At 48.3% G+C, this 125,627-nt stretch overlaps 1 protein-coding gene across 8 annotated transcripts; it reads left to right on the top strand.

Moving 5' to 3' along the window:
* Window positions 1-4,276: 4,276 nt before the first annotated feature.
* On the top strand, window positions 4,277-104,041 carry PTPRS (protein tyrosine phosphatase receptor type S). 8 transcript variants are annotated; one of them, XM_059831676.1, is made up of 37 exons: window positions 4,277-4,406; window positions 23,494-23,639; window positions 24,598-24,739; window positions 32,926-33,114; window positions 36,535-36,543; window positions 40,292-40,309; window positions 42,821-42,931; window positions 45,300-45,311; window positions 55,791-56,060; window positions 58,238-58,819; window positions 59,754-59,887; window positions 60,057-60,201; window positions 66,198-66,503; window positions 67,953-68,146; window positions 68,589-68,615; window positions 70,426-70,543; window positions 74,085-74,675; window positions 75,346-75,443; window positions 75,962-76,215; window positions 76,625-76,718; window positions 76,941-77,156; window positions 78,964-79,121; window positions 80,171-80,182; window positions 81,972-82,084; window positions 84,437-84,484; window positions 88,628-88,725; window positions 91,496-91,619; window positions 94,387-94,562; window positions 95,142-95,261; window positions 95,391-95,545; window positions 97,556-97,841; window positions 98,319-98,497; window positions 99,446-99,572; window positions 99,657-99,782; window positions 100,869-101,023; window positions 101,740-101,875; window positions 102,430-104,041. In XM_059831676.1, the coding sequence occupies exons 1-37, from the start codon at window positions 4,319-4,321 to the stop codon at window positions 102,496-102,498; spliced, it is 5,826 nt and encodes a 1,941-aa protein (XP_059687659.1). In that variant the 5' UTR covers window positions 4,277-4,318; the 3' UTR covers window positions 102,499-104,041. The 8 variants fall into 8 exon arrangements, with proteins under 8 accessions (XP_059687659.1, XP_059687657.1, XP_059687660.1 ...); XM_059831674.1 differs by lacking the exons at window positions 36,535-36,543; window positions 40,292-40,309; window positions 45,300-45,311; window positions 80,171-80,182; XM_059831677.1 differs by lacking the exons at window positions 36,535-36,543; window positions 40,292-40,309; window positions 45,300-45,311; window positions 80,171-80,182; window positions 84,437-84,484.
* The last annotated feature ends 21,586 nt before the right edge of the window (window positions 104,042-125,627 follow it).

Here is a 125,627-nt window from a genome sequence, read left to right on the forward strand (position 1 = left end):
AATGGGAGTAATTCTCCCGCAGCAGCTACTGCAAATGAAGATGTTTAATCATCTGCTAGATCTGTGTGGAACTTTTTGCAGAGAATTTCTTTAAAATCGCCCTTCTCCTTTTCGCATGTGGGTGAAACAGAAGAGAAGCCCAAATGCTTTTTTGTGACATTTTGCCAAGTTGTTATATTCTAATGAATCTGAAATGAAGGCATGATCCCTCCCCCCTGGATTTTTTCTAAAGGCAGAGCAAACGTTTCAATCACCGGCTCCATGGTGGCTAAGAAAAAGTAACAAGTGGCAAAATACCTGCATAGCTGTGACCCATCCCAATGTCTATAACTGTGCAGACGCTGGTTTTTAGCAGCATTTCCCACAGGCTTCCTCTTTAAGCAGCAGGGACCAAGCTAGCCAAACTGGTCTGTAGATAAAGCCCCCTCCTCCTATATCCCCTTGGATACCCCAAGTAGCTTAAGGGAGTTAGAAGTCCAGCACCCTCTGAAATGGGAGTTACTGGGAGGAAAATCTTCAAAAGCATCTTAGCGACTTAGGTTAAGTCCCTTTGACTCTCAATGGAACTTAAGCTCTTAAGAAATGTAGGTGCTTTTGAGCATTTTACCCTTTGTGCTTAGCACCCTTGGAGGGTCCCTGGAGATCCCTAGGTCAGTACTGGCTGGAGGAGCCGCAACGGGAGGCTGCTTCTTGCCAACGCTTCTCAGTTGTATTCATTTTAATAATACTTTTCAAGACCCTGTGCTCAGCGCTTACGAGATGCACACATGTACATACTTAGAGCTAGAAATCAGGCAGCGCACAAGAATGAATGCCGTGCAGGAGCTCTTTTACTGTAAGAATTAATCTTATTCCTGAAATGTGACCATATCTAGCACAAATCTGACCCCATTGGGGGCCATGGCTTCACTTAATTGCATTCTTTAGCAAGGATTGAGGTCTATTAGGTGGTTTGCTTGTGTTGCAGGAGATCCTGTGCCAGAGGATTTAGTGAGGGTTTGCAGGTCTGTGGAGCAGTGCAGGAAAACTGCTGTTACGTTTACTTACATGGTGCCAGGAGCTTGGCTGGGTGCTCAGCAAACAGGCAGGAGGAGTGGTGCAAACCTGCTTCAAAGAGCATAGACAAGGTAAGCTGCACAGATGCAGAGGAGGGGAGAGGATGGGTGATGAAACCCTTGTGATTTGAGCATTCATCAAAGCAATTCCCACTTGAATTCAGGGCAGGAGAGCCTTGTTGCATGGTAGCTGGGTTTCCGAATGTTGCGTGTTCTGCATTGGAGGCAGGAATTGTGCAGTGGATGAGAGTCTGTTTCCACTCTCCCTATTGCCAGGGTGCTACCAAGAAAGCAGAGCAAACGCCTGTCCCAGTCTCTCCTTGATATCCGCAGGGGAACCAGGTGGGTGCACATCTTGCTGTCCTGAAAATCCCGTGTCCAGGGAGAGACAGCCAGTGACGTACCTGCTCTGAAGGATGAGTTGCTGGATTGAAGTTGACATGTCCTAATATCTCTGCCAGCACTTTCTGTCTCCGTCAAGGGCTTGGGAAGCACATTAGCACTGGAGCGGAAGTGTCACCCTCTGGCATCTCCTTCTCTAATCTTGGAGCAGTTGCTATATCCCCTTTACCAGACCTTCTCTATCGGAGCCCATTATATGGCATGAAAAGCCATGCTAGATGTGGGAGAGCGGCGCTGCCAGGCTCCACTCTTTGGGGGAGGTGGAACGTTTCCCTGACATGCCTGCATTTGGCCCCATCGCTGGGGGCACTTTGGGGGCATGCTGCATGGGCGAGCACAGCCTCTTGGCTGCTCTGAGCTGTGGAAAGTTGCTGGTGCCACATTTGGAGAGCAGACAGGGCTCAAGGAGGTGTTTGGTGGCATTTACTGGGACTGTGGGGGAGGATATTGCTCTGATAAAGTAAAACAAGAGTTTCTGAAATGCTGGCTGAGCTAGCCTTTTTTTTAATATAGAGAACTAAAATGGTTGGGAGGATGCTTGCTCTCTCCAGCTCCTGCCCTCTCCCCCTCCAGCCTCGCTAGTGGGAACTAGGAGCTGCACTACTGAAGCAGGGAGAAGGGAGAGCCAGCAAACAGCAACTCGGTTCCATTTGTTGTGCTGGCATTGATACCACATCCCCAGTTTAATTAATAGTTACCATCGCAGCTATTCATAATGTTCCTGGTCTCTGCTCGCCTCTGACAACAACAAAAGAAACCCCAATGCGTTCTTCTGCACCCTGGAACCCTGTGAAACCCCCGTTAAGTCTGGCTGGAGCCTCTATGTGTTTCTCTAAGTGTGTCTAGAACAAACATTTGAAGAGATTCCCAGTGGTATAATCCAGATTTTTTCTCTCTTTTGTGAGAGCATCGGTATTTATGCTCCGTTTTCACAAGCCAGCACTGAAGCACGATGGATCTAGACTAGCACAGAGCACACAGCAGAGGCTTTGTAATCCTCAAAGTGCAAGTCCAAAGCTTCTTTCTGAAAAGTTGCTCTTTAGGGCTGAGTACATATGGGGACTTCTTGTTTATCCTGGCTTTTCTTTTAATTCTTTACAGTTCAGCCTTGGAGAGTTAATGGGACAGAAAAAGATTAAAATGCCCTTTCACACTGCCTGTCCTGATGGTCTCATACCCTGATGTGTATCAGAAAGCTTAAGCAACCTCACTATCCCCTTAGTCCTTTTAAAGCCTTTGATTGCTGTACAGTATCTCCCACTTGGCTTTTCTCCAAAAGGTGATAAACCCCGTTTTTGATTTTTAATTGGGGTAACTGATAGCAGGAAGGAATCTGTAGAGCTCTGAGTGCATCCTTCACACAACTCTGGCCCATTATTCTGGTGATCAGAGCCTGTCTGATGGAGGAACCTCTTAGCCGCTGACCTTACGAGGAGGTTGTGGCTGCAGTTTTCACTGTCTCTTTCCTCTATTTTCAGCCCTTCTGGGGCAAAGCTCTCCTCTCTGACTGAAGGAAGCGTTTACTAGCATTGACACACAGGACTGGGGTAGTTGCTAAGAATACAGCTCCCTTAATGCCATTCCAGCTTTGCAAAGGGATCAGGATAAAGCTGTAAGCAGGCAGCTCCGTTTGGAGCCAGGAGTTGTCTCCATGGAAATGCGCCGGCAGGGTAAGGGGAGCAGGCTGGTGCTGAGCTTGCTTTCCCCTGTCGCAGCCGTGCTAATATGCCAGTGCTGTCCTGCAGCCACGTTCTGCCACATCCAGGGCAGAAGCAGTCAGGAGAAAATCTCTCCCGCGTCCTTTGGAGGTTGTGTTTGCTTGCTGTGCCTTTTGGTCCGTCAGGATCACCTGTGGTACCTCCTGCTTCAGGCTTTTTCTCTTCCAGTTTTGTGTTAGCTCAGTAACGCAGTTCCTCCATGTGTTGCAGGTGGGGAAACTGAGGCACCGAGTGGGGCAGGGACTCTTAGTCATGCAGAATAGCTGCTGTAATCCCAGCCCTGGTAAGAAGCCTGGGAGGCTCGCTAGCATGCATTTGCCGTCCAAAAGGGGCTCTGGGACATCCACGGTGTTGCCGGGGCAGAGGTTCAGGCTTGCTGTGTTGGGGTGAGTGCTGTGCTGCACAGAGCCTGCCTGGGCAGGAGAGAAATCTCTCCCCAAACTGCCCATATCCTCAGCAAACAAAAGGGGACACATCTCCTGCTTCATCTTCCCTCTTGTGGGGGATTTTTTTTCTTCCTTCCTGGGTTTTTCATGTGTGAGGTTCCAGTTTTTCTTCCCCTGCCCTGCGCTTTTGTGGAAAAATCGCCCTTTAAGAGGGTCCCTAGGCCCTGTCGGGTCAGATCCCTTCACACCTCATTGCTCGTGTGCTGCTCGGCCAGCGCTGCCTTTCTCCCGTGTTGGGGAGGGGAGAGAAGCCGACGGGTGTTAAACTTTAAACACGGGCTCTGCGCTGTTGGTGCCTCCTGATCACGCTTCTCTTTCTTGCGCCGTTCCCTCCCTTTGTGTGAGTGCATGCATGGAAATTCACCATTACCTGCCGAGACTGGAGCAGGCTAGTGTCGTGCCCCCACCAGTCTGCTTGGCGATGGAGCTGGCCGAGTCCTTGGTGGCATCAAGGCGAAGGGCTGCCTGGCCTTCCTGCAGGGACTGCGTGCAGCAATCGCTTTCTCGGGACCCCGCTGCCTCTTGGGGCTCTGTTCAGCTGCTCCCTCCCTCTGCGATGTCGGCTGCCCTCCTTCCTCTCTCTAAGCGCTCTCCCCTTTGCATTTGTGCATCCGCAGGTGCTGACAACACTGGGGAGACGCTGTGAGTCCTGCTGACCCGGAGCCTTCCCGGCTGGGGCCGAAGGCCGTTGCAGAGGATGAGGATCCTTCCCAGCCCTGGGATGTCTTCGCTGGTCTCCCTCGTGAACCTCCTCTCTGTGCTGCTGATAGGCTGCGTAGCTGAAAGTAAGTGACTCTGCTGTCCCCCTGCCCCTTTTTTCCCCCCGTGCTTCACCTCCCCTGGAGAAGGACAGCAGGAGCAGGCTTTAGTGCTTAGAGCCAGCAAACGTATCCCCACCTTTTTAGCATGAATGAAGTGCTCAGTACCTGATCACGTGTCTTAATTTTCCAGCATCTTTAGCTTTCCACCAGTGCCTTCCTGTTGGTCCCAGTCCCACCTTAGAGGGACATTATAGGGCAGCTAGGTCCTTGCAGCCTGCTTTGAATCCCAGGTTGCCCCTTAGACTGCCAAAGAGCTGGAGAGAAGGGGAGGGAACTGCCTGACAGCTCTTGCCGGAGCCTTCCTCCCCTTTCTTCTGGCCCCGTCTCCACCCAGCTCGCCCATATTGTCCTCTCCTGCTCTTGCCTTTCAGGCATCTGTCAGACACTAGTGACCGTTGTCATGTTACTCACTGGGGCTGGATTCAAAACAGCATCCGAAGAAAGAGTATTATGTTTCTTCTTCCCCTGAGTGAACCAGTTCCAGTTTAACACAATTTTTATCTTTGCTTCCTTTCAATTCTTGCTTTAAAAAATGAAAAGGGGAAGGGAAAAAAAAAAAAGTTAAAATCTTCAGCGACTTGAGTGTAATGTTCCTTCGACATGAAGGCTGATCGCTCGGGATCAGTGGGGAATAGACTCTTCCAAGCTGATTGAATTATGACTTTTTTTTCCTCCCCAGCAAAGCTGCTTGAAGCTGGTGAGAGGGCTGCTCTGGTCAGCGTAGCCCTTGACAGCTTTTAATGTAATCGCTTCGTTATCAGGGTTTATTAAGATGACGCAGTCACTGGGGATTGAATGGATCCTCGACCTTTTGTTGCTGGGAGATTTTTCTTGAACAGTCCTTTCTCTCTTCTCTGCAGTAGGCAAGTGGGGATATGTTTGCCCTTGCTTCACTCCTGAGTTTTGTTACATTCGTGCTTAGGCCCTCTTTGCAGGGAGAAACATTCATGTGCAGAAAGATAATGTTTCCTTTTGTTCTTTTTCATTTAATAAGCCTGGGAAGTGAGCTGGGCTCTGGGAGGTTCACTATAGGGCCACTTTTTGGTGTGTGGCTGTGGGTCAGTCTGTACCTCAGGTGGTGCCGCTGGTGTTCATAAAGACATACCCAAGCTTCAGCTTGAGCTGCCTGTCTTGAGTAGCAGGAACAGTGCGGTGTTCGGCAGCAAGGAACCTGGCATGAGCCTTTTGCCCAAGTATTTATCCAGGGTCCTGCTTGGATGTTGCAGCCGATGCTCTTGTAGGTTCTTTATGAGCACCCAGGGTAGATGGTTAAAGCTAGCTGCTGTGTTCCACCTGGGCTCAGGGCGGCCTTGTTGGCTTGTGAAAGTGGGCACTGGTGGTAGGTAGGCTGCTACCTGCATTGGCTCCTGCAAAAGCAGGAGACTGCAAGCAGAAATCTCCATTCCTGGCTCTTTGTGCTGTAGAGTCAGGAGAGGAGGGGATGCTTATAGTGGAAAATCCAGTGTGAGGGCTCCAAAGTCCCATTCCTGCCACTGGTTTGCTGTAACACTCCTGGCCAAATCGCTTTGTCCTCTTGTTTTCAAAGCAGGCAATGCAGCTTTGCGGGTGCAGATGGAGAGTTCATGTGTGTGCAAGTGCCTCTCCGTATGAGCAAAGCCCTGATTCATCTATTGTGATGTCCGAGTGCCTGTGAAAACTGGGGTCCTTTTTTTAAGTGTACACCAAGCCCTGTGCGCTCACTGCTGGGAGTGGGCACTCTGCAGAATCGGGGCTTCTCAAAATCATGGCTATGTGACTCCAGTTTTTCTGTGGTTTTGGTTTTCCTGGGAAGAAACGAGCATCCTGTCTGTCCCTGTCTTCTGTGGGGTGAGATTTGCTCAGAGATTTCAGCAGAGCTGGGAGATCCCACATGCTGACTGCTATGAAGCACTTTTGGTGGAGATGTGCCCCCAGGAAGGGCTGATGCTGATCAGACACAGAAGGCACCAGTTGCATGGCCCAAGCCCTGCTGAAATCTGTCACTGCTCAGCAGACACCTTGCTGCTAGCAGCCAAGTTTCTCTCTCCTGTAGCTCTGCAGTGTCCTTGGATCCTGAACTGTGAGGTTTTGTGCTTTTTTTCCTCTTGCTGCTCACAGATGTATGTAAGGGAACTTTGCAGGTTGCAGGACGCGGTGTCCAAGGTGGGGCTGCGCTCACCCGCTTTATGTGCAGATGAAGTTGGGCTAGGTGTTGTCTCTTCTCCTAAGCTGGAGAGCATGCCAGCATCTCCCTGACCTGTTTGTCCTTGGGGATGCTCCCCATTACGTGCCGCTTGTTTAAATTGCTCTGCGGCTGTTGCTGTCTGCCTGGTGATGATGAGTTGATAGCTCCTGATTTTGGAGGGGCTGCTGAATTCTGCCTGGAGAGGCCTGGCCTGTGCCAGGCCAGTCAGTAGCATCCGAGCCAGTCTGCGATGCTCCCCACTGAGGCATGCAAACAGCAAACAGCTTTGTCTGTCACAACTGCAGAGACTGTGTCAGGAGCTGTCACTCTGTTCTGACAATGTCCTCTCCCATCAGATGGCCCTGGGCTCTGTCACACTGCCTCTCGCGTAATCCTTTGGCTGGCATCCATTTGGCTGGCGCTTGCCATGATGCTGACCCGATTTCCTGCCCTAATTCACCCGAGGGGCTGCCAAGGCCTTGCAGCCCCCAGGGCGAGCGATGCCAGGCAGCGCTGGGGTGGTGCCCCTGCTGCGGTGGGAAGCCCACATCGCAGGTGGGAAACCCCCGGGACTCAGGTAGGAAAGCCCCGGGACGCCGGCTCTTGGAGGGCACCATCTTCCCAACTTCGCAGGGGAATGGCTCCCCTTGCAGCAACGCGTGGGGCTGAAAGCTTGAACTTGCCTCCTCTTCCAGCGCAGCGCTGGAGGAGCTGTGGCCTCTGCAATCAAAGGACCATTAAAATACTTCCCTTGTTTCCTAGGCTAATTGATCTCAGTCAGTGATTTAAATCTATGGCAGGAACATTCTATTTAAAGGAGACTGCTATTTAAATTAAAAAACCAAAGCACCACACTGCTTTCTGCCTGCTGTTCTTCCTTGTGAAGCTGAAGAGGATAATAATTGAAAGGTATAAAGCAGACCTGTTTCTTCCCTTTTTCTTTGGTTGCTTACGGACACTTTTCTTTGTTTCTTCTGTATCGTCAAGGGCAGCCATAGAACTGCAAATTGCTAACTCCATGATTATTTTTTGATGGCCTCTCTTTAAATTTTGTTAAGAATTTAGCTGCTTGTATGAGTAACATTAATTGGCATTACTGCAGTGAGTTAGGGGAGGCCTTCCCCAAGAGCTGCGCCCTGATGTGCCGCACAGCCAAAGAGGTGTGTCTCGTGCCCCTTAGAGCTGATAGAAATCCAGACAGCACAGACAGGCAGATGAGGTCTGGATATGGGTCCGGGGAGGGGAATAGTTTCCCAAATAGCTGACGTACCTGGGCACAGAACCAAGCCTTGCTGTTTCCCGGTCATGCCCCCAGCCCGAGTCATAAAATCTCTGCAGCGAGCACCTTAAAACATCTAATTTTGTGCATACGTAAAATCAGCCTCGTCTCGCTGGCTGTAGCTGGGCAGGATGTTTTCCTGCCTGCGCTGTGCAGAGTGCAGCTGCATTTGAGCGGGGCTTAGGGCAGTGGTCAGGTACTCCTGCCCTCCTGTGCTACCCGAAGGAACAACGTGCCCGCTTTAAGTGCTCCTCAGTTGCAGATAAAAAGCCACTTACTGTATAGAAACGTGGTAATTTTTATAACTGAAATCAGCACGCTCGCTGTTTTCAAGTGGATTTTTCCCATTGATTAAACCTTTGCGTTTTACAATAGTGCTTTGCTAATTGGTACTTTGCATACACAGAAGGCTGGTGTGTGGCTCTCTCCACCCCAGCAAAGATTTAATAGCAGATGCAGTAGCGAACATTACTTATTACTTAGGTTTCCTTTCTTTTGTAAATCACGTTATAGAGCGCTTACTAGCACACTTTGAAGTATTACCATAAATAATTAAATCTAAATTGCAATTGACAAAATAAAAGAATAAAGCCCCTTTTATGATGCATTACCCTGGCTTTCTTCCCTTTTAATTGCCCTTGCTCCATCGTTCATTTGCAGAACACAGTAATTCATGCCGGGCGCATGTGTGTGGGGGGCTCTTGCGCTCCACGAGCTGCCATGCATCCGTGGAGGCTGGCAGCAGATGGCAGCAAGGGTCGCACCACGCATGCGGGGCTTGCCGAGAGGATGGGAAACATGTGCGGTGGGTTGGAAGAGGAGCTGGTGTAGGTCCATGTCCAGGCTGACAAAGTGGCAGTGCATTTCGGGAGCTGGTGCGATGAAAAAAGGTGCGTGGAACGTGCGTGCTCCGTGCCGCGGGAGGTAGGAGCTGGTGGCTGGCAGCACGGCTCGTCTCACTGAGATCCAGATCACAGCGACTTACAGGTGTGCCTGACTCCTCTCCTCTGACTGGTCCCTCCCATCCTCTTATCCATAGAGGATTAGCCTCTGCAGCAGAGCTCACAGCTCTTAGCTCTGGAGGTCCTAGCTTTGATCTGTTGTAGGCCAAGACAGCAGTTGTCAGATAAGATGGTAGTAAAAATCAAGGAAGCTCCATCTTAGGACTTGATAGACATGTTAAAACAACATCAGTGGGAAGTGAATCTCCACTGTGAGAGAAAGCTGCTCCATTTATAAGTGTTTAAGACTGATTCGTGACAACGCAACAGCGCTGTCCCGAGCGAAGGAAGATGTCGAAATGCGGTGAGGCTGAATTGCCCCGCAAGCAATTCGGGTACATGACAGTGTACCTGCTGGGGGACGAGGAGCTGGGGGAATGCTGCAGAAAGCCTTTTTCCCCTTGGTGGGTGCGGGCTGGAGGGGTAGCAGAAGTTAAGGTGGGGACATACAGGAGGTTGTGTGATCGGTTGGTAGGCGGTGGAGTTTCTGCTTGGTGTTGCACATTGTTCCTTCAGTGAGTAGAGTCTAGCGGTGTGCAAGAGGAGGCAGCATCTGAAGTGTGTCCTCCCAGAAGGCAGAGAGCCCTGCTTCCCTCCCCCGGATCCACTTGCTGCTTGTGTTCCCCGTGCACCAGTTGCCTTTGTAGGCAAGGAGATACCTTGTTGTCCTTGTTCCTGAATCGCCCTTTCCTTTGTCGCCTTCTCTGTCTGCCAGCTGCGAATCCAGCCTGTGGTTGCTGAGGGTTCTGGACTAGTTGTTGTCCCACTCAAGGACACCGAATTAAGCTTCTGTGTCACCTTGTTTAAGTGCCTGATTAAATTAAACCTTGCCTGCCTGGATCGAGTAACGTATCTCTTTTTTTTTTCTTTTTTTTTTTGTCTTTTCTTTTTCTTCAGATAACTCAAATTGGAAAGTTTGTGTCTTCTGTAGGACCAGGAGAGGAAATAAATCATCTTTTGAAAGAGCTTCCTTGGGGGCAGGGGAGGCTGTCATCTCCCAGGTCTCAGCTGTGCCCCACACTGCAAATGCTTATTAGATTAATCTCTGCTGAGGAGCACCTGGGGACAGCAGCAGCCACGGGTGTTTGGGATCCAGTCATGGGTGTCTGCTGGTAAAGGGTCTTTTCCCAACCAGAGGTTCTTGCTGCTCAGCTTCGTTAGATGGCTAAGTTAGGGGAAAAGAGCATCTGTTCGCTGTGTAAATAAGCAGCTTGTGTGAAAATGTCATCTACATAGTATTAGTGATAGAGAAAATGTATGTCTTCACCATACCTGGATGCCAAAACCAGAGCTTTTATTCTGAGTCAGGCTTCACCAGGAAGCCAATACTCACTTCTTTGTGACTTTCCCCTTTGGGTGTCCTTTTCACCCAGACAGTTCTTGCACGTGCTGCCGGGAAGGACAGGATCTTTTTGGTATCTCACCGAGACCCTGGGTCACATCAGCTTTTCATCTGTCTGCCGAGGTCTGTGTGGTTGTGACTTTCCAAGACCAACTAGATATGAATCTCCTGGGTCACTAAAGGGAATCTGCAAGGGTATTCCCACCCTTTTTGTGGCCTGGCAAGCCCAATATTATTCTTAGAAGGCAAAGCAGAGTGTTTTTCAAGGACGCCCAACCAGAGGAATGTCGTTCTTTAGTGTGCGTGGGATGGAATCTGGGCTCAAGCTGGCCTGTGAGACACAATCTCCAAAGAACAGTTTTATTTACTCTGTGCCACTCTTCCCCTCCAGTCAAGGATGTTCTCTTGCAACATAATTGGTCCCAGTTCCCACCTTAGAAAGCTGTGATGTTCTCTGCACTGCAGCTGCCTTTAAATTTTTGGGATTGTTAAAGTTCATGAAAACAGTCACGTTTTATGCCATCTGCTGCATGTGGTGGAGTTAAGCATCATACCGGCTGCGGGCCGGATACTGGATCAGGGGTCAGGAGCGTCCTCACTCTGTGCCTGCACCTTCTGAACCCTCCTTCCCTCCTTTTGCTTGTCTAGATTTGCTTTTTTGAGCAAGGACTTCTCTTGCCGTGTTGTTGTCCGGTGTAATTAGTCTCAGTCTTGATTTGGGGTTCTCATCCTGCAAACGCCAAATAGTCATGTTACGGTTTGGCAGAGGAGCTGCCTATTCCGTCCAAGGGCACAGCAGATAACAGCGTGACTATGGAAGAGATCATAGCTAACCTAGACCTGAAGGTTGCCAGGAGAGAGCATTATAAATATATTTTGGACGTTTACTGCTAAGACTTTGAAAGGGGATATTGCAATGAATGATTTGAACAGTTGACATGAAGGAGTATGGATTGACCTGTTCTCACAGTATCGTTGCGTAGAGAATTTTTAGCATGTCCCATCTTGCTTGTTGCAGATGTGAAACATTGCTGTTTCATACGAGGTTGGTTAAAACCAGTGCCGCTAGTTTCATCTGTAATGCACAGAATAATTTCTGTTTCCTTTTGAGGCCAAGAGGAAAAGCAAAGCTTTAAAAAAGAGAAAAATAAATAGAAGGAGCTGCAAGTGGTTTAGCATTCCACAAAGTTTCTCCGAGTCCTCCAAACCTTTAATTGACTCAGGAGCATAAAATTGAGAAGGGAAGAGAGGGAGAGAGCGTGTGGAGTGGCGCAAGCGATTTGAATAATTTATTGTCCTTTGAAGTTGCAAGAGAAATTTCAGCTGCCTTGGGGAGTAATTTCTCCCCATTCTGAAAGGGTTTCTCCTTATTTTAAACTCATTCAGAGGATGATAGTTTTGCGTTTTCTGCATAATTAATGAGCATAACTCCCCCCCACTCTCACACAACCTCTGAAGAGTGGTGGGGTGATGAAACTTGGTGGTTTTTTAATTAATAAAGTCAAATTAATTTGGCTATGTCCTCTTCCTCCGTCACCTCCGTTAGAATTCGTGGATTTATTCATAAATTAGTATGAGTTAAGAGTGCCAACACTTACAAATCTTTAGCCTGGACTTTGATTTGTTTGAATGAATTTCTAAAAAGACAGGGTAGGGTTTTTTCAGTTCGGCTATTAATGATCACCTTGAGACTGGCTCTCTTGTGATCACCCAGTGAGCCAGGAAGATCCTTCAGCTCTCGTTTTTCTTTGTCTATCTGCGTGGGTAGGATCTGTTTGGTTTTGAGGGCTTTCTGTGGGATTTTTTTCTTTGTGACTGCTATGATACTCTCCTTTCCTTATAAAATCTGCTAATTGTGGTTAATTCCAGTAGCTGCCACTTGAGGGACTGCCTTCACCTGAAAGGGGAAGGCATCTTCTGCCCTGGTGCCTGGAGGGGCTGCATCACAGCCTTCTGATAAGAAGCCATCCCTTGCATCTCTTGGCAGGTGTCAAACACAAACAGAAACCTGTCCTACTAAAAGAAAAGCTCACCCTCCCCAATTACTGCCTTTGATAGAAGAATTTAAGGGGTCCTTGCTGCGGCTTTTCCATGTTTCCATTTCTCTCACGCTCATGTTGCACTGTTTTTCTGGCTCACTGAATCTCTAGTTATCCCAAAGCTGAATTTATTAGGTTCCCACTGCTGTCAGTTTTCAGCACTGTTGTTGGATTCTCCCTTTTTTTCTTCTTTTGTGTTGATGTGCCCACTACAAATCTGAATGATGAGTATTGTGGTTCAGAGACAGAAATTGTAATGACTCGTGTGGTAGGAGTCGAAGTTCATGATTGCTAAAGGTTGTGTTCATCCATTAGTCATGGCTTTATTAGAATTTGGTTTCTTGTTCTCAAGATCTCCCATCCTGAGCTCCCTTGACATCCCAGTCCCAATAATGATGAGCAGTACAAGCTCACAATATACTGCTGAGATCCAGGGTAGGGTGTTTCAAGCTTGTATACCCAGAATCTCCTTTTCTTCAATGGAAAATGTGGGCTGAAGTCTCTTACCAGAGGTCATACAGAAATGATGCAACAAGCTTTTAAAAATACCTGAAATTCTGTGCTCTAGGAATTGTACCTTGCCCTTTTCCTGTAGACCGGGAGACTTCCTCTGTTGGCTGAAAGAAAGAAGCAGACAACAGCTAGTAAGTGGAACTAATGTAGCTATTATTTACACGAGTAAAAGAACAGAGTTTTATCAGATGATACTTTATTTAGCTGATGTGCCTTTCAGCCCCAAATGATCCCTACGTGCCTGTATTAGCTAGCAAATCTTGATTGGGATCATTCAACTACTGTAGTGCTGCAGCCCCTTCTGAGCTGGCGATGCAAGGCAGGGGACCTAGCTACGTGTTTACGTTTTGCAAAGGTCTTTGTCATATCACTGAACCAAGGATCAGAACTGATCTCCCTGATCGCATCCTTGGGGCTTCTAGCACTGCGCTTTCTCTGAAAGACCATGAGATGCAGAAGCTCGTAGCAGTTTGTTTTCCCCATTGCTTCTGAGTCTGCTGTCACTTTTCAGTGGCTGAGGACCTCTGCTGAGCTGTGTTAAGATGGCATGGCCCCCTGGGAGTTGGGATCCTTGCTCGATAAGCTTTTTCTTCTTTCGGGCTTGTCCCATAGGAGGTGGGTTTTCATGTTCTGGTATCCCCCATAGACTCTGAATCTTCAGTGACTCAAACAGAGCAGTGGCAGTTGAGTAAAGAGCCGAGTCCTTTCTAGCTGTGTCTTTTCTGGGTAGGGGGTGAATCGAGCTTCTCCGAGATGCCAATATCGATGACACGGCTGGAGTAGAAGCTATCCTAGCAACATGGCAAGGGGAGGGAGAGCTCCCTGCCTTAAGCTTCTGATTGCAAACAATCTGGGATTGCTGTCATGACATTGATGGACGAGGGGCCCTCATTAAATTGCCAGGATAGCTCCTTGGGTTTTTTGCTCTTGCTCTGCTCTGGGTTATTATGCCTTGTTATAGGACTTGTGGACAAATATGGAATGAGATGTTGTTACAGTTGATTGAAAGCACTTGTGTACCCCCAGGGTCCTGAGGCTGCATGTGCTCCTACGCTTGCTGGCCCTGCAGCAGCTGATCCCAGGGCTGCCATCTTACATGACAGCATTGCTTGTCTGCTTCAGCTCTTGCTGGTCACCAGGAGCGACTTTCTTCCTGGCATTGTGTTGTAGTGCCTGAAGGTAAACGAGAATCCTGGCCAGAGGTCCATCTGCATTACCACCTACTTGTGCCCTTGCCCTTCAGTTTGATTTGTACCAGGGAGGGAGGGTGGAACCGCCCTGTGCTGGGTGCAGGCAGTAAGCAGAGAGAAGCGGTTAGTAGACCTGAAGCACACTCCATCTGAATTGGTAAGAGAAGGGAGGTGGGGAAACTGAGGTACGGGAAGAGGATATTTGTGGAGTGGGGCCACAGAATGCACTGAAAAGCAGACTCAGTCTTGTATCTTCTAGATCACATTCCCTCATGCACATATTCCACATGCTGCTAAATGCTGCCTCTTTTCATCCTTTCTTGCCTTATGTGCAGAGTCCCATTCTGATGCTGGGCACCAGCTGCCTGCCGCGTTTGCTGTCCTTTACTGCCAAACTACAGATGCCTTCACCCCCAGTGTTAATCCCCTATTTCTCATTCATTAAACTGAATCCCACATGGTGCTGCAGGCTTCCGCCACGCCACAGCTCTCGCAGGAAGGGTAGTCTCTAGTCTGTGCAGGCTATGTGGTATGAGGTATCAGATACCAGTTTTCCTGTGCTAGGGAGGGAGGGAAGAAGAAGGTCCAGAACACCATCCCACTCCCTGTAGAACAGAGACAGCTCTCTGTCCTGTCCTGTAGAGCAGTATGCATCCTGTATATCCGTATTGTTACAATGTGCCCTATACTTTTGCATAAATCACAGCTGGAAGAATGTTTTCCTTGGCTGTATGAGGGTGCCAGTCACTAGGGCTGGGACTGATCTGTGGCAGTGGCAGATACCCTTTGCGCTATGGGGAAGGATAGATTCTTTCCATACATACGGATGTACGATGGTTGCCTGGAGAAGCCCTGCTGAAACTGGATGACTTCATACTAGCTGCTGTTCCCATGCGATAAGGCACGGTCCCATCCCTGAAAACTAGCAGTTTAAATAGACCAGAAGGAGGGATTATGCTTCCCCTCCAGCAGGCAGGATAACGTGGTTTTTCTCACCTTGGAGTGTCAGAACTAGGAATAGATCTTTGGTAGCCTCAGTCTCATCCTGCCTCCACTGCTGCAGGCTCGTACCTCCTCTTCCAAAGGGTCTGTATCTGAGTGCATTGCAAATAGGAGCCTGAAGGCTGTATGGATGTGCTAGATCCCCAACATTACAAGCCTCATGGCAAGAATGGCTTGGCATGGTGCTGGCTATGAAGGGTCTGCTGCCTCATCCTGGCGGAGGAGAAAGGTGGGAGCTGGCAGCACAGGCAGGCGTCAGAAAGGAGCAAGTGTTGGGGCTGTTGGACAGCCAGTGTAATAAAGGTGTATGAAACGAGTTCTTGATCTTGCTCACCCATTTTCTGCTTGTGTTAAATCCTGTGCTGGGTCGCATCCTTCACTGCCGTCCTTCCTTCTCTGGGACCTCGCAAGAAAGGAGAGGGGGTAATCTTTCAAGTGACATTGCCCCGTGTCCAACAGGGGAAAAGCCTGCATTCACCTATGTATAGCCCAGCTTTTCTGAGTCAGGTAAGGGCTTTGGTGGATCAGCAGCAGGGGAATAGCAAGGTGGAAGTATTTCACTTCTAAATAAATGTCCTCGATCTTTTTTTACCCTCCTTTCCCCAACCTTGCCAGTCCCATCTCCCTGAAGGGAGCCAAGAGCTGCTGACAGTAAGAGGAAGTCTCAGTCTGAAGCCTATAATTATCCTGTCTGCCTTCCCAGAAAAGGCCAGTTGGGGAGTGAGCGTGCTTCTGTTTCATGGACGAGCCCTGCGTTCTGCTGCCTCCCCAATTACTGCTTAATGGACTTTTTATGATGATAAGACGACTGGGTTGGGGAGAAGTTATTGACAGGGAAATGGAATATAATTCACTCCCTGTTTGTTTGTTCTGTCAGAAAACCCTCATTTTAATTTTATTTGTGAGGCACTGAGAAACAGCCCTTGGAAAAAAAGTGCAAAATCTGTCAGTAAAACCCTGGGTTTCAAGGGGACCCGAGTCTCTGCAGGACCTCTCTAAGGGGTGTTTTCAATCTTGTTGAGTGTCTCCATAGAGACCCTCCCCACAGCCAGCATCAGTCCTGCTCCCAGTTTGCAGCTCTCACTCCTCTCATGAAGAAAAATGTAAATTATGGAGCCGTCTTTCTTGCCTCTACCCCTCTTGCAAGCTCCCCCGCTCCCTAATGCCGCTGCTTTGAAATACGTACCCATTCCAAACATCGCATTCTTGCTCCCCACTCTCCATCTGTCTCAAATTTGGCTGCTCTCTCCTGTTTTCATCTGCTCCGTGGTTTGTCTCCTCTATCTAATCTTCACTTCCTTGCTCTGGCTCTGAACACCTCCCTCCTCTCCATCTTGCTCCAGTTCTCTTGCATTTTTCCTGTTGATCTCTTCTCTCCTTATCCCCACTGATTTTCCCATCCTTTCTACCCTCTGCTCCCCTCTTTAGCTCCCCCATTCATTGGTGTGACAAAGCTGTTCCTCTGCTCCTCTGGCCGTGCCTCCCAGGCTGTCCCCAGCTGCTCAGCGCTCCCATCCCGATCCCTCAGACGCAGGGCATGCAGCTGCTGCATGCGAGCAGACCGCAGCAGCACACGTGTGTAAAACACTGTTTCCTAAACCGGCAAACAGACACTCAGTGCATGGCCGGACCCGGATCTCGCATTCCTGGAGAGGTTTTTAGGAGGGGAGATGAAAGCACTACCACCTAGGGCTGTAGTTGGGGGAGTACCTTATGCTCCTTCTCCAATTGTGAGCCTGTCAGCAGTTGTGGAAAAGGGAGATGGAGTTTCACTAGATCAGCAGAAAGTTTCAGCCCAAAAACCAAAGGGAAGGGGGAGGAGGAAGAGGAGGAGAAGGTGGGGGGTTTAACCCTTTGCATGCCAGAGAGAACGCCATCAGATTCCTTCCTGGTTGCTCTTGAAGTTAGTGAGGGGTGAGAAATAATGAAGAGGAGATGTCCCCGTTCAAGCTAACATGACCTGGCTGTTGGGAGATTGCAAAGCTTTTTCTGGCTTTTGGTTTTTATCTTCTTCTCCCACCAAGAAGTACACGTGGAAGAAGGTCTCTGAGTTCTGTCTCTAGTGATATTTTTGTCGTTATTTTCTTTTGCTTGTATTACAGTATTTAGAGGCTGTAGTTGTGCGCAATACCACCTAGGGTGTTGAGTGCTGAACAGATCTGTTCTGAGACCATCCTTTGCTCCAAATTGCTTGTAATGTCTAGACCAAGGCAGGCAGGCAGGCAGGTGTGAGAAATGAGGATTGTCACCTCCGCGCTACATGTGGCAGACTGAGGTGCGGGGAAGGGTGAGTGCCCAAGGTCAGCCAAATGTGCGTCAGAGCCAGAGATCTGAATCCCGAGTATGGGAATCATCTGGAGCCTGGAAGAGCAGATTGGGGTGTGGTAACGCTAACAGCGAAATAACGTTGACCATGAAGGGTTTGATGGTCTCATCTTTTACCTTTGTTCTTGAAAGGTAGAGGTGCATATATGTGTGTGTATGAGGTGCATATATGTGTGTGTATACATACGCACAAAAAGGTATGAATTTTGATCTGTTCAGTATTTTTGAGCTAGGATAAAGGTTGTCATTGGCTAACGTGTCCTGAATCTCTCCTGTAGTGTGGGCACGCTCTGACAGTGGGCAGCTCCGCAGGATAATGTTGGGCTCAGCACCATGGGGCCATTTGTTGAAGGTCAACTGGGAACGGTGGGCAAAAGGACGGCTGCCGTACGCGTTTGGGAACGCTATGATAAGCCGGCCAAATGGCAAGAAAATGGCCTGCCTTCTGTGCTCTTGCTTTTGCTTTAGTTTCTGCGGCAGGTCTGGGGTACAGCTGAGAGCCCCCTCCGTTCCCCAGAGGGGATGATGAGTGTTTATTCACCGATGAAGGAGGAGCTGAAACCCGGCACTTCGCGTGCCGGCGCCGTGGGTCAGCGGGAACGGCGCGTGGGCCTCCACCAGAGCGCTGACAGCGGGGACCAGCGACGCCAAAAATGGAAGCAAAACCTTTTAAAATATGCATTTTGTAGCTGGCTTTCTTTTGTTTCCATGGATTGCTGCTGCTGTGGGCGAGGAGCCCTTTCAGCCGGGCTCACGCTGCTCTCTGTGCTGGGGCCAGATGAAAGAATAAGTGGTTTGTCTTTATTTGTGGTCCATTGTTGAGGGGCTGTCCTGGGGGTGTCGGGAGGGGGCTGCAGAAGTGGGGGTGTTAAGCGCAGAGGTGTATTTTGCCATCTAAAAGCAGCACCGGGTCCCTGCTGTGGGGCTGGAGATGAGGGGAGGGAGCTGGGGCGGGTCGGGGGAAGCAGAGGTGTGGCGGCGCCTCTCTGCAGCCCCCTCAGGGAGAGCCTGCGGCGCGGAGGGACAGCTTGCGCACGCACTGCCCGTTCCTTCCCAAGGCTGAGGCAAACAATACAGTAATGTGGTCAGAGTCTATCCTCTGGCCTTTTCCTTGGTGCCTGTGGGGCAAGACAGGCATGTTACCGTGGCGGTGGCGCCTCCAGGCCTCCCTTGTGGGGAGTGGGTGGAAGGGGACGTGGCGGACATGTTGTCCCTCTCCCTGTGGGAGCAGCTGTCTGCCTGAGACCTGCCCCAAAGCTGGCAGGGAAGGAGGAGCGGTTTAGGTCACAGTTGGGTCTCCCAGCCGTTTTGGCAGCAAAGTGTGTTGGGTCCTCTCTTCCCCCATGGCGGAGAGGTGGAGGGCTGCGTGCTGCCGGCTGGTCCTGTGCCTCTCAGGACTGAGGGTTTTACCTCAAGAGCTTCACGTTGTCGGGCAGGTTCTGGCTGTACGCACGTGCTCACGCAGCCCAGGCTGCAGGGGCAAGGGGCTGTCTTCAGTCTGCTCTTGTTGGCCCATTCCATACGTTTCCCAAATTGTCCCCTATTCCTGAGCCAGCACCAGAGCGTTTTGGCTGAGGGTGGCTGGGAGGATGTTGGGGTATCGATCTGGCAGGCTGGCATGAATTGCTTTGAGAATCAGTTTTGTCTCAGAAAGGCCCAGGGGAGTCAGTGTTTCCCCGCCATGACCTGCCTCTCTCCGTCCCCCCGTTCGGGCTAACCCTGGTCAGCCTTCCCCGAAACCACCCGCAGAGCTGGGAAGTGGGCTGGCGGCTGCCGTACTGGTTTTACACAGCCCTCTGCACCGCCAGGACTTCATTCGACTGCCTTAGCTGAGCCGGTGCCAGTTTTCCCCTCAGCTTTTCAGGCTGTCTCTCCCATTTTGTGGCTGGAGCATACTGGGGTAGTGTGAAGAAAGCTGCTCCTGCCCTGTGGTGGGGTCTGTGAGGCTAAATGCATCCCTGACCTCCTTGTCCCTCCATAAACCCACCTGCAGTGCTGGCGGGAGGGGCAGCCGGCTCAGTCTGGAGACCAGGCTTACGGGAGGCGAGGGAGAAGTATCCGTGGTGCAAGTTCATGACTGCTTTTCCTTTCCCCGCCCCCCCCACACCGCTCCCCTTCAGCTGTCAGCTCAGATACGTTAAACCCATTTGTGCTCCTGCCTCTCTCCCGCCCCTCAAACCACCTCTGGGTTCTCCATCCCTTTCTCTGTCTTTGGCTTTTGATGTTTCAGACAGGCATATGGTGGCCGGCCTGTCTCCCTCGCTCCTCATCCATCACCCGCTATTCACCATGGCAGCAGTTCCTGAGGGACATTTGGGTTTAAAGGGTGAGATGTCCCGTCCTTTTCCCCACTCCTACATCTTTCAAGCTTTCTTGCTGTAGAGCTTCTCAGACTGTTTTGTCATCGGCGTATCATTAGCAGGGAGATGTTGGGGGTTTTTTTTTTTACATTACTGCATTTGAAGAACTTTTTCTGCTTTGGTGTCACATGAAAGGAGGAAGGAAGGAGAGGTGTGGTGAGGCAGCAGCGTTTTCCTCTTCTGTGAGGAAAGCTGCCTTGGTGTGCAGCCCTCGTACGTGGGCATGTCATACCATGCTCCTCTCGTGTCTGTGTCTCGAGGATGAGTAGGAGACCCCACCCTTATCACCTCGCAGCTTCTTCTTGACGTCTGCGTTAGAATTCGCAAAATCCCAGCAGCGAACGTGCGTCATGTCCCTTCTGAACGGATGCCGGCACCACCCATGTTGCTCTAGGCCTGTGCTTCGGAAAGCGAAGCCAACTGGAGGTTGTCTGCATAGGGGTGGCCGGGAGGGTGAGCGCGTGGTCCCATCAGCTGCCCTTGACAGCAGTCGGGGACGCAGGGCAGGAGCAGAGCTGTCTGGAAGGGGTGGCAGAGGTGAGGTGAGAAGGCAGACAGCGTGCGTGCTGATCGTCTTTGCGGATGCAATTACGGAGCACAGGATGGATGGCGAATACGTGTCTCTTCCTTACAGTCTGTGGCAACTATCCAGCGTGTCGCTTGGCCTGGCTGTTGCTTTTGGGAAGTGCGTAGGTGGTGGGCAGGAGTGAAAGGTTCAGTTTGACTTGATGGCTTTCCATTAAGCTGTGGAGAAGAATCACGGGTACGCAGCAGCCATCCGGTCTTCTCAACCTTCTCTCCAGAGACCCAGACCCCGCAGGAAGCCTCTCCTAGTAGGAAAATTCTTTTAAGCTCCAGGTTTTTCCATTCCTGTTTTGATACTGCCAAAAAACCAGGTTCTGCTACTTCGCAAGCAGAGAAAGGGGAAAAAGAAAGACCTCTTGTGACCACTGGACCTTGGTGGAACTCAAAACTCGGTCTTTCCAAGACTGACTTGTTCTTAGCTCTCCATGAGGGAAGATTGGTGAAGTGATATAAAATCTTCTGGATTACAAGTATGTCATCTGGAAAATGCCTTTCTCTGATTTTTGTTTATTTTAAACTGAGGTCCTGCAGTCTTGGCAAATGAGGGGAAACACATAAGCCCCTCTGAGTGGGCTGGTAGTGTTTCACTTTCACATGGCACCTTGTTCCTGCTTTTGGAAGCTTTCAAAGTGCTTTGCAGAGCTGAAGACTGAATTCTATCTGCATGTTTCACTGCAAGCTGGACCTGGCACGGCAGAGCTGTGGCAGTCCTACGCAGCACGTAGGAATTTGTTTCAGCTTTGTATCATCACCACCTTGCCTGTGATAGCGCTGGCTTTCTCTTTCCCGGAGGGGAGAGGCTTGCTGTGCGATTGGCGTGGGCTGGAGTGACAAGTGCTGCAGTGACTAGGGGTGCATAGGTGGAGAGCGCAATGGGTGATTTGGCAGAGGTGGGGAGAAGAATCAAAGTCTGGAGCTCAGAGGCTTGGGCAATTTTAAAATCAACAATGTAGCTTTGATTTGCACCGATTTTCCAAGTGAGTAGCAAAATCTAATAGATTGTTTGATAGGGATTTTTCTTTGGTTTCTTTTCTTTTGTCTCTTGCTGTCTAAGAGTGAGTTTATCGTAGGCAGTTCAGCATTGCAGTGAGCTCAGGAAAGCAGTGTTCGCAGAGCAACTCAGCTTCCCCCTTACCGCACGCTGAGTCAACAGAGATCCCCAAAAAGGTGTGCTGAGCAATGATTCCAAGTTCACTATTGTTTGGAGCACCATACCTTTCTTCAGGACAGAAATAGAACCTTATTTTTCTCCTCAGCTGTGCTCTCATCATACTGCTTGCAACCATTTAAATATATATGTGACATTAAGGATCATTAGGGGCTTTTATTTTAGGAAATGAACTTGCATCAATAAAGTGTTCTTAAAAGCCCTGGATGTTTTTGGCTGTACCTTCAGAATTGACTTCTGCAAGCTCTTCAGATATTGAACTGAGGAGAAGAGAGGAAGGAAGTCAGGTTGCGGGCAGAGCGAACATTTATATTTTAGCCTGAAGCAAAGTTTTGATTTTGCCTTTCTCAGATGGAAGACAGATTCCCCAGTGCCAGTACCTCCAGTGGGACTTGCTTGATAACCTTTAGCTGTAACATTGCGAAGAAGACTCTGACCTCTAAATATAGATTTGGATATTTATAAATCCGATGCTTTGTATACACAGCATTCGGTGGGACGTAAACAGCTCCAGCAAATTGTATTTACCTCCAGCATGGAAACAAATGCTTGATTGCATCACATGAGCTTGCTCAGTGGCTTTTATTTATATACTGCTGGCCACATCGGGCAGGGAAAGGGAGAATGCTTCCTTTTGTCTTTCGACCCCTAAAAGACCCTGGAGACTTCTCTCTAGCTACCATTTGCCCTCTTCTTAAGCTCTGTTGTAGGCTGTTTACATCTTATTTTATAGACTCTGAGTATCTACATATAAATACACACATTTCGGAGTCATGTGGTCTGCTTTCCTCAAGAATAACAGACGGCAACTTTATGATCTGAGTGATTTTATTTGAACACAGCTGTGGCCTTGTGATTTAAATATTTCAATAAATTTTAAACTAACTAGATGAGAGGAAACTGTGCAGGGAAAATAGGTTAGAGCACGGAAGGAGGATTCCCTGAGGGTAGAGGCAATATGGGCTCTGCACGAACACAGCCCTCGTCTTCCTCTCATGAGAAGGCCCTTGACACCTTCCTTGGCCAGAAAGCCCACCCCAGCATCCTCTCCCCTCCTTGCAGAGGTGCTCTTGGAGACAGTCAGACATGGATGGAAATCAGTGGCAGGGGGTGAGGGAGAGGTGCTGCGAGCTCAAGTGTTGTTCCTTTGGGTCCAGGCTGGCTAAAATGCAGCCCCAGGCTCTGAGTGTGTTTGTTCAGGCATCACTGCACCTTTGAGCATCTGGTTACGAGAGGAGTTTGAGGAGCTTTTGGCTTCTTCCTTCAGCAGCGTGAATTCCTTGTTTTTCTCAGATGTCTTGTGATGAGAAGAGGGGAAGGGGGAGCTGCAAGAGCAGACTGCAGACTTGGCTGTTGTGCTCTTGGTCTTGACAACTGGACTGTTTTGAAAATGATCACAACTTCCATTTGTTGGGATGTATCCTATCAACTTGCCTGTTCCAAAGGATGGCATACCCGTTGCTGGGTAAAGGTACCAGTGGGGGCCAGAGGAAAGATTTGCAGATGAAAACAGAGGTACTACAAGCCAAGGAGGTTGCACATCCTAAAGCTGCTGGCATCACCCTGTTTACACCATCCTCAAGTTCTCTATGTGCCAAGTTCCTGCTCCGTTTATTTCATGGTTCTTCTTCCACCTTTTACCCCTGCACTGGGTATGTTCCTGTAAATCTCCCCTATTCCTTGGTGGGTTTTGGTCATCTGCTAGGATCTGGGGAGTGCAATTCAGTGTTTCTAGGTGTTGTTTTCAGCTCTACCAGCTTTTGGTGATGATCATTAGATGGGCTTCGCAAGGGCAATTTCCCCTGTGCAAAACAGTTTAAAAGTCCACTTTTCAGAAGTAAAAGAGGCTTTGCAACATCAGTGCATTGAAATATATTTGTAGGATCAGGCCCTTAATCATTTTGTGCTGTAGCTTCTTCGTGTGTAAAACAGAGGTAAAGCCTGTTCCTAAAAGGCCAAGAGGTTTAATTTCATCTGGGATGATTAGAGAATAGCAGTGATAATGTTACTATTAATTACAAACAGTGTTTATTAGAGTTTGTCTTTCCTTGTGCCAGTGATGATATTTCTTTTTTTCTTAAAGGTCCCCCTGTGTTCATTAAAAAACCTGTGGACCAAATTGGTGTGTCGGGAGGGGTGGCCTCCTTCGTATGCCAAGCAACTGGAGACCCAAAGCCACGGGTCACCTGGAATAAGAAAGGGAAGAAAGTCAACTCTCAGAGGTTTGAGGTAAGAGATGCCCTTGAAATCTGTGTCTGTATATGTATAAAAAGAGAGAGACTGACACAAAGCATTTAGTGCTCTTCTTTGGCCATTCTCAGACCCGATAATAAAGGGAGGTTTGGAAGGGGAGGAGTTTTAACAGCAGAAGGAGTGAAATGCAAGCTCTTGGCCATGTCAACAGCTGGGTTTGTTCCAAAGCCAGAGAGAACTTGGCTCACTTATATTATTGGAGTTTTTTCTTTTGTTTTGTTGGGGTTTTTTCCCCTCCTGGGATATAATATAAAGCTGCCTTCTTCCTTCCCTAAGAAAACCCAACCCCAACTACTTCTCAGCTCTGTAAATGCACCTTTCATAGCCATCCATGGCTCATTATTTTAACCCTGGGACAGCCTGGAGTAAACACTACAGTTGCTGGCAACCAGACCCAAGCAATTGGCATTGTTTAGATAGAAATGAGAGTGGAGGAACAAGGACTAGGAGGTCATCCTGTGGAATTTGCTGTGGGACTCAGCCCTGCCAGGCAGCTGTGCGCTGAGAGGAGCTTTGTGGTATCAGCTGCCCATGCAGATGGAGCAACAAGGCGGGGGTTCATTTTTATTTTGTTTTCACTTGGTCTGTTTCCTCCTGCTTCATCACAGTTGTACTCTGAACACCCACCCCACACACACCGTCACCACGGCTCATTCTTCCAGAGCATTTGAGATGTACATAGCAGTTCCGGTGGGTCAGTGGTCAGGGACGGGGTTTGGCATGGGACAGTTCTCTGTCACCTTGAGGTCAGTGGAGAGACAAGTTGACCATGTCGGTTATGTGTAGGGGATTGTGGGGCAGCTGCTGAAGTGCGTTTGTGAGTGTGTGTGCTTGTAGATATGCTGGTGTCTCCTTTAGAAGCAGGAATGAACCTTCTACTTGCAATCCAAGGATGCTTACTATGTGTGTGTCTGTCTTTCCCTTTATCCCCCAGACAATTGAATTTGATGAAAGCGCAGGTGCTGTTTTGAGGATCCAGCCCCTCCGGACTCCCCGGGATGAGAACATTTATGAGTGTGTTGCTCAAAACCCTCATGGGGAGGTCACCGTCCATGCCAAGCTCACCGTCCTCCGAGGTAAAGAGCATGTCTGCCTGCCATGTGTCAGTGTCACGGGGGAGAAGGGACCCTTCAGCTTCTGCCTCCTTCAGATGAGTGGGAAGGCTATCACAAAACGTGTGGCTAAGGCACGAAGTCCTCTTTTTTTGGTTTGTTCTGGCCTGTCACATCTGTTTGCTGTTATTATCCCAGAGAGTCATAAAATTGGTATGTAAGAAACACAGCTAAAACTGGACCACTTTAGGAGGTTTGACTGGATGCTATGCTGAGGTTCCTTCCAACCTGAATTATCCTATGACTCTGTGATCTTCCCTCCTCTCCAATAAAAATTCCTTCCCCAGGTTTATGAGCAGGACCAGAAACTCCCCATCATTCTCCTCAGAAATGCGGCACCATTCATCCAGATGCCCAGGAAAACCGCCTTCATTGAGGAGTCACTTAATGAGCTGAGGCTAAGATGCTTATGCATCTGCATGGGTTTTCACGCTGTAGGTAGCAATGCCAGCCTCTTCCCTTGTGCAAGACACCTATTTTGCCCTTCTTCTGGCTATCTTCCCTCTTTCCAGAGGTCCTTTGCTCCATGCACTCTCCAAGAAAACAGTTCTCTCCACTTTGTTCTGTTTTTTTTTTCACTTGTCCCCGCTATAGAGGATGTTTACATGGATGCCTCCTTCATGTCATCTGTTTGAAATATGCTCCCTGAACTTGATGTGGGGGAGGGAGCAATATGCTTTTGCTGTGGATGCCTCTGGATGTTTACTGTTATTACCCTGGAGATCTGTAAAATCACTGCGCAAAACACTAAGCTAGGCTTCTTGCTAAAACTGACCCATTTTAGGGGAAAAGGTGCATGGTGTTCCCTGTTCAAACCACAGGGCAATGCAAGTGATCCTGAGTGTGGTGGATAACTACCTGAGAGCTCCTGAAGGGAGTTTAGCTTGGGAGCATTGGCTAATGGTGAAGCCATCAGCAGGAGGTGCTACGGGAAAGCCATGGGCTTTTGAATAGGGGTACTTGCAGGAGGAGCCATTATTTCTGCAGTGAGCATGGCTGACAACAGTTTCAGGTACTCCAGGCAGCGTGTGGTCCTCGTAAGGCCAAGTGGTAGCTCTGCCTGTATGCCAGTTGTTTTTTCTTCAGCAATTTCAGTGTTCTCTCGAAGAGCATCTTAAATCCTTTTGTTTGAACAGACAGTGAGCACATCCTTAATAGTGCAGAATGAAATTTGTGTGCAAATCCTCAGCGTACAGCAGTAAATAAAGACCAGACATAAAGGGCACATGGCAAAGCCCTTGACCTCCCCTTGTAGTGGGGAATATCCCTTCTGCTGCCCACCTGGCAGGCTCTGTGTTGTCAAGATGCTGGCTGTGTTTGAGCGTGCGGGCCCGTGGTCCAGTCATGCCTGACAGATTTGTGTAGGTGCACTTAAATCTTTGTGTAGCTCCTTTCCCTGGCATGGCATTTAACCTTCTGTTAGCAGTACATGGTGGGATGTATCTGTCAGAAGATTGGAACAGCGCTTTATGACGAGAGTGTGTCTAGCTGTGGTTATCCCAGCGGGCTGGGAGCCTTATTCTTCACACTTATTCCCATATATTCCTTGGGAGCTGTGACAGTTTGGGAGAAGTGCCCCTGCAATCTTATTCAAAGTTTCTACCCCTTGAATTTAGCTATGAGCAGTGGCAAGAGAGAAGGTTGTCCTCCAGCTGCTGCCCTGGCAAATCCCCTGGATTCTCACAGTATTTTTAAGGCACTCCACCAAAAGAAAGCCGCAGTGTACGGGAAATGACGAGCTGAGCTCTGTGACTGTCCTTAGGGACCGAGGTTCTTTGTACATGTCTTTTTGCAGCTCTTCCCTTCCGGTATCAGCATCGTACGCATGTCAGCTAGAGAGACAGATGATAGAGCAGGAGCTACGTCTCCCCACTGCCTGACTAATTACGCACTTTGCTGATCCCACCAGAACATTATTGCTGTCTGCTTTGCTCCTGTGTTGTGCTGCTTTCACAAGCACTACTATTCTGTTTGCCTAACAGGACCTTGTTCGATAGCTTTAACTGACTGTGCAAGAGCAGCTAGGGTACCCAGTTCATGAAATTTGGGGGAGCAGTACTTAGCTGCAGGCCGGGGCCAAGATGTTGTTGAAGAGCATCAAGGAAGCAATTTTTATCGCATACCATGCCCTTCCCTGCTCAGTTGGAGTTATTCCATCTTTAATCTTTCCTTAGCTTTCGCATAGCAAAGATTGTCTCCTCTTTATCCGCATTTTTAAGTGCTGGGGAAGTTAAAAAGACCAAGCACAAATCCACTAATCTCCACAATGACAAAGTTAGCATACTCTGTTCCTCTCTTTTTCCTCCCCGCTCTGCATTCACCCACTCTCCTGTTTGTCTTTTCTCTGTCTTTCCTTGCAAGGCCTCCTCCTCCTTTCCCTCTCTCTTCTCTCACTTTCAGAACTAATGCTTAGCATAAAGATGGGGGCTGCTCCAGAGCTTGGAGATGGATGTGAGCTGTCATTTGCAGAAGCTGTTACCTTGGCATACTGTGGCGTATGGAAACCTGGCCCCCAGCTGTTACAAACTCTGCAGGATGGGCTTTGTAGTAATTCTGCAGGCTATTAGCTGTGCTGTCGTAATCAGTTAGACATACATGTGTGTACCTTCATGCTGTACACATGCATGAACAGTTCTGGGATTTCCTCAAGATTGTGCAAACAGTCTCATGAACAGAAGAGGAAAAAAAAATACGTTCTTCCGTACTAGATGCAGCTGCTGAAGGGATTGAGAGTAAACCCCTTTTTGCCTATGCACATGACTACTCCTGGATCGGACCCTGATAGAAATCCACATGCATTCACTTAAGAACAGGAAGCTGCAGGAGAGGAAACCTTTGGGAGCTTCTGAGAAGTGGAGCTTGTGATGGACACCGTTCAACTTACACAAAGTCTCTTTAACACCAGCTCTGCTGGCTTGTTTGTCCTTCCTGCTCTGTTTCTCGAGGGATCTGAGTTTCGATAGGGCTGTGGAGACTTGCTGTTCTTTCCACAGCTGGCTAGACGTAGTGCCTGCAAAGCTGATTCCTGCAGAGCCCAAAGAAAAGGAGAGAAAGTGGTTTTGGGAAGCATTTTCCAGTTATTGTTGACTCCAGCTGCTGTAATTTTTCATTCTAACTGAGGCAGAAAGGAAGCTAGTTGGCACAGGCACCCCAGCTCCCAGGTGGTATAGTTTCTCTAAGCTCCACGCTCCCAGGAAAGATACACATATTTTTTATTATTATTGCTTCCTGCATACAGGCTACACTTCCCCTCCACTTCTTTAGTAGCCTGAGGCAGAGATTCTCATGCTGCAAAGGATTGTCCTGTGCTGTGGGCAGCTGAGTGGGCTGAGAGTACAGGGAGGCCTGGCTGCAGATTTCTGCCTGCGTTGCCTGTGCTGCTGGGAGGCACAGGCTGGGTTTCAAGCGGAGGCCACACAGGCTTAGTTCTTTGCTCTGTTGAAGCTGAGAGAGAGAGTTCTGTGGACATTACCTTTTGTGAGTTGTTAGTAAATGCAGCATGATCCCATAAAAAACAGTACTTGGTCCAGTTACATGTAATGGAACAAAATTTACTGTGCCCTGGTATATCGCTTGCTGCATGCTGGCTGATGCTGTCTTTTCCTGAGGATTACTGCATTCTGGAAAATTGAGGAAAACCGGCTATTAGACATGTAAGGTCTGTGGTGCTTACTTGCCGAGTATGATTCAGGCTGCTATGGACAGACTTTCAGAACTTCTTTCTAGTGATTCCCTGTTGATTCTTTTTTTTTTATGAAGTGTTCATATTTCTCTAACAATTCTGGCCTGAAATTTTCCTCACATATTTCTTTCTCCAAGAGGACATCTGGTGTGGGCATGGATAAAGTTCGAGCAAGATCCCTGCTGTTTTGTTGTTTTTTGTAATTGTTGGCTTTAGATCAGGAAAAGGTAAACAAACATCAGTTCTAGATGCTCAGCAGAAAGCATCGAGTCCCACAGGAGCACATCTTGAAGAGAAGCTGGCCCCTCGGAAATGTTACCTTGCCACTTGAAAAATTCTTGGCAGACTTTCTTCGAACTTGACTTGTTTTGCTTTTCCTGTAGTGACCTGAAAATCAGGCCATGTTGAAAGCGGATTAGTTCTGTAGCTTCTGAATAATGTCAGAACGATTTTAACTCAGATGCCTTTATAAGGAGGGTACATAGGGATACATCAGTGTAGGGAAGGCAGTGTATTACCTGCACTATTACAGGGTCCAACACACATATCTAAGTGTCTATTTATTGTCTATAAGCCTGCAAATTTTTAATAACATTGTTAGGCTGTTACTATTTTCATAGTAAAACTTTCAAAAGATCAAAAGATCAAAATAAATGGAATCAACAGACAGAGCATGTTACTGAGACTCCTGGCACATATTAAAATTGTCTTTGACTGTGAAATAGCAGTTAACTAAGACAGAGGTACATACATATTGATTGAAAGAGCTTTTTGATGTAATTTCACAAGGTGCATAATGCCGGGATACCTGTTGGGGAGGGGGCAGCTGTAAGTGTTTGTAAAAGAACAGGAATAAGTTTCAGGAGTGCTGGATTTTGATCCTGATTCTGCTTAAAACGAGTGTCATTCGAGCTGATTCATCTCTGTGTTCTTGGTTCTTCCACCTTGAAGTGAGGATAGTTGACTGCTTAGAGACCAGCCACTATCTGTATGCTGGGCCACATATCTCCAGAGAAGAGCAAAAAATTCCTCCTCCTCGTTTCAACAGCATCCTTATTGTGGCTTTCTGCATTCAATACGTAGTGCATCTCTACATGCTCACACCCTCCTTCTCCTCTAAATTATTAAACAATTGCACACCCTGCGGGAAAAAGAGCAGCAGCAACACCCGCTTTATCTTTCTTTATCATCCTCATTTCCAGCACAGCTAATTATCTAAACACAGAGCTGCCACCTCCTAGAGTGACAAGGAGGCAGTGAGCACCGGTGTCTCCCTTCGCTGCAGCCGGTGACCCTTGCTTTTTCTGTAGACCGTGTGTGTGTCAGCGCATGTGCCCAGGTTGGTTTGAGGCATGTCCCCCAGCACAGAGCATGTCCTCTGGTAGGATTTATTATAAATGAATGCTAAAGTGCTCTTTTCTTTTCCCCCTGCCTCTCTCCATCCCTCCTCCCCTATTCTTTCTCACCCTACTTTGCTCAGTGGCTTTGAGGTAATGCACCAGCTTTTCATTGGGGGGGCCTTTAGACAACTCTGTCTAAGAGCAGGTATGAATGAGGTGTTTGGGATGTTCTATTAATATGGCAAGTGCAACACGTGAAAACATTTGCCTGCGTAAGCTAGTATGATTTTCAACAGCAGGCAGCTGCCCAGATGTGCCCTTGAAGCATCTTCAGCTTGTATCTTGGTTCTTTTGTTCTTGCAGTTGCCTGGGCTGCTTTTTGAAAGAAAATTCACGATCCAAACCATTCCTTATTTATTTATTTGGTAACAGGTTTGGGCTGGTGTTTGGGGATTGATGGGGAGGGTGGCAGGGCATGTGCATGCATGTCTTGTGGGGATTGAGTCGAGGTTGTAATTGCGTTATTCCAGGGAATCCAATTGTTAGGGGACGAAGGCAGTTTGACTTTCCTGGGAGGAAGGAAATCTGGGCACTTGAATCAGTGCAATATGTGATGTTCAGAGATGCTTCCTCCGCTGATCTGATCCTGAAATCTGATCACGCCTCTAGTCGCAGTTGTTTTAATTAAACTCAGAGGAATTCTGCACATTGTGCTGCAAGATTAACATTTTTGTTTAATTAGAAACACTCAGTAATAATAGTTGTACCAGGCCTCCCCCAACACACGCGCACGTGCACGCACACACAGTCGCACACACCCTGCCAGTCAAGAGGGCTATTCTCTCTGTGGATTAATTGGTTCATGAAATGAACGGACACAGGTTTGAGCCAGGTAGAGTAGCATCACCAGGGAGCAGGATAAAAGCAGTAGTCAATAATGATGTCATCTGCAGCCAATGCGGCAGCAGCTCCGCGGCTCCTTAACAACACACCACCGCCTGGTTAAATAGCAGAAGGGAAGAGAAGACATTAAAAGCCTGGCTGAAAGCTGTGCAAAGGCAAAGCAATTCCCAGGGCCCCTCTGTCCTGAGCTCAGTCTTGGGGGGGTTAGGGTTTTGCAGCACACGTGATGTACAAGAGCACACGCTGTTTGGGAGACTCCTACAATGCCCAAGCACAGGCTGGTGAACTGAGAACTCAAAGGTTTGGTTCAGTCCCTAGGTAAAGATGTTTATCTTTCTATTTCGAATGCAATACCCTGGTTTAGAGGTGCTTCAGACGCACCAAAATGACTGCGCCTTTATACAACTGTAAGTTTGTCCATACTATTCTGGATTACTTTAGCAGTTATAAAATAGTACGTGTTTTTGTTTGTGCTCAGGTTCCTTTGATATATGCGGAGAGGTGTGGTTAATACATTTCACTCTCCAGTGAGTCACAATAGATCCTTTATAACTCTCCAACAATGGTCAGAGGAAGGAAACAATGCACATTTTTAAACACACAATTGAGGCATTTAAAACCTTTTCTTCTCTGTGGTAGCTCTGCGCTGCTAATAATGGTACTAGACAAGAGTTTCTTGGCCTCAGGTATCAGAGCACCACACAAACCTTTAGCTCTGCCTTCATGATCTTCATAGATTTTTAGAAGTTGAGCGTGCAGCACAGCAGTGTGGAATAGCTCTTACCCAAATCATGTGTGTTTGGAGCTCGCGTAGAGCAGTACTGGGATCTGGTGATTCTGCTTTGCTCTTACAGGAAAAGACACCCACTGTAGCAAGGCCACCGGGTTTCTCTCTTGGTCCACCACCTCTGGGTTCAGCCATACGTAGTTTGGTTCCATTGCTTCTGATATGTAATGTGCCAGCAGTAGGAAATGAGCTTTTGCTGTATTTGCCGTTGGCAGGGATGTTTTCCCACCAAGGCAAGGGTTTCCAGCCCATCTCTGCTGATGTTGTGAGAGCTCCCATTGGTTTTGGTGGGGGGCTGATTGTGCTGTATGTTACTTTTTTAAAAATCCCACCTTTTTAAAATCTTGTATGTTATTTCCCTTCTGTTCCCTCGCCTGCATTTGGGATGGATTCAATGCCATAGATTGCCGAGGCTGTGATTCCTCAGTACGCCTCATTTGAAATGACGGAGAATCCCTATAAAGCCTCACCTTGGTGCCCGTGTCCTCTTTCCAGGCTGCCCTCCCCCAAAGACTGATTTTCTGGGGGGGAAAAAAATGGCACGTTCCTGAGCTGTATCAGCCAGCATAAGACAGCTCTCTACCATGTGAGTTAGGAGGTCATGACAAAGATTACGGGGGAAGCACTGGCGTTTTGTATTAGTTATCACAAATTAGTCAGCATCGGTTAGGATTGCCCTCCTCACCCTCATTAGTGAAGGCAAAGGCAAGATTGAGAGGAAGCAGGAAGCTCATTTGAGCCTGTCTTCTAGGTGCTGGTGCCACGTCCCTCTTCTTCTAGGGCAGCAGAACTCTGAATTAATAAATCTAAAAATCACACCCTGTCTGACAGCACTTGGCTTACTGTTGTTATGTGTGTCCCCTCTGGTAACTACAGCTGGATGATATTTTCCTCTCCTTCCTCTTAGTTTCCACTGTGTCTTTGACAGGCCTTTTCACGTAGTCACTGTCATTATTTCTCTTGTGCAGTTTGTTTCGTACTCTGGGGTTTGGAGGGGAAAGATGAACTGCTCCTTTTAAATGTGCCTGTAGAGACTGTACTCTGCAGTGCAGGGATCTTTGCCATATGTGTGCACAGCTTCTGCTGTACAAACAAATAAGCGCGAGTCACTTACCTGACAGAGGGATTCAGTGCAAGACCTGGAGAGTCTTTGAAATGGCTATTCCCGTGCCCCAAAGGGTTTTAATAGATTGCATTTAAATGTAGAATCTTCTTGTGGGACCTTAGAATATTCACACAAAATGGACAAACTGGTAAATTTTACTGTATAACGTGTTTTCACAAACCATCTCTGGCCTTGTTTTAAATTGCGTTGCACAGAGTACTGGGCAGCAAGCCTGCCTGATGCTTTCTTCGGTGTGTTCCACTGACCAGCTCCTTCAGCTGCCCTGGTCCCTGGTACGTGTTTAACCACTCTTCCTTTGTTCTCTGCCACCAGAGGACCAGTTACCTCCCGGCTTCCCAAACATCGATATGGGACCCCAGCTGAAAGTGGTGGAGCGGACACGAACAGCCACAATGCTCTGTGCGGCCAGTGGGAACCCTGACCCAGAGATCACTTGGTTTAAAGATTTCCTGCCTGTCGACCCCAGCGCGAGCAATGGGAGAATAAAACAACTGAGATCAGGTAAGGTCTCTGTGTGAGAGTGGAGGAATTGAGACCTAGATAGAGCCCTGAAGAGACTGCTCAGAGGTTTCTGAAGCAGAAGAGAGGGCTGATAGACACAGGCCCCACTGGTGTGGATCGGGGCATTAGCTTTTCTTTGGCTTTGGGACTCACGTTCTTACCCAGGGAGTGGTTGGAGTATTTTCCCCTCCAGCCCATCCTCCTGGCCTTCCGTGCTGCCTGGTTGACACAAGGGGAATCACAGCAGGGGAGCTGTTTCCCATCCAGGAGATGCTGTAACTAGTTCACTGGATAACGGTGCTCTTGCAGCTCAAGGGAAACTGGAGACTGGATGGGGGCTGAGAGTGTCCTCCTCAGACCAAGAACTGGGTAAGGATGAGAGAGAACCTCTACAGCAGACATGGCTTTTTAGGCCACACACACCTGGTATAGGGTCTGCAGCTCAGGCAGCCTCTTACTGTCAAAACATGATCCTGTCGGTCTGAATTGAGCCTCTCAAAGCTGGCGTTGAGGAACAGCTCTTGCAGGATCACTCCGGCATGAAGTCCCCGCAGTCATCGCTGGAGAGTGGTTGTGAGCATTCTGGAGTGACCCCTTGGTGCTCAGTGGCAGTGCCCATGGAGTGGATCTCCATGAACAGATGTACCCCAGCTCCGTGGCTCTTATCTGTTTTCTGTCTTTCCCCATCTGCTTGTCCATCTGTCTCTTTTGTTTGTTTTATGTTTGTTGTTTTGTGTGTGTGTGTCAACGTGAGATGTCTTAATATTCATGTTTCAAGAGCTGTTTTTATACTTGTTAAGTCTGCCAGTTCACTGTGTGAGTGTGTGTGTATGTGTGCAAGGAGGGCATAGGTATATATATTTTTGAATACTACTGATAAAGCACTTCCATTTCTCAACATAAAAAACCAACTAATTTCTCTCTGATAGCTGCAAATATGAAACAACCTTTGGAAGTTCTACCTTTTGACAAAAACTAACCTGAGAAACAATCCTTTTCAAATACTGCTTGGACTGACAGCTTTGACCTGGCCTAGAGAAAATGTGTCTGTGTGGTTGGACCTAGCAAGCACTAGTGTCACTTCAGCTACTCAGAACATTCTTTTGGCCAAGCGAGATGGAGCATTTTCAAGAGTGTTTTTGGCAAAAGAATGGCATTGTTGTAGGCAAAGGGAAAGCAGAGGCTTCAGTGAAGCAACTGGGGTTGCTCTGCTCATTTTACAAGTGATGCTGACTGCTTCTGCCCAGACCTCTGCTGGCTCTGAAGAAATCAGTTCTGATTACTGTAACGCTGGGTCTGAACATCAGAGCATGTAACCACCTGGTTTTTCTCTTGCCCTGTTTGGCAAAGATTCTATATAAAGATTTTTAGTTCTGTGGACCACCAGTGGACAAGATTCAGTATAGTTCCAGATCAGTGTAGCTTTTATACACCTGCATAAATGCATCCTTTTTCAGTGAAGCAAACTTACAAGCAGATACTTAAACTGCTTTGTTGAATTAGAATGGATTGCTGAATCCCAGAAACACAGATGAGATTGACCTCCCTGTTTTATCATAACAGCTGAGGCAAATGCAAATAAAAAAAATCACTCAGCATAAATAATGAGAGGTAAACTAGAATTATATCATGCTCTGTGACCGTGATCTGAAGTGTGAGTAATGCACAGGCAGATTATTTTTAATACATTTATCATCTTGCTAGAATGCCTTTATACTCCTCAACTGGGTTTGATCTGGTGTTTTCCTTAAAGCCACCTGAGTGCTGCATTTTTATTCCAGTGAATTGGTTAGCCCCAGAGTGAACCCTTGGCCTTTATGATAAATCAGAAGATACCTGCTGAGAATTAATCTCATTTACAGCTGCTTTGAATTAGTAAACTGGTGAACCCCTGAAGCATCCCTGTTGTCCTTAGGGGCGGAAACCTGTTGCTTGTATGAAAGGGAGTGCAGATTCCTGGACAGTCAGGACTTCTGAATTCTCCTATTTCATCTACTTTTATGGCCTTCCAAAACTTGCATGTTCTGTGATGCAAAGGCCTGGGAAAATGCAAAACATATTAACATTAGGGTCATCTGTACTGTGTTAGTATTTTAGTCAGCGGAGAGGAGATTGTTTTAAGACCAAGGCAGAGCAGATTCAGGTGTGTATTTGTAAACCGAGTGTGATGTGCAAGGCGATGCCCGTTTGAGCGCTGATGATGCGAGTGCTGCTCAAGTCAGAACTTAATTTAATACATTCATCTTTCCAGAAAACAAACTTTGCTGCCAGAAGTGTGGCACTAGCACACGTTAGGGCATTGGATGCTTCAGGACACTGCTAATGAGCTTCAGTGTCTTTCACCCACAGGTCATCAGTATGACTCCAGCCCAGCTTCTTGGGGATTAACAATTACACCCAGCTAACGGGTGTTTGACAAGCCCTCTGTGAATAGGAGTGCAGGGAGGAGGAGTGACCCTGGTACTAAATCACAACTTCATTGCTGCACTTTGTGCTAACAGAGTAGAAGCCAGCGACTGTGTTATCTCTGAAGGCTTGGCTGTGCATTGCTCCCTGACGGAGACTGGGACAGGGGCAGGCTGAGAGAGCAGCGGGACAGGACAGTCACCCAGATTCTGCCTGGGAGATAAAGTCATCAGGATAGCAGCCAAGCTGCGTTATTACGGAGGGTGTCAAGAACTGAATTTATATCAATATATGAGTTAGTGGCAAACATGCAAATTAGCTCATTAAAAGGTACAAGTGAAATGTCATACACACGGCTCTGCAAAACTGGGTAGCTGTGCCCAGATTTGGTTCTCATTTATATTAGAAACCCGGAATGTTTCGCTGGCAGTATAAATGGGCCTCTGAGACCATGGTCATTATACTCACATCATCCTCTGGACCCATTATTTTATGGGTCTTCAATATAATTGAGAAACAGGTGATACGGCATTAACCATAGAGGGTTTTCTCTATACAGTATTTCATCTTCTTTCCATCTCCAGATAAACTTTCCAAGCAACTGGAAATACTTTAATGCTTGGGGGTTTTGCTGAATGAAAACCTGAATTGTCAGTCAAAGGAGAATGGGAAGAACCTCTGTCTAGGCTCCAGCTTCCCGTTGACATACATGAACATCTCAGCCTTAGAGACCCAGGTTGTCTAAAAGTTTAAATGGTCTTGGTGGTGGAAAAGAAACGGATATTTCTGCTTAACCCCAATGCGAGCAGTCTCAGGACTTTTTAAAAGTAGAAGCCAGTGTCCTTTGCTCAGCCGTGCCACCTAGGGGGGATAACGGGAGGCAGCCTCCAGCCACCTTCTTGCATCATAGAAACACTAAAACCTTTTGTGTCTTGTGTGTTGTCTTCTGTTTTCTAAATAACTGGCTGTAACAAACTTTTTTTTTCTTTTTTTTTCCACTTTTTTAACATTCAGAGACCTTTGGTAAGTTTGTTCAATTAAAAAAAAAATCAAACCAAAAAACCCCAAACCTGCTAGTGTCCAGATTTGTAACCCTTGCCCTTTAAACTAATTCCTTTGTAACAGCTTCTTGAGAGGCATGCTATGCATTTCTTCTACTAACTCTTTCAGTAGGGATATTCTGCCCTCTTAATTAATTTCTGCAGGGGTATTGCAGGCTACAAAAAGACTAATAATCATCCTAATTAATATATCTGTATAAAGCGATAACAGCTAAATATGAACCTCCTAACATTGGATAGATTTTTTTTTTTGTAACTTAGCAACAGTTGTCCTGGAATTCCCCAATTACACAATAGCTTGTACCCTGGAACCGTGATAATTGTGTTCATACCTGCAGGAGGTCTTGGAGTTTCACATCTAACAGGGTTATTGACATTTTCAGAAGGGAGAGGTGGGGGTGCGGCATTTTCAAATTGAAGCTGTAAATCACAGGCCATCAGCTATGGGAAAGGGTTGAGCAAAGGAAGAGCCCCCCCCTCTTCCAGATCGTCTCTGTCCCTTGAGAAGCCAGGAGCCTGTCTGCAGAGCTCACATCACATTTCCTCCGTGTGCCAAGTCCCCTTTTGTTATTAGAGATGTAGCAATTGCAGCTGTCAGCCAGGATCCGGCGTTTTAAAATTGCAGAAGACCCTTGATGATTGCTTGCTTGTTTAGAATAGAAAGCTCTCTCCAGCCCTCGGGAGAGGAGCAGAGCACACACATGTCCTCACACGTGGCCTGACAGAAGGTGGGGATGTGTTTTCTGCCATTACCATGGCAATGGTGACTGTCCTCCGCTCCCTGTTTTCAAGGCTTGGAGAATCCGTAGGCAGCTTGGTGTGTGGGAAGTCAGAGGAAGGGGTGGTGGAAGAGCAGATTCCATGCTCTGTGACAGAGGGGGACACCTGCACGTGGTATTCTGCCTGGCACCATCTTGGTCCTTTATAATCCAGAGGCAAGTCCTTTAAGCTGTCTTTTGCCTCTGCTGCTAAACACTAGGCTGGCCATCTGGGCTCATGCAGCCTCAAAATTTGTCCTAAATAGGCAGATTTCCAGATTCTGGGAGGCTGTGGAAGGCAGTCTGAATAGTTTGCACGTGGCATCTCAAAACCAGCTTTTCACTCAAAAAGTCAGCATTCAGTGTGAGTTCTTCCTCCTTTAGTTTTCCTGCAAAGCTGGTGCCCTTATTCTGCCCTGGACAGTGGTTAAGCCTCGTGCATTTGCTCATACAGTGTTAGGACACCAGCAAGCCAGCTATTGAACACAGGTGCCTCCCCTCCACCACCGCGACCCCGTATCAAATCTTACAGGACCTGTCAGAGTTCTTCAGAATAACTAATTTACTTCAGATCCTCTTCTAGCACCATCCTGCTGCCCTCTGTATTGAATATGAAGCTGGTTAGATGTGAAACTCCAATAGTGAAAATCTACCATCTGTGTCTCTGCCACCATTCAAGCTGCTGTTCTTTCCTTGCGAGTTACGTGATCTCATTCTGATTCAAATTCTGTCCCCTCCATCCCTGGTGTGGGGCATCTTGCAAAACATGTTTTGCTCCTCACCTCTATGTCCTGTGTGCCAGAGTTAGGACTGGAAAGACCAAGGTGGCATTGCTTGGCTTATCTTGCTCTCCAAGAGCACTGTCTCCAAGACAGTCTGTCTCTGAGAGCTGCTGACAACCTATTTCCAGGGGCAACGCTGATACTTAGAGGGAACAGGGAATAACTAACCTACAATGACACAAGATGGTAACGGCTGCTGTTGTATCTATGCTTACATAGCTCTAACTTCCAGCGTGTTTCTCCTGTCAGTTAGAGTAAACCTCTGCAGGAAATTGCCAGGCTTAGCCAAGGCCAAAGAAGCTTTATAGCAGTGAGTGATGTTGGGGTCTCTTCCCCTCCTCTACCCTCTTCCCATTAGCCTTGTTCCAGATTTGTGCCACAGATGGCAGATTTTCACTCCAGTTTTGAGACAGAAGGATGTATCAGAGGCTGTTTTTATTTCCACTGAGTTGAACTATAACCCTTTGCTGCTTAGTCTCTCTCTCTCTCGCTCGCTTTTTAAAACCTTCCTGCCATCTCCTGTGTGGAGATCTGCCCAAGTACACGCTCCCCCCCCTTCTCTTTCAAGCGCTGTCTCTCCAGCCTTTTTCCTGATAGCTAACCAGCCTGCTTTATTAACCTTAGCTAGTTCCTAACCCTAACTAGATGCTAACTTTTCTCTAGCAAATAACCTAACCTCTTAACTAGAAGCTGAGTATAACTAGAATCTAATATCCTAACACTATAATACCTCTCTTCCCCTCATCTCCTTTGAAAAATAAAGGTTAACTGTAATCAGTACCTATATATTTTTACCTTCTATCCTGAAAATGGAGGACTGAACCGCAGGATGAGCAGGGCTGAAGGATAAGGAGGGAAGGGGTTTTCTGGTGGTTAAGGCAGAAGATTGACACACAGGAGGCTTTGACTCCTGTTCTTTCCTCTGCTATAGACTTCCCTCTGTGACCTTGGGCAAGTTGCTTCACCTCTACCTCAGTTTCCCCACCTGTAAAGTGGGGGCAATAATGCTGCTGTACCTCACTGGGAGCGAGGAGAGAGTGTAAGGCTGATATTTATCACGAAATGTGCTGTACAAGCCCTGGCTGGGAGGTGCTGCAGAATGACAGCATTGTTACCATTGCAGAGAAGCTCTTGCATTTCTCCCTAGTAAGAGGCAATACTTGTAATTGCGGAATCTGCCCTGTTCTCAGGATTGGGGTAAAAACCAACCAACTAAAACCCCTTCTTTGATAAGCTGTGTGACAAGTTTGAATGCCGCTGTGAGCAAAAGGACCTGCCGTGTTTTCAAAGGAAGATGGTTGCAACCTCAGGATGTCAAACGGGGGGACAGTGATTTTACCATTGACTGTGGCATGGTTCACCAGCCGCAACGTCGCGTCCTCTCATCTGTGAGACCTGCCTAGGCAGAAGACTTACGTTAGGCACTGAGAGACAACTGGAGGGGGTTTGAATAAAAATAACCTGAGGGAGATGCAGTCAACAGGCAAGTGTAGCAGGACTCTTCTCTCTCCATACAACCCCCTCCCGCGCTGGCATTAGGGAGGCTTCCAGAGCAGTCGCATGAGGTAGCCCTTTCACTTGACAGTAGCATGGCCTTCTTTAGTCTCTGTGCAGAGCTGCTAAAGGATAACTGAAGGTCCATGCATTGAATTGCGTGCACATCAGTGCCATTAACTTAACATTTGCAACTGGGAATTTGCTAGCAAAGGTGGGATCAAACCTGCAACTCTTAATGTGATGCAAGGTACCTGGATGTCGCTTTCCCTGTCTGGGCTAGCACGGCCATAATGCCGACCCTTTTCCCCAGGAGTGATGAAGATAAATGCAGGTTCATCATATGTTCTGCAAGTAGCAAACAGTAGCGTTATCTGAGAGCTTGAAGACTCTCTTTGCATTCTTAGCAACAAAATGGAGCGAGTCTTAAGACTTTTCAAGCCAAGTGCCATGGAGGCTCTGTAAACAGCCAGCTGAATTGGACTGCTTTAAAAAGGGCATCCCCACCTTGAGTACCCCGAACCCTCTTCAGTCTGTCCCCGTAATTTAAGATGAGGTAGAGCAGGAAGTTTCCTACTGGGAACTGTCTTCCTTGACTCAGGTCCTTTTCCCACGGGCAGTCCAGGTGTTTGGGGTTTTACAGTCTTTTCACTTACTTTCTTTGTTTTCTTTGCAGAAGGTACACCGATCCGAGGTAAGACACCCCCAACTCACTCACTCAGCCACTCTCCAAACACTTCTCTCCACTCAGTTCCTGTTTCATTGACTTGTGCTCAATACAGATTCTTGTTGTTGTTTGTTATGTTTTCTTGTCCTGCTTCACCTCTAGATATTTCTTTTTTATACCTGTCTTTATTTTATATATGGTTATAATGTCCTTTTTTGTTCGCTGGGTGCACTTGGTAATACTGATACTGTTATTCTAATAACGTCTCGGCCTGTGCTGCCTCAGATTTACGGCAGAGTTTTAAGAGCTAATCTCTCCAGGACTGTGAAGGACTGAAGTTTATCTTGAGCATTAAATGCTATCAAAGCTTGGTAAATACTTAGGGCCTTCTCTTGATTGGTGCAAAGTGCTCCTGAGCCACTGATGGTGGTGAAAGTTTTCCAATCCTTTGCTCAGTCAGATCTTCAGCACTTACCATCTCACTGTACTCATTTGTTTGGCTTCAGAGCCTTCTTTCCCCTTCCTCCCCACTCTCTTACCCTTAGGTTTTTCTGGGAAAGATACTCATGGTAAGTAGCTTCTGCACTGTCTCTTTAATGGAGCCAAAAAGATATTAGACCTCAAGCTGTCATTGAAAGTCAGCAGGAATTGGGTGTGCACCCCTTGGAAGACCCTGCTTTGGTCTCACCTACACTGGCAAATTTAAAAGTCCATAATTCTCTGCTGGTAAAAGCAACAGGAGGTGCTGTAGGTGAGATTTACTTTTTCACGCATCACCTCTATTGGCTCCTGACAAGTGCTGAAAACTCATTGACCTCTCTACAGTATAATTTCCACCATTGCATTCACCAGCAAAGCTGCAGTGGTCAAGACGAAAGGGGTGAGCCCTTATTCCCCTGGCGAAGCTGCCTGCCTGCGGTTCACGGTTCTGTTCCTGCTGTGCAGTGTGACTTCGTCTCCCCTGGTGTACGCTCAGACAAGCAATGCTCATGAGCCACACAAAAAATTTGTCTGGAACTGGTGGAAGCAACCTACAGATTTGGCCAAATTAACAGAAATTTCTAGGAAAACTCACTGACTAGCTCTCCACCAAAGTGGAGCTTTCAGATGACAGAGCACGCTCGAGCTGTAATTCAGTGTGAAATATGCTCAGCTGGTGTCTCAGAGTGAAGCTTCAGTCTGTTTGGTTTCTAACTCCTGTTGTACTGAAATACCCACAGATTCTTTTGAAATTAATTTAGTTTGGGTTAGTGGCTTGGGTGGGGTTTTTTTGGTTTTGATTCTATCTATTCTGCCTTTGGGAGCTACCAGACACAGTGGATGCTGGCGGGAGTCGCACTATCACGCCCCATCCCTGTCATAAATTCACAGCCTCACGTCTTCCCACGCAGCATCCTTTTTCACCCATGCACACACAGAGGAACATGAGCTCCGTGTCCTCCTCATGTGAACACATTGGTTTTCCTTCCTGAAGAGGCTGTATCTGCAACCAACACTGATTATCGTTTGCACTTTTCTCACTTAAGATTTAATCAGTGATATTACACTGAGCTGGAATTGTTTGGTTTTCATATTTAGGTTTTTTCCAGAGATGAGAGTTAGGAGTCTTACCACATGTGAGCTCTGTCCATATCTGTAGCATAATCATGTACTCCTAATACATAAAACATTTGATAGGCTGTTGAATTATATGTGTAGTATGCATTTTAACTGGAGTTTTGCAGGGATGAAGCCTTTGAGATAAAGGAGGAGATTTTCTTCCATGTAGTTACATGCTGCATATCTCCGCATGTTCGCTTACAGGAGTGTTTAGTATGGGCTCTGGGTATATTCTTATAGGCTGCAGTAATGTACAGGTTTAAGAAAAACCTTAATCCTTTTGGCCCAGTCGGTGTAAACCACACAGGCAATTTTGAAGTTCCACTGCAGTATTTACAGGGTTTTCCCATGGGAATATTCACTATCAGTAAGGTGCTTTTCACACTGACTCTCATCTCCTGTAGGCTTCCTGTGAATCAGGTATTTAGGCACAAAACAAAGGCAGCAGTGATAAAAATGCTCCAGGGATCGTAGGCAGTGGGTGACAAAAGCCTTTTGCTTTTATGGTCACTGCTTCAAATCGAGCAAGGGAAAGTCAGCTGCCTTCTGATAGATTTCTGGGGATCGCAGTAATATGGATTATTGAAGTTGATTTCATGAGTTCTGGTGCAGAATGTCTGCATTGCAGAAGCCACAAAAGTTGGTACTTTTGCTGATCGTTGCAGTACAGAGAGTAACACTTAGTATAGAGGGGGGTATTAAATTTTCTCTCCCCGTTGGATATGTGTCCAGCCGTAACGCTGAGCACAGACATTAGCTGATGGCGGCGGAGGGCTCAGTACTTCCAGAGTTCATAGCCCAAGACCCCTAGGGAGTGTCCCGGTGTGTATTAGCCTAAGGGGAGGAGAAACCAAAACATTGACGCTATTGCTCTCTCTTCAAAACAAAACAAAATGGTGATGATCGTGTCTTTGCTGCGGTCTTCTTCTCTCCTCCCAGGTGGCCTGCAGATTGAAAGCAGCGAGGAGACAGACCAGGGGAAATATGAATGTGTCGCCAGCAACAGCGCCGGAGTGCGCTACTCCTCCCCTGCTAACCTTTACGTGAGAGGTAGGGAGCGCATCGGCTCACAACACTGGCAAATATCTCCCTCCCCATGGCCTTCCTTTGTCCCCAGCTGTTTGATTCAATCCTGTCCCCGAGCGCAGGGGAAGCGCTGGTGCTAATCGGTTGGATCCTTACAGCGCGCTGCTGAGCTTGCAGGGGGATCCTGGTGCACACTGACTTCCTCACCGCTGCTGGTGGCTCCAGCTACCGCACCAGAGTTGCAGAGCAGCAATACATGGCTGTGTCACCCACAGTGAAGTCAAGTGTGACCCAAAATAGTGTGCCCAAGAGTCTGCCAGCCTGCAGAGCCCAGAGGGGAAAGAACAGCGTTGGCTGCAAAGAGGCCATAATCCCCTTTTCTCCCAAAGGATCCCTGCTCTCTGGAAGTGGAAAGGTTTCAGTTCTGCTGGTGTGGGTGTGAGAGGAGGGGAGGACCCTCTCAGCCCCCTCCACTGAGCTCTCTGTCCCCTGGATCTCACCAGATTGCAACAGGAGGGTGCATTCTCACTTCTTGCCTAAGTCCCAGCTGGTTTTCCCTTTGCCAGCAGTAATTTGTGACTGGTTCCCTGGGCATGAACGCTGGCTGTGGGCACAGACTCACCGAAAGCTGGAGACGGCCCCCAGATATCTCTGCCGCAGCAACAGATTCCTTCACCCATGTAGCATGGGGAACAGATGACAGGGGGACTGGCTTCTGCTGGATGCTCCCTCGATGTTCTCACACCCAGTGGGGCCATAGCCTTTCTGCTTTCTTTGTTATTTTATTTTAACCTCTCTGACCTGTAATATTTTGTGTGTAGCTTTGGTTTAATATCTTTCCACAGCAAAACCCTTTTGGTAATGAGAGAGCAGGGCTGGTCCTTCTCGCTTATTTAAAAAAAGAAAAATACCATTGGGAGGAAAAAAGAAAAGTTACATCCCAGCAAACTGTTCCCATTTCCATCCCATCGACAGAGGAAGCGCCTCCCACCTACACTCACGTTAACTCTGCAGTCAAATGCAGAGCCATGCTCCTGTGTGCACTCCTTTCTCTCTCTCTTTCTCTCTCTCTCGTGTCTCACGCTCACTAAATCACATGCACATGGAGAGAAGGCTTTTAATAATTTAATGTTTCCAAGCTAAATTTTTAAATAGCCTTTTGTGGCCAGCTGGAAAATTGCGTTTGAAATTTGCCCTGTCACCTGGGCCCCGAAATTCTTCTTTTGGGAATGTAAATCTGGATCTGATACTAATTCAGGGCTAAATCTTTCACAGACAGCTTAGCTGGAATGGTTTGGGTTCTTTTTTTTTTTTAAAAAAAAAAAAAGAAACAGGAAAAAATGTGGGGATTTTTCATTATTCTTTTATTTACAAATTTCCTCTACCTTTCTGGCCACTCGGAAACTACCCAGGAGACAAAGGTTGTAACCATGGAGTTGCTTGTCTCCGCACCTGGATAAGAGTCGGCTCCAGGTGGATAGCCCTCTTTCTGTCCAAGTTAGCCTGTGTGTACCTGAGGCCTGCCTGAAAAACAAAGCCAGCATTAGCCGGCCGAGAGAGTGCAGAAAACACCGTGTAAGCAAGCTCGGCCTGTGGTTTGGGTGTTTTTCATGCTGTTTAATTCCTTGTTTCTTGTGTGTTAATATCGTGGAAAGGTAACAAATTTCTGAAACGGATTTGCTTGGGTGGGAGGGAAAGTTCATGCACATTTTTCTTCCCGTTTTTTGTTTTAAGAGAGTCTTGAACACTCTTGTGTTTCCAATTGACTTGTTTCTCCCATAACATGCTTGTCTCTATAGAACACCTGGGATAGGAGTTGTAAGTTTTAACATTGCAAGGAAATGTTTTGGTTTTGTTTTGCTTTTCTTTTCTTCTTCTAATTATTTCTTTTTCCTTACTCAGTCCCATTGTGGAGTTAGTGCAAGCAGGGCCGGGAGTGGGGGCTGGCGGGAGCACGGGCTGGGGGAGCGGATTTCCAGCTTGGGATCTCCTTGTATCGGGTCTTCTCCCCCTGGTACAGGTTCCGCTCCCCCTTCTCTAAAGAGCAGATGGACTTAAAGAAGTGAGAACTCCTTTCTGGGGTTGGCACCTCTGTCGGGTGCTGATTCTGAATTAGGATTGCTCACGGTCTGACCTCTGTACAGCGCTTGGTTGGTCTTAAACAAAAGGTGCCTAGCTGGATGGGAGGGGGAGAGTTAGGAAGGCAGGAAAGAGGGTCGTTACTATCTTCAATTTTTTTTCCTTTCTTTTTATTTTGGTTAAGAGAAAAAAACAATCAATTTGCAGCTGACAGCCTTGAGAAGGCCTTTTTTTACTCTCTCTGTGTTTCCCCTATTTTTCTCTTCTCCTCATGTCATTGTGTTCCGCATCAAACCCCCTTAACATCCCTCAGAGCTACGAGAAGGTTGGTGTGGTTTTTTTCTTTTTTACTTTCTTTACCCACATTTTTACATTCTTAAGAGAAAAAAAAAATAAAATAAAAAAAAAGAGAAAAAGCAAGAAATCTTTAAGATGAGCGAGACCCGCCCGTTCCCGGGTCTCGCAGAGATGAGTTGAGTTGCATTGTGGGCCTCTCTATGCATCCTTTGGTAATGTTGCTGAGTTCTTGCACTTTTTTGTCGTCATGGTTACCTTGCCGTTTGGACATTGGGCCTGATGCATGATAGGAGAATGTAACAATCTTCTTTGCATGCCACCTTTTAAATTAATTATGAATTATTTTTTCTATATATAAATATGTATAGTTCGTTGGTTTTTTTTACAGTTCTGGTTTATTTGAAGTGGATTTACTCTTACTTTCTAAATTTTCTGTTCTGTTGGGTTTTTTGCTTTTTCTTGATTTCCTCTTTCAGTTTTGATTGGTTATGCTGTGCTGTAGTTTATTCCAAACGCATTGTGAGAAGCCAGTGTTCCTGCCCACCCGGTGGTAACTGAACTCCTCAATCCCTCCAGGAGGAAAGGAGTCACACAGCTCTAACGCCTGTCCATGGAAGCCCTGCTATTTGGGACAAGCCTTTGTTTCGGGGGGAGGGAGGGATCTGGGAAGTGGAAAAGATGGTAAGAAGCCAGGGTGTCGTTCAAGAGTTAGAGCAGACCCTGGGTCACGTTATTACTTACATCTTTCTTGGAGGTGTGGCTCTTGTTCCACATCCTGCGCGCAAAGAAAAACCCTGATCCCTGCTCTGAAGGGCCTCCCCAGCGATGCAGAACTCGCTCTCTGGTAACTGGCCATTTCCCTCCAGTAATACCTAAGACGCTGCGTACAGGAGCTTGTCTGCTTTCAGCCCAGGATGGGTAGAGACAGAAAGCTTCCTGCTGCGTTACTGAGTCACACGCAGTTGCCTGTCCTTTAGCACCCATGTGTGCGTGGAGAGCCCTGTCATCAGGCAGTGCCTTGTCTCATCAGCAGAACTTGGCAGATTCCCTTGTCGGAGGGTGATGCCTCGTCCTTGCAGTGTCGGAAGTGAAGGGCAGCCAGCCAGCCACCCGTCTTCTGCCGAAGGGTAGCTGGGTCCCACGGCTCTGCCTCTCCCCATTTACCCTCTTTCTTCCCCATCATTGAACCACTATTGCCTGGCTACAGACACCCTGAAAATCAGCCAGGTCCAGAGAAGGTGGAGCCCTTCTTTCTAAAGGAGCGTGAAAAGAGAAATGCAGGAGTGCTAGACACAAAAGAGGCTGCTGGGACACATCTGGCAGCTGCATCTCTATTGCAAACAGCAACAAGAAATCTGACAAGTTACATTCTAGCTGAAAATGCCTCTTTTCCCTCTTCTCATCTCCCTGTTTATCCCCATTAAGCTTCTGTTGCCTCCCATGTGTGCATCCTGAGTGGGTGAGCCACATGGGATAGTAAACAGGTGGGGTTTTTGCAGTGTGTTAGTTGTACCATTGGTGCTTGGTGCTTTTGCCCGTTGCAGAATTGAATGCCCTTCCTTTCCCTGTTTATGCGTTTCCCTCTGCCCGTCAGTCCTCACTACTCAATAATCTACCAAAGGAGTGGCTTTCCTAGTGTACAGGTATTAAAGCTGTGTGATTTTTGAGAAATCCAGTGCAGTATTGACACAGTATCTGTCTCTCTCTTTCTCTATCTCTCTCTTTCTCTCTGTCTGTCTTTCTCTTTTTCTTAAAATGCTGAGATTTCAGTGCTCGGACCCTCAGTGCTGGTATTCCCCCCTCCCCCTTTCAAGTCTCTCCCCCTCTCCCCTTAGATACAAGGGTACCACTCCGAAATGCTGCACTGTTGATAATGTCTTTCTGAAGCGGCTAGCTGTGGCTCTTCTAACTCTGACGCCAACAATAGCCAAAAGACATCCCCCAGCCCCAACGCTCTATTTAAAGAAAAAGAAAAAAAAAAGAAAGAAAAAGAAGAAAAAAAGCCTTGTTCTATTTAAAAAGAGCAAGAGAGAAGGAATAGTATTTGAAATGAGGTGTTCCCATCCCACCTCCCTCCTGCCTAGGACTAAAAGGTGATAATCACTACTAATTACAGGATTTTCCTTCATGAATAGGAGTTTGAGTTTCAGGATTTAGGTGCAATTAAAAAGGGATTTATACACCATCTTTTTTATTTGTTTATTTTATCTTCTATAAAGTATTTCTAACATGTCCAAACTGCGCTGCTGCTGCTGCTGCTAGAATCTCTTGTGATCTGAGAAGGTTTTAAGATTGAATTCTTCCTTAAGAGCCAATAAAAATAATAATAATATCAACGACAATAAACTAAAGCTAAATTGGATGTAGTCATGGTAGGCTGGAATGACACTGGGCAAGGAAATAGAGACTTGATACCTGGCTAGAAGAGCTTGTATGGTTTGCTAGAAGTTATGGGCATGGCCTTGAAATTATTCATTAAGGGTTTGCCTTGTGTGTTATTACAGATCAGATCATGCTGTGGTCCAAAATAACAAAGGGTCTGCTAACAGGGAATTTCCAAGGTCAAATGCAAAAGTATCTTTATGGAGACCCACAAAAGAGCAGAAGTAGGTGAGATGAATTCTGCCACCAGCCTAGGGATTATGAAAGTTTCTAGTCTGAGCTAGTTGTCCAGATTTCACCTGCAGTCAGTGGAAAGACGGACACAGTTCTAGCGGGCGAGTCAGCACACCGTAAGATGGGGATGCTGATTTTTATGGGGGCTATACAACTCACCTGGCTTTCAAAAGTCTCATTGGATGCTTCTCTGTATCCCTAGGGACACAAATACTATCAAACTTCTGGCCCATAGTGATTGCAGGAAAGGACAGATTGGAAGTCCTGTCTGTCAAGAGATGCCTGTCTCTCTGGTGGTGTTTGAGAGCTTCATGCCTCTCCTTGCGCAGGGAAGGCTGGTTTGAGAGCCTGGCAGTTCTCATAGCTGATCAGAACACGGATGGCTGTGTATGGCACCCATGCAGAGAGCTGCATGGCCTTCTTCCAGCTAGGACCGAAGGGAAACCTTTTTGCCCTTCTTAAGATGCTTTGAATCTGGCCCAAAAGGGCTGAGACACTTACTCCACTTCGGTGGATAAAACCAGGTTGAGTAAGTCATACCTGACGGTATTTTTCTCCAAGCGTCAGTCAACACATTCAGGGTCCAGGTTTTGCCCCAGAGAGCACATATGTCTGCTTGTCCAGGATCTACGGCCACAGCTGTTTTGTCCCCTTGAAACGGAGCAGTTTGTAGCTCTCCTGTTAATTTTGAAAGGTTCAGACTTCCACCTCAATTGCTCTGTTTTCATCCAAATAGCCAGCTGCTTGGCTCAAGATAGAGCACTGTATGGAAGGACTGAGTGTCTCTGCATGCCCTTCCATATTACAAAGGGGAAGGAAGCATGAACAATGCACCGTAGAGCTGTGTGGGCTGTGCTTTAGCAACCTCTGAGTATGCAGAGCTGCCGCTGTTGGTACAGGACAAATTGTCGTGATTGAATTTACCAGAATTAAAATGTTTCCCCTATTTCACACAGTGGTGCCCTGTCAGGAGTTACAAAAGGCAGCAGTTGTGGTGCTGCAGGGATAATCCTTTTTCCCCTCCGCTTGAGCTTCTCGTTGCTCTGCTCTTTTCAAGCCCAGGGAGTTTTAAATGGTTCAGCAGGCGTTGAAAACAGCACAGTGCGCTCGCTGTGCCTGCTTAGGTCTTGCGTCTTCTGCTGCGGGAGTCAAGTACAGTGCTTAGTCACCCAGAATCAGGTTCTGCAGCCCAGTTCCTGCTGAGAACATTGCAAATATTTTCCACGGCTCTCTAGAAAACCTCAACTCATTGAGACACCAAAGATGAAAACAGGCCAGGGCTAAACATGTAATAGCAAAACTAGTTGAAATCAATTCAAATAAACCCCATAGAAAACGCAGAAATAGTGTGTCTAGGACCTCAGGAAATAACGCTTCAAAATGTATTAAAATGTGACTAATTTAACAAATAATTTAGCCTGTAGCCCGCTCCTGGGTTAAGTTTGGCTCGTGCAATTTGACCGTTGAGCCAGAGCTGCTGGTTGCTCAGCCCATCCCTCGATAGACAAGTGGAATGGTTGCTAAGCTTTTGGCTTTCAATGCCATGTAGAGGTTAGAAGGAAATAATTTCACTTGCACTATACAAATAGCCACAAGGTCAAAGCAATCACTGATACTTTAAAATGTAGGAATTTTAATACCTTTTTAGACTAGCATTGATAAATCCTTTAATGGAAAAGGAGGGAGGGAGAACGACCGCTAGTTTGTACAGCTGACCCCGTAGTGCCATTTTCCAGGCGCTGGAGTTTAGGGAGGAAGAGTTCTGTGACAATTTTTAAGGGTTACGTTAGCATTTCCGTGGGTGGGGGAGCGCCCTGTCCGTGTTTGGGGTGTCCTCAGCTCTGAAATTCTAGTTTGAAACCAAACAAAGCAAACAAACGACTTTGCTGTGTTTCTGCAGAAGGATTTCTCAAGGGTATCAGGAAATGGAAATGGATACAAAAAGCCACCCCCCCAAAAAAAGAACCAACCAAAAAAAAAATCAAAACTGTATATATATGTATATATATGTATATCTCTCTATAGAGGGCACTTTGCAGGAACACTGTGCTGTACTGATCTCGAAATCTCTGCCTGCCTGTGTCTCTTACACCTTTTGCATCGCTGTTCTCTTTGTTTTAGGGGAAAAAATTAGATTACACCTTGTCAAATTAAAATAGCAAAAATAAAATAGTAAAGTCTGTGTTTAATGTTACAGAGCTGCTTGAAAAACGATTGGGTTCAGATTATTTTATCAATCCTGTAAAAAGCAACAGAAAAAAAAAAAAAAAGAATTACAAAAGACCAGAGATGTTCAGCCAGCCTGTCACTCAACTAATGTGTTTTTTAAAATGGAAAAGTAGCAATGATTGGGAAGGTAATGGATTTCCTCCAGACCAAATCCAAGCCTTGGTCTCATTCTCTATTTATCTGCCTATTTACTTACTTATTTTTATTTACCGTGAAGGAAATTAGGAAGGAGATGGGCATGAGGAGGGAAGTATCTCGTCCTCTGGAGGGACGGAGGTCGGAAATCCAAACCCGAACAGCGTCTCGCCCCAGCGGAATGAACTTGCAATTGGAATGGGAGAGGGAGAAGGCAGAGGCGGCTGCACGGACAGCGCAGGGGCAGGGACGGACCACCTTTTGGGAGGGGAGGACAGGTGTAATCTAAGCTTCACTAATAATGTAGAGGCTGCACATTATTTTGGCACCCTTTCCCCTACCCCCTCCTCATTTTGGAGCAAGACGGAATGACTCCTGTCTCACCAAAATGGCCAATAATGTCCGCCTTCTCACCTCATTTGGAGCAGCAGCTTGCTGAGTGTCAAAATGTTTAATACCATTTGGTTTTGTTTGGTGCTTTCAACCAGTCACTTCACTTTCTTTTGTTTCCTTTTTCAATTAATTTCTTCTTTAAGATATAAAATACGTTTATCTTTCAGTTGGTTTAATGTGAATCGGGGTTTGAAGTGACGGGTTCTTGTCTAGTGTGTTCTCCTTTCCCCACCTCACTCCTCCTCCAATATTTTTCTCCCTGAGCTAATCTGGAAGGGGCTTAAAAAGTGGAACCGGTGGGTTTCCTCAGCACAAACTGGTTGGTCGGTCCTCAGATTTCTCTCACTAACAGCGTCCTGGGAACTCATTTTAAGGATGGATTCTGGTGTTGCAAAAGTCAACCCTGGATCTCCCAGTGTCTCTTCCGATCAGGTCTGTAAAATCTGTCCCTTTCAAAGACATCTCTCACCTTGTGGACCCCAGCTCTCTTTTTAACTGAGTGGTGGTGGTGGGGAACCTTAGCGATGTTGATTGGTACCTTCTCGCTGGAAAGAAGAATGCACCGAAAATGCCACTCACAGAACACAAACTGGGTTAACCTCTCTGCATCCGTGAGCAGCAACAAAACCAATTGGCTTTACAAGGGTGTGAAAAGTTATGGATCTGTTCAGTTTCTAATGGAAGTTATGTTAAACAGAATTCGGGGTGCAGATTTGCCTTTGTAAAATACTAACCCAACAGACAGTATTAAACAGACTCATAACTAACTGCACTTACGAAATCTTTCTGTGCCTCAGAAATGGCTTCTCTGCATTGAAGTAATTTGACTTGCATCACAAATGTCCAGCTCCAGTTCTAAAATCTGGCTCTATCAGTAACAAGCTGTATTCTTGTTTGAAAAAAGCTCCTGAGAGTTTTTTGGCCATGAAAAATGTGTGTTTATGTGTGCCTGCTTGTGTGTGTATATGGGGAGATGTTGCACATGCACATGGAGCATGCACGTATGTGTATGCATGCAAGGTCGGCTTCGTAAAACAGGTCTGACAAAGCTGTCATGGAAACCAAACATCCCTGAAACTCAGGGAAGGTGCTTCTTAAAACCAGAAATTGGTAAAAGTATTAGATAAATGTCTAGAAAGTGGAGACCTGACTGCCCCATCCCAACTTCTCCTTTCCAGAAAGGGCAGTTCTTCTTTTCCTTCCGGTCCTTTGAGTGTGTTGGATAGCAAAATGGAGGGAGTCTCTTCACTGCATTTTTTACATGTCAAATTTCACTCTTTCAGCTGCTCTGTGTGAAACCCAGCTGGACCCAGAGCTGAAATTGTTCTTGATTCAATCTCAAGCTTTCTTCCCGCCACCACTCTCCTCCTCCCTGACCGAAACGCTGGCCCAGAGATTCTCAACTTGACAAATCTCATGTCAACAGCTAATTCAGAGTGGTATAGCAATTAAAATAAAGAGCAGCGTGATGGTTCGTGGTATCCAGAGATGAGCCCTATAAGTATTTCCTGTTACAGTAAACGTGGTTGTCGCAGCCCTGAGCCGTAGCAGGGATGCATCTAGGGACTTTCTGAGGTCTCCAGCATTGAACGTTGGAGTTATTTTCACATCCTAGACTGGTGTGTGGATGTTTGTATATTTGGGCGCACACAGGAGTGTGTAGCTTTTTTTAAACCAGGAGGCACCACAGAAGTGCTACTGCCTCTTTTGTTCTTGCATTAGCCTGCTGCTAACCCGAATCCAAATCCTCCCTTTTCGCAGAATGCGCATTGTTTTGGGCTGGCATCCGGATGTGCTGGTTGCTTCCCGATAGTTAAGTGTGACAAATGCCGTTAAACCAGCCAAAGAGTAATGCTGCCCTGAGACCCCACGAAGCTGACCTAAACCCCTGGGTGCTGCAGGGAGGGTGGGGAGAATTGCTTCGCAGTTGTTTGTGAGCGTGCTCTGCACGGCTCTGCTCCGTGGCCCTGAGCTTGTGTTTTGTGAGTGGATCTCTTCCCTTCCCTGCCCAAAAGCACGCAGACAGCAGCAGTCTGTTCCCTTCAGACTCCGATTCTCAGCACTCTATCATACATCAAATGATGCTTTTCAGTTATTAAATTCTGGTTTGTTCTTCCTTTTTCTTTTTTTTTTCTTTTTCCTTTCAGTTCGGTTTTATTTCTTTGTGATTAGCCTCAGTTTGAATTAATTGTCGTGTTCTGTTTCCATGACAACTCAGTGTTTGCATCCCACCTGCCGTTGTTTGTTGCTGTTGATGCTGTTTGCTGACCGGATCTTGTCCGGCGTATGTCTCCCCATTTCTCCTCACCTCTTCCCACCTTGCCTCCCCTCTCCAGAAGGTTACATATCAGCCCCTCCTCAAAAGAGTCATCCCCACCCCAGGTCTCTCTGCATGTTGACCCCACTTGTTTCTTTTCAAGTTCTCTCCATCTTGTCTCAGATTGTGACTGGTGTGGTCTTCGCATGGCTCCATTTTCTGAAATGCGGTACCTCCTGAAGCAGACAGGGGAAAGAAGGATGGAGTAGGCAATAGGGACATACCCTCACATCTAGGGCTAAAAATCTTCCATAGCAGTGTGACAGGAGGGGGCGAGGAGCATGTTGCCTGCTCTCTTGAGCCAGTGCTGGTGCCTGAGGTTGTGCAAATACCGTGGTACTCTCCTTACACCTTTCTCTAAGCAGAAAGTCATCTTCTAGTGTTAGCGTCCAGGTGAGTTTGCATCTTCTAGTGTTAAAGTCCAGGTGAGTTTGCAGTCTCTCCCTCCACATTCCAGTCCTTTCCCAAGCGACATTGGAGGTGAGGGCACGCTATCCATTCTCTTCGCAAATCCGTGCATGCAGGAACTCTCCTCTTGACATCTCTGAGCTCCTAATGCCGCAAATCTGGAAGTCGTCTTTTCCTTGCCTTTGGTTCCTGACTGCTGGTAACTGTGCAGAAAAGGATCTGATAGCACGATGGGAAGAGCACACCCTTCTATGAAGACATCTCCCTGTGAGCTTGCAGGAAGAGGCAAAGGCTGTATTTGGCTTTTGTTTAACAAAGCCCCGCTAAATGGAAAACAGCCACTATCTCTCCTGGCACCACTGTTCCCATCTGAAAAGATCCATAATGTTGAGCAGCAGCCAGGGGAGCGGGCTGGAAGAAAAATAACTAGAAAAACCCACGACATCAGTTCTGGGGGACATCCGAAGGCACTAGGACTTGGGAAGAGCGATGGCAGGCTAAGCTCTGATGTCCTTTGCATTGCTTTTGCATGGATGCAATTGCCACTGATTTTTTAGAGAGGTTGTTCAGAGAGGTTGCCTGGGAATAGGACAGCAGGGACAGGTATTTTTCAGGCCCCCAGCATTCCTATCTCTCCTGCCCGCTCGCTCACCCTACCTGAGGGGAGTTTACTGCATGGCTGTCTCTGAAGCTGGAGGAATCCCGTGCTCCTTTTCTCCTTAGGTTGCTGCTGTGCCTGCATCTTTTCGGGGTCTGTATCCTTTCGTCTTTGCTTGCGGGACGGGACCTTGCCCTCAGCTCCCTCCCTAGGGCCCCTCTGATCCACTTACGTTTCTCCTTTCTCGGTTCTCCTGCTTTCACCCCTAAGGAAGAGCACCCACCTCGGCCAGTCAGCCCAGTTAGTTCAGAAAATGGAGCCAAGGAAACCGCACCCTCCCCTCTGCGTCCATGTTCTTATTGTGTAAGGTCTGGAAGCTGCATCCACCTCTCTGCTAAGGAGATGCACAGAACATGTCACTGTTTTCTCAACGTTAAAGTTTCATTACCTTGTTTTTCTTATTAATTCTATTCTATTTATTATTCCGCCAGGGCTGAGATGTGACAATGTGAGCCACCACATTGGGTCACATCAGCTAGAAAAAGTATGCAGCATTAAAGTGGGTTTCCCCCTCCCCTCCCTCTCTTTCTCTCTCTTCTTTCTCCCTTCCCCTCCTTGTTCTCCTTCTCCTTGTCTTCCTTTCTTTCTCTGTCGCTCTCTTTCTATTCAGTATCCATGTGGGCATTTGCTAGCCGCCCATAAATGATATTTCTCTGCATTTTCCTCTCTCTTTCTATCTTTTTCTCTCTCTCTTTTTTACCTATTTTGCATGATGTTTGTGACTCTGAAAGCTGCATCTATCGATGGAACCGTGTCAGATCTTAAAGAGGCTTCGTTAGGGTTTCTATACCCGAAAACCACAAAAATTTCATTAGAGTTTCTCATCTTTTCCACACTCTTTCTCGCTCCAGGGGGACTGCCTCCCCCTGGACGGTTCTCACACGCAGACACTAACTAAATTCTGTCCCGCCCCGGGGACGCCCTCTCCTCCCTTTTTTATAGTTTTGCCTCTTTACTTTTCAAGTGGTGTCTCCCTGGCATTTGCGGATGTGATACTTCTCTCTTTGTTGGATTCTCCGGGTCACAACGAGATTTAGGCCTTTCCAACAAGGCAAAATCTTGAGAAGTTTCCATCTCCATCCCAGCCTTCTCCTCGCCACCACCCCACCTCTGCAGCATCCCTCGCCACCCGTTGGGCACAGGGCGGCCGGCGGGAGAGGGCCCCTCTCCGGAGACGGGGAGGGCTCCTGGACCGTCGCAGGCCGTGGTGGTGGAGGGCCTGTTCCGTTTTGACGGGGGAGAAGGTGATACGGGAGTCGGACGCCACTGGGAAAGGGGAGGAGCAGGTTTCCCGGGGCGCGGAGCGGGGAGCTGGGGGCCCCAGCGGCTGTGGAGGAGATTTTTCGACGCTCGCCATGCCAGCTCTTGCCAGTAAAGATGAGAAATTGCTAATAAATTTTTGTGTATTTATCTGTGCTGTGATGGGTCTAATCTTGATCAATGGAACCCTGTTGCTATGAAATATCGCTTTTATGTCTATATTCTATATATTGTTTGTGAAGTAAAAGTTTATTTGAAGTTTGATTTTTTTGGTTTTTTGGTTTTGATTTTTTAATTTATTTGTTTTTTGTTTTGTTTTTTATGAAGGAAGAAAATAAATGATGACAAACCCCATCTATATTTAAATTATCTTTTGCTCTTTTTTCTTTTTCTCCCTTTTCTTCTTTTTCTTTTCTTTCTTTCTTTCTTTCTTTTTTTGTTTTGTTCGTTTTGTTTTGTTTTTTTGTTACCTCTGTGCGTCTCATCCACAGTTCGCCGTGTGGCCCCTCGCTTCTCCATCTTACCCGTCAGCCATGAAATCATGCCCGGTGGCAACGTCAACATCACCTGCGTGGCCGTGGGTTCGCCCATGCCATACGTCAAGTGGATGCAGGGAGCAGAGGACCTGACGCCTGAAGATGACATGCCCGTGGGCCGTAATGTTTTGGAGCTCACGGATGTCAAGGACTCAGCCAACTACACGTGTGTGGCCATGTCCAGTCTGGGAGTCATAGAAGCCGTTGCTCAGATCACGGTGAAATGTAAGAGAGTGTGAGCACACCTGCGTGAGCGAGTGCGTGGGTTCCCCGCCTGCATGTTTGTAGGAGCGTGCATGCACAAGCGTGTGAGCTGCTGCACAGGTGTATATATGTGCAAGGCTCGTGGTGGGTGCACGGTCATAACAGAGCGTCTGAGCATGTGTGCAAAGCAATTGTGTGCACGTTGTCATGTTTATGCATGTGAGCATCTGTAGGTACGTGGTTGTGCCTGTCAGCCTTCACCGGTGCATGAGTGGGAATGTAACTGTGTGACTGCGTGGGTACCCGTTTCTGCTCGTGTCTTTGTGTGTCTGCATGGGGTGAGCCTGTGACTGATCTGCACATGAGGAGTGTGGGGACACAATTATGCATGTAAAAGGTAGTCGTGCATGAGTGTGTGTGCGTGCATGGGAGAAAGAGCAACGTGGCCGTATGGGCATGTGGGTGCCTGACTGCATGTATGTAAGTCCGTGTTGTTACAAGCCTGTATGTACATGCGTAGGTACGTGAGCATGAGCAGGAAGACGAACTTGTGCACCACACGTGCCACGTGCTGGGATCTCTGCATGCGTCTTTGCGGATCCCACACGCAAAGAAATCCACAGTGAAGGGGAAGCTGGTGGCTTGAGATCTTTCCTCGCTTTAGGACAACTGAGCTGTTTGTTATGAAGAAAACTGTGATTCAAACCCCTGCATGCTTGTTTCTGTCCTGGGGTATGGGGCTGGCTGGGCAGTTTGCAAGGAGCCTTGGATGGCTTGAAGCCTGCATGCCATCCTGTTCCCAGGTTAGAGATTCAGCCAAGGCCCTGAGGATCTCTGGCATGTGTACCCTTGCAGTAGAGCCTAGTTCCAGCATCTTAGTGGCTGTTGTTGCCTCAGCAAGAGGGGGAATAACCCCAGCTTCCAGCTAGCAATTCCCAAGAGGAGCACGGGTGCAATCTTCAATCTATTCTGTCCTCAGCAGGGGAGTATTAAAACCCAAGCGGGATGCCCCTGTGGTTGGGTGAGTGTAGAGCTCTTTGCATGAGCTGGTGTCTGCTCTGAGTGCTGGCATTGCCCACGAGGGATCTGGGGGGAGATGGGGTGGGGAAGGATGGGGGCGGGTGGGCGGGCAAGAAGAAGAGAAATCTCCCCTTTGGAGAAGGGGAGGGCTAAAGAAAAGCAATCCTGTTGTGTCACTGCATCCGACTAAGGAAGGTCTGACAACAGAAATGAGTAGGGACTAGTGAATCTTGACACGACAGTCATCCTGAGCTTTTGCACAGAGAGTGGGCTCACGTGCTAGCAGAAGAATGCCTGGGGCTGGACTGAGGTGCTCTTTATTTTCCTGAGTATTTTCTTCCTTCCCCTTTTCCCTGTCTTATACGATCAATTTAAAAAGCTACTGTGTAAGATACATTGCTTCTGCTTCCAACTATCCTGTCTCCTCAGATGGGGAATCTTGCCCTGCTGGTACCTTCTGCCTTTTGTTGTTTTATTTGTATTCTCTTCCCCCTTATGTTCCTGTGTGTAAGCATCTGCAATCTTTCCCAGTCAGAAGATGAAAGGAGAAGTTAGAGCTTTAGAGGTGCTCAAGTCTAGAGAAGATGAGGTTGGAAATGGTTTAAAGAGTGTAGTGAGGAAAACACGTGAAGCTTGCTGTTAAAGGTGTCCGACATTTAGCGTGCAGTCTCCAGCAAGCTCCAAAGGTAGTATTCTGGATGAGGGACAGGGGAGATGAGTATTAACGCACGTTTGAGAGGAAGCACTCCAAGTATTTATAGTTTTCTAGTTCTGGAGAGCGCAGTCTGCACTGTACCATTACCTGCACGCTAAACGTGGAGAGATTCAGCAGTACCAGAGCCAGGCTGCCAGCGCTGTTTCAGAAGATCTGATTTCGTGCTTGGAAGGAGCTCTTGCAAAACTGCATTTTCTTACTGCCACGTGAGCTGGCAGATGTGCAGCTGAAGTCTGTGCTAATGATTCCAGATGTTTAGCTGAACACTTTCCTTTTGATGGAGCAGTTTAAGGAGGATAATAGAGTGTATAACTAGGTTCATAATATTTCAGCAGCACTTTACTGAACTGCCGCACTGTGATTGGTACTGTGCCTCTGGCTCCTACAGCCCTAACTAGCCCAATTAGGCACCATTTCAGCATGCGTGTTTTTTTCTTAAATGTCTGTTCTTCCTAATTCTCAGCACTCCCCAAGGCTCCTGGGACGCCAGTGGTGACAGAGACAACAGCAACAAGTATCACCATCACCTGGGACTCTGGAAATCCAGACCCTGTGTCCTACTATGTCATTGAATACAAGTCTAAAAGCCAGGATGGACCGTATCAGATCAAAGAGGACATCACCACCACACGCTACAGCATTGGGGGGCTCAGCCCCAATTCCGAGTATGAGATCTGGGTCTCTGCAGTCAACAGCATCGGGCAAGGGCCTCCCAGCGAGTCAGTGGTCACTCGCACTGGGGAACAAGCTCCTGCCAGTGCCCCCCGTAATGTGCAGGGACGAATGCTGAGCAGCACCACCATGATCATCCAGTGGGAGGAACCGGTGGAGCCCAATGGGCAGATCCGTGGCTATCGTGTATATTATACCATGGAGCCTGATCAACCTGTCAGCAACTGGCAGAAGCACAACGTGGACGACAGCCTCCTGACCACGGTGGGCAGCCTTCTTGAGGATGAAACCTACACAGTCCGAGTCCTGGCCTTCACCTCCGTGGGAGATGGGCCTCTTTCCGACCCCATCCAGGTTAAGACGCAGCAAGGAGGTGAGCACCTGCGTCACTAACTTTGGATGCACTGGGCTGCAGGAGGGAGAGGTGTTGACTTATGGCATTATCCAGCTGTGGCTGCCCTGTCACCAGAGCATTTTTTCTTTATTGGTTCAATTCAGTTAAAATAGAACTAATTTTCCATGAGGAAGCTTGGTCCAGTGGCTGGAGCCGGAGGGCCTGGTGCATGATTCCTGATCTGTTTGTTTCTCGGAAGGGTTGTTGCTTAAATGGGTGGGGCAAGCAATTATGCAAAGAGAATCCATTTATGCTGTGCCATGTTTCAAAGCGAGGTATCTTATTGCTTCCAGTTTCTAAATGTCTTTAATAGACCCAAAACCACTCAGTGCTCAAGCAGTGGTGAAGCTTAACTCTTCTTAAAGTACCCAGAGAGTACCTTCTCTGAGATGAGTGGAGAATGAGCCTTATTTTGCCTTTTTCTAAAAGGGGAGCAAAACAAAGCCCTAATTGTCACAGCAGATGTGTTGAGCTGAGAACAAAAGGTGTTTTATCACAGGTTGTCACCCAGCATGCTTTCAGGTGCTCTGCTTCCCGTGTGGGGTGCTGGTGAGGAAACCCTGCATCCTCAACGGGCTGTTCGTGGGTTTCCCACTTCCAGAATCTTTTAATATTGGGGATTAGTGGGAAGTTCTGTATCCTGCACTGCCAAGAAAGAGGCATATGATCCAGTAGGACTCTTCCATCTCCAGCAGTTCTGGACATGCTCGAGTCCTGCAGTGGGGTTTAACCCTCCACTGCTTGAAAGGAAGGGCCTGCCCACTCTGCAGCGTGGCATTTTGCTGCTGACATGCTCTTCACATACAGGCTTTGAGGAAAACAGGGTAGGAGTCTCCTAATTTGCCAAGTTAATGGGGTTCCTCCTGTCTCTCATTTTGCCTCCTCTGCCCCATTGGCTTCTTCTCTGTGTCAGTTCCTGGGCAGCCGATGAACTTCCGAGCAGAAGCCAAGACGGAGACGAGCATCGTGTTGTCATGGAGTGCTCCCCGCCAGGAGATCATAGTGAAGTATGAGCTCCTCTATAAGGAAGGAGACCATGGCAGGGAGGTGAGTCCGGAGAGGAGTGGCGCAAAGGGTTGGGGCCCCAAGGAGCATCGCGGCCCTCCATTCCCTGAGGTGGCTGAGAGAGGGGAGTAGGGCAGGTGTCTCTGGGCAGGGCTCGCCTCTGCTCCTTTTTGTTTGTTTTTATTTTTTTCTTCCCCCTCGCCCATCTCAGGTGCTGAAGAACTTCGAGCCGACGACCTCCTTCACTGTGGAAGGCCTGAAGCCCAACACTGAGTATGTCTTCCGGCTGGCCGCCCGCTCGGCTCTGGGCCTGGGGGCCTTCACCCCGGAGGTCAGAGAGCGCACCTTGCAGTCTAGTAGGTGTCTCTCCTTTTCCCACCCTTCTCTGAGGGGAAGACAGTCAGGGAGCCAGAGATGGTGGGCACAGGGGTACGGAGCTGTGGGGCGGACGTTCGCGGTGCTGCGGCGTTTCACACGTCTGGGGTTCCTCTGCAGGGAGGTGGGTGGGCAGCGGGGGGGAACCTCTGGGACCCACTGCCTTCTCCCTTTGCTGACCCAGATAGCTGAGACGTGAACGAAGAGCAGAGGTGGTGCATGCTTTGGGGTGGGGTGGTGATGGGAGGCCAGATAGCACCATCCACTTGACAGGGTGGGGAGCAGTGAAGAGCTCGTTGGTGGGCCGCGCTGGCCCTTGGTGCTGAGCATGCTCAGGGGGGATGGCACCCCACCGTCGCGCAGCAGCTTGCCTGTCCGCCAGCAGAAACTGAGCAGCAGCTGTCCGTCAGGGGAGCACAAGCGCTAGAGCACGGAGACAGTCGGGGAATCGGGAGGAAGAGGAGAAGGGAAGGTGATTAATCAGAAGTCCAATGTTTTCACCAGCCTTTGGGAAAGCAGTCCTCATGCTCTTTTCCATGAGCGACTTCGTAGCCACGGGGATGAAGGTCTGCTGGCCCAGCGAGCGCTGGGAACGGTCCCATTTGGGCTCTGGCAGAGCAGGAGAGAGGAGTCATGTGGAGGCTGTGGGGGGGGATATTAATGACACCAGGATGGAGCGTATGCAACCAAAATGTGCTGGTTTTAGTTTAATGGATTGTCTCCCTTTGCTGTTGCCCTGGGGACAATAACCCTGGATGGCAATATTTCAACCTGGGCTTTTCACAGATCTTTGCTTTTAAATGAGGTGTTTTTTCACTGCATGAGTGGCTGTGGCAGCTGTTCTTTGTGTTTTCTGTCTCCTCTCATCTCTACTAAATCACTCCGCTGCAGTTTGGAGTAGCCGGGAGCAGAACTAACTCAGAAATGGCTCTGGTCACCAGTGTGAGGAGAGAGAGCGCCTGCTCCCATCTCTCAGAGTCCTTAACAAGGGAGAGCAGCGGGCTCTCAGCTGGGCGCCTGCCCCATCTTTCTGTTTTAATTGTCACATCCTGCTGTCTCTCTCTCTTTCCCCTGTCTCTCTCCTTCTCTTTCTCCCCCCCCCAGGAGTGGGAGGAGAGGGGAGTCTGTTTCTGCATAGACAGAATTCCGTACTGTGGCTTTCTCAGGCCTCCAGTCCATTCAAAGATATTTTGTTTTCTTCTTTGCTTCAAATGTTTTTCCCCTTTTTTCCTTTTATTTTTTTTTCTTACTCTCTCTCCATATCAAAAGAAAATCCTTTCCTGACTCTGCTGCAAATCTGCTGGTTCTGATCCCAGTATGGTACTGTCAGAGGGAGAATCGCTGTGGGGTGGGGGAAGATGAACTGAAAGGACCTGAAAAATAAGTGTCAAACTTACCCACACTCTGCTTCTGTTTTCCAAGGGGTTTCCCTCTTTGAGATTCATGGGGATGGGAGGAAAAGAGGGTCTGGGATTTCTGCTTTCTGGTTCAATAAAAACAGGCTGGAAGAGGGGTGTGGGAGCTGATGGCAGTAGGGCTTAGTGACGCTGAAAATTTTCCCCTAAAGGGTGAAGAGAAGGGGATCCAAGAAAGGGGAAGGCTTTGGGGCTTTTTCTAACTTGGCGCCTGCCCGGAATGAGGCCTGGTTTATTTCTCTGTAGCTCAGCTTTCATAGGGATAGTTTCATTAATTTAATGCTCTTAAGAACATCAGCTGGGAGCTGTCAGTGTCCTGTAACACGGTGAAACATTTTTTCTTGGCTGGCTGTTGGAGGAACGAGTCAATTCTCCCTGGTCCGGGTGACATCCTTCGGCTCACAGACCTTCTGGCTCGGGACAGGCTTTTGTGTCTTCCCCCTGCAGCTCCTTTTCTGTTCAGCTCCTCCTTGGCCCGCTCCATGGCTCTTCTTTCTTTTCTCTTCTGCTGTCTGCCTGCCTGCCTGCATGCTCTCGCAGCCCGATGAAACCAGCTCCCTGCTCTCTGTGTGTCTGTCTCTTGCTGGGCGGTTTCACACCACGATGGCATCTTGTCTCTGCAACAGCAAAGCCTCCTTCGCCCTCCCGCAGCCTGCCAAGGCGTTCGGTGCTCTTCCCCTCCTAGCTCAGCTGGCAAGCATGTGCCTGCATGCCGCAGCTCTCCCTGCATTGCACACCTTCCTGCACAACACCCTCCACCTCCCTGTCAGGGCTCCTCCTGAGCATCATAACCAAAGTAAAATCCATTAAACTAAAGGTAAAGTATCTTTTTCTTCTTGAAGTAGCTGGGTTTTAACTCTTCAAGTACCAGAGACGTAGATTGTAAAAACAACAGAATCTCATGGTTGGAGGAAGCTGGTTTGCCCTTTTTAACTAGCCATGACCTTCCCAGGGCTCCTTGGCAACTCGCCTACTCAGAAATTTTCGAGTGCAAAGCATGCGTCAACAGACAGGGGTGGCAGGGTGGGTGCTGTGAGGCTGCATGTGCAGGTGTAGAGGAACAATGGGGCTTTCTTACCCTCTGTTCCTTCCTAAGAAAGGATGTTTCCCCCACCCATTAGCTCTGCTCTCCTTCCCTTCCCCCTTCCTCACAGTATATGAAGTGAACGAAACTTATACAAAGTCTATGGTACCTAAAGGGTTAAAAACATTGTATTGTACAAGGTCAGTAAGGGTCATTCTTGTGGCTTGGACAGTCAACTTTAAAGCATGTAAAAGATGCAGTTCAGGTGAGTACTGGCTGGTCTCAAGCGGATTCACAAATACAGTCCACCCTGTCGCTGCAGGCTCACACACACGTGCGTGGATCTGCGCGCACTCATGTATGTCCTGGAGGCCCTGGGAGGGCGGGGAGGGGTTCCCAAAGAGCTGTCTGCCTGGTAAAAACAGGCCAGCGGACAAAGATAATGATCTGCTGGCCAGGGGCCTCTTGCCCGTGCTGTGGCTCCCTTTCCAGCAAAGGGGCTTGTTGCAGAGGTGAGCTCACAGCCTCCGGTTTGGGCTGTGGTACTTTGCCTCTTGCGTACAGCTCCCACCTTCTCGACGCCGGCCCCACGCGCGCACACACGTCTCCAGGGTCACGCAGGTTGGGCTGGATTGTGAAGGAAACTCACAGTGCCATGAACTCCCCAGATGCGTCTCCAGTGTGGCCAGCCAGCACTTGGTGGCTGTTTTCATCCAGGTGCTGTAGTCGATGAGAGTGATGGGGAGGGGGTCCGGGTGGGATCTGGGCCTTCTCCCCCATCACCCACCCACCCCGCCTTTTTGACCAGAGAAAGTGCAAACCATCCCAAAAGGAGGCCTCACTCCAGGGCCTCTCGGTAGGTCCCTGTGCTGGAGCATAGAGGGTGAGTGAGCAAGCGAGCGTGACCACGCGCAGCAGCTGCCAGTGCAAACAGTGAACCCAAGTGCCAGCTGGAGCTCCGGCTCTGCTTACTGGGGCTTTCATAATGAGGTTCAGGATGGAAAGGGTAGGTCAGGTCAGACCCTCTCTGCAGTGGGTTTCTCAGCCGTGGTGGCTTTGGCTGGACTGCTAAGCAGGAAAGGTGGCTTTTAACACTACCAGCCCCTGATGGGAAGAAAAAAGAAGCGAAGAGCGTCATGGCAGGCACTGGAAGAGGGTTGAGTCTTTTCCTCCCTACCGTGAAAGGGACTTGAGTTGCTTCTGGGGTGTGGGAAGGAGCAGTGCACCTCCATTCTGGAGATGTTGGTGCTGCATCGATCACAGCAGACGGCGAGAGCTATAGAGGGAAGGAGATCCGTCAGCGGGAATCTGCCGCCCTGCTCTCTGGTCTCTGCGCAGGTAGCTTAGCAAAAGAGAACAGACTGGGGTCCAAAATTGCCATTACTGCAATAGCTAGGGTTCTGCTGGCAGCGGGGAGTAGCTCAGTGGGGGAGCTAGCAGTGGGGCAGGGTGGCGTTTTAAAAGCCAGTCATGTGCAGAAACCCACCAGGAGCTTGGTCTGGCCTCGTAGCTCAGTTTCTCTTGTTCTCTCGTAAGAAAGTCTTATAAATTAGCAGTTGAAGCGTGGAAGGTAGGTAAACAGACTGGGAATGTTCTGGAAGGAGTCACTTTTTATATCAGTATTACTTTATTATTATGATTTCCTTTCTGATGGTTTTTTATTTTAAATTACTGGCTTGATTTATGTTTTATTTTCCAGTTTGTTACTTTTGGTTTTGTTTGTTTGACATCCTTTGTATTATTTTTGCGTGGCTAGCCATGGCTGGGGATCGTCACCCTCTGCAGTGGGATTTCTGAGGTTAAGGGTTTCATTCTGTCATTTTAAATACAGCCAAAGCATAGCAATAAAGCATGAAACGAGGACGACACCACCCAAAATGTCCTACTGGACAGAGTGCTCAGCACTGCGGGGTAAGGACTATCTTTACCCTTTCTGTAAAACCCTCTGATTTCTGTTTGACGGAGGCATACAGAAAGCAAGTGGCTTTTACTCCAGTGCGAACTGGGAAAAGCGTGACTTGATTTAGCAGAGTCCTCAAGGCAAGCTGGGCCTAAACATCTGTTTGTGACTCAGGGATGGGAGTAAGAGATTTGAAAAAATTGTTCCTCGGTAAAAGAGGTTTTTGTTGATTGAAAAGCAACAGAGAAATGAGAAGTGGTGACCAGCATTTATCTACTCCCTTGCTTCTTGCAGGTGATGCTTTGGGGGCTTATAAGGACATCCCAGTTTTTAGCAGTGTCTGCGGAGAGTTAAAAGCTCTTTATTGCAGTTTGACTGTATTGGGTGAGACTGGATTTGCAGATTTGCCTTGAAAATGTATCACTCTCTCTGCTAACCTGGGCTAATTGATTGCAATTAGTGGTTGAAAGAAGTCTGGTCTAAGACTTCCCGAAGTGCCCAGGTTACAGCTGGGGTACAGAAGTGGCAGACTCTTTGTCCGCACTTCACCGGGGTCTCAGACCCGTGGCATCTCCATCGACAAACCTGTGTTTCTTGCAGTTCTCCCTGTATCTCAGGGCACGGCCACGGCATAGCAGTGTGCGCCCCGGCACGTAGTGTCTGACAGAGCTGGTGTCAGCATCCTGCTTCCTACTGAGCAGACCACGCTAAAAATTACCTACTGCAGCTCAGTCAACACCAAAGTGAGCAGCCCTGCACTAGAAAGCTGTGGTTTACACCTTCCCCATCTCCTGAAAATCAGCCCTTAGACAGTTGTCTGCCGCCACCGTGAGAACATGCGGCTGCGTAGGGCCACATTTCCAAAGGTGTCCTCCTGGGACTTTCGGAAATACCTTGACATAGTTTAGGCAGTGAGTGCAACGGGAGTTAGACCTGCTGCTGCTTCTGAAAATCCCACTGGGTACCTGAATACCTTGTCAAACCCACTGCCCCCTCCTTTGTAAGTCTTTTCTCTAAAACCCTCCTATCTAAACACATTGCTTGGCAATATCCTGGGCATTACCACCATGGTTTTTCACCTCCTTCAGTCTGTGGACAGCTAATAACTTCCATCTGGAGGTACAGACTCTTAAATTTAAGCCTCCTGGCAAAAGATTTGCTTTTCTTACTTAATTTTCACAGATCCCTTCAAAGAAATTCAAGGTCCCAGAGACTGCAGTTTGGAAACGAGTGCTTTAGCAGCCAGGGCAGGATTTGCCGGACTGCTGTAAAAGAGGGAGCTAAAGGAAAGGTCTTCTGTAGGGTAAAGCTGGGTGCTTAGTTTTGGGCCAGCCACACTAGAAGCGGCAGGACCCTTCTTGGCTAGCCCGCTTGCTGTTTTAGTCCTTTGCTCTATAACATTTCAGTTTTGACGCCCCATTTCATTTCCGTTGGCTTTTTTTTCTTTTCATTTAAAAAAAAAAAAGACAACAACAAAAAGCTCTCTTCTTTTTTAATTTTATCTTCCTAAACCAAATTTTTGTATGTTTTATTTTAGATTTTTTTGTTATCATTTTCCTTTTTTTTTTCTTTTATCTTTCCCATCTTTTGTTTTTTCCCCCTTCTTCCCTTTCCCTCCTGAATTTTCCCCCCTCGTAGAACCGTCTGCCCCCCCTCAAGACGTAAAATGCGTCAGCACCAGATCCACCGCCATTCTGGTAAGTTGGCGGCCGCCTCCGGCCGAAAGCCAAAATGGCGTCCTGGCTGGATACAGCGTCTACTATCGAGCGCTGGACTCTGAGGACACGGAGCTTAAGGAGGTGAATGATATCCCCCCAACCACCAGTCAGATCCTACTGGAGTCCCTGGAGAAGTGGACAGAGTATCGCATCACTGTCGTGGCTCATACGGAGGTGGGGCCGGGCCCGGAGAGCTCGCCGGTTATCGTCCGGACAGATGAAGATGGTAATTGCACTTTTTCTGGTTTCCTCCCGAGTCCCCCGGTGAATACGTGTCCCTGGAGTGGGCTTCTCCCGCGCTGGGGAAGACACGTCGAGTCCCTTCCCGTGGCTGATGGGTGGTGCAAGAGCAAAGCCTGAACGGGGCCTCAGCACAGCCGCCGGTCCCAGAGGTGCAGCGTCCTTTGCTGCCATCTCCCTAAGCCCCTCTGAGCACTGGGGTCTGGAGGGTTGTCCTTCCCTGCTTTAGGGCTGGGTTTGGGGATTTCTGGGTGGATTTTTTAATGTTGAGCCTCTGAGCCTTGACTGCACCACTTTTCCTGAAAGATGCTCTTACTGAGCAAGACAGCAGCTGAGGCAGCAAGGAAATGAAATCAGAGGAGACGACTGCCGCCAGAAACTGTTTTAAAACACTAAGAGATTTTCCCACGCATTCCTTGTTACTAGCTCCTCTTTAAGTTTTGGTTAGTGGCAAAAAGGAAGAATGTCTTTCTTAAAGTTTAAAAAAACCCTTCAGTGACAAAGAGTTTAGACTCCAGTTCAGCGGCCCAGCTCGGAGACGTGAGCGCAAACATGGACAATGAGGCTTGAACTTTCCTGGTATTCCTACTGTAAAATAAAACCAGAAAAACATATGAAGGGAGAAAAATATGAAAAAAATGAAGGGAGAGCACCCTCACTGTGAGGGTGAGGTAAGGACCCTCAAATAATATAGGTCAAGTAAATAACATAAGGAAATTCCAAACTTCCCAGGCTTTCTTCCACCATACCAAATATAAAGAATTTTTAAAAAAGCAGCAGGTTTGTCCCCAGTGTGTGTCCTGTTTCCCTGAGCGTCTGCCCACATCCAAATGGATAGAACACCTTGCTTAGAGAAAGTATGGTTTTCTTGCAGATGATGCTGTCATGCCCTGTATTATTATTATTATTATTAGTCCCAAAAATTCAGCCCAAATTCAATCCAAGATATCTCTTGTTTCCTGTCCTGAGATTATGCAGCGCCTGTAACCACCACCCCACCTGCGCTGCCTGAGACACAAGGGAACTCCAAGGACGAGTCCCCCTCCGCATCCTCTCCACCCTAACATCCCACAGGCAGGACCGGAGCTTTTCTGGCTCATTGGAAATGGGCCTTGCCCTCAGAATGTGATCTGGAACGATACGGTTTCTTCCATCTGAGCAAACTGGGGACAAAGGAGCCTGTGGGAGAATGGCTGGACTATGAGACGGACCTGTTCCCATGCCTGTCTCCGAGCTGTGCAGATTAGATCCCCCAGAACTGCTTCCCTGTTTAACTGAATAAAGGCCAGTGACAGATGATGGGCTATCTAGTTTGATAAGTCTCCCCCTCCATTCAGGGCTGTAGATTCAGTGTGCGTATGTCCCACAGGTGAAGTGACAGGCTCCAGAGAGAAATCCCCAAGTGACTCTTACCCCTTTCTTCCCTTCCTCACAGTGCCCAGTGCGCCGCCTCGGAAAGTGGAGGTGGAGGTCCTGAACTCAACTGCAATCCAAGTGTTCTGGCGCTCTCCAGTCCAGAACCGCCAGCATGGCCAGATTCGCGGCTACCAGGTCCACTATGTACGCATGGAGAACGGAGAGGCCAGGGGGCTGCCCCAGATCAAGGATATCATGCTGGCTGACGCCCAGGTAAGGACTCGCCTCCTACTCCCATCTCTTCTCTCATGGAAGGTTTGAGGGGGTGGGTGCTCCCGCCGCCTTGTCTCATCCCAAGCAACATAATGCTGGACAAAGTAGATGAGTGTCTCTATGACAAGGCGTATGTTGTCTTTCTGCAGTTCGTTTGCACTCCCAGACAATAGGTATTGTGGAAGAGTATGAACTGCTCTCCCAGCACCAAACTAAATACCATCCATCCTCCCTGTGTCTGGGAAGTCTTTTAAGACAGGCAAAGGCCACAGTGGAATCTACTAATTTCTCCCACTCTACTTCTTCCTTCATGCTGGCCTGGTAACTTCTGACCTTGTGTGGCTGCTTGCTCAGGGACTCCTTCCTCATGCTGTGTCTCTGTCTTTCCCTTCTTTCCCCTCTTGTATTCTCATGTGCAAAACCTCTCTTGTTCTCTGCCCAGTGGGAAACAGATGACACTGCTGAATACGTAAGTAAAAAAGTAAAAATCCACCCATCCTGATTCTGTCCCTTCCCTTCTCCCACTTCCTGTTGTGGTGTGATATTTTCCTTTTCCTTTATTTTTTTGCAGTGCCGGTGTGCCTGTTTTAAAGCCTTTTGTTGGTGTTCCCATGCATTGTCCCTACCCTGTTCACTTTGCTCTGCAACCCTCTGTGACTGTGTAGTTTGTCAGCACGCAGCAATACTGCAGGGTTTTCCCCTCGGCTCTGAAGGAAAGATTAATCTGCTGCTCCTCCATGGGGAAGCAGATGGGATGTTGAATTTGGGACTACCTTGAACATACGTTTGAAGGTGGGCTGGTCTGCAAGCACCTCTGGCTTGTGTCTGAAAAACATAGCTGGGCTGAAAAGCATCGGGTATTCAAAGCCCCGTGAGTCCTAAGCTATCAGGGCTTGAACAAGTGCTTTGTGCCCTTGAAGGGCCAAGATTCTTAGATACTCGTTGATACAAAGCACTGAATCGCTATTGGCACTTTTACCTTATAAGCAGACCTTAAAATCGGCTTGGCTGTTTGGCATTTGCTACGTCTGCTAAAATGCTAAATGTTTTCCATGGTCTTGCAGCTACAAAGCAGTAGGAGAAGGCATTTCCTTCTTGGAATGGCAGGGTCCCAAGATAATGCACTACTAAACTGAATGTATTCGTGCCTCCTAGAGATTGCCAAGTGACCTACAAAAGTGAGGGGCCTCTCTTTTGCAGATAGAGAAACTGAGTCACATGGAAGGCAAAGTCTCTTTCCTAAAATCTTAGTAAAATTCAGTGGCAAGTGTGAAAGCAGAACAGGTTTCTTGAAAACAGACCTGTCACTGTAGCCAATAGCTTCCAAACTTGCTGATCAAAATCCCGCTGTTTTGAAGTTCTTCTGTTCCACTCCCTGCTCAGCTTTGGGGGCAATACAGATATTTTCAGGACCGGCAAATTCTTCCCAAGTGCTGCTCTGAGATTTAATATTGAAAGCACAAAGGGGCAGTGGGGGGTGAGGGGAGACGAAGGCCGTAAAACGTGCACGACATTCACATCTCCCTCCTTTTCAGGGCCCTGGAGAAAACCCTGCTGCATATGCTCTTATCCTGTTTGATTTAGCACGGGTATTCCTTTTTACAACACAGCCCTTTGAAGGGCTGAATGCTTCATGGGAAAGGGCTATTCTTGGGGCCAGTCTTCTAACAAAAGCTCTTGGGAGCCAGGTGTGGGGAGGCTGATAGAGGATGGAGGAAGGAGGGTATTGGGGATTTAGCAGAGAGCTTTAGCGTGCAAGCAGAAAATGTCGTCTTGCACTTTGCGTTAAAGCAATCCCTTTAATATTATGAAAGCATTAAAAAATATCTCTGAGGAGAGAAGGAAGGGGGGTAATGCAGAAAAAAATGTAATCTCCTTGAAACTGCTGAGACCTCCTCTGAGACGGCATAGTGAAGAGAAACACTTTGAAGAGCGCAACAGCATTTTGATGGCTGAAGCAGTTTGTATTGAGATAGGGAACGTGTGAGAGGTAGATCTGGAAGAGAATGCATTGAACCAGGGCCCTGCAGAGACATGCTGTGTTTACAGAGGGACTGTTTGCAGCCGGGGTGTGCATGCCTCTCGCTAAGAGAACATGGTGCTCATCCTCCTGCCAATTGCCACATCTACCCAGTTGCCCCAGAGTGTCTCGTGGTTTCAGATTCACTGAATGTTCCTGCATGCTAGAAAAGGGCTGAGACTCCTGCAAGGAGGAGAGACCTACCTGTGTGCATGTACCTGAATATTTACATGATTTTCCTTTGGAATCTCGCAAACAGGAAATGATCATTGCTGGGCTGCAGCCTGAGACTGCATATTCCATTACTGTAGCCGCCTACACCATGAAGGGAGATGGTGCTCGCAGCAAACCGAAAGTGGTCACCACAAAGGGTGCAGGTAAGAGTCTTTTTCCTGAACCGTTGGGATTCACCAGTTTCCTAAAGCCAAGAAGCTCCTTCTCCAGACCCAGCTTCTTTCATCCCACTCCCTTCATGAAGGACAGACTTGCAACAAATGCCATGCTGCCCTGAAGACAAAATTATTTCTTGTAAGACAGAAACCCCTTCATTCTTCACAGGTAGCCCTCACTAAATGGCATAATTTTCTGTCCAGTGCTGCAGAAAGCCCAGACACACCCAGAAATCCAACAAAGGATGAATTCATTGCTTGTAATCTCTTGTGCTATAAATGCCAGTGCACCAGAAGTAAAGAGAATCTCTGCCTGGTCTGAGACTGTGTAGCTTTGATGGTTGGTGCACATAGGTACCCCGGGGAACAGGAGAGCCAGAGGTCTGCTGTCATGGTGTTGAATTGCAAAGATCTGAAAAGCAGCAGGAAGACAGTGGTGGCTTATACTGCCCACTCTTCTCTTCTTCTAGTATTGTGTCTGAATATACATCCCCTCTTTGCTCAGGACTAGCAGAGGGAAAGCTAATGACAGTATTGACCTTTCCTCGCAAGCATTTCTGGGACCTGGGCTCTGTCTGCACGTACCACCCAGATTCATTCCTCCCTTTGACCTATTCTTCGTGGCAAAGCGTCTGTCAGCCTCAGTACAGAGGATGCGGTGCCACGCTAGGATGGCAGGGCCTAAACAGAGGAATGACAAAAGGGCAGCAGGGTATCCCTTGCTCCTCCAAACAGTTGTGCTGCAGGCAGGAAGGGGAGGTAGACACTCCACCTGTCCTCTGCATTCCTGTGGTTTCTGCTCTCGTGGCTAAACCACTGCTCTGCAGTATGGGAAGGGTTTCATTCTGTGGAGGGAGACTACAGTGCCTAGACCTGGAGTTGTCCCTTGCCCAGCCCCTGTCTTGTTGGACTGTGGTTACCTTCTCTCACCCCATTTCGCTCGTGCTCTTTCTTTTGTTCCTGCTGTCAGATGATGGCTTTCTCCCCTTTTCATTTCTTTTCTTTGTCTACTAACTTCCCAACCCTGGCTATCTGTTCATTTTCTTCTTAGTTTTGGGGCAGTCATCTTCACACTGCCTGTAACAGCTGTATAAACTGACAGCATCCCTTGTTTCTGGAAGAACATTGCTCTCTGCGTCTGCAGGGACTGAAGGCCTTCGGTCAGTGCAGCATAGTTAACCTGGAAACCTCTGCTCGGGCTCTGGAGGCAGCATGGACACTCAGCTGAGTGCACAGGACAGAGAGGGCTCAGAAGCCCTGGCCTGGAACACACAGGGCTGGAGCCACAGCTGCCCTCCATGCCCATGCCTTTTTCCTTCCTAACTCACATCTTCATCTCATTTTATGTTCTTGCGTTCAGACAAGTGAGTGGGATTTCAGCCTTTATCTGCCCTCTTGCCTAGTTAAGAGAACGGTACACAAGAGAACAAGGTTGCTTTCCTGGACACCAGCTCTAGCAGATGTTACAGAAGGGTACATTTGGATGTCAGCATCCAGGCTCCTGTCCTCACGCCTATAGTGTCAGGCTCAAGCCTTTTCCTTCACTCGCCCTCTTCTCCTTCCCCCTCCGGCTTTGCCCATGTTTCTTCTCACTAGCTCTCTGGTTCTCTCCTCGTTTTCTTCTTCCGGAGGCTCTCAACCCTTTTCATGTTTCTTTTCCGGAGCCTTTCTCTCTGCCTCCCTCTCTTGTCACCCTCCCTCATCTCTCCCCATTAGGATTTGCAGTGCAGGTGATCAGTCACGGAGGGATGTTTTCTCCAGCACAGCAGCTATTACCCAAAACTCAATTTCCCCCAACTTGAAATAGCTATTTTAAAAAAAAATCTTTCAAATGGCTCTGTAACATTCTTATCTTCTTTGCAGTGTTGAGTCAATATAACTTCTGAGAGGAGAGATTTCTTTCTTTATCATTCAGGGCTAGGGGCTGAATTTAAATACAGTAATACATCCAATTTTATCCTTTACTGTCCAAACCAATTGCAAAATAAAACACCCCCCCCGCGCTTTCTTCTCACCTTTCTTCCAAATAATATTTGTTGTGCAAATGTAATATTTTCAAGTGCAGCTGATTATAGTAACATTTCTGATAAAAAACGAAACATAATGGTAATGGCATTGTTTTTCTCTTTAATGTGTTTTTTCGGCACATCCAAGGGCAGCTCTCCCAGCACTGTCTCCTAGCCATTTTTTGGCAGTTTGAAACAAATAAAGCATTTGTTTCAGAGACAACGCCTCATCCCCGTGTTCCGATGTCAGTCGATGCAGCAGGCAGAGTGGTTCCCCCCGTTTGACTCTGCCAGGCTCCCTGAGGCAGGCAGCATCCTTCCCTGCCGGCTCCCTCCTGCTCACTTCGTTAGCCGCACTACAGCTTTCCAACCTGCCGACCCTCAGTCGGACTCGTACTGCGAGAGTGGGACGGGATCTCTCCTAACTCCATTCTCTCTCCTTCTCCTGTTCAACCAGAAGAAATACCAAGGCAGAGAGAAGGAAATTAGACCTCTAATAGTGGAGCTGAGTGTAAATGACGCATGAGCTGCTGGAATTAATGCTCTGGTTTCTCCAGCTTCAGGAACCTCTGGGCCTACACATGTCATTTAACTGTGGCTGTGGGCTTGCTTAGCATTTAGGCAGTGCCAGGGCTCATTACACAGAGGCACGGCACTGCTGAGCTCCTGCAGTATCCCCCCAAATGTGGAGGAACTAATTGACAGGTTAAGGAGGGAGGTAACTGAAACCACATCAACACTCAGCTGTCTTTTCCCTTCCTCCAGAGGGGAGAAACTGCACAGAGTAAGCCACAACTCTCCCTACCCTCTGCCTCGCACAGATTTTGGGCTCTGTTTCCACTCTCTGTGTGCTTCCTTTTTTCTGTACCCAACTGGGTGATCAGATGCCTGCCACACTCTCTGAGCTGGCCTCGTGCCTGCTGCTCCGGACCTGGGGCTGCCCAGACTTCCTTTCCCATCCTTCATTACTTCACCCTCAGCTGCTCTGGACTTCCCGGCCTGAGCCAATCTGTTCCAGTCCCTTTCTGCATGAGTTGTGCTGTGTAATGGAGAGAGAGAGAGAGAGAGAGGGTGGGAGTTTGGGGGACTTCTGCATTCATTCTTCCCTGCCCTGGGAAGCAATCTGCTCGGGTGATATGGGTAGGAGGCTGGGAGTCAGGATTCCAGAGTTTGTTCTTCCCAGCTGTGGGAAGAGTATGTGATCCAGTGACAAGGGAGGAGCTGTGCACCCCTTTCCATCCTGAGGAAAGAGAAGAAAATAATTCCAGAAATGTATCAGCACCTCACAGCTGACACGTTGGCAATGCACCTCATATTCTAAACTTGGTAGAGACCATCCCCCTGTGCAGCGGGTGGGTAGCAGCAGCAGCTTGGTTTGCAGGGGATACACTAAAGTACCCAGAGTCAAGCTGAAACCTTGTTGCTGATTTGAAGAAGCTGTTGCTGCAGCTTAAGACTCTCTGCATCTCCTCACCAGCCACCCTGTCCCACGTTTGACTGAAGGTGTCCTTCTTCTCTCCCAGTCCCAGGGAAGCCCATCCTGTCTGTGCACCAGACAGAGGAGAACACTCTTCTGGTGAAATGGGAGCCTCCATTGGATGCGGAAGGCCAGGTGATGGGCTACCGGCTCCAGTTTGGCCGCAAGGATGTCGACCCCCTGGCTACCTTGGAGTTCACGGCCCTGGAGGATAAGTACACCGCTCCCAGCATCCACAAGGGCGCCACGTATGTTTTCAAGCTGGCCGTGAAAAGCCGGGCTGGCTTTGGGGAGGAAGCCGTGCAGGAACTCACCACCCCTGAAGACATCCCCAAGGGTTACCCCCAAATCCTCGAGGCGAGCAACATCACTTCCATGTCGGTCCAGTTTGGCTGGCTCCCCCCCGTGCTGGCCGAGAGGAATGGAGCCATCGTCAAATACACCGTGGCCTACCGGGAAGCCGGTTCTCCCGGCAACCCCTTGGAAAAAGACCTGCCCCCCTCCCCAGAGAACTCGTACACCCTCAACGGCCTCAAACCCAACACCGCCTATGATGTTAAAATCCGTGCTCACACCAGTAAAGGCCCCGGGCCATACAGCCCGACCGTCCAGTATCGGACGTTCCAGCTGGATCAAGGTAGGACTTACCGGTTTCTCCTCCCTCTCTCCTTGTAACCGGGGCTGGTGCCGGGAGGCAGAGAGCTGGAGAGGTCAAGCCAGGCTCAGCCAGGCTCGTGAGTAAATGCAAAGCACTCTGGTTTCACACTCAGTCCCTCAGCTCCTCTCTGCCTTGTGCCAGGTAAGTCCCTTTTACCACTTTCTTCTAAGTTAAGTCCGGACACCCTTCTTTCACTGGCACCTGAAGTGGGGGGCCAGTCGCTATACAGGTGGGAAGAGCATTTTCTTCAGCTTTTGCAAATAGCCAAAAGAAAACAGAAAAATCAAAAAACCTCAAAACGTGACCTGGGATGGGTTTCCTCACCTGAGCATGCTCAGAAAGCCAGCACCTCGTTCCTGCAGCAGCCACCCAGACCCATGAGTGTGTGGGCAAAGCCACGCACCCTCCCTCACCGCTCCCTGGGGTTAGGCGCGGGGACAGGGAGCACTGGGAGATGGACCTTGGCAAAACTCAAGCAAAGTGTGGAGGAGGGAGCAATCCCTTCCATTCCTGCAGCAGCAGCCAGACCCAGACTGGCAGGCCCTTTTGCCAGTGCCTGACATTCTCTTCCTTCTCTTTCTTGCTCATCCTTCCCTCTGCTGCCTTTTCTTTTGCTTTCTCCCCTTCCTCCTCACTTTTCTCTCAGCAGTTTTACCCAAAAACTTCAAGGTGAAGATGGTGACAAAGACATCTGTCCTTTTGAGCTGGGAGTTTCCTGAGAATTACAACTCTCCCACCCCATACAAGGCAAGTGGAATGGGGGAGTCAGAACTGTGTTCCTTCCCAGTTTCCTGGGAGTCTTGTCTGTTGGTTTGAATAAGAGGTTGTAAGAGGCAGGAATTCTGGATTCCTGCCTCAAGATGTGGGCAGATAATGGTTAATCACTAGATCAAGGAGATGGGTTAAAAATCAGGGCTGTTGGGTTGCATTCCTCGCTCTGTTACCAAATCATTGCCTCCCTAGGCAAGTTAACACAACTTTCCCATTTCCAGATAAAAATTTCTCTTCCCAGAAAAGTCTCAAGGCTTTGTCCTGCATCTGCCTTATGCTTGGGGACCCTGCAGTGGGCACAAGAGATAGCTCCCCACTCACATGCCTTCTATTCCTGTGTTTGCACCAGCTCTGGTGGAGCTGGGTGGAGCATGACACAGCTGAGTGCCCCATGTTCTCTGCAAACCGAAGCAATGGGGAGGAAGGAGTTCGGTTGCTCGAGCAGTATCAGCCTTGCTCATGGTACAACTTTGCTGCCTCTTCGCCTCCCACAGATCCAGTACAACGGGCTGAATGTCGATGTGGACGGCCGCACCACCAAGAAACTCATCACCAACCTGAAGCCCCGCACATTCTACAACTTTGTTCTCATGAACCGGGGCAATAGCATGGGTGGCTTGCAGCAGAACGTCGCTGCCTGGACCGCTGCTGACATGTTATCAAAGAAGCCAGAGGTGACCTACAAGCCTGATGCTGATGGCAACGTGGTGGTGATTCTCCCAGATGTGAAGAGCTCTGTGCCTGTCCAGTAGGTTTCTGATAAACTGCAGACATGGGGTCCTCCATTCATGTTTTGGGGGTCAGCCCTGATGGCTGGAGTCCACAGTACAAACCCGCAAGGGCAGCGGCAAGGGGTGTGTTCCCTGCATTTTTACTGTTGTCTTTTGGAGCTGCTTCCCAGAGCTGACAGGGGATGCGAAAGAAATGCAAAGGGAGTAAATAAGGAGACATGTCATATGGGGCTGCCACTGAGTCCAGGCTTGTTCCAGGAGCAGAAATAACAACTGTGCTATTTGAAAAATAAAGGGCTTGCTGGGTTGGGCTGGTGGGGCTGTTTAGGCAATCCTAGCCTTCCACTTAAGTGTGTGCACTCTCTTTTTCTGTGGCTCATAGAAGATTAATTCCTTCTATTTATTCTGATTATTCCCATCTCTTAGGGCTTACTATATCGTGGTGGTGCCTCTAAGGAAGTCCCGGGGAGGACAGTTCCTCAACCCCTTGGGCAGCCCTGAGGAGATGGACCTGGAGGAGGTGAGTGTGGGTGAAACTGAAGCCAGTTGGAGGGAGACAGCAAACAGCTGTAATGGATGGGATGGTGAGCTGAGAGCCTGGGAAGGGTGGTTTTGGGGTATCCATGCTCTGAGGAGCTAAGGCATGGCTAGTCTGAGTGGGGTGCTTTGGCTCTCCTTCCTTCCTCCTCCCTTGATGGTGCTGAAAGCATCAGGGCTCAGAGTGTTCCTTTGCTTCCTCCAGCTCGTTCAGGACATTGCCAGGCTCCGACGCCGAAGTCTGCGTCACTCCCGACAACTGGACTTCCCCAAGCCCTACATTGCTGCCCGTTTTCGCTCCCTCCCTTCCCACTTCATCTTGGGGGACATGAAGCACTACGACAACTTCGAGAACAGAGCCCTGGAGCCAGGGCAAAAATATGTCATCTTCATCCTGGCAGTGCTCCAGGAACCCGAGGCTGTAAGTGCTGCCTGCTTTCCTTTGCCCTCTAGGGATGCTTGTGCCCCTCCATCCCCATTATCGACCAGAGACAGCAGCTGCTCCCTCGTGAGCTGCCAGCAGCCCTGGCGCCCTCCTGGCATTCTCCGTAACTCTCTCCCACCATTTGCCAGAGCTTGAGTTTTTTTCTTTGTAAAGACCTTCCAGTCCAGTCGTGGAGCTTTTGTATGTGGCTATTGGAGCTGTTTTGGCTTGTGTCTGCATGCAGCAAACGTGCTCTTCCAAGCAGACAGGCGAATGACACAAGCATCTTGTTCACTGCTTCTGCATTTTGCCAGTCTTCATAGGCAGGACTTGCTACACTTGTGGCTCCAGATTTGAGTCCAGAATGGGGAGTACTGAACTGTCCTCTCAGGACTACACTCGAGTTCAGAGAGCCCTAGGTCAAACCCCTTTACAAAGAGTAATTTCTTGTAAAGGCTGTCCTTGTATTCCTTAGAGCAATGACCCTAGACATCCTGCTTCGAGAGCAGCCTGTCACACACCCTGGTCATGACTAAATGTCCCACCAAGCAGAGAGGGGAGCGTTTTTTTATGGAAAACTACATGTGCTCTCTGCTCTTTACCACTTCAGCACCTCTGCTGATTTCAGTGGTGCTGTGTTTGGGTTTATGAAAACAACTGTTTGAATGTTTACCTGCCTCCTCCCTCACGCACAATAGGAACCAGTCTAATACTTTCTTGTTTTTAAATCCCCCTATGGAGTTGTAGCAGGGAGCTATTTGAAATTAAGGGTTTTCAGAGGTTTTTTCCCAAATAAATATTTAGTTGTGTATTTGATATTAAAGGATTAGACTGACACGCTTCTGAATGGGTTTCTCAATCGGATTACTGCAGCTTGTGGTAATTTCTGCTTTAGAACAAGGTACTGCATATTCGCTCACAACGGCCTGGATTCACAGCAGCTCCCAAGTATGTAGCAGTATTTCAGTCTTGCTGAGAGCTGATAGAGTTCAAGGACCCAGAGCCCAGATCTCCTGTTCTTGTCCTGTCCCAGGCTTTTCGCTCAGACCAGGGCATGCCGGTTCTCCTCTGTCCATTTTAGTTTCTGTAGTTTTTATGTAAGATGGGAATGCATCCTTCCTGGGGTGGGAAGATTGTAGCGCTCGTGAGAACAAGCAGGCAGTGCCCATTAGTTAGGACTGTCATGGGTTTGAACGTGCCTCTGATTCTCCTCAAGAGCCCAGCTCACTGCAGAGGGAGCAGAGAAGATATACTGCATTTTATTAATTTATATTTAATTGTAAGGGTTGGGGGTTTTTCAGTCACCAGACCAGACTGTTTCTAAGCGTTAATTCTTGTTTTAATCCCTTCCCTCTTTCTCTGTAATCCCATCTGACTGTCAAAATCCAGATGGTTACATGAGAGCTTGGAGAAGGTCTTGGTGTGTTTGTGGCAGTGGAGAGGGCTCAGGGATGTGGTGGAACAGAGGCATAGTCAACTGGTTTTCTAAAGGCGCCTTCCTGGCTACAAGATTAGGTGAGCCATCTGCACAAGGCAGTCTACAGCTTCATGTGAATGCAATCTTTCGGTGGTCTGTCTTGCCTGGAGCACTGGAGGAGGAAGATACCCGTCATACGGACGCTCGCAGACAAGAGTTTTTTCTGTAGGTTGAAGAGGGCATTTTCTCTGTTACTATTTGGTTTGTGCTGCCAAGAGCTCACATCCTCTCTAGCAGTTTCTCTTGTGGAATACTGTATGCTTGCCCATTGTTTTCAGTCGCCATTCCATCTCTGAACTCTGTTTCATAATCTTTCATGTCTTCCAGACTTTTGCTGCTAGTCCTTTCTCCGACCCCATCCAGCTGGACAACCCTGATCCACAGCCGATCATTGATGGAGAGGAAGGGCTGATCTGGGTCATTGGGCCCGTCCTGGCCGTGGTGTTCATCATCTGCATTGTCATTGCCATTCTACTCTACAAAAAGTAAGAGATGCTTCCTGCCCGGATGTGTGACCATTCTGAATGTCCCCAGCTCTAGCCCCTAAAGGGAATTTCCTCCCTGGTCCTATAGTTGTCAGCTGAGGGCAAATCCTTTCGCCAGCACCAGAGAGAGGAGTCCTGAGGCACAAATGCTGAAATGGAAGGGTCTGACAGGCACAGGAGAGATTAGCAGTGGGTTGCAGGGACTTGCTGCTTCAGAGTCTACCCCATGGCACTCTCAGTGAAGCTGCACTTGTCTATAGGCAGTCTGTTGTGGCATGTGTGCAATGAGTTTGTCAGGTCTCTTGCCTGTCTCTTCCAGAAGAGCTGCTCACAGCCACAGCCTCGGGCTCCTGTTCGGTGTTCTGTGTGTGTGTATGCACAGTGGGGGTGGTGCAGAGAAAACACCTTTGTGCTGTGGGTCAGCAAAGACCTCCATTGTTCCCAAACTGGTTTTCAGCAGGAGTTGGGAGACAAGAGCAGCAGCAGCAGCAGCAGGGGTGTAATGTGAGTCTGCAGGAGAGAGGAAGGAACAACCCCTGGAAATCTCTCCCTTTTCCTTGGCTTTGAGAGCAGCTCGTGGTGCGTGGATGGCAATGGGGGCCCCTTGAGCACACACAGGCCACACTGTGCAATGAAAGAGGACAGGAAAGGAAGCCAAAGCTGAGCAAAATAGGTCAAGAAAAGGGGCAGGATGGCAGTTATGGCCAGTGCAGGAGTGTCCTTAAGTGGGACATCGAGTACCCAGGATGGAGGGAGCTCTCTTGACCCTGCTCCGTCTTTCATCTGCACAGGTGTGTTTGCTTATGCACATGGGTGTGTCTTGCATCCCAGCATGTGTGAAGCTGCTGGGCACAGGAGTGCTCTGGGGTCAGGGACTCAGGTGGTCCTTGTTCATTAGCACTGATCTAAATGGGTAATCTTGGCTGGTCCCACCTTCCACCTGTGTTAGCAGGGTTAGAGCTGAGCAAACGCTTCCCCTTTCCTCTGCAAGTCCTTTCTAACCTGAACATTTGTCTTGTCTTCTCTCCACTTACTGCTTTCCTGGACAGCAAGCCAGACAGGTAAGAGCACCAGATTTGCCATTTACTCAGGTTCTTTCTTGCTGGGCTGGCTGTGTGTTAGGCAGTGTTCACTGTCTGTGGTGATGGGGCTTTGTTGGTACAGTTCCTACCATTAGATCTGTCCTAACAGACACCCTGTGTCAGACTAGCATGGGACCATGTTTGAATCAGGGCAGAAAAAGCAAAGAAAGCCCAGCTTTCTCCTGCTTGTCCGTTCCTAAATATAACGGTCCTTTCTCAAGCTGAGCAGTAGTGACAGTAAGCGGCTCATAAAATGTTGGCTTAATGGAGCAGAGAAACACCCATTTGTATTGCAGTCAGAGGTGAAAGCGGTTTTTCTCCATGTCTGACTGCTCCATACAGGCTGTCCCTGTGCCACTGGAAGCAGAATCTCACTAGCTGAGCTGTCCTCGCCCTGTTGCAAAAGCTGTTCTTGCCCCATCAGCCAGAGACTTCTAACAGAGTTCGTTTATAACTGCAAAAATGAGACTTATTTCAAACCATTTCCAAGGCTGGGAGAGCTTTCACTGGAAGTAACTGATGGGTTTAGCCAATGAACAGCAGTTTCTGAACTGCGGCAAAAATAAACTACTCCCAAACTGCAAAGTGGTGTAATTCCAAAATGCTGCCCCATGCAGTGCTGGCAGGGCTCATGCCACTTCTTCTAGCTATTAATGACATTAAGAGACAGCTAAAAATGTACTGAATAACCTCCTCTCTGCCTAAGTAATTGCCATTATTGCTACAGGCATATTATTGAAGGCTTCTGTGCAACCCAAGCAGGAGAGGCAGGGAGTTCTACAGTCATCTTGCTACAGAAGGGCTAGGACAACATTTGCAAGCCTCAGGGTGTGGGTGCACGTTCTCTGCCCGCTGGAGAAGTTCTGCTTCCAGCAGCTTGTCCCTGTTCCCTTGCCAGAGGTTATCACGTCTTCAGATCAGCACTGGGCTTTGCTTCCAAATTCTTTTCAAGGAGAATGAGCCAGGTCAGCAAAGACTTTGCAGCTGCCTTACCTAACCTCACCCATTTTGAGCAAAATATATTGGGAAGCTCTTACATGTGCAGCTCAGCTGGCAGGTTGGAGCGGGCTTCAGCTTCTGGCAAGGAGGTGAGACAGATCTCAGCAGGCACAGCTGTGATGGAAGAGGATGTGGCTACACTATTTTTTGAACCCAGATTTTTAGGGTTCTGCAGATCAAAAAAAGGTTGAAAACCACCGTTCTGACTTCTCTGTCTGCAGCAAGGCTCTGAGAGCTCCTAAACAAGCCAACAGAGCAATATCAGTACTTTACGTCCAAGGTCATGGCCAGGCAATTCTGTACTTTTCCAAATGATTGTGTTGGCTCTGGTTCTTTCAGGCTGAAAATGGCTTGGTCAGAATTGGAAGGTTTCTGCTTGCAGTGCTCTGCAGAGTTCAGTGGAGGTTTGTCTGTGCAGGGAGGCTGAGGTGTGAGTTCACAGCCCCTCAAGCTGCTCCTTGCTGCCTGTCTGTACTTTTGCTGTGAGAAGGGGGAACTTCCAGACTTGTCTGAAAGCTGCTGAGGGGCTGCTGGGTCATTGTAAACCCATCAAATACAGCACTGACAAACCTTTCCAAACCTCATCCCTTTTCTGATGCATTTTATGTAACTTACATCCTTGGCTGCATCTGGCCCTGGTTTTGCTGGGACCTATGCTCAGGTCCGAACGTGGCCGGAGTAGGTGAAAAGACTAAAATGCCCAAAATGCCCATAAGCTAAGATGCTTTGTCTTTTTGTTTTTTCGTTTCTTTTTTTTTTTTTTTTAAAGCAAACGGAAAGATTCAGAGCCACGGACAAAATGCCTCCTCAACAATGCTGAAATCACCCCCCACCACCCTAAGGACCCTGTAGAAATGAGGCGCATCAACTTCCAAACTCCAGGTAACCGGCTGCAAACCAGCCTTTCTCACTGGGAAGGCAGGAGTGGAGCAACTGCCCTTTCCTTAGCCCCTCCCTGCCAGCGTGAAGGCTGCTGCAGTGCTGCCTTTGAGACCTGGTGCTAACCTAGGATGCAGCCAAGGAACCTCAAAGCCTTGTCTATGCTAAGTGAGACTGCTGAAAGAAGCCTTTGCTGGGAAACCTCAGGGACCTTGCACAGGCTCTACTCAGCACTAGCAAGGTGGGAAGAAGGGCTTTCCTGGATACCCAGCTAAATCGGTGCATTCTGGGCTAAGTACATAGCTGCAAGTGCCGTGGCCGTGCCAAGCTTGCCAGACCACCAATGCTGTCGCGCAGCGCCGTGCCTCGCACTGGGAGATGCCCAGGGGCGATGGAGATGAAGCGTGGCAGGCTGCCCAGCACACACTGCTCCAGCCACATCTGTAACTGGCGCTTTCTGCATACGTGCCAAAATGCTCCTGTTAGGAGCCGGGCCTGCCCCGTGGGTTGTGCGGACAGAGAAAGGCAGCTGGTTGCTTCGCGCAGACGAGGCAGCGTCTCCTCGCTTAGTGCAGATGCCATCACTGCGAACAGCCGCTGAGCTAGCGTGTGACTGCACTTAACTCCCGGGCAGAAAAGCTCGATGCACCGTCCTTTCTGTACACGTGTGTCCCCATGTACATGCATGTCTAAGCTGCCTGCATGGCACCTCCGCAAGCCACCACTGACACAGCCCGGCACGGGCATGTCCTCACCCAATGCTGACCAGTGCCCGCGCACTGCTACACACCTCTGCCTCCGAGTTCCTGGTGCTTGAGGATTTGGAAGGGAATTTATTGTGCTTTTTGGGGGCTGGCTGTTGTTTTCAGTTTGTTTGTATTTTTTTGCTGTTTTGTGCTTGTTAGTAATGTTTCTGCAGCTCCTGTTTCCCCTTCCCATCCCAGTCCTGTTCTTAGCGTTGTCTGAGTTTTCTTAGGGTGAAGCTGGCAAGTCAGTAGGTACCCAGAGTGCAGGGATCTCTGGGAAGCACAAAGGCAGCACTGAGCTGAGGGTTTCATATCAAAAAGAGTTAGGAACAACCCGTTGGTATCAGCCCAAGCTTAGGAACGATTGAGTCTCAGCTGAGGGATGGAAGCGGGTTCAATCCAGCGTGCCTGGACTGAACGCAGAGCAGTTCAGCAGCAGTTAGTTCCCTAAATCAGCTCTTACTTAGTGGTGCTCTTGCAGGAGAGTCTGAAGGTGTTTGAGATCTTTTGAGCGTCCCCAGCTGCAGCTCAGCAGCAGTTTGCATTTATCTGGGCTGAATGTTATATACTGGGTGCAAGCAGGAGCTCCCTTTGGGAATATTCAGGTTGGCTTCTGGGTGCTCCAGGTGATGGTGTGAGACCCAAGAGAAAGAGCTGCACTCCCCCATGTGAAACCTATGATGAGGTAAAAATAAAGGTAAAAGGTGGTGGCCATCCAGCTTAGCCTGGGTGTAAGAAGCAGCTGGGAGTGCTGTTTCATGTGTTTCCCTTACCGGGCATTTCTCCCTGTCCTCACAGGATAGCGGAGTCAGCTAAGGGCACTTCCGAGCTTCAGTTAACGCGATCGATAGATGAGTGAGTCTGTCTTCCCTTGACTCTGCTGGTTTGGTCACGCTGTACCTCTGAATTCTTGGTCTAAGAGGCTGTAAAAGGTAGCTAAGACATGCAAACCTGCCATTAAGGCTCTGCTAGGCAAAGGTCTGCATCTCAAAAGACGCCTGGCTTTATCCGGTCTAGCTTTAGAAAGATGCTGCCACCTTCTCTTGGTAAGTTTATCTATGCAAAGAGTTTAGCTAGCTAGTTTATTCTGCTATATAGTTTGTAAAGCAGTAAAAGGTTTTAGAGGATTTGGGAGAGTTGGTCACCTGCCTCCCACAGAATTTTGCAAACCGTTGGGTGAAAATGGAAGTGGATGGAAAAGCAGAGCTTGAAGTGTGTTGGTGATGATGGAGAGATTGTGGTGCAGTTTGCAGGGGAAGACTCCATAGGTGCTATCTGAATTAAAGCCATTTGAATTAAACATGTTGTGGTTTAGAAGAGGGCCTGTAGGCTCTCCTCCAGCCAGATGACCCAGGGTCCAGCAAGCAGAGTCTCTGTCCTGTCCCCAGCAGCAAAACGGGGGGTGTGGGAAGGGGAGTGTGCGTGAGCACCTGCGCAGCTCGGAGAGGGGAAAGCGTAGCACATCTCAGATATCCTGTCCTAGCCTAATCAGCACAAAAAATAACTTTCTTTTCCTCTTTAGATTTATGTTGTTTTCTGTTTTTTTATTAGCATGAAATTTTTAAAAAAGTGTATATTTTATTTATTTATTTTTTACTGTTTTCTGCAGATTCTGGTCTGAGCAGCCCTCTCAGTGACCCTGAGTTTGACTTTGAAAGTTAGTTCCTGTGTGTTTTTGTTCCTGTTGGTTTCATTTTTCCCCTCCATTATAATTTTTTTTCTCTTCTGTCGCTTTTCTTTCCAATTCTGTTTCGTTCCTGTTATTTTTTTTGCCGGATTCTCTGTATTCCTGCGGTGTTTGCCCATCTCATCCCTTTTCTGTGCCATCTGTTTGTCTGAACTGCGCTTCCAGTTTTACAGTATCAAATAACAGGCCTTTTGCAAGACAGTGGTAGTAGCAGCAGAAGAAGAATAGAGCCCCTGGTAGCAGCGTGGGACACTGTCCGTCCTCCTGTGTCTCTCTTGCTGTCTCAGGAGAAAGACCTGGGTTTCAAGGCTACCTTTTCTCCCTGTTGTTGAAGATGTTTCATTTCTGAAGCTTGGCTAAATGTCCCTTGTACTTATTCATGGCCAGAAAGCAATTTTTTGTGCACCAGTGTGCGAGCGTTGTATGTGTGCGTGCCTGTGTTTTTGTGTTCGTTGCTTCGTAACGTGGGGAAAGAGGAAACTGGAGCTGCAGCTGACGATCCCCTCGCTCTTTGGAGAGAGCCGCACCGGCACCTTTTCATGTCAGACGAGGAAAAGGGCCGTTTCTCATCTGTGGCAGGTGTCTGTTCCTTGGCATCAACTTGTTCCAGGAGCACAAAGACCAGCGGCCTCTCCGTGGTCCTCCACACCTTCTGGGTTTCGTGCAGAGTGCCATCCAGCCGCAGTGATTTTGCAGGGATAAATGGGCTCTGGCCCATGTAACAGATGTTAGGGTGACGTTTCTGGCGAGTTGGCTGGTGCACAAAGAATCAAGTCTTTTGTGATAAGATTAGAGAGATTCAAGTGATTGAAATGTTAGATGAGACTGGCTCTGAAAGTCATCCCCATTAGAAGCCAAGATCCCAGCTTTGCTGGGTGCGTGTTGGGTTTGATTTTTATTTTTTTTATGCTGGGCAGGGAAGTAGATGTGAGGTTTCAGCTGACAAATGTGAAGAATCACAGATGCTGCTTGTGCTCAGAGATGTCAGGGCTGGGACAGTTTTCAGAATAGTTTAATCCAAATATTGGTCTCTTTGGTATTGAATATTCCTGTCAATACTGTCCCAGTCCACCTGCCACCTCCCCTCAGTCCCCTTATTGTAACAGAGGGGTTCTGCGTGGTTTTTTCAAGCGCAACGATCCTCGGCTGAACCTCTGCCCGCGGCAGCATTCCCTCTGCCGCCCTCGCCGCTGCGGGAGGTCTCCCTGGGTGGCAGCCCCGCAGGTAGCCGGGAGGAGCAGAGGAGCCTGTGAGCCATTTCCCTTCATGTCTAAATAAGAGTTATTGAATTAAAGCAGACAAAAGAGAAGCTGCTGCAGCTGACGCAGCAGTGCTGGCTGGTACCAGCGGGAAGTACCACTCCCGGCTCGTTTAATATCAAACTCTCCTGGATATTAACAGGAACCCCGATGCACTTGGCATTTTGACCAGGAAAGTGTTCATTGCTGCAGAGGTTTCTGGTCTTCTTTTACAATAAAGAGCCCTAGAAATCTATCCAACAAGGAGATTTCTGTCTTGCAAAACAAGGCAGGTTCCCATGTGCTCTCAGCCAGTGTCTCTTTACAGCAGGGTGGAGGTGAGGGCAGGATGTTCCCCAGCAAAGAGACAGAGCTGGTTTTCAGGAGCCAGTCACACTGGGGATTTTTCCTGGAGCTTTTATGAAGGAAACTCGTGAAATACCTTCAAGGGGAATGTGACTTCTCATTCCAGATTGGCACAGTGGGCCTTTCCCATGCAGCCCACTTGCTCAGAGGGAATGACACATATTGCTCCATGACTTCTAAGGCAAAGAGAATCTGGGGGTTTTTTTCTTGCTTGCTCATTATTACTGGGTTTTCTGATTGTTTATATTTTTCCTTTTAACCTACTTGTTCCTCCTTTGGGATTTCATTTATGGCATTGTGTTTCTAAGCACACTTCAGCAAATAATCCCTAGATTTTTGCAGCAGAGTCAGTGGTGGCGGCTGTGCCGAGAGCTGCCTGGCTGCCTCCAGCCCAGGTGGGAAGAAGTCAGTGAGGGGGTGACCTGCAGAGATCTGGAGACAGCTTATTGAGTTGCCAGAAGTTGTTTTGAGTAGGGCTCAGCTTTGCTCTTGTGCTGCAGCTCAAGGTATGTTCAGCCCTTACTTTCAGAGGCAGAAGGACAGACACTGAGAAAAGTGTTTATCCTGTCAACTTGGTTTGGTCTCTGATCTCCGATGTCTCAGCCAGCGTGGCCTTCCCGTCCCACGCAGGCAGAGAGAGGACCAGTTCCTCCCAACGCCCCCAGTCTGCATCTGGTGCTGTGGTACTGGGGAGGATGGCAGCCACCTTCTAGTCCAGGGTGGGAAGCAAAGGAGAAATCCTTCTCCGGCTGCAGTGGGCCACAGGACAGCGAGAGGCTAACTAGGAGCTTTTCCTCCATCAGCCGGGAGAAACTTTCTGCCCTGATCCTCAGCAGACTAGAATGGAGCCAGCGCAGCCTCCAGAACACTTTGGGGTTATTTTTGTGAGCTTTTTTGGTCTATTCTCCCCGCTTCTATTTTCAGCCAGACTTCCTTGTGCTGAAAATAGATGTCTAGTTAGCTTAGGAGAAACCTGTTGGAGTGGTGGCTCAAATCCCCACTCCGGCAGACTCGTCCTGTCCCCAGGCCTGGGGGAGGCAGCATCTCTCCAGAAGTCACTGTAAAACTGAGGATGTCATGCTTGCTTTGCCATCTTTGTGCTGAGTTTTCAGAGTATCTGACCATGCTGCTGCCACTGCCGCTGCTTTGTCACCAACACCCACGGGGCTCGAAATTCTCCCTGGCTTCCATCTCTTCTCCACTCCTGTCCTTCTCATTGGGGGCACTGCCCAGGGCTTCTCAGCATGCTGCTGTTCCTGCCTGTCCGCTGTCATTCGTAGTGGGATCGGCTGGCAGACAGCGTGGGAAGCCTTTGGAAAAACATAATCCAATGCAGATGAGCAAAGCACGGAGCGCTTTTCCCCCTCGATTTGTAGCGTAGCTATTTGAGATGATAGGATGGGAAGGATCCCTGCCCTTTCCAGAGCTCCAGCTGTCCCTCTCAGAGCAGGATGTGCAAATCACGCTTCAGACTGAAAACCGAGTCTGCCTTTGCTGCTCAGCCCCGTTCGTGGCTGAAAAGTGCCTTCAGTCTGACCAGTCTGATGCAACATGGCCCTCCTGCTACTTCTCAGAGAAGATGGAGTCTCTTCCCTGGCAGTTCTGTCTGCCTCGATACAAGCACAACTAAGTGTTGGTGAGAACTGCAAGGGCGGCCGGTGAACCAGGGTCATGAGGCATTGGTCTCCCCAGCAAATTATTTCCCATCCCCCAAACTGAGAAGGGGTGAGAGGATCTTTTGCCTCCCCATACAAAAGGTGATGACATCCCCAGCAGAGACTCTGCCGGGGTCGGTACAGCCTGCCCCGCAGGTGGAAAAGGGAGGGCGAGGACAGAGCAGCACTGGCCGTCTGCGGGCTGTGCTCTAGAAGGAACATCGTCCACCAGCGGGAAGAGGAGCCAGTGCTTGATGTTTCCATACGTGGTTGCACTCTTGGAGCGGTGAAGGTTAGACTGCTGTGTCCCTGAGCTCCCCAAGAAGCTTACAGAGCCAATGTTGTGCAAAGGACAATTCCTGAAAAGCCTCCCCTGCTTCCCCCCATCTGCATTCCCTTCCCCTGCCCCACATCACCACGGTTGGCTGGATCCCTGCCCCTTCCCTTCTTTTGTGTTGGAGTTTGTTTGTGATCATTGCGGGTGCTGTAACATTTGCTGCGTAGGTTCCTCTGGCAGCGTTTGCTCATTTTAAGTCCACTATTGGAATCGCTAACATGCATCTGCTCTTCGGATTTTCCTTTTTGTTTTGCTCTGATTTACACATTGAAAATGGGGCCATCACGGGAACACTCTCATTTTACTGGTTGTTTTATTTCCTTGATTTTTATTTTTTACTTCCAAGGACACAATTTCGAGCCCTGAATTCTTCTCTTCTAACCTCCCTACTTTCATTGCAGATCTTACATTGTAATTTTTTTTCTTTTCTTGTTTCTTCTTTCTTTTAAAATGTGCAACGGTTGTGAATTTTAGTTGTTATTAAATGAGATTCTTTTCCTGCTGTCTTGTCTTTTAGGTATGCTCAGCCACCCACCAATCCCTGTTTCCGAGCTGGCTGAACACACAGAGCATCTCAAAGCTAACGATAACCTGAAATTGTCCCAAGAGTATGAGGTATGAGCAAGAATGAGTGCTGTGCATGGGGCTGCAGAGGCAGGGAATTAGGAAGTTCAGATGGGCCCTCATCCAAATAAACATAGCTTCATTTTAAGGATCTGGTTAGCTGAAATAAAAAAGCTATTTATGTATTTAAAATTAAGTACTTGCCCAGTGCTTTGCTAGGTTCAATTCCAGAAGATAGAAAGGAAAGAGCCTTGGTTCATGAGCCGTTCCTGCCCAAAGAGTGGGCATCTTGGGCAGGGTCTGAGCTCCCTTCGTGAAGGGGGATGCATTTCTGGAAGATGACTGCCAGACAGATGGGATGGGGTGTTGTCCTTGGGGGTGCCCGTGGCTTGCTGTTGAAGACGGGGAGGACCAGGCCAAGGAATGTGATACCCAGTTGTGGGTGGCTGAAGTCAGGTGAGATGAACCGTAAGTCCTCCACGGTTGACAGGATCAGCAGCCACAGAGCTAAAGCTGAGAAAACAGGGTGATTTGTGCCTTTCTTGTCTTGTCTGGGGGTTTTGTGCTCTTTTTTTCTCCTTCCTGCTAATGTTTGGTTACTCAAATGGGCTCCTGCAGGCAACCAGCTGTGGCTGCTGGACTTGCATTTCAAATTACTATCCCGGACTGTCAAATTCCCACCTTGCCGGGGCTGAAGAGTTGGGCCAGTCCCAAGGCAGACTGAGAGGGGGAAGCTGAAGACCGTCATAGCCCCCATGTTGCCGCTGCGTAGCATGGCATCCTTCTTGCCAGACGGGGAAGGGCTATGCACTTGCACAAACCTGCTCCTGTCCACTCACGGTGTTGTGGTTGCATCAGCACTGGTTAAATCCCAGTGCGAACGCCCAGTGCTGCTGGGACCATCGGCATGTGGGCTGCTTTCATTGCAGGCTGAACATATGACTGGGGTTCTTTTTGTTGTTCAAAGACATAAAATGCCCCAATATTTTAGACTAATAACTAGTCTAGACTGCCTAGTTCTGTTTGCAGGCAGAGAGCAAGGGGGTATTTTCTGAACAAAGGACTGGTTCGGGGATGCTTTTTCCCCGGTCTGGCTTGCAAACATCGGCGTGTGTGCAGCGGCTCTGTACTCACAGCTCCGCACCCACGGAGCGGCGTTGCTGTTGGAGAAGGTGCATTTGCTCTGCTGGGGTCTTTCACCCCACATTGGGGCGCGGGGGGAGCAGCAGCCTGTTAATATGCTCTATCCAGATTTCAAAGACTGATTTGCATAATGCAATATCCCAAGTGCCCTGGCTTTGTTCCAGCACAACCTCCTCTAGTGGGAGAGCCAGAGCTAAACAAACATCGCTAATGAAATGAATGTGAAGCGAGATTAGAGGGATAGAGAGCAAACAGACACATTACAACAGTATAAATACCCATTAGTTAGAAACGCTGCGCAGCGAGAGTGCAAGAGGACGTTTGTGTCGGGTGGTTTTGTACCAGCGTTGCCACGACCACCGGAGCTGAGCTGTGCCCGGGGGGCTCTGGGGCGGCACAGGCAGGGGAGGGCAGCGGGAGCGGGTGCCTGGCACGGCCGACCCCTGCGAGCTGAAAGGGCCGAATCCAGGCAGGCGTGTGTGGGACCCGGTCCCCACCGGCCAGGAGTGGCAGGCAGGGAGAGGGAGAGCGAAGAGCAAGAAACACAACTCGGCACGCTCCTGCCAAGCCTCCAATTGAGGCAAACCCCTAGGGCTCTGCAAAATGATGGAGGAATTAAGCCCTTGTTTTATTTAATTCTCTGGCTGAGGATTTAGAGGTAAATGTAATTAACCTAATTTCCATATCTGGGACAGCTGGACTTATTTAAAAAAAACAAAAAAAAAAAAAAACCAAAAAAAAAAAACAACCACCAAACCTGGCATAAATCACCAGGACAGGCAGAGAGGATTTTTCTGTCCGGTGCATTTCATTGTTTACTCCTTCGTCCCTTCTAGGAAAAGGCCATGTTGACTCAGTTTCTTAGGACCAGGGTCCTTACCCCTTCTCTGTCCAGGCAGATCGGTCCCCCCGCCCTGTGAGCAGGCAGGTGCCTGCCCCTGCCAGCCTCCCGTGGTGCTTTCCTCTCCTTTGCACCTGGGAGACCTTTGGCACTCAGTCTTTGTGGTCCCAAATAATGCTGTCTCCGCTCTGTAGAGCAGCCCAGTTCCTTCCTGCTGCCCATGACAGCAAGTTTTTTCCCTGATGTTTCATATCCCGCTTGCACACGTGGTTATAAACCTTGTCCTAGCTTAAATATCTTCTTCCCCAGGTATTAGTACTCACCAAGACACTGGTATATTTATGCCCTCTTAATTACTGTTTAGTTTAACCATGCACAGATTTAGCCTCTTCCATTTCATAAATACATCCTGATGTGATTGTTCCTGTTGTTCTCTCCCAATCGCCGTCCATTTATCAGTGTCGGTAACGCAGGGCTGTGACTAATCCAGTGCAGCCTCGGCAGAAGTACGAGCCGAGGCCTCTGTATTGCAGCCTGAAATTGCACTGATGCTTTTGCCGACGGGTCGCACTGCATCATGCCAGAGGGGGAATTGTCTCAGGTATCGCTCTGGGTGCGCTTGGAGCCAACAGAGACGGGACGTGAGCACGCTGTGCAGCTGGGCTGGGGCTTTTCCGCAGCCAAGATTGGTTCTTGAGGGAAGCAAGCAGTGAACTCTGTGTTCCTCAGCTAGCTCTTCAGAGCCGTGATCTGTCCCACGCAGAACAAGGTATTTGGAGCTTGATTTGCTGCTTTTCTCCTCTCTGACTCTTCCGTTTTCTTTCCTAATTCCTCCAGTCCATTGACCCTGGCCAGCAGTTCACCTGGGAGCACTCCAACCTCGAAGTAAACAAGCCCAAAAACCGTTACGCGAACGTGATTGCCTATGACCACTCACGCGTCATCCTGCTGCCCATTGAAGGTACTGTAGCATCTCTACTCCTACACCTGAGCGCTAGGCTGAAGTTGCTGCAGGGAAGCATATTGCACACGCTCTTCTCCCTTCCCTGTTACCCTCTATTTATATTCTTCTTTTAACATCTCCTTGGGAGTTTAGCAAGCAGGAGATGCCTCCGTAAACCACACATTTGTTAAATTCTGATGACTTGACACATTCCCTGGAGCTGCAATCTCTCATTTCAAGGGCTGGTTTATCAAGAACCTCTCTTCCCTTTACTTGGAGATCCCTGCTCGATATGTTTCTGACTAACAGGAAGAATTCAGACCACATGGTGCTTTAGAGAGAGCAGGAACAGGGCAGTGGGTGGCAATGAATGTGGAGTGCATCTGTACAGCGGATGAATGAGAAGTAAGCACAGGGCTAATTGTACAACCATGAGTGTCAGCAGCATAGCAAAGATGTGGCTGCTGAGTTGTACAGATGTAAAGATTACTTGATATGCAGCTCCTGCTGCAGTCCTGGCCCCTAAAAGGCTAAGAATAAGAAGGGGTTAGTGTTAGCCTGGTAGGTCATAAATTGTTTCCTGAGCTGCAGTCAGAAAATTTACATTAAATTTCACAACTCGTGGCTCTTGACAGAGCTGCTCTGGTGCGCGCTAGGATAAGAGGGGCTTTTGGTGGAGAGGAGATGGAGTTTAACAGGGCACCTGCTTTGGTTGCTGCTGCCGAGATAATAGTCGAGTTTCGTCGTCTCAGGTTGTGTGTGGCCATGCTGTATGGATAACGCGTTTAAGGCCAGTCTTGCGTTGCCAACAGCTGATCATCGGAGCAGAGAGGATATGGGATGTCCTAATAACCCCCTGGTGAATGTAAAGGTTAATTCAGAAGCCTTCGTGACAAGGGAATTGCTAGAATAATCTCCCTCTGCCGAGGTAACTGAGGGACGCGGCGAAGTGGAAGAGCTGTTCCTGAGGTAACAACAGATGATAGTGATTTGCCAAAAAGCTGCACAAATCTGGATTGGTCTTGTCTGCCGTTAGAGGATTTCCAACATTTCTCATTCTGAAGATGACTGTGTTCTGGCTTGTTTTTCTTCTGAGATTAATATTGTATGAGCCAAGGAAAGCAAAGTCTTTAAAAAGTTGCCTTGTCATTCAAGGGAGAAGATAAGAGCGCCGGTGTAGAAATGAAGGACGCTTGGGGCTGATCTCGGCTCTTAGGAAGGCAGAAGCACGAGGCTGGCTGCAGGCAGCAGTCCTGACTCTGCCCATGTGGCATCTTGAGGGACCCACGGTGCAAGTATGACGGGCCAAGGTTTAATTTTCAAGCATCTGAGAGGTTCTGACATGTCTTGGCTGGTGTGTTCCTTCCTACCAGGCTGTATTTTATGCTGAGGGCTGGAAGGTGAAAGGAGCTGGAGGAATTAGTTGTTGCTTTCTCTTTGTTTTAAATCTGGATTTGTCAAGGCTGCAGATTGTCGCCGTCTGCTTGGTCAGGAAGAAGTAGTGGCTTTAATTCCATGACTTCTCTGTAACTGGGCCTCTCACGCAGCGAAACATTGCAGGAGCTCATGGCCACCATTTTAAATTACAGAGTGGACCCGAGGGAGTGGGAGAGGAGATTAATTCCGGAAGCTCAGCCTTGATCACGTTCCTGCTGCTGCTGCATAGCCGCCTTCCCTCCTGAAATTTCAGATTGGGAAGGAATGGGGGCAGGGAACTCTCCAGAAATTTAATCAAAAGCCATTTCTACCAGCAGCTAAAATTACCAAGTACCCTTGAGGACTGGCAGGCAATTCAGCGTGGATTGCACCTCGCCAACAGAAGCAGCAATGTCTATTGCTACAGCAGGATGAGGACTAGCAACCCAATTTTGTATTGGTACCGCTCCCCACCCTCGGCTCCCCCTCGAGAGAAGAGTTAAGCGTTCTGTACTGAGTTAATCATAGGTTGGCAGAAACCAGCCAACCTTGCCAGCCGCTCCGCTGTAATTAGGAATGGGCCAAATCGCCAAACAGTGTGGATCCTCCGTGCCAATCTCAGAGGCTCTCTACAGCTGAACCTGAACATCAGTGCTTGCCAGTGTCCATTTTAACTTCAGAGCAGTTTTGTCCTGCCATGTCGCAATCACCCTCTTCACTCTGGCAGTACCTCCTGCCGCTCCTATCAAACCCCTCAAGCAAGGACACAGGCAAGCAGCTGTAACTCAATAGCCTGTAACTCATGCAAACAGGGAAAGAAAACCCACTCCTAAAAATGACAGCGGACAATTTAAAGCAAGTCAAAGCCTGTAATTTCAAAGCCTTTACTGGCTGAATCAAGCCTGGTTTTATTCCTTACTTTGTCCAGCTGTAGCTCACTGCCTGGGATTAGACAATGGACTGCGCAGTGCGTCGACCAGGTGTGTTTGCTGCCCAGACTCTGGGCGCTCTGGGACAAGGACTTGCGTTTGTCCTATCTGAGACCAGTGAAGCAAGAGCCCTAGGCCAGGACTTTTGCTCCTGTTAGCAACACCAGTAAGAAGATCATGGTTTCAAGGCTTGATATTCGGTCTCTTTAATATCTTTTGCAAGAAGTTACTTGTCTCCCTGCAATGCAGACCTTCGAGGCAGGAGCTTTAGCTGGGAAGAACTTGCAAAGAGCCCGTGATTCTAACCCAGCAAACCATTAAGGCTCTGGTGTTTTTGCAGGGGAATTATCTCTAAAAACATTCCTGCAAAGATCTCCACGTGCTTCCAACTGTGTAAGTCCTGCACAATCCGCTAACTTGCTTTTGCTGATTTAATACAGGAATTGTAGGCAGTGATTACATCAACGCCAACTACATTGATGGCTACCGGAAGCAGAATGCCTACATTGCCACGCAGGGGCCTCTGCCAGAGACCTTTGGAGACTTTTGGAGGATGGTGTGGGAGCAGCGTTCAGCTACTATTGTTATGATGACTAAGCTGGAGGAGAAATCACGGGTAAGATGCATGAGAGCGATGACTAGTTAGTCATAATCCTGGGGGATTGGAGGGTAGGGTTGGGGAACAGCAAATCCCTTTGATCTGCAGCCCACGTTTATGTCAGTTCGGGATTTCTGCCTGCTTTGCCAGCACCCTGAAAGTTCAGTGATTCAGTGCTTTTAGAAAAACAAACCGCTCACCCTGGAAAGCTGCAGCCTCCTTTGCAACTCCAAAAGAAGAGGACACTCAATCCCATTGCATGCTTTGTAGGTCTGTCTCGGAGTTAATCATGTGGCAAGTTTGTATTCAGTTCTCTTGTTTAACAAGCCCCAGTACATTCACTGTAATCTTCAGGATCATTCCAGTGTATTGTCTGCAGGATTGATGTGGTGCATCAAAGCCTGTGCTTAGTCAGTAGGAGCTTTTCATGCTGGGTCTGTCCCTGTCGTGGTGCTCTGGAAAGACTTTTCTTGCACCTTCCATCCCCTTTGCAACCTGGCCAGCTTCACCTGTAACAACATCAGGGCGGTTCTGGAATGAGCTTCCCCTGCAGCGCGGGGTTTGTTCCAGCATTGAGCGATGCCTCCTGTCTTCCAGATAAAGTGTGACCAGTACTGGCCAGGCCGAGGTACAGACACCTATGGAATGATTCAAGTGACATTGCTCGATACCATAGAATTGGCCACGTTCTGCGTTCGAACGTTCTCCCTTCATAAGGTAAGCTTTCTCCCGCTCTTGTTTTTCCCCCGGTGACGGGCCGCGGCAGGCTCTCCGTACACGGCACAGGCAGGCTGTGGCGGTGTGCTGGTGCCTTGCATTACTCTTGGTGCTCTTTTGCCTTTGCAGAATGGCTCCAGCGAGAAGCGGGAGGTCCGCCAGTTCCAGTTCACAGCATGGCCTGACCACGGTGTCCCTGAGTACCCCACCCCGTTCCTGGCTTTTCTGAGACGGGTGAAAACCTGCAACCCCCCTGATGCTGGTCCCATTGTGGTGCACTGCAGGTACCGATTTCCTTCACCTAACTCTTGCGTGGGTCATCTGCAAGGGAGGCTGAAGTTCGGAAGGATGTTGGTTTGCACCTAGGAGACGTGTACAGTCTTCTAGCGATTAGAAGTAGGCAAGAGCTGTCCTCCAAAGGGGATTCCGAGCCAGCACCTGAGGAGGATACTTGGGTTTTTCATTGAGTGCACGATTTCCTGAGATGATGAGTGATTTATCATCATCATCACCAAACCACTCAGGCCTTGTTAGCAATGGGAGGCGCCCGGTGCTGTACTGGTGTCTGGTTCTGTGTGTAGGGGTTGTTTCTTGTCACGGCGGGAAAGGAGGAAGATGGAGTGCGACCAAGGGAGCTGCTTGGTATTGCTGCATCGGGTGTTTGGGAGGCAGAGTTGCTTCAGCTGTCAAAGGGAGACCTGACAGTGATTGAAAGGGGTGGGGTTTGAGTGCTGCAGCCATTCTGATAATGACAAACTGAAGGTCCCTATGGGCAGGTAGCGTTCCCTAATTCAATTTACAACCCAACGAGGAATGCTTGCAGCCTCAACTTAGATAAATCCCTGTGTTCCTCAGGAGGGTGTGGAGGAGCCTGCAGGTTGCTCAGCACTGAGGAAAGACATCTGAATTTTACAGGCTGCTGGGGGAAGCTAATCCTGCCTCTCCTAGAGGATGCCATTTAAACAGTCTCTGTAAGTGGGCAACTTATCACTAACCTTGCAGATGGCAATTATCGTGCACCTCTCGGAAAATGAATAAAGAGAGCTGTCAGCTCACAGCGTGCAGGAACCGGCTCCCAGATCAACTGCTAAATTCTTGCCAAAGCTCCAGTCACCTGCTTGGTTCAGGTGTTAGGCAGTCTAATTAACAGAGATCAAGGGGGCTTTATGAAAAAAGGGACTGCACTGGAATAGTAAAAGGAAACCCTTTATTAGCAGCGGCAAATGCGTAGACCCACAGAGCCCTGCTGATTCACAAATGCCATTACACGCAAGTTTGATGTTACCTTGATGCACAAAAACATTTAGGAAAAGAGGTGACGCATGTTACTCATTACAAGATCAGTAGTTTCTCAGCTGCTGAAAGATCTGAGTGATTAAACGTGCTTTTTAAGCCCTTAGATTGTGCCAGCCTTTTGTTCAGGCCTAGAGCCCCCTACCTAGAATCACCACAATTGTGTGTCTGCCAGGAGAGCTCTTGTCCTGGGGATGTCACAGATGAAGAGGCAGGAGGAATGGGGCAGGTCAGTATGAAGGGGCAATAGGCACGTCACGAGAGGCAACTTTTCATCTCCTGTCCTGTCCTCGGGTGACGTAAGGCCAGACTTTTTGCTAAACTGAGCTGAGACTCAAAGCAAACCTCTGCGTGTTGCAAAGTCTTTGGGTCTAAGCCTGAGTACTTCTGCATGCAGATGGGCACAGAAGATGAAGGGACCTTTCCATCCGCTGGCTCTGATCCAGCAGCCTCTCCCTGCCGCTGTGGCAGCACTGGCCCGGGGAGGGCTCAGATAAACAGCTTTTTAGGTTCCAGTGCAGCACTGTGCTCATGCACTAGAGTGACTCGGCGCAGCAGTGACTTTGGTGTCACCACTGTCCTCCTCTGCGTGCTGTAGAGGAGGTGGAAAAAAAAAAACCCAGAAGCGTCCAAACCCTCCAACACAATCAAGAGCAACACATGGAGGTGAGTGGGCAGTAGCACTCACCAACACCAGTTCCATTAGGCAAGTTCCTTTAATACAACAAAATTCATGGAACGGCTGGACCCACACATTTGGCTTGTTTGCCAAGATTTCCTTTGCCTCAGCCCATCAGTAGCTGTCTTCGCAAGGCCTTGGTTCCTTCCCAGTCAGTGAGTGCATTTGTTGTTCACTCTCTGCCTTGGGCCTCTGTTTCCACCCTGTGTTTACTACTGTTTGTGGCAGCGGAAGCCTCCTCGCTCGCAGGTGGCCTTTTCGGAATATCTTTCTTCAGTGGCAGAATAGTCCATCGCTTCATTTTTTTCCCTTTTCTTTCCAGTGCGGGCGTTGGACGGACTGGCTGCTTCATTGTGATCGACGCCATGCTAGAGAGGATAAAACATGAGAAGACAGTGGACATCTATGGGCACGTCACCCTCATGAGGTCACAGCGCAACTACATGGTACAGACAGAAGACCAGTACAGCTTTATACACGATGCCTTGCTTGAGGCTGTTGCTTGCGGCAACACAGAGGTCCCAGCTAGGAATCTCTACACCTACATCCAGAAACTGGCACAGATTGAAGTCGGAGAGCACGTGACAGGCATGGAACTGGAGTTCAAGGTAATGGTAGATCTTGAATGGGGACAGCAGTCACTGGGGAAGGCTCTGAATTCCTCACAGGAGCTTTGTTCTGCTGGCACTCACATGTAGCAGCAGGGAGCCTTTATAAGGCTGATGGGAACTTTTTGGTTCCATGTTAGAGAAGTAATTACTTTTCTGACTTATGCTACCGCAGTTCCCTGGGGAGACCTACCTGCCGCTGCAGGAGGCTTGTCTGGTCATTTCAAACCCAGATTGAATTTGCTTACTCTTTAGATTGGGTTTTTAAGCATTTTATTTTTTTTTTTTCTTTGAAAGTTTTGCTGGGGGAAAGGTCTCAGAGTCTGTCCCCACCCCCAGGAAAAAAAAAAAAAAAGGAGGGCATACTAAGCAGAACAACATGGAGGGCAAGTTAAGCGGGCTGGCATAGGGCTCAAGCAAAAAAAAAAAAAAAAAAAAATGCTGAACAAATGGTTGTGACTCTGCTTTTGCCTTCAGCGACTCGCCAACTCCAAAGCCCACACCTCCAGGTTCATCAGCGCCAACCTCCCATGCAACAAATTCAAGAATCGCCTTGTCAACATCATGCCATACGAGACCACACGGGTCTGCCTTCAGCCCATCAGAGGAGTGGAAGGCTCAGACTACATCAATGCCAGCTTTATTGATGGCTACAGGTAAACGGCACCTCGCCGCCCCGCCGCAGTCGGGGAGTTTTCTGTGTATGAGTCTGAGGATGCAGAATTACTAAGGGGTGGATTAGGTCTTAATAGGAGTAGTCCGTTTTTCTGTCCCCTCACCTAGCTATACCGCACGCAGTGGTGCAATGCTAGAGGGAAATTCCCTCTTGCTGATGGCCAGCAACCCACACATAGACTCAAATACAGACTTCTGATAAACTCTATTCTCTGTGGTCTTAAAATTACTTATCGCCTAAAGCAAACCAAACCCTTCTCCAGCTGCAGGTCCTAAACATAGAGTGTCAGTGAGGGGGTGGATTTTGCTGTTGGGAGGTTTCTAAAAACAGCTTAGCCTTTTTATTACTTCTGTGATTCGGGGACATTGCAATTGTGACAGCTTCCCACAGGCAATCCATGCCATGTGCTCCAGCCCTAGGAGCTGCAGCCTTCCACGGGTGCGCTCAGAGCCTGGCCAGCTAAGGCTGAGGGAACAAAGCAACCCCACACGCACGTTTCCTCACCTCCGGGTGCATGCAGCACTCCTGGCCCTGGTGTGGCACCGGGGTTAGGGCATTTCCATGCCCGGCAGTTAAATTCTTGGTGCTACTCAGGTCCAGAAAACATGTATTTTGGTTCCAAGAATCCGGCATGCAGCATATTACGCCTTTTTCCATGTAGGGCATCATGCTAGAATAATCTGGATTTACCCCTTGGGAAGGGTATTTGGAGAAAGCTTCACCATCAGCCTTTTTTTTTTTTTCTTTTTTTTAATATTAGCACCAAAGATGCCTCCTGCCCCTTTAGACCTTGCACTGTTCTAGTTCTTCCCCAGCATTTCCATTTGTTCTCCTACTCGTCAGCCTTTGTATGCACTCCCCAAAGCTTCTGCCCAAGCAATTCTCCACATCCCCTTGACGCACCCCTTGGGTTTGTGCTCCCTTTCAGACAACAGAAGGCATACATTGCTACTCAAGGGCCACTGGCAGAGACCACTGAAGATTTCTGGCGGATGCTATGGGAGAACAACTCCACCATTGTCGTGATGTTGACTAAGCTTCGCGAGATGGGTCGGGTAAGTGCGCGCCAAGGACAAGCAGGGGGAGGGGGGAAGCCTGCAGCACAAGGGCTAACAGAGACCTTTCTTTCCCCTTGGCAGGAAAAGTGCCATCAGTACTGGCCAGCGGAGCGCTCTGCCCGGTACCAGTACTTCGTAGTAGATCCCATGGCTGAATACAACATGCCTCAGTACATCCTGCGAGAATTCAAGGTCACTGATGCCAGGGTAAGTGCTGCACAATGTGCAGTCTATGCCTGCGAGGCTGGAGCAGTTCAAACCCATGCAACAAGGAAGGTGGCTTACATAAATAAAAAAAGGGAGCTTGGCATGTTTTGGCTCCTATAAGAAAGACTGAGGTGTAAACACTTTCTTTGTGAAAGTCTGGGATTGTCATCAGTGAAGGAGAGCTTAGTTGTGATGAGAAACAGAACACACAAACACAGATTGTACTTGAATTATACCTTCTTACAAATTGAAAGTAGTTTTCTAACCTCTGCTTACTAATCACAGTAGTGAGTCACTTTTCGTTCAGAGATGTACCAAGCTTTTGGTTTTACTTGGAGTTTATTTGAGATGAAAGCAGAAAATAGTATCTCCCCAAACAGCTAATAAAAAACCCAGGCTTGCAAAGGATACTCTGCACCCTACAGAAAATGAACACTTTTCCTCTGGCTTTAAGAGGAACCACCCTTACTTGTATTTGAAGGGGCACGTTCGCTCAAATAATCTTAGATTCAATGTCAGATTTCTCCTTCGAAGGAGCATTTTGGTACCTTCTGAACTTTGTACAGCAAGTGTAACCCTCACTCTCAAAAGTAGTCGTCTGCTTTTGAGGTTACCAGTATTGTAGAACCCGATAATCCTATTTGCAAGGATGAGAAGGAGGATGCCTCATCAGTCGTGGTAGAACAAGATTTATCTTCCTGTCAGCTGTAATTCTGACACTATGGCAACTCTTCCTCAAGATTGATAGAGAGGCCGTAACCTCACCTTGAATGTTCCTTTGCTGAAGACTCCATCTGTGCAGTCTTTGCAGTGGTCAGAGCTCTCAGCACACCTGCCAGGAGTACAGCTCTGTGCTGACAAGCCGACTCCAGAAGTGTCAACTGCAACGTGAGCAGCTGCATCATTATATAGAGATATATATAAAAAAAAAAATATATATATATATGTTCACTTGATTAGAAAATAAAGTTGGCTCAATGTTTTGCACCCCTTAGTGAGCTAGCAACAAAATGGGTGGGTTTTTTGCCTTTTGTATTTAGTACCACAAATACAGGATGTTTTAAATATTACTATTTTCTCCCCCAGGATGGTCAATCACGAACTGTTCGTCAGTTCCAGTTCACTGACTGGCCAGAACAAGGCGTGCCAAAATCAGGAGAAGGTTTTATCGATTTCATTGGACAGGTACATAAGACCAAGGAGCAGTTTGGCCAGGATGGCCCCATCTCTGTCCACTGCAGGTAGGCATGTGCGAATGGAAACATCTAATTCGTCTGAGGGTGCAAAAGAGCAGAAGGAATTAAAATCCTGCAGATCTCTCCCCTCCTTTCCCACCCCATCTTTGCAGGCAGATTTCTTGGGGGTGTCTGGAGGAGGGGATGCCAAACACTGTTGCTTCTGCCAGCCAAACTCATCTCCCTTCAGACCTGGGCGCTGCCCACAAAGCCTTTGACCCTTTCTATCTAGGGGAGAGCTATGAAACGCCAACAGTCTGAAGGAAATGGGAGCCACAGTGTTAATAAATATTTGACCTGCAGAATTAGAAATGTTTTTATACTAGTTCTGCACCTCTAACACTGCTGGCTTGTGTTTGCTGATAGCAAGAATTGTATCTTCCTACCTCTGGGCAGGAGAGGATAATGCGTTCTTCAAATTACGTAATTTAAAAAGCCTAATGTTACATATGCGTAATCATTTTCACAGAAAGCTGTTTACCACTACCCAAAGCTTTTGATTTTTTTAATGTCAGTCTCTCAAACATGTGTTTGGGTCAGACACTCTGGCAGTTTTACTATTATTTCTTACCTCCTGGAGGACTGATGAGGCTCTCCCAGTTCTAACATGTTCACGTTCACAAGACACAGCTGTTAGCGCAACCATGCCATAACCTCAGCATTCAGGAAAGCATTTGAACATTGTGCCATACCGTTTTCCTTCTCTTCTCCCATTCCTGCAGTGCCGGCGTGGGCAGGACCGGAGTGTTTATCACATTGAGTATCGTCCTGGAAAGAATGCGCTATGAGGGTGTTGTAGATATTTTCCAGACAGTAAAGATGCTGCGAACACAACGACCTGCTATGGTGCAAACAGAGGTAAGGGGGAGTGGGGAACCTGTCCTCTGTCACAGGTTAGAGGACTGAGCAGCACCACGGCTGCAGAGCTGTCCCTCGGCTGCCCTGGCTGAGTGGAGCGGCCTTTTTGCCTTTCTAACCACAAGCAAAACCTTAACCTGAAGAGTAAGCAAGCCCAGGCTGCACTGTTGATTTTACTAAAGTGATGAAAAAAAATTTCCATTATTATAAAGTCTCTTAAAAGATTTCATACCAGTCTGCCAGCCCTGATTCTTATCTCATCCCCACCTCTACATCCCCCTTAAATTCCCCCTTATGGGGGACTCACCTGCCTCTAAGCACAGCTGGCTGCAGAGCCAGAAGGGTCGGTGGTGGGATGATTGGTATCTAAGAGATGCACAAACAATAAAGGGAAGGGAAGGGATGGGATTTCTTTTCCCAGGAGTTGGCAGCTCTTTGAGAATAAAAGAGTCTACGCATGGTTCCTGCCCAAGTATGTGCTAGCTGGAAAGCAGGGCATGAATCCTGAAGAGCTGCTTCAAACCTCTGACGCTGGTTCTCTTTACTGTTCGCAGGATGAATACCAGTTCTGTTACCAGGCAGCTCTGGAGTATCTGGGAAGTTTTGATCACTATGCAACATAAAAAGCCATCCGTTGTGCAGACTCTACCAACCACTTAAGTCCTGGAAGGCCTCTTTTGACCCAGGAGGAGCGCGTGAACTTACAAAACTGAATCAGAAGAAGTACCTTTTCATCTGGACAATGCATTGGGGAGCAGGGGGAAGGATTGAAAGGAACACCCCTTCGGGAACTCCATGTTGTAACCTGGACCGTGAAGAGGCAGCTCAGGAGATTGCTGAAGGACTGCTTTAAGTGGTGAACTGCTCTTGTTACCTCAAGTGGTGTTCGCTGTGGAGGACGTATGGACATCATGAAACAGATCCAAAAGCTAAAACACACCTTGCGAAACGTTACCGCTGGAGAAGGGAAGGAAACCGACTTTGGTTACATCATTAGAGTTCAGTTTATTTACTAATATAGTTGGCAGTCTTTAAAGGAAGTCACTTGCAGAATTGAAGGTGTTCTGTAAAAGATAAGGAACTAAATCTCAACACTTAGGCAAACTTAGGGTCAGGAGTTCTTCTAGCTGGAGTCTTAATAACCTCAGTATCAACAGTGGGATGATTCTGGGCTTACAGGCACCTTGCAAACAGCATTCACCGAATGCCCCTGCCACACGAGAGGTTTTATAGCTCACATTTTGAATACTTGGAACATTCCTCATTTCTTCTAATTCCAAAATTTATTTTTTAGGATATTTAAAACTATAGAGAAAGAGTGAGAGATAAAAAACACAGACCTGGCTGTGCGGTGTGGCCCCCCTCCCCTCGCACACCGGTGGGACGGGTAGAGGTGGCAGCTCCCCTGGGCTGGGTTCGCTGTCTGCTGGTTCTGCTCCCCCTTTTCAGCACATCCTGCTAACACAAAGGCATTCATTTGAGCAGTGGTGGGACACCCCGCCAAGAAAGGCAGCCCCTTTCCCCTTCTCTTTGCACATTCACACAACCCCGCTTCTGCTGCAAGCAGCTGTGCCGCCCCCGCCAATTCCTGCCGCAGAAGGCCAGGAGCATCTCTCTGAAAGGAGCCCGAGAAGCGCCTTTAAGAAATGTATTTCCCATAGCCAACCGCTTCTTGCTGCCAGCCCCTCACCTCTGAGCACAGCGGCTCTCCGGGGGCGATGCCCAGGTACTCTCAGGACTGTCCCGGTACCACGTCACACCAAGCCCATTGGCACAGCTACGAACGTGCCCTAGCTGTAAAAATAACGGGGAAAGATCAAGTCAGATGCGTTCAATGGCATATACTGTGAGTGGCTTTCTTTAAAGTATCGATGTAACTGTAACAAGTGACATTACCTTTTTTTTAAATAGTGTATTTTTTCCTTTTTTTTAAAAAAAAAAAAAGACAAAGAATATCAGTCAATGAATTTAAAAGAAAAATTTGCTTATTTGTTCATATTATGTTCAAAGACAGTCTATTTTTTCACTGTAGAAATGTTACGTGTAATGGCTGTGATATATAAAAATGCAGTGCAAATTGCTACTTCTACATATTGCTTTTCTACCATTTAAAAGGTTTAACTTGCTCATGTAAGAACAAAATGTCCTTTCTGGATTTTTTTTTTTTTTTTTTTTTTGGGTTCTTTTCTTTTGAATTGTAGACATATCACATGTCTCTGGAAGGGTGTGGGCTTAGCAGGCAGGCCTGGACATGGTGGCAGTGCCAACCCGCTCCCCTTCAGCTGTGGCCGCATTGCCTGGTCTTAACAGGGCCGGGGCTGAACCGGGAGATTAAACAACACCAGTGTCTTACGATGACTGAAGACAGAAAGACAGCGATTTTGGAGCTGTGGCACACATCAGTGCGTGCACAGATTTATTTTTTTTAACATCAAAGGTGTAATGTAGATAACGGCCCAAGTCTGTCCGTGCGCTGGGTTGTAGATATACCGCTCTTGCAAGCGTACGTGACCAGGGCACAGAGGACAGCAGGTCTTGGAAAAGATGCACTGCTCTGAACACTGCTTGCCTGTGACTTTTCCTTTTTTTATTTTTCTAGAAGGGGTAATCATGGCCATCAAGTGCTACCCAAACCCCACAACAATCTATTTCCTGTCTTTAACTGAAAAAAAGAAATAAACGAAAGGCTTCTTCGAGATTTTACTTCTTATTTGTGTGAAAGTTGCCCAAATTTCTAAGTATGTTGCAGCAAAATCTTACTGGACGAGTTGGGGGGAGGGGGGAGGTTTTTTTCTTTGTATGAGAGCAAAGTGCTGTTGCTTTCACACTGTTATTTCAAACTGAAACAGTAAGTGGTTTTCATACCACGGTGTATGTAGATATATTGACTTTGTATTAAAGGAAGATTGTCTGAAAGGCCTGACTGCAGACCTCTTTGTTGGTAGGAGCAGGCAGCGACTGAAGCAGTTGCTCTGTGTAACGCAGTGACTGCAAAAAAACCTTTTCGCGGGCGCCCAGGGCCAGGTAGCAGGTTGCTCTCCCTCTGCTCTGCTTATGCTCCTTCTAAAAATAGGCCACCTTTACAAGCCAAACATGTGGTTGCAAAGACACGTGCTCAGTTGGAGAGCTCTTGGCCAAGGAGCTGCAGGGACACAGGCATGAGCTTGCTGCTAGCGTAGGTACAGCAGCCTGGACTTTGGCACCAGCGTACCCGGGACCACGGCTCAGCCGAGAAGCCACGGGTGCATGGGTAATGCCTACCTTGAGCTTTAACGCCTTTGGTGATCGCCGTTTCTGCTGACTTGTCTGTGTTTCCCTCATGTGGGACAGTGGCTTGGAAAGGAGCAGATCCCACCCTGTCGCCTGCTCAGGCTGGAGCCCGGGTGGGAAGCGGTTGCCAACAGCCCTGAGTTAGTCCGGGTGCTGTCCGAGGACGGCTCCAAGCCTGCAGGCAAGTAGTAAAAAGCTCAGTGAAGAAACACACCTACCCAAAGCAGAAGGCAGCGAAAGCCAAGTCCCATTTGAAGCTCATGGCCACGGCAGACAGCGATCTCCCTTGTTACGCTGCCAGAGGGTCCCACGTCTGCGCTGAGGGGAATAGTCAGGACTAGAAAGCAGCCCACGGCTCCTCCGCTGCCTGGAAAAGCCCCTCCCTCGCACTGCCGTAACCAACAACGCAATGGGGTGGCGATGCTGAAAGCAGGAAACTGAGCTGCCTTCTCAATGCCAATGTGAGCAACTTACTTAAAAAATCTTTGTCCAGCTGAGCCAGAGCCTTCGGTCGGTCTGTGATGACAGCGGCTGCCCCTCACGGGCAGGCTCAGCCTGGCCCGAGCTTCCCACTTCAGCCACGTTGAGCCAGAAAGGAGCTAAGCCGGGAAAGGCTGGCAAGGACGCAGGTTTTTGGAAGCAGCAGCAGGAGGATGATGGGAACATTCTGTATCAGGTATTTTTTTCCCTCCCATTTACAGATGGGCTGTGCCAGCACAAACCGTCTCTCCTTACTAGAACGACACCACCACCACCACAATTTTGGCTTGAGCTTAAAGGGGAAAAAAAAAAAAAAAAACACCAAAAAAATTAGCAAGTTAGCATAGAACTGTGATCAAACATCAGGTGAGCTGTGAACCCAGGGAATTACATCACCTCCAACATGTTGTTACTCCACGTGACAGATGGAGCAGGTTGGGAGCCAAACAAACATCAAACAGCAACAACCCTGATGGCACAGGAAAAAAAGGAGAAAGAAAAAAAAAAATCTCCTGGTTTATCATCATGTCTCATGAGCCTCCAGGCAGTTATATGAATAGTAATGATTTTTGACTCTTCATCGAAATCTCCTGGACTGAGAGATAATTTGTAGCACTGAGCTCTACAGATCAGCCATGCAACACAGGACAGACACCTTTCATCAACCTTACATCAATCGATGTGTTGATTTTTGACGCTCACTTTATTTTATCATTGAAGAATAGAAAGGAAAAGCTGATTTTTCTTCTAAGCTCTGTTCATCAGCCTCCCTCCCTCCTCCCTCCCCTGCCTACCTGCTCTCCTGCACTCTCAGCAATACTATTCTCAGCTCTCTGTGACGCTAATCAATCACTCTCATCGCCGCTCTCCGGTCTCTTATTTTTGGTCTATCCTTTTTTGAGCTGGCGTGACTATCCCCCATGTTGAGATTCAAAACCCTTCCAGAACAGAAATAAATACCACATGGAGTACAGGAAGGTGAGTGACAAAGAGAATTGGAATAACAGCTGGGAACTAAGTAAAACTTTCCAAAAAACCCCCAACCAATACAGTAGGAAGCCAGCGAGAGAAGCAAAAACAAAACAAAACCTTCTCGACACTAGACTAAGGCTTACAAAAGCTGCAATGACAGAATGACCCCGAGTCCGCCGTGACATTACAGCAGTGGTGACGGTCCCACAGCAGGCGATGGGCCTACAACAGCTCCTCTTCAAAGGGCAAGAAACACAAGCATCAGTGCTAGGAAAACCCCCGTACCACCTTTGCCTCCTGATTTCCATTGCATCACTCCATGCAAAGCTTAAAATACACGAGAAGAAACTTAAGTGGTGTCTGTAGCAGCAGTAACCACCTCGGCTCCCTCCTGCTCCTCACACCACGCGATCAGGAAGAGCACGTGGGAGGAAAGAGGCAGCAGAGCCCTCCGTCCTCAGCCGACGGACACACCGGGATGCTCCGGAGGATGATTCTGGCACAGAAAAACCCGTCTGAGGCATCCTGATCTGGCCATCCAGAGAAACCCCCACTGATGCCCGTCCCCAGTCAATACCCCTGTGGTTCCCTGCAGCCAGAACATCTGGTTTGGATGTACCGCAGGTAACCAAAACAGAGTGCTCGGTGGTCTGGGGGGAGAAAAACCCATCACATCGCTCAGGGCCAGGCAGGGGCTGACTCAGACCGTCACAGCCAAACCACGCTGGTCCTTGTGCTTTTAGATACCTAAAGATCACAGCAGAAAAGCCATAAAGGGCGGTAAGCAAAGAACAGACACCACGTACAAGCTCCTAAGGGCAAAGCGGGATAACAGAGGACCTGCAGAGAGACCTGACCGCCGCTCCACAAAAACCTCCTAGCTGGAACACTTGCTACTTTGACTTAGCTCAGTGTAATTCATACTGCAAAGCTTTTCACAGCTTCGTTTTATCACAGAAGATAACCAGCAGGTTTTATGCTCGCTGTCTGTGCTTTAGACCAGGACATCCTCAGCCGAGGCACCACGAAGACATTGAAAAAAATCTGCACATAATAGTCCCATTGACGCAGCTTTTTACTGGTGCTCATAAGCCGCTGAAATTACATTCTAACTTGCGGTTTCGGAATGTGATAGACCGACGTGCGAGTGGTGTGATTAAGCGCAAACGATTCCGGGCCCCAGGATGTGCGTGGTACACCCCGGCTGCGCCGCGGCGCTGGTCCTCGCTGTGAAAGGCAAATGAAATCGGAGTTCTTGCTACAAGCTCAGACTTGCAGGGCTTGCTCTGCCAGACAGCACCAGCCTGAAACCTGGCACACAGCTGACTTTCCTTTTATTTTAATTAAACACTAAGTGAAGGTCCATTAATGCCCATTTTCAGCAGGGCAGTAGGGAAGGCTCTTCTTTCTTATTGATCCAAGGGTCTTTTTTTCAATCTCTCTGTCTCCCTCTTCTCTTTCTTTAACATGAGCTCCGACAGACAGCTTTGACAGCAAGTTTATTAGCGATGCTAGCACATGGTGGAAGGAGTAAATCATTGCAGGTGATATTTTTACAGAAAAGGACGGTCACCAGAGCTCTAGATCTACACCGATACGATTCCTCACAGAGGATCAGGGCTAAAACACAGACAGTGGTTTTACATCGAGAACAGAGCCAAATCCATCCCGCCAGAACAGCCCAGGGTGTTTCCTTATGGAGAGAGCGTGGAGCGCATACTTCAGCGTTCGCTCCGAGGAGCAGTATCCCACAGCAGCGGATTCGGCCAGGAGCAGCCCCGGCAGGATCCGGAGCTGCCCCCGGCCCTGGCCAGCGCTGGTCCCATCCCCAGGGACCCCCGAGCACCCGTGTCGCCTCGGGCAGCGCTCAGCCCCGCAGCCCCTCGCGGCCAGCGCCCGGCCCGGCGCAGCAGCAGGAGGGTCTCAAGGCGTTTCTGACATCGTTTATAGGCGAATGCCAAACCGATTCCTTTTGCAGTTTAATAGATGTCTCTCAGCCCTCCCTCTCTCCTCTCCCTTTAACGTAACTCTCTATTCATGCTACATCCAAAGGTCAATCCTGCATTACCCTTTCTCTGCTCGAGCGCAGGTGCTGGAAGGCCACCGAGCCCCGAGCCCCCTCGCCAGGGCCACCTGCAGAGCCCAGACCACGTCCTGGCACGTGGCAACACCACCCTGCCCAGTCCAGCCTGACCACCCCAGCCCCAGGCAGCGGAGACCCTGCGTGTCCGTCCCTCCGTCTGCCGCGGGACGTCCTGCCAGGGCCGTGAGGGGCACCCGGCCCCCCGAGCCCAGGTCCCCGCAGCGATGGGCCGGCGGGTCAGCTCAGAGCAGCGGAGACGGTGCACAGCGGAAGAGAGCCCTTCTCGGGGGCTTGGAGGGAGCAGGCTCGTCCCAGTTCTCATTTACACCACGCCGGGCAAAACCAGCTCGTGCATCAGTCTTAATTTGCAGCGGCCTGGATGCCAAATCACTAAGGGACTGATTTGCAAAAGCCCCTACGCCTCTGCACAAACCTAAACCAAGAGCCCCTTCAGTCCCCTGCAGCAGAACAAAGACTTTAAAGTAGATGCAACTGTAATTTACATTCCAGAGGAAAAGGAAAAGCCTTTCTTGGTTTACAGAATTACCCAAGTGGCAAACCAGCTCCCAGGCCAGGAGAAATTCTTCATGTTGCAATATGCTTTAATTATACCAAGAGAAGCAGTAACAGAATGAGAAATCAATTCCTTCTGCTAAATAAGATGGTTGCAAATGCCAAGTCAGTAACTGAACAGATGCAGAACTGAAATGGAAAAAGTAAATACCCTCGTAGGCACTGAGAAAATCGTCTTACTATCTCAACAAGTTCATCCATTGGGAAAGGGATACAGGGAGACTGCTCCCAAATTTCCTAAGAAGGAAACCAGCACACGTTCAAGCACTTTTATTGCAGTGTCACAACAGGCACCTGAACGGACACACCACTGCCCCTTCTCTGCACCCACGGCGGCACAGAAACCTTCTCTGCCCTTCCAGGAGCAAAGCCCGTGTTGGAGCGTGATGGAAGCTGCAGCCCAAGAACCGCCACAGCTTTCCCTCCTCACACCCGAGCTTCCGTCACGTCTGAAGGAAAAGCCCACCCCTGGCTACCACTTTCTTGCCGCCAACTGCTCACATCCCTCCCGCTCTCGGCACCACCCTCAGCTCGTCCAACACCAACTCTCGGCACAGCCGGAGCCATCTCGGAGCCGTGTGGCAGCTGTTGCTCTTCCCATAAAGCCAAACGCACTACCAGCCTGGAGAGGAGCCTTGTTCCCTAGCGAAACCCTACTTACAGCGGCATGCCGAAAGCAGGACCTCAACATCTTTCACTCCACGGACTCCAAGGACGGTCCTCACACCCCGGCTCGCCACCCCAAGCGTGCGGAAGCGAGGTGCCCTGGGCGTTCCCCTCTGGGGCTGATCGATGGTGCTGTGCTGGCTGAGTCAGGCTGGGCTCAGCAGGGATGGATCCACCGCACGTCCCCATGTCCCGATCACCAAATCCATCTATACCAGGGAAGCGGAGACGATAGGTAACATTTGGCTCACTCGGCACACACGGACCTCTCGGCTAACAGCAGGGCTGGGACTCGGCTCTGCCAGCAGCGGAGATCAAAAGACAAATCTAAGTTTGAATCCCAAGCGTTGCTTCTGCTTGACCTGTAACTTTTTGTTAGAGATGGTACAGGAGGCGTTGAACAGCCTCGGAAAGGAGACAGCTTCACCTCCCGATCAGCGCCTGAGGAAGGCCGGGGGGAGGCGCGAGGCACAGCCCCTTTTAGCGTTGTTTAAAACATCCCTGCGGTGGACGGGGGACATATATTTTAAAGTCACATTTAGGATACAGCAGATAAAGAACACGGAATTATGCAGCCACAAGCAGTTAGAACAAGGCGGCGATTGCTTTAAACTTCACCCATGCATACAACCGTGCCTGCCTCTTGCGCTTGCGTTAACTACTCACAGTAAAATCGAGTTACTAATTGCTTCAAACCTGGGAAGATGGCTGAAGCCTGAACAGCAGCACTACATTTCTGTTTATTAACAGTGCGCTCTCTTCAGCTATTTAACCGATTCATCCCAGCCCATCTTTAATCCGCCTATTTTTCTATTGTCTACCTATCTGTGCGTCCATCTATACGCTGGAGCGATAACTCTAGAAGATCCCTTTGCAATTTGTGCAGAGATCAAACCCCGATGTTGCTATCTCATCACGCCTTTATCTCTGGGAAGACCGACACGCACAATTCCAGTCATTAAAGAGAGAGATTCCCGATTAAGAGAGTTTGGGGCTCCATCCATCTGCGTACGTATACGGCGATGCATACATACAAGCACACACATACATGCAGATGGCAATCCTAGATTAATAGGTTACACAAGGGGTTTATCCCAGGCTTACTGAGGAGAATAAACCCCTCCAAAAAAAATAAATTGTGTCCAAATGATTAGAAAAAAAAATCGCTTTTCTTTAAACACATAACATTCTGCCTGAGCTGCATGTAAGGTGTTGTTCAGGAAATTGCTGAACATCCCTAATTCAGGTTCCACTCCCGCCGGACCCATCTCCTTCTGGCTGGGAGAGCCGAGCGCTTCCCAGCAGAATAGCCAAGGGCCCCACGGCACGGATGGGGACGGCACAGCGATATTTTTTTAGGGCAATAAACGGCCTGTTTAAGGCTCAGGAGGTGTCTACCTACGCGTTAAGCCTCAGGAGAAGGAAGTTGGGTGGTTCTGGTGCCTTCCCGTGGTCTGTGGAGATGCCTGGAGGAGGCCGCTGTGAAGGGATGGACGCAGACGGCTCCCAGCTGCACAGCCCGGGGACCGCAGAGCCCCCAGGCTCCACCTGAGTTCCTGCATTTCCAGGATTCACCATTAAAATAAGCGGATGACCCGCTTTTAAAGACAGGGATGGGTAAAAGGGAGTTGGGAGACCTTTACTGTGCAGTTTATTGAACCCATCTCAAATGCTTCGGGTCTGGTTTTAACGGGCTCCTGTTTGGATTCAGCTGTTCCTCATCCTCACGGCAGCACCCGGACTAGACCTGAGCAACCTCCTTCACTTTCCTTGGCCAAACCCAACAACAAGGGACGGACGAAGCAATCCAGTGGAAATGTGCATTTGTGGTTCCTATTTTTAATTCAGCCCCTTACAGCAACCTAACTCATTTCTGCCAGACACCGAAGGGACTTCTCTTAATAAAACTTGACCACGGCTTTCTAACACAACTCCTCATGGCATAACCGTATCAAGACATCTCAATAGGGCTGGATTTTTTTGAAGGCATCTCCACTATGTTCCAAACCCCGCCAAGCCGTTATTCCAAACGGGACGGCACTGGCACCCTCAGCGTTACTGTCAACATCTGGGGAAGCAGAAACACAAATGAGCGCTCGCTAGTGACCTGCAGCCATCAGTCTTCCAAAAGGATGTAGTGACACCAAGTTGAAGAGCAGCAGGGACCTTCTGCTTGGTTTGTTAATCCATACGATCATTTAAAAATAGATAAAACTGAAATAACATTTTCCGTACTGCTACATTTAACAGACAGAAGAGGACAGAGCAGATATTTATACATATTCTCCTAAAATCTGCGGGAGGAAGAGATGGTGAAATTTCAGTATAATATGCATCTTCACTTCCTCCAAAACACTCCAATGAAATGAAGCTCGCAGAGCATTTGCCTTGGGGGTGAGGTGCAAATCCTACAGACTGGCCTGGAGATGACAGTTGAGGCATACGGCACCTCAGTGAATCACACAGCCATAAATGCAATGCAAATGATGAAAAAAAATGCAAATGCTTAAAAAAAACCACTGTGGGCCCTGCAGATATTACCCATGGGATATTTTTAGGGGTTGGGGAGGAGATGCTGAAGAGTCACCTTTGGAGAAGCGATGCCAGCTTTCAGTGAGCCACAAGAACGGTGGGCATGGTGGGGTTGGGTTGGTGGTTGGACTTGATGATCTTAAAGGTCTTTTCCAACCTTAGTGATTCTGTGAAGATGCAAGCTGGGCGAGCGGTGCCATGCTTCTCCGTCTCCTGGCAGCTCCACTTGACTTGACATTGCCCTGGGGGGTGCCGGGGGGGGTCTCTGTGGCTGCCTTGTGGTCACCACCACCTCTGGGACAGAGCTGGGTCTACATGAGCTTTTCCACACCACCACCAAAACCCCCTGAGAGCCTCCTGAAGCAGCTGGTGTCAGGCACATCATACCAGCAAACAACATCAATCTGGGGGGCGAGACACAGATATTTCGATCCCCAACCCTCCTGCACTAGTGGGACAACAGCAGGAAGGTGAAAACATCTTGGGAGAAGACAGAGGAGGGACAAGGGACTAACATCAAAGCAGAACAAGCTGGGAGGACTATAGCTAAGAAACTAATAGTACCTGTAGCTGCAAACCCACCACATCTCGCGACACAAACACGACTTACCTTCACCCGCACCAGCTAACCTCCATCCATGGGGAACGCGAAGCCTCTGGGTGACGCTGAGCCCCAGCCCGTGGACCTGCCAGGCGGCCCCTGGACCAGCACAGGCAGGATGGAGCAGTGAGCTGGAGCAAAGCAGGACTAGAAATGACCCCCGAGTCCTGCAAAGTGGCATCAGGTGTGTGTGATTTGGGCAGCAAAGCAGCTGGTGGCACTAACGGCCCCTTCCTGGCCACGAACAAAAGAATTAATGGTCTTCTCTGCTTCTTTATCTGAAAGAGAAGCAAAGAGAAAATCTGCTACAGCTGTCACACAAAAGAAAGGTTCTTAAAAATGTTTAGGAATACAATTCCCAGAAAACTGCACTTCCAAATTTAAAAGAACACTGGTTGTTGACCCTCATGTTCTCAGCTTTGGAGGCTGTTACATTCAGAAGATGCTGCTCAGACTCCCAGATACTTTAACAACATTTACAAAACTGTTTGCCTGGCAGGTGGAGATGTTCTGCTGTTTACGAGGAGAGGAGGGACGTCTCTTCTGCCCCTGTTCCCCCTGGAGAACAGGACTCCAAGGTGACCAGGCGATTACTGCCAACAATATTCATAGCCGAGCTAAGAAAGTGCCAGAAGTGGCTGAAGAAACCCCGCGGCTGTGGCACAGCAGTGAACAAGGCGCTGGGAGGAGGGAGGGGATCGCCGTGCCGGCATGGTCTGGTCGGCCAGGTTAAGCTGGAAAGGGCACAATAGAAACCCTCTGTGCCACGGCCAAGGAGAGCAGGACGTGGAGCCACCTTGGGATGATGCAATAAATGAGCAATTCCTTCTTTAAAATAGTCTTATACCAGAACAGGCCCTTGACCAAATCCCACTCTCTACGTTTCCATGATGAACACCTCTGTCCCCATCCTCGTCCTTCTGAGCTAAATCTCTGCAAAAGCCGTGCAAAGGGCAGTGTCTGGAGATTTGGTCTTAGTTATTTTATTTTATTTTATTTTCACTAAGGCCAATTTAGCGTTACTCTGGTGAAGCAGCAAGGTCTCGAAATCACACTCCTCTAACCTGGCCATTTATTCCACAGGTGAGACCTCAAGCTCTTCTCAATGTTTTCCACTCAGCTTCCCCCTTCAGGCACCAATCTGATCTTAAACCACCGTGCCCTTTTTTCCTGTGCCGGCGAGGTGGATTTTCCACCTCGGTTGGTATGCACGGTCTATACTGCAATGAAACGGGATGAGGTGAATTTGGGACAAAAAGATGAGCCCCGGGGCAACGCTCGTCCAAGAGAGCAGAGCTTCAAAAGCAGACTCAAACAGGCGTTTAAACAAAGACAGCGCGAACAACTTGCTCACCTTTGGCGTGCTTTCCTGCAGAGCGGAATGCCATTTAATGTACAGCTGTATATGTGTTTCTTGTATTTATAGAAGTCCGTTGAGGCAGGTGTGGTCAGACTCCCCGGTGATGATCTGCAGAAGCTCCCCGCGGGCTCGCTCCGTCTCTTCACAGAAGATGGGAGAGGCAGAAACAAACCGTCTACCAATTAGTACGGCAGATCGGCATCAGAGGGGGGAGCGTTCCACAGGTGTCACCTGGAAACACAAATTTCACCTTTTTAAGCGATAAGAAATGCTTTCACGATTTCTCGGCCTCAAACGCCTCCCACCCCATCTCCCACTGCCGTCCCATCGCATCCAACAACCTGCCTCCCTCTCCTCCGATGTGCGGGGGGGTTCTTGTATTTTGGGATATCACCTCTTAGCTAGGGAGGAAGTTTTTAACTTGAAACCTAAAGGTAAATCAAACCAAATTACTATTCCACCAGGGAAAGCAGATTCAAATTGCTGTGCGATTTTTTTATCTAAATAATGTTTAAATATTAAAAAGGGGGGGGAACGTAATTACATCTTTGTGTGGAAGATCATAAATCACATAATTACAATGGGAACCTCTGCATCTTTGAACAGACTAAAAGCAGACTACACAAGTTCTTATCTCATTACTGTTTAATTAAGAATTATGTTTGAGCATCTTCTTTTTAATTATCACGGAGCCCAGATGACTTCTAATCTCTTTTTTACCCAAAATGAGGGAGGGTGCGGTCCAAAATGGGCGCTAATGGATTTACAATTTGCTCTTTGGGGAACTTTAATAAAATTACTCCACGTAGAAGATTAACACTGATAAAGTGAACTTCCAAAGAGAACATTTGGTTCCTTTCAATTAGCATCAGACAACTGGCGGGAGCTTATAAGGGGGATGCTGAAACCTTACTTTTTGGGGCCAGGATGGGAGTTTTGGGGTAGGGGAGGACGTGGCGCACAGCTCCACGTCTGCGGCTGTACCTATGCCCCAAAGCTCAGCCCCACTCGGGACAGCAGCGATGGAGGGGAAACGGGGGGCGGCAGAGACGGGCGCCCACCGACGGTCCCAGCCCTCGGAAGACTTACAAGGCTTGTAACCCGCTCCTCGCCCATCGGATGAAAAAAGTTCAGATCCTAACACAACGCTTCGTCCCGCCCTGACCGCACAAGATCCCGATCAACATCTGAAGGGAAAATCTCAGGGTAGCTCCAGGTTATTTTTTTGCTGTCTCTGGATAAACTCCCCTTATTACAGCTGCAGGTGCTTTGTGTCCATCTACAGCAGAGCAGTTATTCAGCAACACGCGAGTTGGAGGCGGTGGGATTCCTCCAGCTCCGTTTCCCTCCTCTTAACATCAGGGGAAAGTTTTCCCCCTCGAAACACTTTGCCACCGAGAGCGTCTGCACTCTGTGCCGCACTAAGCCCTGCTGACGATCACCACCCCGGGTAACGAGTTGCAAGAGCACACATACCTTTTTCTTAAACCGAGCACACAGCGAACACCTTTTAATTCAATTGGTTGAATCGACACAGAGAGATTATTAGTTTTCAGTAAGATTTGATTCAATTAATTAGCCTGAAAATATCAGCACAGGCAGGCAAGCAAAGAAAAACAGAGATAAATCCCTGCCATAGCACTGCTTCATCTTTTAAAGGCAATTAACTCTTAGTTATTAACTTTTAATTAGGGAATAATAATGACACCATTAATACAGTTTATTCTACTTGTCAGCAGACAGCTGTTGCAAACAGATTTGATTATCAGATCTTGGCGGCTTTTGTCTGCTCCCGTGTTTATGGGGGAAGGCAGCGACTCCCCCAAGCCCCGGCTGGGGGGTCCGGGGGTGAAGCTCCGGGACGCACGGCTCCTGCCGCGCTGCTCCTCGGCCTCTCGCCGCCGTCGGCCCCTTTCCAAGGAGGGATGCAGAACGAATGGCAGCTCCCTCCGAGACTTCAAAGCAGCTTTACATAATTCGCAGGGATTTTACTTTTTTTTTTTTTTTTTTTTTTTTTTTTTTTTTTTTTTTTTTTTTTTAAGAAAACCATCTAAAATGGTTTCTCTCTCGGAGAATTCTGGCGGCAGCAGGATCCAGCCTTGACTGTGCATTTGATGTCTCTCTCACGGGTAATTCTCATGCCTTTCCTAGGGGGGATGCTGGATCTGCGCCAAAGCTGGTTTTACACCTCGGCTCCTAACATCTGAGACGGCATCCGACTCGCGAAACATTTCAGATGCCAAAAAAATTCACCGTTTTATTTTGTTTTCTTCTGAGCTTATCCACCTCTTTGGAAGCGCAGTGTACGTTTAGAGCACCGCAGAGATATTTGGAAACAAATAATCACTTTAAAGAAATTAAGCATTCCGAGTAAGTTTATCCATTCGTAATCTCATTCCAGCCTACTGCTGGGTGAGAAGGCAGCTGCAAAGGGTGGCAGAAATACCATGTAATACTCTTTCTTCTTGCCCCAAATTTACCCTGAAACTGTAAATTCCAAATCCTTCTGTAAGACCACTACCACATTCGCAGTGGCAAGCTGCCTCAACTTTTCATTGATGCTTTATTATTTCTTTGTCTACTGCGTCACTAAAATAAAATATCCAGAAGGCTCATAATTACACGCTCTGTCATACGTACAGCAAACCACATGTTCCCATTATTTTCACCGTCATCCTTTTTCACTGTGTCCTAGACAGAGCTGTGGTATCTCCCCAACAGAGACTGCAAACCATTTCCAGGGCACAAGCCTGTCTTGACTATGTTTTATTATTCCTGTATCATAGAGTCTTAATCCCAATCCTGTACGCAGGATGCTACTGTAATACAAAAATGCAATGCAATAAATTTCCCTGATTTACCTCGGAGTTAATAAATCACAAAAATACTGAAATAAAAGACAAGCGTAAACCATTGTGTTGGGTTCCACTACCTTGATTTTCATTTTATTCCCTTGCTCTGGACTGGAGGGAGCCCTAAGGGAAATACCAGGAGCTTGGAGGAGCTCCTCAGCACCGAAAGCCTGCTTCTGGCCAGCATCTTCCTCCTCCTCACCCAACACAGTGCAGTCAAGTCCCGAGGAAATAAATTAACCTGCTGTAGAAATAAAGCAGCTGGAAGAACCTATTTGCAATTTTCTGCAGGAAAGCAGAGAGCTGTTAAATTGAAAGCAAGGCTGTTCAAAAGAAGAAATTTCCCCTACTGAGAACGGACGTGAAAATCAGCAGGAAAAGGATGGCAGGACTACAACCATCACCAGACAGACTAAGGAACGGAGGCGCAGAAGAGCGAGATGCTGTCCCTAAGGCAGAAGGCAACGGCAGGACGAGCGGCGGCGGCAGGAAACTACATCGGGACACGGCAGCTCTCGGGGCAGAGAGCCCGGCTTGCTCCGGCGCTCGTCGGGCCTCCCAGGAGCTCATTTTATTCTCGTTTTCACCCTGCGCTGACAGGGGCCTCAGGTCCCAGGTGCGATGCTGGAGGCGTTTTGCGCATTTGTGTCAGCACGCAGCTCCCAAACCGTCCAAGTTCGCTATTGCTTCACGCTGGTGACTAAGCCTGAATATTTTAGGAGAAACTGGTTTAGAGATCTTGGTGCAACTATCAAAACGTCTCAGCTGAGGGGTTTTTTGTGCTCAGCTGTATCCAGGCAGAAGTTGGGAGAGGAAAACCAACAGACAAATTGATTTTCATCAAACTTTGTCTCCAAAATACATCTGAAGCCTGAGATCATGAGACATTTCAGTGCTACTTTCCTCATGTAGCAATAAACAGATTGGAAAGAGGGCTGTAAGGGAACTACGATTAGTGTTCTGGTAGCACCAGCACGACCGAGAGCTTGTGGCAATTTGCCTTTAAGTTAAGCACCGTCATCCGAGGTCGTACGGCCGTGCTGGGAGGGAAGAGGCCCCCAAAGGAGGATGGTTCCTCCTGTTCTTCAGCGAGGAGCATCCATCAGACGTGACCAAAAGGGATCCCCCCAGAGCTCGGCGGCAGGAGAGAATTAACTTACCTGCGACCGGAGCTGTGCAGTGCTCCTTCTCTGCGGGTCCGACTCACCTTCCCGGCGGTCCCAGGCTCAGCCCAGAAGTTGTCCCTGCCCTGTGCAGAGCCGGGGGGTCTGTGCACATCTGGGTGTTCCCCACGGGAATACAACCCGTCCAAGGCGGGCACATCTGCAGAGAGGAGCGAACAACAGAACGGTTAAGGCTTTGTCTTTCTTGATTCAAACAGGGGGTAAGGAAAGAAAACTTGTTGGCAGCCCACGGGAGCGGCCGTGGCTCCGCAGACCCCAGCTGAAGGCGAGGGGAGCGCAGCCGTCGGTGCCGACCCCCCGATCCCCGTGTCAGTCTTGCGCCAGGGGATTAATTTCCAATTTTGCTGCTGCTCTTTATCGGAGAGACAGCTCTGAAAGGCACAAATTTTCTCCCCCACAATGGACCTGTCACAATGACAATTATACTTAATAGCGGCGGCTCAGCCTTCCCTTTCAGGGGCGCTGATTATGGCAGTAAATAGAAGCACATTAGAGAGGTGACACGACAGTGACAGGCTGTATTCACATTGCATCAGGGGACTGGAAAGGCCCAATCATGCCCTGTCTTGGCAAAAGAAACCCAAGGGACATTCCCTTTTATTGGGCTTTTGGGGAGGGGGACAGGTAGGAGCGCGAGGTTAAAAATACTCTGGTCTAGGACGAGGAGCAGCCAAGAGAGCCCGGGCTGCAGTGGAAACTGCGTAAGGAAAAACCCAACGTGCCAAGGAAATAGGTTAGTGTTTTTGTTTCCCCTCTTTGCAGTCAATCACCTGCTGAGAGTGAAATATTGCAGTGATTCTAGCAGTGCTATAACCAGCCATGAAATCTGGTCTTAGTGCTTATCTTTTAAAACCATAAAATAATGTCCCAAGTCAAGGGAAGCACCTACAAGCGTAAACCGCAGTGGGGTTGGGAGGCTCGATGTTGGGCTTCCCTTCCCAGCTTTATCACACGGTTGCTGGGAAATCCCTGGGCAATTTTCAAAAAAGGGAACTTCAATGTAGTAAGTCAGCGTGCTGCTGCTCGTAGCAGAGCTCCACAAAGACCATGTCATCTGCGGGTACTTGGCCACTCGGGTCTGAGCATGAACATCTCAATCCCAGCTAGGAAAAAAAAAATAAATTAGGATATCTCTTACTACTGAGAAAAACTGCAGAGGAATTAATTTGGACAAAACGGACCAGGTCCTTGATTTGAGAGCATCACAGAAGTGAGAGAAATCATAGCGTTTAATAAGCAGCCAATTGTCTACGCTCTGAAGTAGTAAAAAATGTTATGATAAATCATTCCTGTAAAACAGAAGCATCCCTAAGCAGTGGGATCTCACAGAAACAGTTGCAATCGGGCAGATTTTTCACTACATGCCGACAAAAATCTCACGCTAATCACCCAACACAAGACACAAAGCTACTGGATTGCAGTGTTAATTCCGTGTTATATCTGAATCCCAGATTAATCAGATGCACCACTTCTTCAGCCTAGATATTCTCTAGTGGCTCCAAGCTATTAAGATAACAAAAATGAAATAAACCTCAGCTCGAAGTGGAGATACAAGGAAATTGGACTTGCACAACAGCCCTTCTCCCCATCTCATTGCTTCTCCACGTAGAAAATTGCCCAGTGACCCTTCTGTACCTACAATCAACTCCGATTTGATCCTTCTAGTCAGGCAGATGAATCCCTGCTATTCTAAACGGCAGCAGCATCTTGGCTTGTATCATGGGTAACTGACCATTCGCTCCTAATCAAAGAAAATTTGCTGTGTTTTCGAGAGATGGCTCCATTAAATGAAGCAGATGAGCAGTAGATCTGTCCATTTATTTATTTTTAAACCATGATCTGGGGCACAGGGGAGGGTATCACTCCCGTTTCAGAGACAGCTTGGCTACGAGCTCATTTGCTGGGGGATATTAGCAGCTGGCATCTGAAATGGCAAGGCTAGGGTATAGAGGTAAGCCAAAGTCAACTGTGCTGAAACACGGCCAAATTCTTATTTATTCCACAGGAAAAGTGGCTAAGCTGTGGTCGCTATGTAATTTGAAATAGTATTTGCACAGCGACCTTTACATTCCCCCTCTTGGAAATAAAAAATTTAATTGTTTTGCTCTTCTAATGCAGAATAAATAACTCCCAGTAATCTTCTATTGGTGGGCAAGTAAACCAAGTAGTTGTCTTTTTCTGCTATCAAAGCTGCCAAATAATTCTAGCTCAACATCTCCAACTCATTCAAGTCTTGGTATTTTGCCAAAGTTGATTTGCCTTTTTTTGGGGGGTGGGTGTGTGCGCCAGTGCAGTTGTTCATGGGACCAGAAGCAAGAGAGATGACCTGAATGTGGGGCTGGAAATCAGGAACCCACAGGAACTCATTCAGAGTGTTTCTGCTGGGATCTCAAGCAATTTGTTCAATCTTTACTCCTGTTGGCAAGCTCAAGGAGCGCTGGCAGGTATCGCCCGTATCAGGTACTCTGAAGCAGACACTGTTTAAATTTCACGGGGTTAAACTCATTCGCAGGGTCTCCTCATTAACCTGTAATGAGATAAAGGGACGACTTGTCCTGCTAACCCGAGAAACATGAAACTAATGCCACGGGAAATAACGAGGGTCACGAGAGGTACTCGTCACGTGGCCTCTCCGTGCATCCCGCAGACAGGCACGCAGGCCAGCGCCCCGGGAAGCAGCAGCAACGTGTCAGACGAGGGGGGAGTGTGGCAATAGCTGTTATCACACCTACCTGGTGAGAGGGACGGCTCCGGCACTTGGCAGGTTCCATGCAGACAGTGTTGCTCCTTGCTTTAATCCGTTCAAGTACAATCCCACGCCTGAACAAGCTCTTCTACAAACCTGCACTCTTTCCAACTTGGTCTGTTAGCAGGTCAGGACTTCGCAATCATTTAATTATATCAAAAAGGGTGTAAAAAGTTTATTAGACCACATTTAGCCATACGCAGGGCAGGGAAAAGAAGCCCAAACAAGAAAACTAACAAGGACTTGCCTACTGCAGCACTAGCAAAGGAACCTACTGCTGGAAAGGCTTCACCTTATGCTGTGAAGAAATTCAAGCCAGAGAGAGAACTGACATAAGCAACGTGCTGATCTATCACCGTCTTCCTCCGAGCCCTCAGATGAATGATGCCCACCGCCAGAGAAGACAAGCCCTCATGAGAAATGCCACTAGTTCAACTCAAATTGCTATGAAACTAAAATAGCATGCCCAGATTCAAAGCAAAGTTTAGTTTAAAACCTTAAGCTAAAACTCCCCGAGTAAACCGCTCCAACCAAAACAAGGGCATTCTTCCAGAAGGGAATTGCACCTGTTTAATGAGTAGTTTTATTAAACCAGTGCAATTTGTTCAAGCTGAAGGAGAACTACTGATGAAGAACTAATATGAACAGTGAGGGAAGAGGAACAGAGAAAAATCCCCGTAGAATAACCTCAAGAAATAGAAGTTCTGCAGAACTGGCCAAAGCACAGATGCTTACAGCATGTGACAAGGTTTTTTCCATCATCTGCTCTTTCCCTAAACTGAACAGTCACAAAAGTAAAGCAAAAAGGAAAGGAGCAAGTACACCAAAGAGGGAGTGCCTGGAAGCCCGGGATGTCCTCCCACGTACAAGCAGCGAAGCTGGAAGCCAGGAGCAGCCGTGAATGGGAAAGCCACAAAATACCATGTGTGAACATGCTCACATGGATCTGCACGCTGGAGATTTGCAGTAACGCATTTGCAAGAAAAATTGTTTCAACAGGACTGGAAGTTATCACAAGAAGTCATCCAGAGTGAGAGAACCATGACACATGAGAACCATGAACCACGGACAAAGTGGTAGACATCTAACGAAGCTTTGTGGGAGCTGGGGCTGTCCATTCAGCCCCAGCACTAAATAACCTCATCCCAATCGACGCTGCTATTTTAGTTTTCTAAATAATCCTGTCCTTTACAAAGAAAGAAAAAAAGGAATTATATCCTCCCTTTCTTCTCACTAAGCTAAAGATCTTTCTCCAACCGGAGGAGTTAATGAATCTCCATCCACCGTTCCACTCTCCAGGCATATGGCAAAACTCTCTGCTGGCCTCAGAGTGGGAATAAGCAGCCTGTTGATCCCCATCTTCTCATTGCTGCCAGCAATTATCACAAAATGACTTCATTGTGCATGTGACAGTTGGTGACACTGACTCAGGGAGTTTTATCAGCTTCTATGCTACAGGTTTCAAAACATCTGCTTGCCTGAAGACACCCTGCTGTTGGCCAGCCCAAGCGAGCTGGACTTCTGCAAAGGGGTAAGAAGAAACCGCAGTCCTCGGCACATGACAAAGCGTCACATACGGGCGTCTCGTCCCTACCTTGGCAACCCAGGTCCGTTAACGGCCAAGTCCTAAGCAAAGCTCTCTGCAGGGCAGGACCAGAGGCAAGCGGCAGGCAGGAGGGAGCTGCGCAGCAGGTACCGGGGCATGAAGGTGCTGGAGGAGGGCGAACGGGCAGGACCTCCAGAGGAGGGAGCTGGCACAAAAGGACAACGTGGAAAAGCAAAAGGAGGAAACCGAGACGTGCTTTAGGAAGAGATGCAGCTCAGCTGCGTAAGTTTAAAAGATACACACAAAACCACTTTTGCCAGGGATAAGAAAGATGTAGAGGGGAGAAGAAGAGGCTAATGAGTTGTACTCATCTACAGTCTTTCATCCCGCCCCAAACGGTACGTAGCCAGAGGACAGCGTAGGAAGCAAAACTCTTCGCTACCGCAGTTGTAGTATTCACATCATCTCCCTGAGGACTCGCTGGGCACAGCATCATTTCATATAACCCTACATCGTCTATATTTTAGCGTAGCAATCTCAGCGAGTAATGGAAACCCACGGTGACTTAGGGGGGTTTGTGTGGAAATGTCTATTCCACCCTGCGAGGCTCTGACAGAGTGACGGAAAGGTTTGATCCTTGCCTTTTGATCACTGATCCAGGCAGTTACTTGGAAGTATGTACTGCTTTATGTACTTAAAACATCTTTAAAATTGTATTAGTTCTTATTACAGCAATATAGGAGACCTTAAATTCAAAGGTAAGCTTTGTGTCAGTGTAAATTCCAACGGACTTCATATCAGCAGCTTCTTCCCACTAGTATGATTCCTCAGATTATCTCAAGAAAAACTATTAAACTGCAAAAGACTGGGAGTTGGACATTTCTTTCACGTAATCTGCAGCATTAGCCTCATACCACAGCAACTGGAGAGGAATTTGTAGAAAAGTATCAGGGCTCAGGATGGGAAATGAAGGTGTTTAAATGAAGGTTCAGGAAGATGCTATTTTAAGAGGCTCAATGTCAGCACGACCTCCAAGGGCTAGGAAGAAAGGCTACTGGAAGGCTACGAAGCAGACTCCAAAAAGGAAGTAGCAAACTGGTGATTTAAAAGACAGAGGATTTTAGAACCACCTCTGGCTGTTCAGCAACCACAGTTCTCATGAGCGAGCCAGCTAGAGCAAATCCTGGACCTTGGACAAAAATACATTGCAAGCTTGGTTCTTAATTTTGGGAAGGGGTGCAACGACAGACCTCTTCTCCTGCATGGTTAACAGAGAGGAAGGAAAAGAACACGTCCTTCTTCAGCTTCTCTTGGCTCAGTTTTATCAGCTTTAGCAACCAGATCTGGGAGCCACCTTCTCCTGCAGTACAAAAGACTTTAAACTTAGAAATGAAGAGACTTCAACCCCCCGAAAAGTGTAATTCTGAAGTGCTCAACAGCCTTTAATTCATTATGAACCTAGAGGCAGAGAAAAAATATGCAAAAAATACATCACATCCTTAATCTAGGGGGAGAAAAAAAAGAGTCATTATTTTTATAGCACATAATCAGACACTTACAAATATATTTCACTGGAGGAAGGGGAGGGTAGGAATGTGCAGTTCCTATTTCCTTTTCAATAGTCTGATGCACAGAGGCCATCAATATGGTCATTATAGATAATCTGCACAAGTAATTCCTAAACCAAAAAGAGGGATTTAAAAATAAAACCAAAAGGGAGGAAGAACCCCTGCAACAAGGAAGGGCGTTCGACAGTTCCAGGTTCACGTTTAAACATAACTCAGCTGAATATGGGGTGAGGAAACACACTTTGTTTTTACAATATAAATAGTATTTTAAAAAGGTACTACATATGAATACAGTGATGGTGCTATTTCAGTCAGGACTTTAACATGCAGAGGAAATTCCCCATTGCTCACAGCCACTCATCCCATCCCACCCTTCCCCTCCCACCTCAAAAAAAAAATCCTCTGCTGTTTCAATTCTCTTTCAATTGCTTTAAATATTTCTCTTGTGGCCTGGCAACATTCTTATTCTTTTATACAAGCAAGTTTTCTACTAAATCATGTCTTAACCGTCAGGAGACAGCTATGTAGGAGTAACAACCGAGGCTTTTAAGAACCTTGCCAATTTTTAAAACTTTTATTAGTCTTAGTTTGTTTTTATTCTTGGAGACATCTATTGAAAACGTCAAAAACTCAGAAATAAAAAAACCCTGTTTCAAACGTCTTACAAACACACACGCGTGCACACGCGCACAGACACGCACACACAAAGAAAATAACCCGTAGCAGAGGCAGTAAGAAATAAAGGAAACTGCAATTCTCTCAAGGGAGAACAAAAACCAAAATAAAAAAGAAAAAAATTGCTTTATTCTATCTCCACTCTTTCACTAGGACAGTTTAATACCCATCAAGTCTCTTAAGATGCTAATCTACCATCTGCTAGCCCACAAATCCTTCCCACTTATTCCCTTAAAGATCCAGCTACAGCGTTGCTTAAGAACCTCTCCACAGAACAATGACCACCTTGCAAAAGGGCTTTAAAAAAAAATTGTCATTTTCTGTCCAGTAATCTCAGGGAAGTAAGCGGAAACGATTGCTGCGCAGCGTTCTGGATAGCTCTGCTATCCCACGGTGGCTTCTGCCAGGCCAAGGCATTGAGGTGAGTGGTACGATGCGCCCTTGCCCCCCTTCACCCAGCCATCGTGGAAGCCGCGTCCCCTTCCCAACGCTGTGCTAGGGCTGCCTTTTTCCTTCCCTCCGAATTGAGAGAGGTCCTCCAAAGAGAGTGGAAGACTTTCCAGTGACTTCAGCAGGGTTTGGGATCAGGCTTTTTTACAAAACACTGCTCCATAACAGCTCTTCGACCGGAGGTGGTTTTCAAG

Source organism: Gavia stellata, chromosome 32 (genome assembly GCF_030936135.1).
Source record: "Gavia stellata isolate bGavSte3 chromosome 32, bGavSte3.hap2, whole genome shotgun sequence".
NCBI classification, from domain to species: domain Eukaryota; kingdom Metazoa; phylum Chordata; class Aves; order Gaviiformes; family Gaviidae; genus Gavia; species Gavia stellata.

What these genes read in the sequence shown, in the direction of transcription:
- PTPRS (XM_059831676.1), top strand. Translation starts at nt 4,319, where the DNA reads ATGAGGATCCTTCCCAGCCCTGGGATGTCTTCGCTGGTCTCCCTCGTG. An exon ending in CAAGCTCACCGTCCTCCGAG is followed by an intron (nt 24,740 to 32,925) that starts GTAAAGAGCATG and finishes CTCTGCCACCAG; the next exon opens with AGGACCAGTTACCTCCCGGC. An exon ending in AGCTGGAGGAGAAATCACGG is followed by an intron (nt 94,563 to 95,141) that starts GTAAGATGCATG and finishes CCTGTCTTCCAG; the next exon opens with ATAAAGTGTGACCAGTACTG.